Source organism: Heptranchias perlo, chromosome 14 (genome assembly GCF_035084215.1).
Source record: "Heptranchias perlo isolate sHepPer1 chromosome 14, sHepPer1.hap1, whole genome shotgun sequence".
Taxonomy (NCBI): Eukaryota; Metazoa; Chordata; class Chondrichthyes; order Hexanchiformes; family Hexanchidae; genus Heptranchias; species Heptranchias perlo.
In genome coordinates this window covers 36816103-36922493 of record NC_090338.1, presented here as the reverse complement: position 1 = coordinate 36922493, position 106391 = coordinate 36816103, and the positions used below count along the sequence as shown (strand labels likewise).

Sequence of the window (106391 nt, the reverse complement as noted above, 5' to 3'; positions counted from 1 at the left end):
ATTTAATGAATTGTCTGGTGTTTTCCTTTCCTGTTATTTTGGCAGCTGCTTTTTCTTCCAGTGAATATCCTACACATCCTTATACTGTTGAGTTAACTGTTACTCTCTAAATTACTTACATCTGCATTCTGTTGAAAAACTCACAAAAGACAACCTTCCATTTAACTTTTCAGAATTCAAGCATCTGTTCAGGCAGTCTGACTGATCAATTGCTCAAAGTCAGAATTTCATTTAAAGCTGCACAATTGATAAATTTTACTCATCTGATTATTTCTGCAGGTTCCTCTCATTTGCATTTATTAAAAGTTAACCAGATTAAGAAAGTTGTTGCAAACAGTTAGGACTCCTGCTGTGTTAGTATCCACCAAGTATATAGACAAAGCCTAATTGAATCATCAGTGACTTGAGGGTCAAGTGTTAGGCCAGGTAGTAGTAGAGGGGTGGGTGGGGAGGTAGGGGAAGAGTGGGTCGGGGGAGGAGGAGTTAAAATCCCCCCTCAAACGTGGTTACAGTTACCCTCTTCAAAGCTTCTGAGCCGACAGAAACAGAAATAATCTTTCATTGGTTAAAAACACAACTGCAACAAACACTTCTTTAACAAAGTTTTCTGGATTCTTGAGGTCTTTGCTTGTGGTATACACAACAGAGGTTTTCTTATAATGTTAGAGGTCTTCTGATTGCTCACTGTTGGGAATAAACTCAATAAACAACAAGAATTGTAAGGAACACTAAGGCAGCCAAAAAGAATTATTTAAACTGGATAGCTGAGGGTTGATGTAATTGGATCCTGATTCCCAATTGGTGTCAGCTTGGCTCAGTGATTTGCAATTTGTTTGAGTCAGAAGGTTGTGAGTTCAAGCTCCATGCAGATTCGAGCACATAATCGAGGCAGACAGTTCAGTACACTACTAAGGAAGTGCTGTCTTTTGGATGAGATATTAAATTGAGGCCTGTCTGCCAGCTCAAGTGGACATAAAAGATCTCATGGCATTATTCAATTAATTCTCTTGTAATTAAGTTCTCCTGATATCCTGGCTAACATTCATTCCTTAACCAACACCATTATAGAATCATAGGCCTCTGTTTGTATTGTGGGTGGGGGGTTGTGAAGGGTGCGCGGGATCCGGGTAGCACCTGGACAACCACAACTACTTTCATTTATATAGCGCCTTTAAAGTAGTAAAACATCCCAAGGTGCTTCACAGAAGTGTTATCACACAACGTTTGACACTGAGCCACATGAGGAAATATTAGGACAGGTGACCAAAAGCTTGATCAAAGAGGTAGGTTTGAAGGAACGTGTTAAAGGAGGAGACAGGTAGAGAGGCAGAGAGGTTTAGGGAGGGAATTCCAGAAGTTAGGGCCGAGGCAGCTAAAGGCACAGCCGCCAACAGGGCTGCGCAAGAGGCCAGAATTGGAAGAGCATAGAGATCTCGGAGGGTTGTAGGGCTGGAGGAGGTTACAGAGATTGGGAGGGGTGAGGCCATGGAGGAATTTGAAAACAAGGATGAGAATTTTAAAATCGAGGAATTGCCAGGCCAGGAGCCAATGTAGTTCAGCAAGCAAAGGGGTGATGGGAGAACTTGGTCCGAGTTAGGATACAGGCAGCAGAATTTTGGATGAGCTCAAGTCTACTGAGGGAGCAAGGTAGAAGGTCGGCCACGACAGCATTGGATTAGTTGAGTCTAGAGGTAACGTATGGATGAGGGTTTCAGCAGCAGATGAGCTGAGACGGGCGATGTTACAGAGGTGGAAGTAGGCGGTCTTAGTGATGGAGCAGATGGAGCTCATCTTGGTCAAACAGAATGCCATGGTTGTGAACGGTTTGGTTCAGCCTCAGACAATGGGCAGGTCGGGGATGGCGGGGCCTCATTTAAATAATACTTCCTGAACTCCGCCTGAGGAGGAGTGGTACCAGGGCAATCCTGGTCCGATCGGGGGAGGGCTGGGGATTCCAGCCTGGTCTGATTGGGGAGGGCTGGGGATTTCCTCACATTGGGGCAGCCCAAGGACTTGGGGTGCTCCTCCTTCTGGAGTTCGAAGAGAGGGAAATTTTTAAAACTTACCTTGGCTTGTTCTGGCCAGTCGGCTCCTCATGTTTCCGCTTCCGGGCAGCAGACAGTGTGAGACCCCCACCCCCGCCCCCGTCATGGCGTCGATGACCTAGAATCGAAGCCATAAAATCAGACAGAACAGAAGGAGATAATTCGGCCCATCGTGCCTTTGCAGCTCTTCAAAAGAGCTATCCAATTAGTCCCTTGCTCTTGCCCTTTCCCCATAGCTCTGTAAATACTTTGCAATATTTATCCAATTCCCCTTTGAAAGTTACTATTGAATCTGCTTCCGCCACCCTTTCTGGCAATGCATTTCAGATCATAACAACTCGCTGCGTTAAAAAAAATTCTCCACATCTCCCCTCTGGTTCTTTTGCCAATTATCTGTGTCCTCTGGTTACTGACCTCCTGTCAGTAGAAATAGTTTCTCTTTAATTACTATTAAAACCCCACATAATTTTGAACACATCTATTTAACCTCCCCTTAACCTTCTTTGCTCTAAGGAGAACAGTCCCAGCTTCTCTAGTACCTCCACATAACTGAAGTCCCTCATCCCTGGTATCATTCTAGTAAATCTCTTCTGCACCCTCTCTAAGGCCTTCACGTCTTTCCTAAAGTGTAGTGCCCAGAATTGAACACAATACTCCAACTGAGGCCGAACCAGTAATTTATAAAGGTTTAGCATAACTTCTTTGTTTTTGTACTCTATGCCTCTGATTATAAAGCCAAGAATCCTGCATGCTTTTTTTTTACAGCCTTATCAACTTGACCTGCCACTTTCAAAGATTTGTGTCTGTGAATCCTCAGATCTCTGTTCTTGCATATCCTTTAAAATTGTACCATTTAGTTTATATTGCCTCTCCTTATTCTTCCTCCCAAAATCTAATTCTTCACACTTTTCTGCATTTGATTTCATCTGCCATGTGGCTGCCCATTTCACCAGTCTGTCTATGTCCTCCTGAAGTCTGTTACTATCCTCCTCATTGTTTACTACATTCCCAAGTTTTGTGTCATCTACAAATTTTGAAATTATGCCCTCTTTCCCCAAGTCCAAGCCATATAACATATATCAAAAAGAGCAGTGGTCCCAATACCAGCCCCTGGGGGACACCACTGTATACTTTCTTCCAGTCTGAAAAACAAATGTTCACCACTACTCTCTGCTTTCTGTCTCTTAGCCAATTTCATTTCCATGCTGCTACTGTTGCTTTAATCCCATGGGCTTCAATTTTGTTAACAAGTCTATTATGTGGGTACACAGTTTTTATTAGCAAGTACCCAATTTTATGAAGTCGCACTCATGGCATGGAGTCTTGTCCACCAGGAACAAATAACGGGAAATCATTGGTGCACGCCCCATGATTTTCTGACTTCATTTTAATGGATAGAAAGTTGTGTGGAGTATACCATAAATTCCCAAATGTGCTACCACAGATGTGACATTGTAAGATGAGCCCTAGGAAGTGTAGGCTCAGCAAAGAATTTGGAAAAGGAGCCTTGAAAGAACATAGGAACATTAGGAACAGGAGTAGGCCATTCAGCCCCTTGAGTCTTCTCCTCCCTTCAATTAAATCATGGCTGATCTGCACCTCAATTTCATTTTTCTGCCTTTGCTCCATTTGCCTTGATACCCTTAACTAACAAAAATCTATCTATGTCAATCTTGAAAGCTCCACCTGACCAGGCATCCACAGTCTTTTGGGGAAGAGATTTCAAGATTTCTACTACCTTTGTGTGAAAAAGTGTTTCTTGATTTCATTCCTGAATGGCGCTGCTCTAATTTGAAGATTATGTCACTGCTTGACTCCTCCACCATCCTTTTAACATTTTAAACACATTGATCAGAACACTTCTAAACTCAAGGGAATACAAGCCAAGTTTATGCAACCGGTCCTCATAATTTAACCCTCTAAGTCCTGGTATCATTCTGTCTGAAGATGAATGGGTATTCATCTGTGAACCAGTGCATATAGTTTTCATCTGCAATAAAATTGAAAGATGTACAGATAAATTACCATTTATATCATGTTGTCTCATGATTGCACAAATGGAATTGTGAAACCTCAGGAAATTGCTCTGGAGACGGATGAGAGGAAAACATTTTGGAAACTTTTGGAACATACCTAAAAATCTAGTCCTACTAGCAATGCCATGGGAATAAAAAAAACCTACCCAGCTCACCATTGACCTGTATAAGGCCCCCAGTAGCTCTGAAAAACATCACCTTATCACTGGCAAGCTCCTGGGCTTTCTACCTGACTGCAGGCCAACTAGGCATCTAACTAAAACGGTGACCGATTTATACCCCCGCATTGGATTAAGATAGTGAAAGATAGCTGAATATAAAAAAAACTGAAACCAGGTGAAACTCAACATTTGACAACGATTCATGGACCACTGCCAAGAACGGATAGCCACACTAACAACAGTCGCCACATAAGTTGCCATTTAAGAGAACGTGGTGCTCCATTGTATTTGTTATTTGATTTGTCTAACAAGCACTGTCTGCAATATTTGGTACGTTTGTAGGTTGACGAATGCGGAGCTGCAGGGCATCCTTTCCCCTCCTCATGTTGAAATGCCTGTTCTGAGATAGAGCTGGTTGTCATCAGTGTACATATGAAAATTCATCACTTCCTTGAAATAAAAACCTGGAGAACTTAATCTCCAGCTTCTTTCAAATTCTTTTGGATAAAGTAAAGAAACTCTCAAATCCTCACTGGATGTAGAGACACGCTATTCTACCCTTCAACTCCTGTTGAAGCACAGATCACATGTTGGGAAATTCTGCAAAATGAAGATGCTCAGAATTCACAGAAATGATTGCAAAATCGTTCTTAACTTTTGTAGGATAAAAATGTTCAGTTGAAGGCGGAGGCCTTCAAGTAAAAACTTTAATGAAGGCATTAAAAGACATTTTGATGGATAAATTTTTTTTGTGAAATATGCAATTTATTTATTTTGTTTAAGCACCAGCACTTATTTTGTGAATTAAAAATTACATTTACTGAGAAAAATTGACACATGAAGGTTGACAAATCTGCACAACATTGCCACCAAGTGGCCAAAGCATTGAACTAGAGAATCACAGACTGTTAATGGGAAAATCCTATTAAAAATATGAGAGGGCAGACCTCACCAGATTGTGGACACCAGATTACAGAACAACTGGTAGACATTATTGACATAGGACTTTTGAATGGAAAGATGAATGAGATAGGGTGTGAATTTCAACTTCAGCAGGGCAGCAAAATGGACGGTAGCAGATCAGCTGCCCGTTATACACACCACCTGATTTTCCTTTCTATTAAAGTCACTTCTAGTGTGCCAATTTTACAGGGGCACATTTTCAGCACTGGCATCTCCAAAAGGGTAAATTGTCCTCCTTCTTATGCTTACTCGGTGGTCTGTAGAATACTCCTAGCGTCATCTTGGATTTTTTGAGGTACCAGCTCTTTATTCCAGATGGTCACACATGGGCAAGGAAACGTCCTGCTGATTAACACCTACCACCCTCCCTCAGCTGATGAATCAGTACTCCTTGTTCAACATCACTTGAAGGAAGCACTGAGGGTAGCAAGGGCACAGAACGTACTCTGGGTGAGGGACCTCAATGTCCATCACCAAGAGTGGCTTGGTAACACCGCTCGTGACCGAGCTGGCCGAGTCCTGAAGGATCTGGCTGCCAGACTGGGCTTGACATGAAAGAACCAACATGAGGGATTAACCTACTTGACCGCATCATCATCAATTTATCTGTTGCAGGTGCATCTATTCGTTGGTAGGAGTAACCACCATACAGTCTTTGTGGAGACCATGTCTCATCTTCACTCATGCATCAAGGACTGCTTCCTAGATCAGAATGTTTCATAGAATCATAGAAAATTTATGGCACAGAAGGAGGCCATTTGGCCCATCGTGTCCGTGCCGGCTGAGAAAGAAGCCACCCACTTTCCCGCATTTGGTCCGTAGCCCTGCAGGTCACGGCTCTTCAGGTGCACATCCAGGTATTTTTTAAATGAGTTGAGGGTTTCTGCCTCTACCACCCTCTCAGGTAGTGAGTTCCAGACCCCCCACCACCCTCTGGGTGAAAACATTTTTCCTCATTTCCACTCTAATCCTTCTACCAATCACTTTAAATCTATGCCCCCTGGTTATTGACCCCTCCGCTAAGGGAAATAGGTCCTTCCTATCCAGTCTATCTAGGCCCCTCATAATTTTGTACACCTCAATCAAATTATCCCTCAGCCTCCTCTGTTCCAAGGAAAACAACCCCAGCCTATCCAATCTGTCATCATAGCTAAAATTCTCCAGTCCTGGCAACATCCTCGTAAATCTCCTCTGCACCCTCTCTAGTGCAATTACATCTTTCCTGTAATGTGGTAACCAGAACTGTGCGGAGTACTCAAGCTGTGGCCTAACTAGTGTTTTATAGAGTTCCAGCATAACATCCCTGCTTTTATATTTTATGCCTCGGCTAATAAAGGAAAGCATTCCATATGCCTTCTTAACCACCTTATCTACTCATCCTGCTACCTTCAGGGATCTGTGGACATGCACTCCAAGGTCCCTCACTTCCTCTACACCTCTCAGTATCCTCCCATTTATTGTGTATTCCCTTGCCTTGTTTGCTTTCCCCAAATGCATTACCTCACAGTTCTCCAGATTGAACTCCATTTGCCACTTTTCTGCCCATCTGACAAGTCCATTGATATCTTCCTGCAGTCTACAGCTTTCCTCCTCACTATCAACCACAAGGCCTATCTTTGTGTCATCTGCAAATTTCTTAATCATGCCCCCTACGTTTAAGTCCAAATCGTTAATGTATACCACAAAAAGCAAAGGACCTATACTGAGCCCTGCGGCACCCCACTGAAAACAGCCTTCCAGTCGCAAAAACACCTGTCAACCATTACCCTTTGCTTCCTGCCACTGAGCCAATTTTGGATACAATTTGCCACATTCCCTTGGATTCCATGGGCCTTTACTTTTTTGACCAATCTGCAATGTGGGACCTTGTCAAAAGCCTTGCTAAAATCCATGTAGACAACATCAATTGCGCTACCCTCATTGACCCTCCTTGTCACCTCCTCAAAAAATTCAATCAAGTTTGTCAGAAACGACCTCCCCTTAACAAATCCGTGCTGACTGTTCTAGTCCAACAAGGAAGGAAATATTGTTTTATTAAGTTCTGGGAAATCAAAAGGGGCAAATAATTGATACCAGAACAATTCAGAAATAGCAATCATGAAATAGTTAGGTTCAATGTAAGAATAAAAAAGGATAATGAAGTGTCATAGGTAAAGGTGCTGGACTGGAAAAAAGGCAAAGTTCAGTGAGATAAGAAGAGATCTGGCCCAAATTAACTGAACAGAAAAATTAGCAAACAGAACAATGGATGAGCAGTGATGGATCTTCAAATGAGATGAAAGAGTATAAAATAGATATCATTCCCTAAAGTGAAAATGGGGCACATCAAAGAATAGAGTTCCATGGATAAATAGAGAGATAAAAACTAATCTGAAACCCAAAAGGGAGGCATACGATAAATTTAGGGTTAACAATACTAATAAAAATTATGAGAAAGAAAAAAGTGTACTGAGGAAGTAGAGAGATTAGAAGAACTAAAAGGAAAAATATAAAAAGGTTAGCAGATAGTATTAAAGAAAATCATAAGGCCTTTTATAAGTATGAAAGTAAACAAATAATTAAAAGGAAAGTAGGAATGTTCAGGGTGAATTCTAGTTGTGAAGGTTAAAGGTACGAACATACAAACAATGAGGGACAGGAAAAGACCCTCTACTCCATCCAGCCCCACACAACTGTATTACGTTGTGCATCACAATATTTGGACTCCATACCCCACTTGAAAGCCACATGATCTCCTAGGAGAGGCAAAAAAAGATAAAAGCCCAGGCCAATTTGGGGAAAAAAATCTGTAAAATTCCTCTCCAATCCCATTAAGCGATCAAAACTAGTCGAGGAGATCATTTGGCCCTGATTAATGTCATGCAGTACGTACCTTTTGTACGAGGTGATTTCCACCCCAGCCAGAAACAGGTCCAGCTCTGGCATGAAGGAATTCAGTGAATTGGCATCCACCGCAAGAGCCAGCAGCCTGTTCTAGAGGTCCACTATACTCTGGGAAAAGAATCACCTCCTGACATCTAACCTAGTTCTGGTCTTATATAATTTGAAATTGTGATCCCTGGTCTTCCCTAACGTATTTAGTTGAAACAAGATATTTACTGGAACACAATCTATGGATGCTGTTCGGTTTGGAGAAAGGTTGGAAGTGGTGCACTCCAGGAATCAGTGCTAGGTTCACTTTTGTTCTCGGTATATGCAGATGACTTGAATTTGGGCATAGGAAGCACCATACTGAAATTTGCTGATAACACCAAAGTACGGGGCAGAACACCCAGGCAAACAGGGTAAATGCCTGTTTATGTTGTTTCTACGTGGGGGAGGAGGGGGGTGTTGGACAGAATTATGGCAGGAGAACAGTAGACACCCCATCAGAGCTATTAGCTGAATTGGCAGAGAGGTGGCGGATGAAATTTAATGTGGGTAAATGTGAGGTAATATATCTTGGAAGGATAAACAAGGGATGGAAGTATACATTCAATGGAAAGACACTGAAAGGTGTGAATGAAAAGAGAGAATGAGGGGTTCAAATATATAGGGGTGTAATTGGACTTCAATTTGCCCGTTTTTTGGGCAAGAAACGGGTCCATAATATATTAATTTTTGTCACTGACTATCATTTTAAGGAAAAATTGGATAAATATTTGCAGCAGAGAAATAGACAGGGCTCTGGGGAGACAGCAGGGCAGTTGGATCAGTTTTAGATTGCTCCAGCAAAAATCCAACACCGACATAATGGACTAAAAGGCCATTTAGTGCTGTAAAATTTCTTATAAAATTTTTTATTGTGCTATAAAATTAAAAATATAGATATTTTTGGTCTCAGGATTTGGCATTCGTTGTTCCTCCCTGGTCATCCTGAGAAGGTGATGGTGGGCCTTCTTGAAATGCTGCAGTCATTGTGCTGATGGTGCTTCCACAATGCTGTTAAGTGGGGAATTCCAGGATGTTGACCCAGTGAAAATAAAAGAATGGCAATAATGTCCAAGTCACAATGGTGTGTGACTTGAAAGGGACCTTTGAGCTAATGGTATTCCCATGACATTGCTGCTTTTGTTTTTCTTGGTGTTAGACGTCGCAAAGGAAGAAGGTGTGGTTGAAGTAATATTGCTGACTTGCTGCAGTGAATCCTGTAGATAGCATGTACTGCTGCCATAGTGCACTGGCAATGGAGTGGTGGTATATAGTCCAGTGATAGGGACACCAATCAAGCAGACTGCTTTGTCCTGGGTGATGTCAAGCTTCTTGAGTGTTGTTGTGGCTGCACCCACCCAGGCGAGTGGTGAGGATTCCACCACATTCCTGACTTGAGCCTTGTAGATGGTGGAGAAGCTTCAATGAGTCAGGAGGTGAGGCACTTGTCGCAGAGTGCCCAGCTTCTGCCCAGTGTTGATATGGTTGGTCCAATTCAGCTTCTGGTCAATGGTAACCCCTAGGATGTTGATGGTGAGGGATTCAGTGATGATGATGCCATTGAAGGTCAAGGTGGGCGGGCTTGTTTTTGTTTGAGATGTGCATTAACTGGTACTTAGGTGGCACAAATGTTACCTGCCACTTGTCAGCTTGGATGTTGTCCAGGTCCTGCTTTGGATTGGCATGGGCTGTTTCATTATTGGAGGAGTTGCTGATGTAGCAGAACACTGTGGAATCCCAACATATAGCCCCATTCCTAATCTTATGAGGGAGGGAAGGTCATTGATGAAGCAGCTGAAGATGGTTGGGCCGAGGATGCTTCCCTGAGGAACTCCTGCAGTGATGACTGATCTCTGACAACCACAACCATCTTCCTTTGTGCAGGTATGACTCCAGCCACTGAAGGGTTGTCCTTTTTACTTCCATTGACTTCAGTTTTGCTAAAGCTCCTTGGCGCCATACTCAGTCAAATGCTGCCTCGATGTTGAAGGCAGCTACTATCATCTCTGCTCTGGTATTCAGCTCTGCGTCCATTTCTGGATCATGGACGTGATGATGTTAGAAACTGAGTGGCTCTGTTGGAAACTGCACTGAGTTAGCAAGTTATTGGTGAGTAGGCATTGCTTGATGGCACTACTGATGACTCCTTCCATGGTTCCAAAATACAGGACATCTCAACTTAGAAGCAATGGCCTGAAGACATACCAGACACATTTACGTGCTTGTGTCAGCCCTACGGGCTCATAACAAATTTTAATAATTTGAGAAGGCTTACCATGAAATAATAAATTGCACTGGGATCTGTAGATTTGACAAATGTACCTGTGCAGATATTACAGGCACACAAACAGTGTACTACGTTGAGACACCTCACATTGGGACATAGAATCATAGAATTTTACAGCATAGGAGGAGGCCATTCAGCCAATCATGCCTGTGCTGGCTCTCTGAAAGAGCTATTCATTTACTCACAATCTCCTCTGCCCCCATACCCTTTAAAATTGTTCTTTTTCAAATATTTAGCCTCTTCTCTCTTAAAGACTGGTATGGATTTTGTTTCCATCACTATTTCTGGGAGGATACTGCATGTTCTAACAACTCTGCATAAAAAAATTGTCTAACCTCTCATTTCTTTCTTTTAGTTGTGTTCTCAAATGTGTGCCCTTTGATTACCTACTCACTGACCAGTGGAAATAGTTTTTCCTGATTTACCTTATCAAAACCAGTCAGAATTTTGAACACCTCTATCAGATCTTCTTGTAACCATCAGTGTTCTAATCAAAAGAGAGTCAGTTTCTCTAGTCTTTTCTCATAACTAAAGCCTCTCACCCCTGGTATCAAAGTGAATTTCTTCTGCATCCTCTCCATGGCCTCCATCGTAGGTGCCCAAATCTGTATAAGTTATTTTAACTAACTGATTATTTATTTAGCATTACATCTTCACTTTTGTACTTAATAACCCCGAATTTCCTTGAGGCTGGTGACAATGTGGTGGCTATCTGGCAGTCCAAGCATAGCGGGGGCAGAAAATGGGTCAGATCCAGTAATGCCGGAGTGGTGGAAGTGGAGCCCACAGGAGTATTTCAGGCTAGCACTAAACATGTCAGAGGCACACAATGGGCCAGGACCCGGCAATACTAGAGGAAGATGCATGGATAGCCTCAATATGTGTTGGAATGTGTAGTTGGGCAGTGGGACTTTGGTGAGGGGGAAGGAGTGGGACATGTTTTTGTCAAGCCCAGGGGGTCAATAGATGGAGGCAGCCTTATTTGCAAGGAAGCAATCATTCTGGAGGACAATACTGAGAGGGCCAGTGGAAAAGGACAGAGGAGGGGGTGGGGGGGGGGGAATGAATTGGGCAGATTGTTGGCTGGGAGACAGGGATGAAGCAATTGAGGTTGCAACTGTGGACGCATCAGCAACAGGAGGCACTACAATGGGCATGGCGAGGGATATCTATAATATAAAAATCTGTAGTACAAAAGCTGGTACTGCATCATATATTGGGGTCAGTATGGGAGCTCCAATAGCTGAGCCAGTTCTGGGGCATTGCCCTTTAAAACCGTTACCTTTTATGCACGCGAACAACTGTTCTCTTCCCTAATTACTTTACGTATTTTTTTTTCCCCGTGATAATTAATAAAGTGTAAATTTGCTGAAAGCACAGTTACAAAGAGAGACTTTACCATCTGTTCTCACGCATCCTCTCACTTCGGATACCGATACTTGCAGCAAACTGGAGCGCAGTACTGCAGACCAGTCTAACTTGATAAACGAGTTCCCGCCTCCCCGACGCTGTGATTGGTAACTTTGTCTTCCCTTTCGAATGTCGCGAGCAGGACTGATGACACCAGTGGTCAGTTCGACTGTCAATCAAATCTCTCGGGGGCCCCTCGCTGGTCAGGTTTGGTTGCACCGTTGCCAGTTGGTGGGATGGTTGTGGGGACGTCGTGACGTGACGTACCTGAGTGTTTTGCGGTGCTGGAGCAACCATGGCATCCGGACCGTGACAGATTGTCGGCGAATGTTCCTCGTTCACGTTACTTAGGGGTCACGGTTACCTCGTTTTATTTCTGTGACGAGGAGGTTGTTTTTTTTAATATATATATATATAGTTTAAAAACTTTGCACTTCCTTCCAGCGGATGTGGTGAGGTACGTAATTAAATTCAGCCCGCCCTGAGGAAGGCTGAGGCCTTTCTGGCTAATTCATTAGCGACAATCTCGGGTGCACAGCGCACTTTCCTTCGTTATAATAGTCGATTGCTCATAACACGTACTGCTGGTGCAATGGAGTCGCTGTGAGGTACAGTAATTGCACGTTTTGCTGCGGAGTTGTTTCAGTGTAGATGGCAAGGACCCCTCCCCCTCCCCCTCCCACCCCCACCTGGTTGAAGTTAAGAGGGTTAAGTTCCAGCAGTAAGTCAGGCACCGGGTTATGTCCCCAGTTCAAACATGTTTCGCCTCAAGACTATCGGTTCTTGAATACATTTTGGTTGTATGCCTTTTTAGGACTGCTTCCTTAAGCAGGGTTTACGTTAGCGATTAAACATTAAAATGTTTCCTTAACATTTTACAGCTGTATTACATCTTCCCAATGTTACATTTTTAGTTATAATGGTTTGGGGTGTAGCACATTTATAGTGGGAACTAAAATGATACCTGAAGAAATGTAACTAAAATATATAATAATTTGGTTGTATTGCAATATCACATAATGAATTTGGACCTGGTCTAATTTTAAATGTAGCACTGCTGCTGTTATTATTGCATCCTTCCTTCAATCTAATAATTTATGATTCATTTTCTAGGTTTAACTGCATGCAGTAGAAACTATAATATATTTATTTTCTGGTCTTTCACCAGGAGAAATTGTTTTTTTTTATTTTGGTCTTTTGTAACCTCTTAAGACCCTAGGGTTGCAGGCCCCTAAAACTGGCCTGATCTGAAGTAGTTGTTCTACACAAATAGTATAAGTACAGTATTGTCAATGGAGAAACCGACTGATGTATCACCAAGGTTTTGGGGATTTGGTCATTTTTAGTCGTGTTGTAGCCTATTGACTGAAGTGCTCTTGGTGCATTCATTTGATAATTATGGATACATGCTGACATTTAAGAGGGACATATTTCACTCTACCTTTTTTATTTATTTGTATTCAAATTGTCATGCATTGATCATGTAGTTTGTTTTAAACTGAGATGTTCCCCAGTCTCCCTCTTTATTAAGTATAGCTTTTTCACCCTTTCCATTATGTTGTGCAATGCTGTGTAGTTGGCCAAATTTGGACATCCATTTGCTAGCTTGATATCCATGACTTCAATATTGCTTTAACAATAGTATTTGTGCCAGGGTTTTGAGTGGGACACGCCACCATTTTAAACATTTAATTTTATTCCTTTTTTAAACTGATCACCATTAACCTACAAGAATATAAATGCACTGCCTGTCAAACATTTCATATGTCACTGCATTCTATATTTTACAACTGCAAGGATTTTATCAAATCTCTGCTTTTATTCGTCAAGGAGTATTCTGAAAATTACATAGATTGCGTGATCAGACCTATTACCAGTTGTAAAAATTTACAGATTCCTGATTTAAGTATAATTTAAGTGAGTTTCAATAGGTAAGTTCCCAAATTAGTAAAAGAACAGAAAAATAAGTGTGACTGTATAATCTTTTAAAAGACCAAATCATATTTTGTGTATGACATTGAAAGTATGCACATTCCAGATGGGTAAAATTATGGTGAGGTATTATTTCTACTGGCTGGCAAATCAGTAACAAGAGGGAGGTTAGAAGGAATTTTTTTCATGCAAAGTTATTAGAGTAAGGAATACATTGCCACAAGTGACTATTGCGGTCAATTCATTCATTTATGTTTAAGAGGAATTGGATAAACACTTGGAAAGATCTTAAAGGGTATGTGGGAAGAGCTGGGAAAAAAGATTAATGTGGGCATCTTAAAGGGGGAGTGAGCAACAGAACAGACAGTATGGGCTGAATGACTTCCTCTACTGAAATTTCTATGTGCACAAACTGATGTTACTCTGTATCTTTCAGCAAAATCACGTTTTGGTCAAATCATGTGGTGCACAAGGAGTTTTTTGTCCATAAGTCTGTCATAATAGCCCTGCTGGCAAAAAAAAATGAAAATTGCTAAGAAATATATGATGAAGGGTAATACATAGTCTACACTTTATTACAAAGTAGTAACACATTTTGGGCTGGCATTACATTGGAATGACATCTTACTACTGTATAACATTGCAGACATGTTATTGGGTTTAAGATCAGGCACAATAAAGGCTTTTCACATAATGCTGGATATTCTAAAATGTTCTACAGTGCAGTAATTTAATTTTTATTTTAAATGGAAAGTTTTAGTCTATGAAATAGATGTTATGCCTAGTTTATTGAAGAAACAGCAGTACTTTTCTGCCACTGGAAAGAAGACATGTAAAAGTCATCCTTCCTGAGGAAAGGGGTGTTTACCCTCATCCTCCAATTTTTGGTTAATCAAACAATGTGCAAGGATTTATATAAGATTTTACTGAACATCTTTTGCCGCCTCTGTGCTTTTTCAGTTAATTCATCTAAACAGAAGATCTTCATCCATGAAATGTATTTTCTGTCAATTCGTAATGCATTAGTCTACCACAGATTTTTGTGCTATTTTCAATCGGAGCGTTTGTACTCTGGGTTTTATTCTACCTACTTTGCTATAATCTTTCCTCCTTTTAACATATTATGCCAAGAGGAAGTTTCTTTTTAGAAATCGTGACTCGGGATAACTGTTTCCCTGATAGACATTTTCTCTTCAATTGATGCCCAAGTAGCCATTCAATTATTGTAATTTGTAATTGAATTATAGTCAATTACACATTGATGCTAAATTATTTTGTACATTTCAGGAAGATTATTTGTTTTGTTTTAAATGTAGGAATTGTTTAAAAACAATGATGAGTAGCACATTAGTCATAAGTTTTTGAAGTTGCAGATATATCGAGTTTAGGATTTTTTTTAAACACCCAGTGGGGACAGGTTTCTGGGTCAGGAGGTTGACGTGCTGCAAGTTAAATCATTATAAAATGATAAAAACCAGGGTGAACTTTTGCTCTTTTATCCATGTTGGCTGTTGATTTGGATCTCTTCAGAAACAACAGCTCAAGGACAAGATTGTTTTGTGCTCTTTCCCTCTGTTTTCTTTCCCTTTTAATCACTTATAAAGAGTACCAGTTAATCTACTCTGGAGGAGAAGCGCATAGAAATAATGTGCAGATTATCCGAGACCTAGAGGTAGTCAAGAGCTTGAAAGGTTATTGGGGAAACATAACTGCAAGTTATTGTTGTTTCTCAGACAGGATAATTTTAGTGAAATTGAAAACAAAACCATTCAACATTAACATAATTGAACTGCACTCACCAAAAACAGATTATGAAGATGGGGCGACAGAAAATAGTTGGTGTTGAAAATGGCAATACGCTATAAAATATTTGAGCTGAATTATGGAAAGGACTATACGACAATGTGATGGGCTAAATTGACCTGTGCAGAGAAATGACAAGAGTAACCAAACCAATCAAATTTTATCAATTAACCACATAGGGATTAAGTGAGTGGGTTGGCTAATTAAAGCATTCAAAGATCCCAACTTCAGCCACGAGTCGGAAGTGATCTGTTTATACTGCAGTTGGAAGACCAGTTTTTGAATTTGAAAATGCTCCAAATTCTGTTGCATCATTAAATATAGAGTATGATTCCATTCTGTTAAAAGTAAATCTACTCTTATACACAATTTTAAATCTGCTGCCAACCACAAAAATTGCTTCAATCAGTTTTTTTATTCGTTCATGGGATGTGGGCATCGCTGGCAAGGCCAGCATTTATTGCTCATCCCTAATTGTCCTTGAGAAGGTGGTGGTGAGCCACCACCTTGAATTGCTGCAGTCCGTGTGGTGAAGGTTCTCCCACAGGTGTTAGGTAGGGAGTTCCAGGATCTTGACCCAGCGACGATGAAGGAACGGCAATATGTTTCCAAGTTGGGATGGGGTGTGTGACTTGGAGGGGAACGTGCAGGAGGCGTTGTTCTCATGTGCCTGATGTCCTTGTCCTTCTAGGAGTTCCTCAGGGCAGTGTCCTAGGCCCAACCATCTTCAGCTGCTTCACCAATGACCTCCCCTCCATCATAAGGTCAGAAATGGGGATGTTCGCTGATGATTGCACAGTGTTCAGTTCCATTCGCAACCCATCAGATAATGAAGCAGTCCGTGCCTGCATGCAGCAAGACCTGGACAACATCCAGGCTTGGGCTGCTAAGTGGCAAGTAACATTCGCGCCAGGCAATGACCATCTCCAACAAGAGAGAGTCTAACCACCTCCCCTTGACATTCAACGGCATTACCATTGCCGAATCCTCCACCATCAACATCTTGGGGGTCACCATTGACCAGAAACTTAACTGGACCAGCCACATAAATACTTTGGCTACAAGCGCAGGTCAGAGGCTGGGTATTCTGCAGTGAGTGACTCACCTCCTGACTCCCCAAAGTCTTTCCACCATCTACAAGGCACAAGTCAGGAGTGTGATGAAATACTCTCCACTTGCCTGGATGAGTGCAGCTCCAACAACACTCAAGAAGCTCGACATCATCCAGGACAAAGCAGCCCGCTTGATTGGCACCCCATCCACCACCCTAAGCATTCACTCCCTTCACCATCGGTGCAACGTAGCTGCGGTGTGTACCATCTACAGGATGCACTGCAGCAACTCGCCAAGACTTCAACAGCACCTCCCTAACTCGCGACCTCTACCAACCTCTACCAGGTCTTGCTGCATGCGGGCATGGACGAGTTAATTATCTGAGGGGCTGCGAATGGAACTGAACACTGCAGTCATTAGGAAACATCCCCATTTCTGACCTTATGATGGAGGGATGGTCATTGATGAAGCAGCTGAAGATGGTTGGGCCGAGGACACTGCCCTGAGGAACTCCTGCTGAAATGATTGGCTTCCAACAACCACTACCACTGTAATTTGCTGGTTCCAGCAGAACACTATGTGTGGGTAACAGGGATTTTTGCTTTGCTTTGTGCAAGAACTCTTAAAGCAAATCTAATTTAAAAAGTGCTAATACCGCAAAGCCAGATTTTACCCTTCATTTAAATTTGATGGAACAGAGGCTAATTTTACAATTTGAAAAAGAGTGGAGGATACCCTTATCATAATGCAACTGTTTAGAAAATGTGAGAAAAGATTTGTTTAGCAATTGGATTTTTCACTGATTTTCTGATTGCAACCATCTTAATGATTTTTAATTTATGCCTCTACACCATGTGAAGTAAAATGAAGACCAAGAATCAATTAACTGCCAAGTGAATGTGAATTTATTGTTTTTGTACTAATCATAATACAGGTTTTCAAATTGACGGAATAAAAGGAAACAGGATAAAGTGAATGAGAGAGGAAATGAACAAGGAGCAGGGGGTAACAAGATGAGATGGAATATGAATGATATGGAGAGAGGGGTTGTTTACGAAAGGAACTGAGAGAGTATAAGTGAGGGGTATTGTGAGAAAGGGAATTATAGGGAAAGCAGAGAGACAAAAAGATAGCACAATCCAGGGTTCAAGTCAATAATTGGAAATAAATATCAAAAGTCATGGGCTAGTTTTCAAAATTTGTTGCTTGGTATACTTGTAGTTACAGTGAGAATACCGCTGAACATACTGGTACACTATAACGCTTGTTCTTTATTGCTGTACAACTTTTCAGCTCTTGATCTTTAAAAGGTTGTAGAATCAAAGAATTTCACAGCACAGAAGGATGGCAGCACAGCTCGCACCCGTGATATGCTCCTCCTGCACTATGTGGGAAGTCATGGACGCTATCGGTGTCCCTGGCGACCATGTGTGCAGAAAGTGTTTCCAGCTGCAGCTACTGGCTAACCGCATTTTGGAGCTGGAGCTGCGGATGGATTCGCTGTGGAGCATCCATGATGCTGAGACTATCGTGGATAACACGTTCAGTGAGGTGGCACACCTCAGGTAAAGATTACGCAGGCAGAAAGGAAATGGGTGACCGCCAGGCAGAGTAAAAGGACTAGGCAGGTAGAGCAGGAGTCCCCTGGGGCCATATCCCTCTCAAACAGATATACCGCTTTGGATACTGTTGGGGGAGATGGCTTATCAGGGGAAAGCAGCAAGAGCCAAGTTCGTGGCACCACGGGTGGCTCTGTTGCACAGGAGGGGAGGAAGAGTGGCAGGGCTATAGTGATAGGGGATTCAATTGTAAGGGGAACAGATAGGCGTTTCTGTGGCCACAAACGTGACTCCAGGATGGTATGTTGCCTCCCTGGTGCTAGGGTCAAGGATGTTGCGGAGCGGCTGTAGGACATTCTGGAGGGGGAGGGTGAACAGCCAGTAGTCGTGGTCCATATCGGTACCAACGACATAGGTTTTAAAAAAAAAGGGATGAGGTCCTGCAAGGTGAATTCAAGGAGTTAGGAGATAAATTAAAAAGCAGGTCTTCAAAGGTAGTGATCTCAGGATTACTACCAGTGCCAGTGAGTACAGGAACAGAAGAATAGACCGGATGAATGCGTGGCTGCAGGGATGGTGTAGGAGGGAGGGATTTAGATTCCTGGGACATTGGGACTGGTTCTGGGGAAGGTGGGACCTGTACAAGCGGGACGGGTTACACCCGAGCAGGACCGGTACCAATGTCCTCGAGGGGGTGTTTGCTAGTGCTGTTGGGGAAGGTTTAAACTGGAGTGGCAGGGGGATGGGAACTTGAGAGGGGAGTCAGAAGGGAGTAAAGTTGAGAGCAGCAAGAGAGGGGAAGACCCAGGGGAAATTTACAATACAAATAGTACAAACAGTTGTTCAGGAACAAGTGAAAGGGAAAAGCGCAGAGCAGCAGAAAGAAAGTGTACTTTAGACACTACAGATAAAATGAAAACTAGAAGGCGTAAGGCGATTCACCCAGCATCAAAGCTGAAGGTCAGGCTAGGGTGTGTGGCCCAACTAAGAAGTTCTATATACAAATGCATGGAGTATAAGGAATAAATTAAATGAACTACAGGTTCAAATTCAAATTGGAGGGTATGACATGATAGCTATTACTGAGACATGGCTACAGGATGGTCAGGATTGGGAACTAAATATACCGGGTTATAAGGTCTACAGGAGAGATAGGGAAAATGGAAGAGGGGGAGGAGTAGCCTCAGTGATTCGAGATGAAATCACTTCAATGATAAAGGAGGATATAACGAGAGGTAAGCAGCCAACAGAGACCTTATGGGTTGAATTGAGAAATAGGAAAGGATCTAAGACTATAGTGGGAGTTGTGTATAGGAGCCCTGGCAGCAGCTCTGAAGTGCTAGATTGTATAAATGCAGAGATTAGACAAGCGTGTAAGAAAGGTATAGTGGTTTTAATGGGGGACTTTAACCTTCACATAGATTGGGAAAAGCAGACTAGCAACTGTCAGAAAGGTAGTGAATTTCTTGAGTGTGCCCGGGATAGTTTTCTACAGCAGTATGTCCTAGAGGCAACAAGGGGGCAAGCCATACTAGATTTAGTAATGAGTAATGAACCAGATTTAGTTAACGGCTTAACTGTACGCGAACATCTATCCAAAGCGATCATAACATGATCGAGTTCAATGTAGTGTTTGAAAGGGAAAAAAGTGAATCGGCTGCTGAGATTCTAGACTTGGGTAAGGCCGACTTCAATGGGATGAGACAGAGACTGTCCACAGTAAACTGGACAAATCTGTTAATGGGTAAAACGACTGATGATCAGTGGGAAATGTTTAAAGAAACATTTAACATGATACAGAACCGGTTTATACCCCTGAGGGGCAAGAACTGTACTTGCCAAAAAAAAAAGCCATGGACAACTAAAGAGGTAAGGGACAGTATAAGACATAAGGAAAGGGCATACAAAAAGGCAAAAAATGGCACAGATCCTGGCAAATGGGAAAGATACAAAGATCAACAAAGGGTCACAAAACAGATAGTAAGAGCTACAAAAAGAAAGTATGAAAAGAAATTTGCAAGGGATATCGAAACCAATACGAAGAACTTTTATAGTTACATTAGGAAAAAGAGGGTGGTCAGGAGCAGTGTTGGCCCCTTAAAAACTGAAAGTGGGGATATTGTCATTGACAATGGGGAAATGGTGGACATGTTGAACAATTACTTTGCGTCAGTATTTACAGTAGAAAAAGAGGATAGAATGCCGGAAATCCCAAGAAAACTAATATTGAATCGGGGACAGGGACTCGATTAAAATTAACATAAGTAAAGCAACAGTAATGAAGAAAATAATAGCGCTAAAGAGTGACAAATCCCCAGGACCACATCGTTTCCATCCCAGGGTTTTAAAGGAAGTAGGTGAGCACATTGCAGATGCCCTAACTATAATCTTTCAAAGTTCTCTGGATTCAGGAACTGTCCGTTTAGATTGGAAAATTGCACATGTCACTCCGCTTTTTAAGAAAAGAGAGAGAGGGAAACCGGGGAATTATAGACCAGTTAGCCTAACATCTGTTGTGGGGAAAATGCTGGATTCCATAATTAAGGATCGGGTGACTGAACACCTCGAGAATTTTCAGTTAATCAGAGAGAGCCAGCATGGATTTGTGAAAGGTAGGTCGTGCCTGACAAACCTGATTGAATTTTTTGAAGAGGTGACTAAAGTAGTGGACAGGGGAATGTCAATGGGTGTTATTTATATGGACTTCCAGAAGGCATTTGATAAGGTCCCACATAAGAGACTGTTAGCTAAGTTAGAAGCCCATGGAATCGAGGGAAAAGTACGGACTTGGTTAGGAAGTTGGCTGAGCGAGAGGCGACAGAGAGTAGGGATAATGGGAAGGTACTCACATTGGAAGGATGTGACTATTGGAGTCCCGCAGGGATCTGTCTTGGGGCGTCAGTTATTCACAATATTTATTAATGACTTAGATGAAGGCATAGAAAGTCTCATATCTAAGTTTGCCGATGACACAAAGATTGGTGGCATTGTAAGCAGTGTAGATGAAAACATAAAATTACAAAGGGATATTGATAGATTAGGTGAATGGGCAAAACTGTGGCAAATGGAATTCAATGTCGACAAATGTGAGGTCATCCACTTTGGATCAAAAAAGGATAGAACAGGGTACTTTCTAAATGGTAAAAAGTTAAAAACAGTGGATGTCCAAAGGGACCTAGGGGTTCAGGTACATAGATCATTGAAGTGTCATGAACAGGTGCAGAAAATAATCAACAAGGCTAATGGAATGCTGGCCTTTATATCTAGAGGACTGTAGTACAACGGGGCAGAAATTATGCTGCAGCTATACAAAACCCTGGTTAGACCGCACCTGGAGTACTGTGAGCAGTTGTGGGCACCGCACCTTCGGAAGGACATATTGGCCTTGGAGGGAGTGCAGCGTAGGTTTACGTGAATGATACCCGGACTTCAAGGGTTAAGTTACGAGGAGAGATTACACAAATTGGGGTTGTATTCTCTAGAGTTTCGAAGGTTAAGGGGTGATCTGATTGAAGTTTATAAGATATTAAGGGGAATAAATAGGGCGGATAGAGAGAAACTATTTCTCTTGGTTGGGGATTCTAGGAGTAGGGGGCACAGTCTAAAAATTAGAGCCAGACCTTTCAGGAGCGAGATTAGAAAACATTTCTACACACAAAGGGTGGTAGAAGTTTGGAACTCTCTTCCGCAAACGGTAGTTGATACTAGCTCAATTGCTAAATTTAAATGTGAGATAGATAGCTTTTTGGCAACCAAAGGTATTAAGGGATATGGGCCAAAGGCGGGTATATGGAGTTGGATCACAGATCAGCCATGATCTTATCAAATGGCGGAGCAGGCACGAGGGGCTGAATGGCCTACTCCTGTTCCTATGTTCCTAAACCATTCTGACCATTTCGCCTGTACCAGTTCTCAAAAAGAGCTGTCCACTTCGTCCCATTTCCATGCCCTTTCCCTATATACCCTTCAAATTTTTCTTTTTCAAATATTTATCCAGTTCCCTTTGAACATGTATTGTGGATTCTACCTCCACTACTGTTTCTGATAGTGTGTTCTGTGTCCTAACAACCCTCTGTGTGTAAATAAAAAATCGATCTTCCAACTGCTCCCTTTGCAGTTTTGGTGATTAAATTTATGCCCTCTGTTTACTGACTGAATTGAGTGGAAATTATTTTTCTCTCTTTAGCCTATTATATCTCTGCTCTTCTACCCTTTCAAAGTTTTACCATTTAGTGTGTATTTCCTCTCCTTATTCCTCTTCCCAAAATGGATAATTTCTCCACACTAAATTTAATTTGATACCGATCTGTCAAGCCTACTAACCTGTCTTGTTTCCTTCTGAAATCACTTAACCGTTCCCTTCATCTGTTACCCATGTTCCAAGTTGGCTACCCAAAGCCTGTAAGGTTATACATATGGGAAGATTGAAAGCTAATAATGAGCAAATTATAGCAATCAGATAGACTAGCATTTTCAAAACTCAGTAAAGGACATGCAAGCATACCTTGATGCATACTGCAAGTCCAGTTATAACCCAGTGGTGGCAGAGATAGGAATCAAGCTCAAGTCTGCCACCGAGAAGACAACTTCATTAATGGTTTTAAATAATATCAGAATGCTAAGAAAAAACTGTGAAAGTAAGTAACAATTTGAGGAACTTGAATGGGATGCAGAATAGAAAAGGAAGAATGTATTATTGAATATTGGAACACTGAATATATTTAAGAAGGAGCTAGATAGATTTCTAGACACAAAAGGGATCAAGGGGTATGGGGAGAGAGTGGGAATATGGTGTTGAGATAGAGTATCAGCCATGATCATACTGAATGGCGGAGCAGGCTCAAAGGGCCGAATGGCCTACTCCTGCTCCTATGTTTCTAACATCTCTAGTTAGAACAGTAGAGGAAGTCATAGGAAAAAAGGCAAAGGAGAAGAAAGCATGAGTGACTCAAGAAATCCTCAATCTAATGAGACTAAGGAAATATGAAGGACAAGATTATTTTTAAATTAAATATAAGATGTAAAAGGAAATGTGTATTAAGGTACAGGAAACGTGGATCGAAGAAATAGAATCAGATAGAAAAATCAAAGACGTAAAACCGATAGGAAGGAAATACAAAAGTAGTTGCATAAGAACAAGGAATTATTTTATGCAATAAAGCTACACAAATAGAATATGTAGAAGGAATTTTTACTGAGGTAGAAAGGGTGAAGGTCACTACATTCAGAGGTTAAATATATGAAGACTGGTAAGGCTGGTGGAAAAAAATGTGTCCTAACAGATGCTTCAGAATAAAGAAGAAATTGGTTAAAAAAATCATGAAACCCAAATATGATGCACATCTCAGGAGTCATACTTGTGGATTTTGCCAGATCTTTATTTGTAACCCGTACTCAAGAATAATCAAAGACTACAGAATACAAAGAACATAGGACAAACAGTCTTAGGAAGCACCCATGAAAGTGCTGCAAAAACCATTGCCAGAAAGAAGAAAAAGGAACCTGGAATGGGAATTGAGGAACATTAAGCAGGAATGAACATAAGAAGGAACATTTAGCTTGATAATTTTTGAGCACTTAATAAAAATAAAAAGTGTATCTGTTCTTCATCGATTAAGACACAGTGTTTGACGGAGTGAAGCACCGAAAGATTAATAGATGCCTGCAAAGAGCTGGAATTGATGGGAAAGACATTAAATTTATTAGGAATCGTTGCCGGGAACAATAAGCAGCAGCAAAGAATTAACAAAATGGATTAAGATCACGAGACAGGGATGTTCACTTGGGATAATTTAATAACTTTTTAAATAGCTGAAGCAATTAAGTTAAAATGGAGAATAGCAATTGCAAAGGATGCATTTAATAGCACAGAGACCTCTGTGCTACTGTAAAATCGGGCTGATAAGTAGAATGTTTATAACTGCAAATTGCATTTATATATTGCTTAAGTGTTTTGTATGGTCAGTAGCATTTTATGGGTGTGAAAATTGAACCTTGAAGAAAGATGATGACTGGGCCATTTGAGTTGTGGTGCTATAGATGAATGTTAAAATTAGTTGAACAAGAATAAGAAGCAAAGAGTAGGCCCTTCAATAGCACATAAGAAATGAGGCTGATATTGATCATGGGAAAAGAACAACATACATGCAATCATACAGCACAGAAGGAGGCCATTTAGCCTATTGTGCCCATGCCGGCTCTTTTGAAGGAGCTATCCAATTAGTCCCACTCCCTTGTCCTTTCCCCATAGCTCTGCAATTTTTTTCCTTTTCAACTTTATATCCAGTTCTCTTGAAAGTTACTATTGAATCTGCTTTCACCGCCTTTTCAGGCAGTGTAATCCTGAACATGATAACTAGCTGCGTAAAAAGGCATAAGGAAAGTTGACGGCAATATATCAAAAGTCAGGCAAAGAAGAATGTGGATGATTGATGTGATTTGAATGGGCAGATGTGACATTGGGGGCTGATGCAACTCATCTGTGCAGGGACTGAAAAGTATAGTGTCCACAAGTTCTCAGTCTCCATATTGAAGAAGACAGAGAGAGAGAGATGTTTGGGCACTTATCTTTTCTGTTTTGCATGTCCTATCTTGTTTCTCCTCTCGCAATACCCAGCATAGAATTTTACAGCACAGGATATCATCATTTGGCCCATTGCAACTGCACCAGCTCTCAAAGAACAATCCACTTAGTCCTATTCACCTGTCCCTTCTCCATACCCTTTCTCTGTCTCGTTATCTTGCTTTGTCATGTTATCTATTTAAGTTCATTCAGTTAAATTACTTGAACTCAATGGGCCGATTTTGTTGTAAAAGTAACGGGTGAGGCTAACACCGATCACCATTATTTATGTGCAAATCAGACAGTAACTTCAGGCGACTGCACGTGCAGTTAAACGCGGAAATCTGGAAGTTGCAGTCTGAGATGCGAGGCTCCTCATGCATTGAACGGTGTGACGTTCCGGTGCTTACCTGATAGATACAGCCTAAACTCGCAAAAAAAGCTATGTTCAGTCATTTCAAGTCTAAGTACCCTTTTAATGGCGTGGTAAGTCTTAATTACTGCCAAACAACCCCTCTGTCACTGAAAATTAACTTATAAGTGTGGAGTCTCATTCCTTCAGATTTTAATTATTGTTGAGCATTAAAAAAAATTAAATACATTTTTTTCTTTCTGTCTCTTTTATCTCTTTCTTTTAATTCAATCTATTTTGTCCTTTTTATTTTGCTTTCTGTGCTTGATTTGACATTGAATTCACTATTCTAACTTGCGTTTCCTGGTTCTGACTGCGCTGTTATTAATGATGCTTTAATCTGATTGGTTAAGGAGATGTACAGCTCCTTGCCCTGTTCACACAGATCCCAGATGCCCTGTAGAGGATGCCACGCTTTTTGGATTTCTAACTTACAGGAACTTGCCGTGCAAAAGCTCATAGAAAATCCATGAGCAAGGGCAAGTCTAATGAACGCCGTTCATTTGCCGCTCACAGCAAAATCCAACCCAATATAAATTTCTTCCAGCTGATTGGATGATAAGCAAATGTATTAATTGCAATTGGAATGAAGTCTTTGTGAAAATTTCTTAGCATGGCGAAGGTGAACCAAGCAAGCAAATCAGATTGCTCAAAACACTTAGAATATTTTTCTCCCAGCAACATTTTACCTTCAACTTGGCAAACATCAGTTAGAAATAAAGCGGAATAACAACAAATTACATATTTCACAATAACGTAAATTTGTCCTTTGTCTGAGTAGCTTCATTTAATGGTTTTTACATGATGTTTTCAGCCTCTCTAAAATGCCTGACTTGAAGTTGATATTTTTGACCCAGAGTTGTCACTGTTGGATTTAGGGAGATGATGCAATCGAAGCAAGTGCAGAATTTCCCATCCTGTATCAATAGGATTCTGCCAGAGCAAGTGATGCACTGTCTCACAGTTGGAAGGGTATATCACCGCATGATGTATAAGGGTTTAAGCTTTCACAGACGATTGAAGCTACGTTGAATGTGGACATTTGCAGCTGACCTGCTTCCTCTGAAGCTCAATTTGTACTTATTCAGGGTACAGTTATTAAATTCATCATCTCACTGCTGGCCTTCTTGCTCTCCACAGCTCAAATTAATATATTGAAAGCAGATTGATTTATTTAATTCCTTGTTGGCTGTATTTATTTATTTAATTCTCAGTTGCTGTTCCCCCCCCCCCCCCCCAACCCACCCAAAAAGTCAGCTGGAATAAATTGATGTATTCAGTTGTCGCCTGATGTTTTTGCTCTAGCATAGTGGCTAAACTATTTTTTGCAGTTAATGTTCCTCATTGAGGACCCAATGCAGACTTATGGACTACAGCAAAAGGCAGAGGTTTATGGCTTGAAATATATGGAGTGAGATTCGTTGCTTTTGGTGTTTTGCTTTGCAAATTGATACAATTTAGATATGGCATCATTTTTACAGAAGCTTCAATGCATTCATTGCTACTGTTCTTTGACATAAAAGATGTATTTGGTTGACTGATAAAGGAACGATTGGAATCTTAAAAAGCAATGGCACAACTTGTGTGCAACAACCAGGGTGGATTCGAAAACTAGGAACCCTTTTAAGAGCCCACATTGCTCAACTGACAAGCCATGAAAAAGCCACCCTTTTGTGGCATTGCCTAGAGTTTCCAGGCAGCATATGTCCCACTGATTTAGAGTAATATTCACACCTAGAATCATTGGATTTTACAGCACAAAAGGAAGGACATTCAGCACATTGTGCTTCTGCGAGCTGTCTGAAAGAGCAATCCACTTAGTTCCTATTTTGTGCCCTATCCCCTTTGACTTTCAAATTTTTCTTCAAATATTTATTCATTTTAAAAGCTGTTATGGATTCTGCTGCTGCCACTGTTTCTGAAAGAAAATGTAATGCCCTAACACATCTCTGCACAAAATTCTTCCACCTTATGCTATTCTAATGAAGACAGCCCCAGTTTCTCTCGTGTCTCATAACTGAAACCTCTCATCCCTGTATCATCTTAGTGAATCTCTTCTGTACCCACTCCAAGGTCTTCACAGCCTTTCTAAAGTCGGATCATCAAAACTGGATAATTCTAATTACAGCCTAACCAATGATTTGTATAGGTTTAGCATTACCTCCTTGCTTATGTATTCTGTGCCCTTATTTATAAAAACTTAGGATCCTGTATGATTTTTACAATTTTACCAACTTGTCCTCCCACTTTTAAACATTTGTGCATCTGAACCCATAGGTCTCTCTGATCCTTTACTCCCTTGAGGCTCCCATTGAGGATCCGAGCCACATCAGGCTTTACATCAATGACTTGTCAGATATCCTGCCTCCACCAAGAGCCCAGGTAGGGGGCTGTCTGCAGAAAATATATTGCTATAGACGCGTGTTTTAAAAACTATCAGAGAGGCTGCATCGTTATTTCATGTGCAGATTCTGTGGCATAATCAGATAGGATCCCATAAATTATCCAATCTTTGCACTTAAAGGGTTAGCATTTGGGGAGTTTGAGATTTGGGAAACTGAACAGGTAGGTACTGTGCGTGGGGTGGGGAGGAGACAGTAAATGCTGAAGAGTGGGGAAATCAGAATGTTTTTGCTCATGCTGTACCTCGGTTTCCAGCTGTCATTATAATGATTACCTTCACTTCTGTTTTGTTGGTTATAAAATGTAATCAAAGCCTTTATGTTTACCTGAAAAGCTTTAAAAATTCAATTCAGTTGGTTTTGGAAAAAGAATTTAAATTAGGATCAACAAGGACTCTTCTGCTCTTATGTGCCTTCTCTCCAAATAATTTGGAAAAACTCAAAAAATCCTTTCACACCATGAGATTCTATACCCTTCCAGTTGCTGAGTTAGCCAGTCACTGGCACTGACTTTAAGGTGATTGGCAAAAGAGCCAGAGGCGACATGAGGAAACTTTTTTTTTTACATAGGGTATTGTAATGATCTGGAATGCACTGCCTAAACGGGTGGTGGAAGCAGATTCAATAGTAACTTCCAAAAGGGAATTGGATAAATACTTGAAGGAAAAAAAATTGCAGGGCTATGGGGAAAGAGCAGGGCAATGGGACTAATTTGAAAGCTCTTTCAATGAGCCGCCACAGGCACGATGGGCTGAATGACCCCCTACTGTGCTGTACTACGATGATACTATGACAATTATACTGATGCATGATGGGATATTCTGCATATGCTCACTGTGCCATCTTCCTGAAGCTAACATAGAGTAATAACTGTGGGTCAAAATATCAACTGCATACCCAGGCTTTTGAGGGGCTGAAGCCTTCACTTAAGAATATTAATGAAGCTGCTGAAAAACTTATAAAATAGTTTAATGTTATTGTGAAATATGCAATTCTTAATATTTTTATTATAATTGGAATCTTACTTTTAATCCATCGTCGTGAGGCTGAAGACAACAGAAATGGCAAATGGCAAACTTCTAGCAGCCTTTTGAGCAAATTGGATGGTTTGCCTTTTTGCTGGGAAATGTGCATATTACCGTATGTCAGGCAATCAGCTGCAAATAATTTTCATTGAGCGGGAATAAATTTCCATATCAGCTAGTCAACTGCTAGCAATTTCTTAATAAAGAATTTGCATATAAAGTGTGACACCGAGGTGACGCAGGAAATGAGACAAAATTATGTGCTAGGTGTATAGTTTTTATAGTAGTAGATTTTCATTGATGTTTATGATGAGTCGAAGGTCAGGCTGTTGTACAACAATACGGCTGCAATGGCATGTGACACAAAGTGTTGTCAGGCCCAATGATTTGGTGGTGGAAAAATAAGTTAAATGCTGTTTTTGTTAAATACTATTCTTGACTTTTTAATCTGTGTTTTGGGGTTGAATTCCACTGCTCTGTTTATTTTTTGAAAACTGTAAATGAGTGTCCATTCTTTTTGTGTAAACGTTATCTTTACATTTTTTAAAAAGCCTGGCATGCACAGGAATATGGTACACAAGATATACCAAATTAGAGATAGGAACCTGAGGTTTGGCAATGTTGGTAGGGTTTTTGGGGGAACTGGGGTCAGGATTCTAGAGTTTGACAGCACCATGGTAGGCATCCTGAGCTTTAACAGCATGCAAGGGGAGCACTCTGGTTTTGTAGCATGTAGCCAGTCATATTGTCAATCAAGCATTAATAGAAACGGGAGTAGGTCATTCAGCCCCTGCGAGGGTCATGGCTTACAAACAGTAAGTCCCCTGTTAATAGTTTGTCTTGCTCCCAGTCATACAAATTTCTAAAGCTTCAGAAAAGATTCAGAGAAGTCCCATAATTTGTGGCTTATAGTTTTTCCTTACAATTTCACTGTCCAGAAACAGTGAAACAAGTTCCTGGAAATTAAGTAAGTTGTGTTTTCCTTAACCACTGCAGCTGTATAAACAATTTTTTCTTCTTTTTATTCTCTGGATGCTGGCAGGGCTGCAATTATTGCACCTGCTGCATGTGTAGCGATTTGCTGGGCCACTTCAGTGTGGAGCAGGCTTTAACCCAGACTTGGGTAGAGCTGGCAGATTCCCTTCCCTGGAGGATGCTAATGAACCAGCAGGTTTTTACGACAATCCAAAAGCTTTAAGGTTCATTTTTTTGGTACCAGCCCACAAATTACCAGAAACCTTAGTTCAAAACCTTCTAAAATTAATTCTCCAGTAGTATTCGTCATATTCAAAAACCACAAACTGAAATATTGTTGCACATTTTTTTAGTGTGAAAAATGGATTGTTTTGGAATTTAAAGACAATGGCCTAGAAATTGCTTGGAGTGGTGAACCAACATTGTTCGCCGCTCCTTAGATTTATACTAACCCACTAACTTAACGCGGTCTTTACTGGGTGCAGTTCCTCTAACAGGAAGCGGAGAAGAGCACAGTGTCAGTTCCAGGGAAGCTAGGATCCTGGGAGAAGCGAGAGGATCACACGCTCCCCTCGACCAATCAGATTGCAGCACTTTTGACAAGCTGCGAATCTGTTTCTGCAGGCTTCGAATGTGAAATCCAGGCAGTGAAAGGTACAATGTTAAAATCATTGTAAAAACAATTATAGACAGCAAAAAAAAAGAGGGTAAGAAATAATTGAATTAAATAAGAGAAGGAAAAAGTAAAAAAAAATTTTAATTTATTTTTTAAAATTTATGATGAAAATCTATTAAAATAAGGAGTAATGAGACTCCATGTTTTTAAAAGTTGATTTTTAGTTGTTTGGCGGTCATTGAGACTTACCTTGCTATTAAAACTTAGTTTAGACCTGGTATTTTTAAGTGTACCTGTTTTGTGGCGATATTAGTTACTTTCCAGCTGGGCAGATGAGCAAGTTGGCGCTTTTTCAATGATTTCACTGATTGCAGCCGACAATATCCCTTTAATTCAAAGCTGTCATATCACCGGCAAACCAGTGGGAGCAAGTTCCAGATTTCTGCGTTTCACTGCGCATGTCCGAATGGTGGAACTTGCTTCTCAATTTCGCCACTAACAACGGTGAGTGCTATTGAGCTCACCGTTCTTTTCTTAGCAATTTCTGGGCCATTAGCAGGTGTGCAGTCAGTATTATCTGTCATGTTGAAGTTCTCTCTTGTGTTGGTTCGTGTAAATGGAGTTTCTGCCGCAATTCTGGCGAGGTTACAGTGGTGAAGCAGGAGCAGCTGCAAGGAAATTCCCAGCCAGTAAAATGTAACGTTTATACAGTAACATGGTTAATCTTGAGTGTGAAATTAACTTTAACTACATTCAGCAATTTTTTTGTATTATGCTAGAAACTATCACATTTCACGATTTCAGACAATGCTTTCATGGGAAGACCTTGGTGTAACAATGTTAAAAATGCTATTATTGAGCAAAATTTAGCTTTCAAGGGGATAACTTCACAGCACATCTGAACCAGCATGCTGAAGATTTCGGACAGGGCATCTGAGCCAGTGACAATGAAAGATAGTTTGACATTCTAGTGATCGTTCACTCTTGCTGCTCCATTTCTATTTATTTGACCTCAGCAGAGATCATCGCCAAATTAGGCTTGTGGATTTCACTCAGTGGGGTGGGCGGGAGTGAGGTAGTCGGGTGGAGAGAGACAGAGAGGCTGGAGGTGTTTTTCTTGTGTCCTGTCCAAAGTGCGAAAGAGCTGCTCGAAGAGTCTCCTCAGTGTGTTACTTGCTCATGTCCAAATATCAGCAAATAAGTACAAGATCACTAATTGTCCTCTTAATTGCAGTTGGATGCTTGTTAATTATTTTCCACTTAAAATGCTCAAAAAATAGGTTTTAAATTTTAAAAGAATTTAACTGGGTTCAACCATTGTGTAATTGATTATTGAGGAATGCAGATTCAGCCTATCTCCTGATTTACAACAGTGTTATTCAGAGAAATAGTTAATATATTGTCTCCATGAAGAAGAAAGAAAGGAGGAAGGGAGCCAGGAGATTTTCTGGCAAGGACAAAATAGACACTGTATTTTCCGCACCTGCTTTTCCAGTATTTTCTTTAAGTAAATGGTTAACCTGAACTCAGACATCAAGACATTATTGGTTAGTTACCCAGCTGAATTGACAACATTGAGAACGCTGGTAAAGAACAAGATCCAGGATGGATTAGCACGTAGCGATTTCTCCACACTTGCCATATCGAACTCACATTGCACACAGTCAAGACCAAGCATAGTCCTCAAAAGCTGTGGGCTTAGAGGGCGAGAAATAATTGGATCAGGATGTGTAGATATAATTCAGTCCCCATCTTAAAGCCATACATTGTTTTAATGTTTATATAATACTTCGATTTTATACTTATTTTGGTTAAATAGAAAAAGTTACAGCAATTTTGGAGGCAGAGTTGGAGCACAGGAATTTCTCTGCAGTACATGCTGAGAAGCTGCCTAATGGAGAACTTAAGGGGAATTGAATAGCGTAGATGGAGAGAATGTATTATAGTTGATATTTCAAGGCCGGTGCATGTGATGGACTTCCTTCAATATGGGGAGGCAAAACAGCACCGCATTTCTTGTTCAGTCCAAGCACTTGTGAAATTAGTCATTACTAACTTGTTAACTGAGTTGCATTAGCAACTCTGTCAAAGTAAAATCGAATTAGCATGTTTTCATTGCTAAATCTTGAAATAAAGTAAAAAGTTGTAAATGTTTTCAGTATATATAGCTTGGTTAGAAGCTAAGGAATAAATCTTAATTTAGCTCTTTTGTGTTCTTCCCTTTTTGTCTAGAATTTATATTACTAAAGATTCTGTTACAGAAAACACTACAACATGAGTGAAATTAACAGTGAGACAGGATTCTACAGTGTTCAAGTTGGTGATTCTACCTTCACGGTTCTTAAGCGTTATCAGTCATTGAAGCCCATTGGTTCAGGGGCTCAGGGAATTGTCTGGTAAGTAAATGTATACCATCTGGATGGTACACTCTGCAAATGAAATATAAATAGGGCTCAAAAAAAGTCTGAAATACTTACTTTATATCAATTGAATTCCTTTTTGGTTGACTGTGCAAGAGAGAGGCTGAAGCGTGCGCTCTCTTTCCCCCCCCCCACCTTCGCCTCTCTCGCTTTCGTGCATAAGCTCTCTTCCCCCTCGCCCCTCTCTCTCACATGCGTGATCTCTACGCTCGCCACTCCCCCTCCTCTTTCGTGGGCACGCTCTCGCGCCCCCCCCCCCCTTCGCGTGCACGGGATTTGTCTTCCTTGTGGATGATTGAAAATTAGTTCATGTCCAATGAAGAGCCACAAAATGGAAGTGTAATTAATTATTTGTAGTTAAGATCTAAAAGTTTTGTTCTACATTGCAATTTTGATGGTCTAAGTTTTCTCCTTGTAGTTACTTGTAGAGCCATGCAATTGTTGACCGTGAAATATGTGGGACAATTATCTATTTCTGGGCTTCTCTCAGTATCATTCTTGTACGTTACCTTTCACCTAGATTTGCACTGGTTGACTCGGCCTTGAATTTTCTTCATTTCCGCTCTACATCTCACCTGAATAGCCCATCTAAAAATATTGGGGCCAAAGGAAAGAATCTGCATCTTATTATCCTGTAGGCGGTTCTTCTGAATATGATGCTGAAATATTAATTTAAAAGCTCATTTTCCTGTTCACCTAGTCAGTTGTGCCAGCCACTCACAGGAAAAATGCAGCTCTTAAGTAGCTTTGTTTCCCAGCTTTTGCCCAGTATATTGGAGAAAGTTTATTTAATTTTTTTTTGAATTACAGCGCTGCATACGATAGTGTACTTGATGGAAGTGTTGCTGTGAAGAAACTCAGCAGACCGTTCCAGAACCAAACTCATGCCAAGAGAGCTTACAGGGAACTTGTTCTTCTTAAGTGTGTAAATCATAAAAATGTAAGTTAAGCTACATTTTTGTAATATTCCATTGTCTTTTGCAAATTAAACATGTTGAGCACTTAAAGTAGAGTTATAGCAAAATGCTTGCCTTGCATCCACAGGTTTGAAATTTAGCACAATAAAACTGCAATATTATATCTAGAGTGTATGGTTTGATTCCCACTGTGGTGGAAAGAGAAACCAACTAAATGAAACAGCATTGCTTGGGAAGTTCAGAGAGGAAACATTGCTAGGGGCCATGTTGAAGCCTTCAGTTTGCCTGCACCCTGTTTTAAGAAGTTTTTTTTAAAAAAAAGGAAATGTTTCATTGTAAAATGAAAGAAAAACACTATTGTGAATGACTTGTGCATTATAATTTAGGACTCAAAATTCAAGCATGTGTGTGTTTTTTTTGAAATGTACTTGTTCTTTGTTTAGATTTCTGTAGTTATCTAATCCCATAGTTTTCTTTAAAATGTTTTCATTGCAGGAATCCATTTTTTTCACTTATTTTCCTAAATGTAAACGTGCAACGACCATTGGGGTGGAGGAAAGATGGTCTCAGTTTAAACAAATAAAGGGCTAAGTTACTGATTGTGGTTGACTGTATAAATTAATGTTTAAAAAAACTCCTCTTCAAATAGAAAGTCTTCAAAATTTTCATGCCAAATTTTCCCTACCTTCGCACTGCTGAGGGTGTTGATTCTTTGCTGGGCTACCTACCATTGATCTCCAGTACCTACCCCAAGTGGCGGCTGTTTGTACGAGAGCCTGGAGAATCATTGGTGGGCTGTAAAACCATGGGAAACATTGCAGCAGGCCTTATCCTGTCCTTACCTGGCATCCATGGACATGAACTTTCACCAGATGTCCCTGGAATATGTCAGAAGTGGAAACCCTGATTGATTTTCTCCTACCCGAGGCCACTATAGCACGCCTCCTGCTGGACCAGTTAAGATGAACTAACTAAACATAGACCATGGATCAAACCTGGGATGTTCCTGAGACATTAAGGAGAAAACATTTTTTTTAATGCTTGCATGTGATTCCCTTGAGCTTTCATTTATTCTTACTAAAGTATAGAAGCGGGGCCCGTAATCTTTTGAAACTGTATAACTGGTGAGTTACGCCAAAATTTCTTGAGAATCTCGGCATATGTTGAAATGTAAAAATTCGGCATAAAACAAGTAGAAATCAACATAAACGATTGGAACCCAAGGAAAGCACTGAATTTGCTCATATTCCTTTTTTTAATCTCCCTCCATATGCATGAAAATTGAAGTTTGAAGTTATCAAACCATCATTTAGGCATACTAGGAACAGCGTGTTTAAGAAAATGCAGTTTTAAATTTTTTAATGCAAATCATTCTGATGCCATAAAGATGCATACAAAGATACAGAAAATGTATTCTAGGTCTCAGGAGAAATTTTTAAAAATTTGCTGAAGACAATCACCATAAAACACTAGAAATATGACTTTGAATCCAGTTGCGCCTAAAATTTTGGATGTAAATTTACAGCCCATTCAGAACTGGCTAAACTCAGGAAATCCGCGCAAGGTGCATTTTTGCATGGGGCGGAGCTATGTTAATGATTGGCAAAAGGCTTCGGCAAAGGTTTTGTGAAATCGGTGTAAAAGATTGAGGAAATTCGGGCATAGCTTAAAAGTGGATGTAAGTCACTTATACCTGAATTTCTTTTGCTGCGAAAATCGGCGTTATTCTGTACTTATGCCTTAGTTTCAGTGCTAATTCCAAATTAAATGAATTGTCATCAAATTTATTTTCAATTGCCAGATCATCCGTAGTTTGCCATTCATTTTGTTTGTGGAGTATCAGTTTTTCTTTCCCATTTCTCTAGTTATTGTTTACACTGTTTTCTCTCCTGAAAGTGGATGATTCGGTGGACTGTAATTCCATGGACACTGGTGGTGATGGTGAATGTTGTCAGGCCATTCAGTGATGGAGGGCAACACAGCCAAACCCTGATCCTGATCTCACATGCACATTTTCACTGGACAGACCCCCCCTCCCAATCTCTCAATCTCTCATCCTTAGCCTGGAGAGACAGAGGCGAATTGTAGTGTCCTCACTGGTTCTCTGGCTGAAATCAAGTAACACAGCACAGGCCAAGGGTCATACATGGGGTCTTCTGGTCTTAATAAGCTTAGCAAACCAGGTGGTGCTTTTATCCACTGAGTCAATTCTTTGTGGGCTTGTTATCCAGTTATATACCATATTGTGATCGTGGATATGACTGTGGAAGTCTAATTGCAGAAAAAGCAAACAAAATTTAAAAAAAAACAATGTTTAAAGTAACAGAAAAGTTATCCTTGTTTCTCTGATGCCTTTCCTCATTAGTTTAAGACAGTGCATACATAATATCTTTTCTGTTAAAGTACACATTAAATATTTTTAACACTCCCTTTGCTATGAAAAAAAAGCATATAACCTAGTGATGACACCTTCCCTTGTTTCATAAATACGAACTACATGCAGTTTTGTACAGCAAATGCTTAAGTATTTTCAGGGTTAATATTGTACTGTAATGTACACATTGTTGAGCAGCCAGGAACTGTTTGTTAATCCTTAGTTTATTGACAAAATAAGTACTGTCTAGGTAGTACAGGTATAACGGATAACAATGCTACATAAAAAAACTGATAACTAAAAAAAAAAATTTCTTCTTGCAGATTATTAGTTTGTTAAATGTATTTACACCGCAGAAGTCTTTAGAAGAATTCCAAGATGTGTAAGTATTTGAGTAAAATGTGGCAAAAATAATAGATTCTGAATTTTCCTTGTGGAGGAATAGTGTCTCGTGAAGTTCGTAAAGGTTGTAACATTAATTCTGTATTCTGTAGTTACTTGGTTATGGAGTTGATGGATGCCAACTTGTGCCAGGTTATCCATATGGAGCTAGACCATGAGAGAATGTCCTACCTTCTTTACCAGATGTTATGTGGTATTAAGCACCTTCACTCAGCTGGCATTATCCACAGAGTAGGTACTCAGGGTTTTAATTTATTCAATTTTTAAAGCATATAATGTGTATGACTAAGCATGGAGTTGTGTTCTGGCAAAAGAACTTAAGTGTTTTGAATATATATGGTAAATGCATCATTCTCTGTGCTAAGGTGTTAATACGATTTTACTTGCATTTTTAATAAACAGATCATGAACATGCAAAACAACCTATCAATTCTCTCCAATAACACAGGAAAAACCAGTTTGTAGTGTGACTCATAATGGTACCCTTTAGTCATATGCTGTTTAAGAATTAAATTGAGTACTTTTTGCAAACTTCTTTTAAGCTGGTGAATTCCTGTATATTATCTTTTAAATGTTTCAAGTGTTGTTTTTTTGTTTACAACAGGATTTGAAACCCAGCAACATAGTAGTAAAGTCAGACTGCACTCTGAAAATTCTAGATTTTGGACTGGCAAGGACTGCCTGTACTAATTTTATGATGACCCCATATGTAGTGACGCGATATTATAGAGCACCTGAAGTTATTCTAGGAATGGGATACAAGGAAAATGGTAAGCTAACCCATAAAACAGACTACTTATTTGAAGACACAAATATGTAGTTGGTATGAATTCCGGAGTCGCTGTTTTGCCATTTTCTGTCCTGTCCTCTCCTCTTCTCTCCTGAAGGTGTTAATTCTTGTTGGATTATGGTTCTTCTGGTGCCAACAGTGTTGCAGTACATCATCCAAGTAGCCATTCTCCGTGTTGGCAGGCTATTGGACTATGGGCAGGCATTGCAGCTGAGCCTGATCTGATCAGCTGATATTCATGTATGCACTTTTCAGCAGGAGTCACAGGGTAATGATCAGGAGCAGGAACCCTTTTAACCCTTGCTCCCCCCAACTTGGGGGTACTGGAGTCACATGTAGCATCTAACTTTTGCCTGGTTGAGATTAGCTTACTCAGCACAGTCGAGCAATTGAATGTTGAATTTTCTGATCTCTATGGCTCAGTGGTGTAATTGCATTTGTTAATCGATTGGTGATGAACAAAAACAATAAATTGTGCTCTTGCTGCCTTCTCGCAGCCCACATTTTTTTTGTGGAGCCCGTTTTTCCCCCCCCCCCCCACAAACCTTGCTTCTGGCCGGGTCGGTCTTCAGGCTGCCCGATATTGCACAGGCCTGGAGATAGAGATGCAGTGAGGTGCCCGTTTAATGCCCGCTGCCCAACAGTGGCACGGTAATGAGGTCTTGCTCTCAAAAAGGACTGGGACTCCCGGCAGCACTATTGAGCAGTCGGCCACATGCTCCTATAGTTAGCTGCCCGATAGTTCAGTAATTTTCTGTAACTGCATATTTGACAAAATATGGCCTACTAATGGTGAGCCTACACCTCTAAAATAACTGAGCAAGAGACAGTATTGAAGTTGTAACATCCCTTCTTTAGGAAGCCCAGCAAGGCCGCTTCTTAATGATGGAAATGGGGGAAGGACAGTGAAATTGAATTGAAGTGGATGGCTCCAGTTGAAGAGGCCTCATACTATGCTGTAATGTTTGATTATGTGAAACACCTGTTTCAGTATTGGAATCAATCCTAATGTAACCTTATTTTCAAAACATCCCAGGTTTTTAAAAATGATCTTTGACTTAAAAAATACTGGATGATGGTTCATAATGGTTTTCAACAATGGGCTGTGCACCCTATGAACTTTTAAAACAAAAAAGTGATGTAACATGATGCAGTACTCTGATTCTTTTAATGTACTAGACATCATTTAAAAATTACTTTCCCACATTAGTCGGCTCTTTGCTATGTGGTGTCACAGCTGAATTTATTTTTTTTAAAGATTCCAGCTGAATTTGAAATACACCTTTTTTTATTTTCTTCAAAAAATGTAATTTACTTGCAGAATAAACAGACATGCTGTAATGCAGGAGAAAACAAAATCATTTGGAATCTGGTTCAAAATTTTTAAATAATGTTAAAAGTAAGCAGATCTGCAGAGTTAGAGAATTTTGATGTCAACTCACTATCTTTTTATTTCTGAAATTAAAATTCAGAAAATTTTCAAATGTAATTTGCTGTAAATTTCAACTCCCAACAGCCAGTGATACACTGGTTGCCTTTTTTAAAGAAAAATCTTGGTTAGTGTAATCTGATATAATTTGTTCCATTTTATGAATATACCAAGACAATTGTAAATGTATTAAGCCTAATTGTTTAACAAAATCAGATCACAAAACTTAAAAAACACACAAACAAAATTCTCAGAGCAATTGGTTCTTAAAGGACTGACTGATTGATTATGTTAAGTGCCGTTGTTGCACTTTTGATTGCATTTTGTGCAGTTGTTTAGCGGCATGTTAAATAGCATTTTCTTTTCATTTTTCTGTTAACCTTACCTACGTAAACCATATAGTGGATTTATGGTCTGTTGGTTGCATTATGGCAGAAATGGTGCTCCACAAAATCCTGTTCCCTGGAAGGGACTGTATCCTTGCACATACAAAAAAATTACATGTTCTGTTCATCCACATTAATTAGTGCTTTTAAAAAACATACATAAACTGAAAGTCTGCTGGGCTTTCTTTCCCAGACCCTACATTTTGTTACTGCTGGAATATATTCCTTATCATTGTCATGTTATGTAAATTTCAATACATATTTTTTCTTGTCGTTGGTTTTTATTTTCTGAAAGGCATGGTAATTATCCATCATTTCATTTTATTTTCAGTTGATATCTGGTCAGTGGGGTGCATCATGGGAGAAATGCTGAAAGGTTCTGTGCTATTCCAAGGGACTGATCGTATCCTTCCCCAGCCATTCTTGAATCCAAAGCCATATATGTTCAGGGCAAAAAGATCACTACTTTTCCCTCATTTTGAGGGCCACAAATTGATGTTTTTAAGATGAAATACAAGGTTATTTTAGTTATTCTTCATTATTTTCCCAGCTTGCCATTCTTGAACTTTTTTTCTTGCAAAGCTCTCTGTACATGTGTTTTAATTTTTACTTGTTCTTGAATCTGTTTACTTGCATTACATTAATAACCTTTCTATGTACATTAATACTTCCCTCCTTCCACATATTGTGCAAAACATTTTTTTCTGTTTCTTTAAACTATCTTTGTCCAACAAAAGAGAGGAAGCAGTAGCTTCTAAAGCTAATTGAATGTCCACACAAAGGAACACTTGAGTTATTCAAATGTCAGGTTGATCTAGTTCAGTGAAGAAATAAAATTATTTTCTAAGGATTGTATTTTGTAAGAAGAAATTGCTACACTTTATTGTAGAAGTTTTTTGAGTGCTAATAACTCTTGCTAGTTGAAGTGTTTAAACATTAACGGTAAACATTTACTATATCTTAGTCTTTCATGCTAAGTTATTTCAGGTTTGTAAAGATGCAAATTATACAATTCCTGTTTGAGTATAGTATGATTTTAATAAGACTACAGAGCTGTCCCTTCAAAATGGCAAGTGAATGCAAAGGCGAAACCATACTTTTAGGTTTTATCTGAAAACCTATATATTAAGAGCATCATTTTTTTATAACTTCAATTTGCTCTACTTTTATTCTCTTACCTTTACCCACGTTACTTACATCTTGTTTTTCATAGCAAATATTCCACAATCATGATACCAACCAGATCACTTGGATCTGTTTCCTTTTGAATGCTTCTAACATGCATGCAGGCCACTGATAGTATAGTGCATAGATATCAAATATTCCATATCATTGTTTCTGTTACTCTAATTTATCTTTAATCATGTTTCATATTGTTGTTTGATGGTATCAGTGTGGTTGTAATTATATAATGCCATGGCCAGATTTCTGAAATATGATTGGTTGGAAAAAATTATAAATCTTCGGGAATTCCAAGATAAAAGTACATACTTTTAATAAATAGAACTGGTTAAACGATGGCATTATATAGTGGCAGTAATAAACTCCAAGGTTCGTGTTTTTGGCAAGCATTGTATGCTTATGATTATGATTAGTTTAGATACTTTGGCGAACATTCAGCTGTACATTGTGCACCAATAATGCAGATCTTTTTCTGGTTATCACTGAAATATTCTCAAGGTTTAGTGGTGAACATAATCTTCGTTCCAGTCCATATATTGGCTGATGTCAGCAATGCAAACAGAAATATCAGATTCTATCTCCATTGGCTTAAACCTATCTGACCTTTATTGTCCCTTAAGTACAATCTTTAGTTGTGTTTTTTGTTCCATTGATGCCAATCTAAAGCTCTAGTAATTACAAAGTTTGTAATAGGTCAAAACCTTCAGTTTCTCTAGAAGATCACCAGAGTATTGGTTAGGGGAAAATTACCCCTCTCCTGGCAGTATAGCATCTCTGGTGGCTTGAAATATAATAAATTGGTTGTTACTGAACACTTTGTGGGCCCAAAAATGATTGTGTAATGTTGTAGCTTTGAACATCTCCCAGAGTAATTAAAACAAGATAACCAGCTATTGAAAAAGCCTTTATTAAAAGATTTATCCCTGCTACTCTGTGCTAGTGAAGAAAGCAGAAGGTCTGACCTATCCTCGACCTCCAAAGATAACCTGTTTTTTTTAAAGAAAATTTACCCCTCTTATAGATGATAAAATGGAAAAAAAAGTAGATTGCTCACCTTGGGTGCATTTTTCTTTGTGAAGATACAGCCCAAATATAATAAACATCCACCTCCTTTACAAACAAGGTTCTAGTTCCAGTGAATTTACACATGAAATTTTAAGAAAATCTAACATGTATGGATGAAAGAATTTTTGTATTTCGTATTGAGTTTTTAAAGTTTACATAGTAGGTTTTATTAGTCCCTTTTCCTGGGTGGTCCTGGGCTGTGTTAACACTGTCTCTACAACAGTAAACACATCTATTATTTTAAAAATGTATTTTATCACCATCCATTTTGTAGAGTATTCCATTATAGCAGGTGAGATGTTTTCCTATATACCACAAAGAAAAAGGTCTTGCAGTTTCATCGGTAAACCTGTTGCTGAAATGCCATTTCTAATGAGAAGACCCAAAAATGACACTGAAGATGAGATCTTTTAGGACATAAGGGATCCAGTTAAAAATTCACTTACGGGGTCAGATGCCACTCTGATTTTGAAAACAGTGGTTCTTAACTATGATCAATATTGTCTAACAGTTCCTTTGTAACATCAAATGACAGCAAGAACTTTCTGGTGACATGTCTGTAGTTTGTGAATCAATGCAACGACAATTTCATTGGATTGTTTTAACATGTGTAATGCAGCAGTCTAATTGGCGTCAAACCCATCATGTGCTCAGCGTATTATCATACTCTCCTGCATGACAAATAAAGGGGGGGGGGAAAAATCACTAAATTGCATAGAATTGGTATCTTGTTCACTTACACTTTTGCAGTGCTGTAGCTAACTGTTCAATAAGTAGGTAATCGTGGGTGTGAATCTATATTCTGGCAGTTGATGCAGCTCTTCATAGCATCATCCTGAAGGAAGATGGCTCCTGGGCAGAAGGTTACTACTGAGCTCTCCTTAGCTCTTCTCCTTTGCAACTTTTATCCATGGCCATCCATTGCCATTTTTTTCCCTCTTTCTCCCCCCTCTCCCCCCCCCCCCCCCCCCCTCCCTTTTCCCCCCACCACCACCACCACTCAGTCTCCTCTCCTTCTCCGCTGAAGACCCACTGCCTCTAAGAGTGGGAGCCTTTTGGCTCAATCCATATACAAGCTCAAGCTACAAGTTTAAAGCTGCCTATGTAGAACATATTACCCATCCTCAATCTTGCTTGTTCTGTGTATTTTCTTTGCTCTCCATTGGCTGGAATTCTGCTCACATTTGATTTTCTGGCCTGGATGTCCTCTGCCATCAGAACTGCACTGATCACATGGCATTGTTCAGAGTTCTCCTGTAATCAAGCTCTCCTGATGTCCTGGCTAACATTCACTCCTCAACAAACACAGTTATAGAATCAAAGAAGCACAGAAGGTGGCAATTCGGCCCATCGTGCCAGTGCCGGCTCTTTGAAAGAGCTATCCAATTAGTCCTACTCCCCTGCGCTTTCACCGTAGCCCTGCTAATTTTTCCTTTTTGAGTAGAGATTCAATTGCCTTTTGAATGTTACGATTGAATTTGCTTCCACCACACTTTCAGGCATTGCATTCCAGATCATTACAACTCGCTGCGTTAAAAAAAATTCTCCTCATCTCCCCTTTAGCTCTTTTGCCAATTATCTTAAATCTGTGTCCTTTGCTACGACCCTCCTGCCAGTGGAAAAAGTTTCTTGTTTTTTACTCTATTAAAACCCCACACCTCTATTAAATCTCCCTTTAACCTTCTCTGCTCTAAGGAGAACAATCCCAGTTTTTCTAGCCTCTCCACATAACTGAAGTTCCCATCCCTGGTATGATCCTAGTAAATCTCCTCTGCATCCTCTCCCAGGCTTGACATCCATTCTAAAGTGTTCATAATTCACAATACTCTAGCTGAGGTCTAACTGGTGATTTATAAAGATTTAGCATAACTTCCTTGCTTTTGTACTTTATGCTACTATTTATAAATCCCAGCATCCCGTATGCATTTTTAACGTACTCCTTTTATGACCAGGGCATGTCTTTCCTCATTTTTGGCATGCCTGGATAACCCGAATTTCTTCTGTGTCCATTCACATGTGCATTCTGGACCCAAGCCCATTACCTCTGTTAATTTTTTTTTCCTCTTGGCCCCTCTCATGCCCTTTTCTCACGTCTCCTCTCCTTCCAGTTGTGCCAACTTTTACTTCTCCCCTCCCTAATGCTTTGCCTTCCTAATCCCTATGCCAACCTATTACTACTACTCTGCATTCCTACTTTACTGCCACTGTTCATTGCTTGAATCACCCTTGGATAACCTCACATCTGGCCCCTGTGCCTCTCTTGGCATTCTTCATAGAACCCATTGAGGCACCCAATGCTGCCTCCTTACAAGCAGCAACCCCAGCTGCCCCGTCTCTCTTGCCTCTCCTTTAAAATCCTCATTCTCTGCCCCATCTGCGTTTTTTCGGCGATATCCTCTGTCTCTGCAGTGAGCGACAGCTCATCCTCGGTGATTTCAATTTCCACCTCGGCTCACCTTGCTCTCACTCTCTGAATTCACTGGCTTCCTGTCCTCCCTTAACCCCTCCTATCCATATTCACGGCCACCCTCTCGAACTTGCCATCACACATGGCCCCTCTACTCCTATGGTCTTCGCAGACTAGGCTATCACTGACCATTCCCTTGTATCCATCATCAACCACACCATCCTACCCTCTTCCAATCCCACTTCCTTCTGTGCCCGCTGCAGGAAAAAACTTTCCTCCAAGTCATGAACAGTTGCACTTTCAAGCTGCCAACTGTCTACCCTTTAGCCCTTGATTCGCTACAATACTTCTTTCTTCTGCAGCTGTCGATCTGCTCAACTCCTTCTTGTCCATCTTTGAAGCCCTTGTCCCATGTAAAACCTTTACTCTCTTCCATCCTAGTTGTTCCTCCTGGCATGGCCCCCATCTTTGCTCCCTCAAGTCCAAGGGGCACAGATTTGAGCATATCTAGCGCAAAATTGGTTTAGCCATCCAATGCTACATCTGGCTGGACCACATCAGGCACTATTGGGCCTCACTGTCCTCTGTCAAAACTGCTGGGATCATCCTGGAGAGTAAAGATAACTCTGCTTTTTTCCACTACTAATCTTCACCTTAAACCCGTCAACTCTGCCTGTCCACCCTCCCCTCCAACAAGTTCAAAGAGCTCATGGACGACTTTATCATTGTGATTGAGACCATCGTTGAGCTGCATTGGCTACTTACCCCCTGCTCAAGCCCTGGACCCACATCTTTCTGTAGTTTCTCTCCTATCTCCCTTCATGCATCTATCTCTCTGAGTTTATTTTTCCCCTGAGAGCGAGCTCTTGCTCCCTTGACCCCATTTGTTCTAAACTGTAGACTATCCAACTTTCCTTCCTGACATTGTAAATGATTTCCTTTCCTCAGGTACTGTCCACCTCCCTTCCAAAAATACTGTTCTCACCCTCTCCTCAAAAACCCCCTCCTCATCTGTCCTTGCAGACCACTGCTCTATCCTGAACCTTCCTTTCCTCACAAGTCCATGAACATATTGCCTCCCAAATCCCTGCTCATCGTTCCCACAACTCCACATTTGAATCTCTCCAATCAGATTTCTACCCCTGCCGTTACTGAAACGTCCCTAATCAAAGTCAGAAATGACAACCTCTGTGACTGTGACCATGGTGCAATGCCTCTCCTCTGATGTCCAGCTCGGTGGGACTGCCCTCACTTGGTTCCACGTTTACCTATCCAATCGTACCCAGGGCATTTCCAGCAATGGCTTCTATTCTTGCTCCCCTCACTGTTAGCTATCGAGTTCCCCAGGATCTAGCCTTGGCCCCCTTCTATTTTTCGTCTATATGCTGCACTTTTGGCAACATCATCCGCAGACATAGGGTCAGCTTACAAATGTATGCTGATGATACCTCTCTCGACCCCTCCGTGCTGTTAGCTTTTCCAACAGTCAGTCTTGGATGAGCTGTAATTTTCTCCAGTTAAACATCGGGAAGACTGAAACCGTTATCTGCAGGTCTCACCACAAACTCCATACCCTTGCCACCAATTCCATCTTCCTTCCTGGCCACTGTCTCCGATTGAACCAGAATGTTCGTACCCTCGAAGTCCTGTCTGACCCCAAGCTGAGCTTCCAACCCCAAATCCTCGCCATCACCAAGACTGCCTACTTCCATCTCTGTAACATCGCGCATCTCCACAACTTGCCTTGCCCATCTACTGCTGAAACCCTCATCCATTCCTTTGTCACTTCCAGACTCGTCTATTTCAATGCTCTCCTGACTGGCCTCCCATCCTCCATAAACTTCAGGCCATCCCAAGCTCTGCTGCCCCCAAAGCTTCCAATTAAAAATTCTTATTCTCTTATTTAAATCCCTTCATGGCCTCACCCCTCCCTATCACTGTAACCTGCAGCCTTATAGCCCTCCCTGAACTTTGCGTTCCTCCGACACTGGCCTCTTGTGCATCCATTGCCATCTTTGGCGGGCATGCTTTCAGCCGTCTAGGCCAAACCGCTGGAATCCCTCCCTAAACCCCTCCACCTCCATCTCCTCCTTTTAAGACCCTCCTTAAAACCAATCTCAGTGACAACCCCTCCTAATGTCTCCTTTGGCTCGGCGTTCATTTTTGTCTAATGTTGCTGTGAAGCACCTTGGGATGTTTATCTGCATTAAAGGCGCTATAGAAATCCAAATTGTTGTTTCAAAAGGGAATAATAAATGTTTTTGAGACCTTGTGAATATGATATCAATGTTCCTATGATCCGTGCAGCTCTGACCTTCTGTCCTAAACAGCAAATACACATTTCCTCCTCCCTACATCCTCATTGTGTTGAAATTAAGACTAACCGCACAGACTCCAACTCTATAACACTTTCTTACCTCAGGACTAAAATCTGAGAACTTCTTAACTCCCTCAATCCTTCCCTTACAAAATTCAGGCTGAAGTTTTATTTTAATCCTTGCTTCCTGATTGATCTCTTATGGTGTCGGTTTGTAACGTGTTTGTGCTGGTAGATAGAGAGCAAAGCTGAAAGCGCTATAAGTGAAAGTGGTATTTTTCTTCAGTATTTCCAATTTATTAAATAACCTAATTGATCGGGTATTAAAATTGATGTCTCGATAGCCATTAAAGTAGAGCTGACACCAAGCTCATTTCTTCATTGCTTTATAGTTTTTTTTTGTCATTTTCTGAAAAAGATTACATACTTATTTTCTGTGCTTCGTGTGATTTTTTTTTAATCCAAAGATTTTGTTTTGTCCATGGATTTTCTATGTGGACTTAGGCGTTCTAGAGCTCTTCGATGTAGAGTTGTTTGAAATATTGAATGTTTTGCTAAAGGAACTTTAACAGTTCAGTGCTTGTCTTTTCATAAATAGTGTTTAATTTCACACATGCGATTGGCTGAGAGATAGACAATTGTTGTTTCTGGTGAAATAATATAAACTATAAATAAATGCAGTAAGCAAAAAAGCATATCTACATTCACTACTGTAGAATACTGCATTTGAAGGAGTACATTAAAGATGAATACTGGTTTTCAAGGTTTAAGATCCAAGCAAAAATCAAATGGTAGAATAATGAAGTAAATTTAAATTGGATTAATAAAACTGAATTACACTGTAGATAACTTTAAAAAAATTTAGTTAGAGATATGAAATCTTTTTAACCAGTTTTCCTGAACCAGCTGACAGATATTGATCAGTGGAATAAAGTTATTGAACAGCTAGGAACGCCATCTGCAGAATTCATGAAGAAATTGCAGCCGACTGTACGAAATTATGTAGAGAATAGGCCAAAGTATCCAGGGCTTGGCTTTGAAACGCTGTTTCCAGATTGGGTTTTTCCAGCAGATTCTGAACGTGACAAGTTAAAAGGTATGTTTTGCTTTTTGAAACTATCAGTATTTAGATCAAGTTCAAGGGTGTTGTGTGTATGTTTGTGTTTTAAGACTTTGTTCACAAAGGACAGCCTTGGAAAAGCAAAAATCTTGGACTATTCGAGTTGGTGATACTATAGAATTTTTGAGAATATTAAAATAGGTCAAAATTAATTTAGTTATTTCCTAAGATTTTTTTAAATCTTAAGATTAGTTTGGTTTAAAGTTTTCAAAGAAAGCAAGTATTATGTATCACACATTGTAGTTTATAAATAATTATTCATAAATCAGATGCTCGAGGGGAGATTTCCTCTGCAGTCAGTGTAGTGACATATACGTTTATTAAATATAGTATTTACAATTTTGCTACAGCTGGTGCACAAGAAATCTTCCCACAGTGTTTAATTGAAGTGCACATAATAACTTATAAAACAGTCATTAAACTATTATTGTACATTAAATTACAGTAAGTCAGGCCAGGGAGCTACTATCAAAAATGCTGGTAATCGATCCTGACAAGCGAATTTCTGTGGATGATGCCTTACAGCATCCATATATTGCCGTCTGGTATGATCCTTCTGAAGTAGAAGCCGTAAGCAAACTACTTTTGATCATAAGTTTTTGGTTATCTATTTTGTACTAGTGTTTGATTTATGTCTCAATTTTATGCTTAAACTGCTGCTTTAATCTACGTTGTACATTGAAATCTGAGTTTAAAAAGTGACATTCTATTTTGACACCTTTGGAGTCCCATCCTGTTTCCCACATCCAACAGGATAGACTTTTTCCCAGAAGCGACAGGACTCTTTAGCATCCAATGCCAACTAACCTGAAACTAATGAGTTAGCTGTTCAATGGGACAGCTTGAGCTCTTGGTCTTACCAGATTGTACTTAGCATCATTTCATCCTGTCAACTTTCTTCCCCACACTTGTTTTTAAAATGGAATGGTTTGCCAAATAAGAGCGGAATAAAAGGTTGTGTGAGGTGGAGAGGGTAGGAGATCTTCCAGGCACATGTAAAATTCCTATTTGCAACCCACTATTTGGAAATGGGAAGTTTGCTGGAAATCTGAGTTTAGTCAAATTTATTCTTTTTCCAACTTATTAAATCACCACAAAATTCAGAGATTGTCAGTTTAGTTAATTACTAGGCTGTGAATCCAATCAAAGCAGGAGTTAACTGAACTGTCTGCCATAATGCTATATACCCTATGTGTAATTTACTTATAGTAAGTTTTAAAAACCACAAGTAAGGCTGAACAAAATTTCCAATATTACATTCATAAAGAATTGTACACATTTTTTGATTACAAATGCTTGTAGTGGTAAATCAGTGACCCCGTGTACGTTGCTAAGCGCTAAAATTTTATGACCCTTGAATCTTGTCAGTGTTGTTATATCAGTGAGATGATTGGAATGTACAGCAATATTATCAAAAGGACAGACAATATGAGGGTTACATGGGAAAGATTGTTTTAGAACCTCTGCATAAGCCACATCTTGACCACGAAGCCTGAGACCAAGCCTTTGACTGTTGAAGGGGGCTGCCTTGATGGAAGTGATGTGGCCAAAGATTTGTTTGACCCTGTAGCAAAAGTCATTAAAAAAAACTGATGCTAGAGCCTGCTAGCTCTAACCTTGTTACCACAAAAGGAAGGATTGCTGTTGAGAGAAAGCAGAGGGCTGTTACGTAGAGGTACATGAAGCTTCTTTGATGCATTTCGAAGTTGCTACAAAGGTAGTGTTAGATGTATCATGTCATAAAAGTAAGAGGATCATAGGGGAATTGAAGTGGAATCAGTGGGTTGCATTCATCTTACAATCATACAAAAATGATCCTAAATCATTTGTTGTCTAAAGTCTGTTAATTTTGGTAGAAAAGGTTCCTCTTGCCACTGTTTGACCAGTCCAGTTCTTTTCAGCAAACCAGTGAAGTCATCTTCAGAATCTGGAAAGAACATTGTACTGAACTGGCATAACCCCAAAAGTAGTAGCGACCTAACTGCACGCAGGTTGGAAAGTTGGAAGGCCTTTATGAACCAAATCACTGAGAAAATAAACTCCACACTGTGTTTCTGCCTAAGTTACCAAGTATGGATAGTATTCATGTCAGTTCCTAAAAGTTGCTAAAGGCGAGGAGGAGAGCTGTAATCATCTTAGATATCATGCCAAAAATCTCCTTGAATCTGCACTTGAGGCTGGGGAATAGAATTCTGTTTCAGGCATGTACTTACTGCCCTGGTGTTCAAGACCAATAGTGGTTTCTGTCTATAGGAAGGACGATTGTAGTGTGATCAAAAACTACTGAGGACTCTTGCTAATATCAGTGGCTCTTAAATGCTTGTTTCAGTCATTGTGGCACTTAGGCCTGTTCATGAAGGAACAGGCTGGAGTTTGTTCTCATGGAGAATGCATGGGACACGTGATGGTGTTATACAAGGGCATATTGTCAAGTTTGGGATTCCATATTCATTGATTTTCTTAACACTTTCAATCTGGAGCTTCATGCGACCCTCTTGAAGCTGGGAGCTATAGAAGAGCACAGCCAAACCTTAAATGCTATTCAGTTACAAAATCTGTGTAGGTGTAGATGGGAGTATCACTGACCCTATCTCTCTCAAAAGAGAAATGAAACATTTTTGTACACTGTCAGCTGTCCTATTCAATGACTGTCAATTATGGCCTCATAAGGAACTGTCTCAGTGTCTGTTGCATGCACTTTGAAAGAATTGCACTGCTGATATTTTCAGATAACGCTGCGATGTTGGTAAACTTGACTTAGGGATCAAATGTGCTCCACTTGTTATTTGGAACAGTGGGATAACCAATAAAAGAAAAAAAAGGCTGACTGGCATTGATGTAGTGCCTTTCACTACCTCAGGACGTTTTAGAACGTATGAAGTAAATTTGAAGTGTAGTCACTGTTGTAATGTAGGAAATGTGGCAGCCAATTTGCTCTTAGCAAGCTTCCACAAACAGCAATGAAACAAAAGACCAGATCATCTATTTTAGATGTTGGTTGAGGGTAAATGTTGGCCAGGTCACTGAGGAGAACTCCTCTGCTCATCATCGAATAGTGCCATGGAATCTTTTCCATCCACTTCAGAGGGCAGACAGGGCCTTGGTTTAACATCTCATCTGAAAGACAGCACCTCTGACAGTGCAGCATTTCCTCAGTACTGCACTGGAGTGTCAGCCTCTGGTCAAGTGTCTGGAGCAGGACTTGAACCCACAACCTTCTGACTCAGATGAGTGTTACCACTGAGCTACAGCTGACACTGTGGCATATATATAAAACTAGTGGGATATAGGGGTGGTTCTCCCTAAGTGCAGTAATCTGGGTTTCTCTCTCTCTTGATTCTGCTCCAGTCCTGGACCTCCAGAGAGGAGTTGCATGAAGAAAGCATTTGCACTTGTATTTGTGCCTTTCATGTCCTCAGTAAGTTCCAAAGTGCTTCACAGCCAATAAGTTGCTCTTTTGTACAGTTTTGTAGGCAAATGCCACAGCCAATTTGTGCACAGCAAGGTCTCACAAACAGGAGTTACCATTTAATCTCTTTATGGTGTTGCTTGAAGGGGGAGTGTTGGCCAAAACTCTAAAGAACTCCCTGCTCTTCGAGAAAGTGCCATGCAAATCTTTTATGCCCACCTGAACAAGCTGACAGGGTTTTGGTTTAATATTTCACCCAAAAGATAGTACCTTTGCCAGTGTAGCTCTCCTTCAGTACCGCACTGTAATGTCAACCTAAATGATGTGCTTAAGTCTTTGAGCCACTTAAACGCACAACCTCTGACTAAGCAGAGAATGCTCTCATTGAGCCAAACTGACATTTGAGAGCCTGGATTAAGCAATAGGTAACCAGTAAGCCTGGTATACTGCATTGGGCTTGGATGCCTAGAGCATCAAGATGACTTGCATGTTGCAAGCTGTCCTGCATAGGTGCTTCCACTAGACTGTGGGTAGATTTTCATTGTACGGTTGATGAGCTCAAGCTCAGGATAACAACTGATAGAAGCTATTAACTTTGAAACTGAATATGCAAACACAAGATCATATACACTTGGTTCTGTGGCTACTATGATTAGGTTGCAGAGGAACAAAGTTGTTTGTTAAAGCTATGAGCCACTCTTCAGTGACATGTGTGCCCGTGCTGTGGACTGGAGGATGGTACAATGGACGTGCTCATTTTATGGTGATATTTGCTGCCCTCTCTATACTGTTCTGGGGCAGTTCCTGGTATCCAGTATCCACTTTGCGAGGACTCAAACCAGTGCCTGTCAGTTGTCTAATGACCAGCTAGTGATGATTCCCTTTGGTGGGAGATAGGTGGGGTCTCTTTGGGGTGGCACCCGATGAAGGTAACCTGAACAGTATTAGCCTGTTACACTTCAGCAGTCCCCCTATGCACTGATGGGCCTTTAATTGGCGTTTTTTTCCAACCTGCACCTATGTTCTCTGGGCTTAGGTAAGTGTTATGTGTCCCTAATTGCAGAGAGCATACACTCCATTATCAGGCAAACAAAAACTCCCACTTATGTGGGTTTGACTATAATTTTGTTTGGAGAATTAAGAATTTTAAAAAATCACACCTTTCTTGTGCCAAGTTGGGCCTTACGTGCAACTTTTAGATGAAATGTAAAGGAAAACCCGCCAGGATCAAGAAAAAGATAAAAGTGCCAAGCTGGGATCAATATATGAAACTTTTATGGTAAGTGAAAAAATATTTGAATTATAAACCTCTTGAACATGAAATCAAGTTATATTTACTACGTACTTTTAATTGTAAAAGAAGTAGAATAATGCCACAAAAAAACTGTTATTTTAATGCTAAAGCATTACTGCATAAATCTATATAATACCAAGGCTGAAAACAACTAACTTTATTCATTACCATTTTACTGTGACTGAGGTAAATTTAAAAAGTAATGGATTGTAATACCATTTTTTTTGTATGTTTGCAGATTATAGTTCAGTTTTGAGTGTCTTTGGAACAAACCTTCAATCAAGATACCTCCACAGTATAATTCTTACTGGGGTGGCAGACACATCAGTTACAGTGCCACTTGATGCTTAGTGTCACCTTTAGCTGACTGTGAAAATTTGAATGTCAACATACAAGCTTGGAAAGGAACAAGACTCGTGAAACCTCCATTAGTACACATCACATCAACCAGATAGATTACATGGTGTGATTATCACAATGTTGAAAATACTTGATTTGAAACACATTCCAGCACTACAATTGTATCTACCCTTTGACATATGGGGCTAATTTCTCCTTCCTTAAAGACCATGTTGGGAAGATAAAGGGAGAGCTTGTATGAACTCTGGGCTGATATGTCTTCCTTACCTCTGTTGGCTGTGGAGGATATCTCTATATAAGAGACTACCTCTTTTGCTCTTGCCTGACCGCACTGCAGAGCTCTCTTGCCACATGAACTTGGCTGCATCTCTTTGGTCCTCAGCCACAGCACGTTGTTCTTGTTGGGCAGATGCTTCCTCTTTCTGAGCAGACATTTGCTGCTGAAATTAAGATGACTTGCTGCTCTGACCCAGAGGGCTTCAAAGGAAGAATCACCTTGAGATATAAGCATAATATTTTTGCTTAGTTCATCTTGGACTATGTTTACGCAGTTGAGGTATAATACTGTAAAACTCAAAATTTTGAATATGAGGAGGCTGACTTTGTTAAAGTTATGCAAAAGCAACTGATAATGGACCAAGAACATTCATATGCTTAAAATGACTGCATCTTAAAATTGTTAATGATAACTGAGACCATAGTATCTGGTAATAGATTGTGCATTTAATAAAATAATGTAACACTAACTAGAATCATTGGAATCAGAGGTGTCATTGCTGCATTCTACAGGCAAAATATTGCAGCCATCCATTCTTCTATATATTTTAGACTTTCTCTGAGGCTTCTGTATGTGGGATTAAAGCTTTCTTTTGTTGAATGTGATTGATGATTGTTATGCCATAAATTAATTCTTAGGCACTTGAGCTGCTTTTTAAATGTTTTTTTTGTGGGAATAGCATTCCAGCCTACAATGATGACACTCTAAAGGGCATTTTGTTTTTTTATGCCTAGGAATGCACTTTCTAATCATGGCAGTCTTTTCACAAGCGCACATGAAGAATAAATTTCCACTACCGTATCTGCTTTTGAGGCCATCTTTATCTCTTTGTTGCCTCTGCAGAGTGGAAACCTATAACGGACATGTACCTTACTTCTGAAGTAAGACAGTAAATTCAGATTAGCGTAGCTCATTTGTGATTGGTTTTGTTGCTTTGCCACCAGCCAGAATTTTTAGGTTGTGGATGATTTGGTGGAGAATATTGGGTGGATTACACCCCCAGGACTGGAGAAGAATCAAGAAAGAAAGAGAAAGAAAGAACTTGCACATATATAGCGCCTATCACAACCTCAGGGCATCCCAAAGTGCTTTGCAGCCAATGATGTACTTCTGAAGTGTAGTCGCTGTTGTAAAGTAAGGAAACAAGGCAACCAAATTGTGCACAGGTCCCACAAACAGCAATATAATAATGACCAGATAATCTGTTAGTAATGTTGGTTGGAGGATAAATATTGGCCAGGATACCAGGGAGAACTCCCCTGCCCTTCGAAATAGTGCCATGTAATCTTTTATGTTTGCCTGAGAGGAAACACAGGACCTCAGTTTAATGTCTCACCTGAAAGTTAGTGCAGCACTCCCTCTACTGCACTGAAGTGCCAGTTTAGATTATATGCTCAAGTCTCTGGAGTGGAATTGAACCTACAACCTTCTGCCTTAGAGGTGAGAGTGCTATCACTGAGCCAAGGTTGTCGCTAGGAATGCCTTGATAGCTGCAAGATAATATCTCGATCCCTTAACATATCATGTGGGACAGGTCCTCTAAGAGTTTTTCTCCTAAAAGTGTTTGGGATAATTACTCCCTGTATGTGGCAGATGATAAAAATGAGATGTATCCCTGTAAGCACTGTTTCCTTACCATGCCTTTGTTGATTACATAAAAGGTGTCAATATATTATTTATCCTGATTCTTTGGGGCCAGTATTTTTTCTGTAATATTAGTAGATCTCCTGTGGTGTTGCTCATGGTAAATTACTGAATTAATTAGTTTTATTGGGGTATTATTGGGAAAATGTGATGAGGAAAGTGTTACTAGAGGTATGACATTTAACAGGAAGTATGTGTTGTATGCAAGACTTCAATATATTAGATAGTTAATATAAAAGATGAACCCATTGGTACTGAACATCCTTCACTACATTTTCAAAAACTTCATCGCAGCAGTTGCAAGCAATAATCTCTTGCAATTTGTGAGATCCCTCCTATACTTGGCATTGCTCATATAATAGTTTCTAGTATTACAGGTCAAGTACATGCAGTTAAAACACAAAAGCTTTGAACTTTAATTGCAAGTGAGCACTTATGTAGGTATAAGGCGGCCTGTGGTTTAGCTCACAGCTGTGCAGTAAGAATTGAATTGTATAATTTTTTTTGATTGATGTATCTTTATGATTCTAATAAGATTTTTCTTTATACTACAGCCCCCTCCACAGATTTATGATAAGCAATTGGAAGAGAGAGAGCACACTATAGAGGAATGGAAAGGTAAATATTCATACACTGCACTTAAATATTGGTATTTCAGTAGATTTTAAGTTCCAGTATTGCACTGGAATTTCACATTTCTTGTGTTTTATTAAAAAAAAGGAAACAAATAGTTCTCTAATTTGTGTACATATACTGGTTAAACATCAAACTAGTTCGGTATTAAGTCAAATCCCTGTTTAAATCACTTCTTTATCGTGAAGAAAATTATAAAGGATGAAACAGCATAAAGATTAGAGTAGATAATATTTTTCAAGTCGAGGGATGTGATCTTATCAGATGTATGTTAAAATTCTCTGCCTGTGTTGGACAAAAAACTAATTTAATACACTATTGTCAACACTGTCAACATAACTCAACTTTAAAAGTTAAAACTATTAAGATTTATCAATTCAATCAATACATTTCCAATGTTGTCCTTAGGGTTTAAATAAGGTGTAATAGGCATGAAAAATTTCTCTCCTTGTTCACAGGTTGGTTAGACACTTAGTAATACAGTTAGATTCAAGAAAGATGGCTCCTGAGTTAGCAGTTCCCTACAGAGCTCCTCTTGTTTGTAACTCTATCCATGGTCATCCAATGCCATCCTTTTGGCCTCTTCTTTCTCCCACCTCCCTCCGCCACCCGTCTCCTCCACTGCTTAAGATCTCCTGCCTCTAATAGTGGGTGCATTTTCGCTCAATCGACAATTCAAGGTACAAGTTTAACGCTGCCTGTGTAGAACACATTGTCTCACCCCGACCCAGCTTTTTACTGTGCTCTTTTCAACGTCTGGAACTCTGCTCATGTTTGATTTCTTGAACACTTGGACTTTTCTGCAATGAAGACTACGATACTGTGCTGGATTACACTGTATGCCTCGACTGTTGTGACTCTGGTCTGCCATTTAATTGCTTCAAGTTTAAGGTAACCTGTTTCAGCCTATAGTGCCCAGCTGCTGTTACCTGCCGAGCTGAGCTTTCAGTGCACTGTTTGCTTCTCTGTTGCTGTGTTGGGCCCTGGATATAAATCCGCCTTTTCCTGGGCTGAAGTCCATTTCTTCGCTGGCTTCTGGGCTTTACTGTTGACTTTCACCTTTGTTGCTGATTTCTATTGAGACTATTCTGTGTGGGACTGCTTCAATTCCAGTACCTCATCTGGTCCTATGGGCTCAGTTTTCTGGACTGCTTCTATTCCAGTACCTCATCTGGTCCTATGGGCTCAGTTTTCTGGACTGCTTCTATTCCAGTACCTCATCTGGTCCTATGGGCTCAGTTTTCTGATCCTCTGCTAGGAAATTTTCACTCTACATTGAGCTAGTTTTGATCTGGTCCTGCTAATTGCCTGCTCTGGATTCTGCACCCTTGCTGCTGAGTGACCTCTGCTGCCTTCCGCTTGCTTCCTGTGGCCGCTGACTCCATTCATCCTTGTGAACTCCTCCATCATCCTTCACTGAACCGGGTTGACTGGCTCTTCAAGCTCCTACTGTTGCTCCTGATCTTGTATGCTCTTCACCTGCCTGCAGCTGTTCCTCAGATTAGTTTCCTTATCTGCACTGATCCTGGGGATTTATGTTTCACCTTCCCCTGGCTCCTCACTGCTCTGCTGATGTATTGGATCTGCTGGTATGCACTAGTAACACCTCAGGCCACTGTGTCTCAGCTGGACCGCTGGATCAACTTCTGGCTCGTGGTCAACCTCCAGCAATGCACCCTCTGATACTCTGACCCTGGAACAACTCCTGGATTCACACTCTCTCCGGAAGTGTCTGTGAACCTGGACTTTGGTTTGTTAATGCTCTAAGCTGACTCCACCCTGTCGACAAGTCAACTTCATTCTACCACTGGACTTCAGACTTTAACATCAGTTTCTCTTATAATGTCTCCTTCCTGTCCTCTGCTTATAACCAGGACTTGATTTTCCTAATCATTGCCATGTCTTTGTAACCTGAATTCCTTCTGTGTTCATTCGTGTGTACATTTTGACTGCCATTCTAGACCCAGGCCCATTACTTCTGCTTACTTTTTTTCTCTTACCCATTTTCGAGGCTTTCTCTCCTGTCTCCTCCCCTTTCTGTCAGCTAGTCATGTAGTTTTTTTTTAATGTCTCCCCTTTCTGTTAATTTGTCCCCTCCCAATCTCTACCCCAATACATTGCTACTCCTCTGCCTTCCTACTCTCCTGCTGCCGTGCTAGGCTTGAATCCCCCTTAGATAGATCCACTGCTACCCTCTGTGCCTCGGCATTCTCTGGAGAGACCATTGAGGCATTCCAGCTGCCTCCTGATCAGCAACAACCCCATCCTCTTCTTTTGCTGTCCCTGCTGCTCATCGCACCCTCTCGCCATCCTACTTCCTGTCTCACTCACCCCACCCACCAGTTCCTCTTCAGTCTTTGCCAGCGGATTAATCATTGCCCGTTTCCACATTTCTCTGCAGAATACCTATTCACCCGCGAACAACGCCCATGCCAAGCGTGACTTTATTGTGGACAGTTGCATTGACATCCTGGCTTTGACGGAAAATTGGCTCACGAATAGCACACCTTGCCCCTTACTGAAGCCTTCCGCTTGGCTATACTTTCCACCACCTGCCCCGCCCAAATGACACGGTGGCGATGCGGCTCGTTTCCTTAAACTTATCACCAAGTCACACCTTGGTCACCCTACTTTTCTGGCACCTTCTCCTTCAAACACCTCAGCTTGTTCCACCCTCTTGTAAAATCCTCGTTTTTTCCCTGAGGTAGCCTCACTCCTTTCCTCCCTCAGCCTTTGCACTTACTCCTTATCCTCGGTGATTTCAATCTTTATCTAAACTTATCTTGCCCTTTTTCCTCTTATTTCACTGCCCTCCTGTCTTCCCTAAACCTCTCCCTCCTTGTAACACTCCTACCCATAATCACAGCCATCTCATTGACCTTGCCATCTCTCATGGTCTTTCTAGTTAAATGGACTCAATCACAGACACAAGCCATGTCTGACCACTTCCTTGTACAGCTCACCACTCACGTCCACCTTGCACCTGTACTTCCTTTTGTGTCCGCCCCTAGAAAAAGCTCTTCCCCCAAGTCACTTAGAGTTGCACTTTCAAACTCCCAACTGCCTAGCCTTTGGCCTTGTATTTGCAACAATACTTGTGCAGCTGTCACTCTGCTCAACCACTGCCTCACCTCCACCTTTTGATACCCTTGTCCCCAGTAAAACCTTTATTTTCTGTCCCATCCCAGTTGTTCGCACTGGTATGCTGACACCCCCCCCCCCCCAAATCTTCACCCCCCCCAAATCTTCACCCCCCCCAAATCTTCACCCCCCCCAAATCTTCACCCCCCCCAAATCTTCACCCCCCCAAATCTTCACCCCCCCAAATCTTCACCCCCCCCAAATCTTCACCCCCCCCCAAATCTTCACCCCCCCCCAAATCTTCACCCCCCCCCAAATCTTCACCCCCCCCCAAATCTTCACCCCCCCCAAATCTTCACCCCCCCCCCAAATCTTCACCCCCCCCGAATCTTCACCCCCCCCGAATCTTCACCCCCCCCGAATCTTCACCCCCCCCGAATCTTCACCCCCCCCGAATCTTCACCCCCCCCGAAGCTTCACCCCCCCCGAAGCTTCACCCCCCCCGAATCTTCACCCCCCCCGAATCTTCACCCCCCCCGAATCTTCACCCCCCCCGAATCTTCACCCCCCCCGAATCTTCACCCCCCCCGAATCTTCACCCCCCCCGAATCTTCACCCCCCCCGAATCTTCACCCCCCCCGAATCTTCACCCCCCCCGAATCTTCACCCCCCCCGAATCTTCACCCCCCCCGAATCTTCACCCCCCCCGAATCTTCACCCCCCCCGAATCTTCACCCCCCCCGAATCTTCACCCCCCCCGAATCTTCACCCCCCCCGAATCTTCACCCCCCCCGAATCTTCACCCCCCCCGAATCTTCACCCCCCCCGAATCTTCACCCCCCCCGAATCTTCACCCCCCCCGAATCTTCACCCCCCCCGAATCTTCACCCCCCCCGAATCTTCACCCCCCCCGAATCTTCACCCCCCCCGAATCTTCACCCCCCCCGAATCTTCACCCCCCCCGAATCTTCACCCCCCCCGAATCTTCACCCCCCCCGAATCTTCACCCCCCCCGAATCTTCACCCCCCCCGAATCTTCACCCCCCCCGAATCTTCACCCCCCCCGAATCTTCACCCCCCCCGAATCTTCACCCCCCCCGAATCTTCACCCCCCCCGAATCTTCACCCCCCCCGAATCTTCACCCCCCCCGAATCTTCACCCCCCCCGAATCTTCACCCCCCCCGAATCTTCACCCCCCCCGAATCTTCACCCCCCCCGAATCTTCACCCCCCCCGAATCTTCACCCCCCCCGAATCTTCACCCCCCCCGAATCTTCACCCCCCCCGAATCTTCACCCCCCCCGAATCTTCACCCCCCCCGAATCTTCACCCCCCCCGAATCTTCACCCCCCCCGAATCTTCACCCCCCCCGAATCTTCACCCCCCCCGAATCTTCACCCCCCCCGAATCTTCACCCCCCCCGAATCTTCACCCCCCCCGAATCTTCACCCCCCCCGAATCTTCACCCCCCCCGAATCTTCACCCCCCCCGAATCTTCACCCCCCCCGAATCTTCACCCCCCCCGAATCTTCACCCCCCCCGAATCTTCACCCCCCCCGAATCTTCACCCCCCCCGAATCTTCACCCCCCCCGAATCTTCACCCCCCCCGAATCTTCACCCCCCCCGAATCTTCACCCCCCCCGAATCTTCACCCCCCCCGAATCTTCACCCCCCCCGAATCTTCACCCCCCCCGAATCTTCACCCCCCCCGAATCTTCACCCCCCCCGAATCTTCACCCCCCCCGAATCTTCACCCCCCCCGAATCTTCACCCCCCCCGAATCTTCACCCCCCCCGAATCTTCACCCCCCCCGAATCTTCACCCCCCCCGAATCTTCACCCCCCCCGAATCTTCACCCCCCCCGAATCTTCACCCCCCCCGAATCTTCACCCCCCCCGAATCTTCACCCCCCCCGAATCTTCACCCCCCCCGAATCTTCACCCCCCCCCGAATCTTCACCCCCCCCCGAATCTTCACCCCCCCCCGAATCTTCACCCCCCCCCGAATCTTCACCCCCCCCCGAATCTTCACCCCCCCCCGAATCTTCACCCCCCCCCGAATCTTCACCCCCCCCCGAATCTTCACCCCCCCCGAATCTTCACCCCCCCCCGAATCTTCACCCCCCCCGAATCTTCACCCCCCCCGAATCTTCACCCCCCCCGAATCTTCACCCCCCCCGAATCTTCACCCCCCCCGAATCTTCACCCCCCCCGAATCTTCACCCCCCCCGAATCTTCACCCCCCCCGAATCTTCACCCCCCCCGAATCTTCACCCCCCCCGAATCTTCACCCCCCCCGAATCTTCACCCCCCCCGAATCTTCACCCCCCCCGAATCTTCACCCCCCCCGAATCTTCACCCCCCCCGAATCTTCACCCCCCCCGAATCTTCACCCCCCCCGAATCTTCACCCCCCCCGAATCTTCACCCCCCCCGAATCTTCACCCCCCCCGAATCTTCACCCCCCCCGAATCTTCACCCCCCCCGAATCTTCACCCCCCCCGAATCTTCACCCCCCCCGAATCTTCACCCCCCCCGAATCTTCACCCCCCCCGAATCTTCACCCCCCCCGAATCTTCACCCCCCCCGAATCTTCACCCCCCCCGAATCTTCACCCCCCCCGAATCTTCACCCCCCCCGAATCTTCACCCCCCCCGAATCTTCACCCCCCCCGAATCTTCACCCCCCCCGAATCTTCACCCCCCCCGAATCTTCACCCCCCCCGAATCTTCACCCCCCCCGAATCTTCACCCCCCCCGAATCTTCACCCCCCCCGAATCTTCACCCCCCCCGAATCTTCACCCCCCCCGAATCTTCACCCCCCCCGAATCTTCACCCCCCCCGAATCTTCACCCCCCCCGAATCTTCACCCCCCCCGAATCTTCACCCCCCCCGAATCTTCACCCCCCCCGAATCTTCACCCCCCCCGAATCTTCACCCCCCCCCCCCCCCCCGACTTGAGTGGATCTGGCGCAAAACTAGTTCAGCCATCCATCGCCAGATCTGGCTGCATCACATCGGGCACTATTGGGCCTTATTGTCCTCTGTCAAAACCACCAATTACTACAGGGTCATCCTGGAGAGCAAAGATAACTCTTGGCTTTTTTCTACTACCAAACGTCTTCTTAAACCCCTCTCTTCTGCCCCCTCCACCCTCATCTCCAACAACAAGTTTGAGGAGCTCATGGACGACTTTGTCACTCAGGTTGAGACCATCCATTCAGCTGCCTCTACTATTTCCCCTCCTTCCCCTGCCATAGCCTAGATCCCACGTTCTCTAGCTTCTCTTCCAGTTCATCTTGTTCATGAAACCCACCTCCTGCACCTGTGACCCCATTCCCACTAAACTGCTGACCATCCAATTTCCTTTCCTGGCCTCCATGCTAACTGACATTGTAAATGATTCCTCTCCTCATGTACTATCTCCCTCCCTTTCAAAACAGCTGGCCTCATCTTCTCCTCAAAAAAAAACTCACCTCCCTCTCCTCCTTCAAAGGCCTCCTTAAAACCCACCTCTTTGACCAAGTTTTGGGTTGTCCCTCTTTGGTTTGGCATCCATTTTTGTCTGATTACGCCTCTGTTAAATGACTTGAGACATTTCTCTTTGTTAAAGGCAATATATAAATGCAAGTTGTTGTTGTAGATATAGTCTTTTTTGTCAGGAAAGCTATTTCAGCATTTTAAGCTGTACAACACTGGGGTCAAGTATCAGTGACAATTTGAGATGATTAAAATGATTTCACAAGAGAGTTGGCAGAACATTAAAGTATACCTGTTCAGTGTGATATTTTAACTCCTGAAGCAGTTTGGTACCAAGGCAGCTAGTGACATTATTGCTGTTCAAAAGAAATTATGTCGGTGAATTTCCTTGCTGCTTCTGATGTACTTGGGTGCTGTAACTACGTAGAATTGATTTTGAAAAAGGAAACTCGGTGGAAGTGATTTCCGCCGCATGTGCACCTTTAAATTGCTTCCCCCAGTTTCTTCAATCTTTTTGGCCCTTCATGGAACTCATTTGCATACTAGCACCTGTCAGCCAGTAGCACTGCAGACTAATATTTCCTGCTTTTGAGCCCCTATTGCACTCCGGATAATTTGCACCCAGACAAGAGTCATAGCAGCTGCCCCTATCATTTAATCTAGGCGGAAGTGAGGAGTTTTGAAGAGCTTTGAAGAGTCTGCAAATTTTGCCTACTGATTACTGGCTTCTGAAAATGTTTTTCTTAGCTTTTTTTGCTCTATACTTAGACCTGCACTTCATTTTGACTTGGTGCTATTGACTCACCCCACCCAAAGATTTTCAGATCCCTGACCACGCAGGTGTATCTTTCTCCACGGGCATACCTCTCTACGCTGTTATGGAGAAGGAGAATGAGCAGCATTATTTGGAGAAAAGAATCAGACAGCGTGGCAGAAGACTGCAGATTTCCAAACATTACTTCTCTCCACAGAATCTATAGGCATCACAGAGTAAAATATGTCTAATTCATACAGTTGATTAAAAGGAGAAAGTAACATTCTAATGATGAACATTGTTCCCTGCCAGTTGTTCTTCTGTTTGCATATGCGTGTTGGGTATGTAGCTCCAGATGTGGCTGCCATTGTGATCCATGTGAATATAGATGCTTTGGAAGTTAGCTCCCCTTGAAAATGAAGTTCCTGTATCCATGCTGTACTTTCATGGAGTACTCTGCTTAGTGGACAGATGTCATACCTCCTTTAGCTGTATCAGTTCTGAAGGACTGAGACTGTTATGAGTATGAATGATCATTCTGTATCTTTACCATTCTTTGAGCCACTCCTGCCAGTTGATTATACTTTTTTTTTGCATTTTTTTCCTGATTGGTCACAATGGTTTATGTATTAGTATTTTTTTTATTTTGTGCTGCATTGCACGACCTGATGATATTGACGTTCCTGCCGGCCCATTTCTTAAATTTTTAGGACTTCACCAGAAACTTCTCCTTGGGCATTGCACCAAAGACGACAACTGCAAGTGGGCTCTCACTCCCCAGAAATCCGAGTGTGATTTTATACACGATATCAGGCGTTGCCTAGGGGTTGAACAGAAAGCCTTGTAATTGTAGTACCTCACTAGAATTGTCACAAGCACTTGTGTTCTCCTAGCCTTCAAAGAAGAATAAACATGCTTTCAGACTGTCCAACTATTCTCTTGGATACAAAAGTAAGAATATATGACAATTTGTTAACTCTTTAATAACACTAAACCTAAACCAAACTTATAAGAGGTTTCACCCAAGGACCAGTCTTCAATCTTAATTTCACTGGACTCAGACAAACTGAGAGAAAACTGTCTGAGATATACCTTTCATACCCATTGAAGTACAACATGGCATATAGGAAATAAAAGATGTCTACCACAGCTGAACAAAGCTTATCAAATTAATGTGATATTTTCCATCCATCACAGTCCTTTTATGTCAGTCTATAAATTTTCTCTCTCTCTCTCTCCTCTCTGTCTTTCTCTCCTTCTCTCTCCCTAGCTCTCTCCATTTCCCTCTCGCGCTCTCTCACTCTCTCTCTCCTCTTCACCGACCCCCTTCTCTCTATGTCCCTAGTTGAAGGATGAAGAATAGATTACAAGGCATTGGTACATTATTTGACTGTAATTTTGAACATGATCATTTTACATAAGATGGACTCCATGTCATTACTCACTATGTACACAATCCTAAATATGATGTACCAAAATAAGTGATTTGTTTTAGTAACAAAGGAGGAGATAAACACATTTGTTGTGGCGGGGCAAGGGGTTACTCTAGCTTACCAAACATTATTTGTCATTTCTGTTGTTTCAAAGAAATTTGGATGTTCAGCCTGGAGTGCTCCTTTTGAACATCTAATCTAGAATATTTCTTTATCCCTTCCAGGTTTCATGAAAAATATGAAATCTAGCTGAAGTATAGATGAGGCCTACATTTTTAAATTAGAGAAAACTATTTTGTTAATTTATACATGTGCCAACTAGTTTTTGTGTTGAAATTCCAATTAGCATAATTAATGTATGATAAGTTTTTTTTTTGCAAAGTGTCAAGGTAACTTTGCAATTTAAGGACAATTTTAACCTTTATTGTTTCAGAACTGATCTATAAAGAAGTTGTGGACTGGGAGGAGAGAAATAAGAATGGTGTTATTAAGGAACAGCCCTTACCCTCAGGTTGGTGGTTACTTTTGGTTTTTAGTTCCAGTAAATTCTCATTTTATTTGGTCTCTGGATGTGGACAAGACCGTATTTATTGCCCCTCCCTCGTTGGCTTGAGAAGGTGGTGCGGCAATTTGTTTTTATAAGTTACACTTCAAAGGGCATTAAGCATACATGGATGTTAGGAGAATCTTTGACAAGGTACCACACGGGAGATTACTAGAGAAGATTAAAGAGTATGGAACTGGAGGGTAGATAGCAAATTGGATTAAAAATTGGTTAGAAGGGAAAAAACTGAGAGCAAGAGTTAAGTGCACTTTTTCAGCATGGTTGGAAGTAGGTCCTGATATCCTGCAGTGTTCATTTCTGGGGCCACTTCAGTTTACTTTGGATATCAATAATTTGGATATAGCCCCAGAAGGAGTGGTGTCGAAAATTTGCAGATCATACCAAATTAGGAGGTATAGTTAACTCTTTAGAAGACCGAAGGGATATTGAAAAGAGGCCAAAAAATGGCAGACGGAATTCAGTGTCCGGGTGAGGTGGTACATTTTGGTTTAAAAAAATAACAGCAGTAATTATAATCTGAACGGAAGTCGGCTCAGTGCTGTGGAAGAGCAGAAGGATTTTGGGGTACAGGTTCACAGCACATTAAAGACAGCACCTCAGATTGACAAGGCCATTTTTATAAAATAAAAATGAACCTATATAAAACCGTAAGACCTCAGTTGGAGTATTGTGTACAGTATTGGGCTTTATAGGAAGGATTGAGACTGTAGAGACGGTACAGTGCAGATTTACTGGGATGCTGCCTGGTATAGGGAAATACAAATATGAAGTAGGCCATGAAAAATTGGGTCTTTTTTTGTTAGAACATCACAGATTACGGGGCAATACGGTGGGAGTGTTTTAAAATTATGAATGGATAGGACAGGGTAGATAGAAGCAGACTGTTTCCAATAGTTGAGGCGGTCAAAAAAAAGAGGGGCCATGGATATGATTAATTGTAAGAGCTTTAGAAGAGGGCAGGAGAAACTTCTTTATGCAGAGTTGTAATGATGTGAAATTCACTTATAGAGTTAGTGATTGAGGCAGAAACTGTCAGCAGTCAAGATTATATTGGATGAAGGAAAAGGGGTTGAAGGGATACGGAAACAGAGTGGCAAATGTGATTAGAACTATTTGCTCATGTGGAGGGTAAGCGCCAAAAGGACTGGTTGGCTGCATGGCCTGGTTCTTTGTTGTAACTTATATGCAAGAGTCAACCATGTATGTGTGGGATTGGAGTCGCAAGTACGTTCCCTTCCCTAAAGTGGATTAGTAAACCAGTTGTTTTTTTTCACAACAATTTTTATTGTCATTTTTTCTGATGCTAGCCCACAAATAACCAGATTTATTAAATTCAGTTTCACAACTTGCCCAGATTGGACTTTTACTCGTGAGTTCTGGGTTGCTGATTAATGCTTTGTTTTTTTGTATGATTACTATTGTGGTCCACTCAAAACTGTTTCATTGCGAGCTGCAGGTCTTAATTAACGTACCTCTGCCTGAACCATATCAACAAAAAGAAAGCTTAGCAGCTATATATCCTGTTGGCTACTTTTCTGAAGGTGCCATTTCAGCTGAATAAAAATGAGGGGTTTTTAAAAAAAATTCTTTGCAGCAGGCAGGCATTTAAATAGTCAAGAAAGACACTTTCAGTCAGTTTAGCACTGAAAACTGGCTTTAACTCAGCACAAGTCCTGAGGAAAATATGCAGGAAGTGCAGCAGAATGGCAGGAACTGATACGGGTGGGACTGAGGACGAACCTGAGAGCTGAAGAATACATCAGGATCAGTTTAGGCTGAGAGCAGGGCACAGTGGGCTGGGAATGGTGTTTTTTTTTCAAAAAATATACTTTATTCATAAAATTTGCAGCAGTACATACAATACAGTTGTCATATCACATTCCAAACATACACAATACAGATCATACAATTTGCAGGTTACATCAAGTACAGTTCAATGAACACATTGAACATAATTACAGTTCATGACACTCTAGGGTGCCTCATTGCATTACACTCAATACAGATTATTGATAACAGGTACGTTACAGATTCTTTACAGGTTCATTACAGATTCATTACAGTTACATCATATCAATTAGAATTTTACATTCTGCCCGAGGGGGTTTTTCCCTGATTGCAGCCCCTCGGTATACAATGGCGGGAAGGCGCTAAATGGTTGCCTTTTCCCACAGAGCCTTTGCGGCAGCCGCACCCATCCTCATTGCGTCCCTGAGCATGTAGTCCTGGACCTTGGAATGTGCCAGTCTGCAACATTCGGTCGAGGACAGCTCCTTGCACTGGAAGACCAGCAAGTTTCGGGCAGACCAAAGGGCGTCTTTCACCGAGTTGATGGTCTTCCAGCAGCAGTTGATGTCCGTTTCCGTGTGCGTCCCCGGGAACAGCCCGTAGAGCACAGAATCCTGTGTTACGGAACTGTTAGGGATGAACCTGGACAGATACCACTGCATCTCTCTCCAGACCTTCTTTGCAAAGGCACATTCCATAAAGAGATGGCTGACGGTCTTGTCTCCACCGCAGCCTCCTCTGGGACAGCGCGTGGTGGCGCTGAGAGTCCGGGAGTGCATGAAGGATCTGACTGGAAGGGCCCTTCTCACCACCAGCCAAGCTAGGTCTTGGTGCTTGTTTGAAAGCTCTGGTGATGAGGCGTTCTGCCAAATGACATTGACAGTTTGCTCGGGGAGCCAATCGACAGGATCCACCATCTCCTTTTCCCGCAGGGTCTCGAGGACGTTACGTGCGGACCACTTGCTGATCGCCTTGTGGTCAAAGGTGTTTTTCTGCACAAACTTTTCCATGAAGGACAGGTGGGGCGGAACGGTCCAACTGGACGGAGCGTTCCGTGGCAGCGTGGCCAGGCCCATCCTTCTCAACACCGGGGACAGGTAGAACCTCAGCACGTAGTGACACTTTGTGTTTGCATACCAAGGTGGCCATCAGGATGAGGGCCATGTTGGGCACGCCTTTCCCCCCTTTCTCCGGAGATTTGTACATCGTCTCCCTGCGGACACGGTCCGCTTTTGATCTCCAGACAAAGCGGAAGATGGCTCGGGTGACTGTCGCGGCGCAGGAGCGAGGTATGGGCCAGACCTGCGCCACGTACAGCAACACCCAGAGCACCTTGCACTTGATGACCAGGTTCTTGCCCACGATCGAGAGAGATCGTCAATCCCACAGTCCCAGTTTCTGCTTAACCTTGGCAATATGCTCCTCCCAGTTTTTGGTGCACGCCCCAGCCCCCCCGAACCAGATCCCCAGCACCTTCAGGTAATCCGACCTGACGGTGAAGGGGACAAAGGATCGGTCAGTCCAGTTCCCAAAGAACATGGCCTCGTTCTTGCTACGATTTACCCTGGCCCCCGAGGCCAGTTCGAACTGGTCGTAGATGCTCCTCAATCTGCGGACCGACAGCTGATCCGAGCAAAAGATGGCGATGTCGTCCATGTACAGGGAGGCCTTGACCTGAGTGCCTCCGCTGCCTGGGATCGTCACCCCTCTTATGCCCGCATCCCTCCTGATGGACTCAGCAAAGGGTTCGATGCCACACACGAACAAGACGGAGGAGAGAGGACAGCCCTGCCTGACTCCAGATTTGATCGGAAAGCTTTCTGATTCCCACCCGTTGATTGAAACTGTGCTACTGATGTCTGTGTAGAGCAGTTGGATCCAATTTCGGATTCCCTCCCCAAACCCCATTTTGGAGAGCACGTCCAAAGTGTGACAGCTCAGGGTGGGCTGCAAACTATAGCCCTGGACTCATTACCGAGGTAAGGGCATGGAGCAAAAACCACATTAACTTCTGACTGGAGTTGAGCAATTTTTATGGGTAAGTTTTTTTTCATATCATTTACATTATAAGTTATATTTTTTAAGCTGTATGCAGTCAGGAGGCTGAGAGGAAACATTTTCAAGAAGTATTTTGAGAGATTTGAGTGATCCAGTTTTTGTCTTTTTTTAATGGTTGTTTTTGCTCAGTCTTATTACTGAGTTCCGATTAGTTGCAGCCAAAGCGATGATGGGGCAACAAATTTGAACAACTTGATTGGTTCTCTCCTCTGCTTTATTGGTAAAATTTGGTGTACATTTTTCGGTTACTAAGTTGTGATTTGTTGATGAAATTTGAGCACACCAAGAAGTATGATCCCAAAGTGGGAGCAAATTAAAAAGTGTGATTTTAAAGTCTGAGACAGGAAATGTGACGTGACAGAAAGGAAGTGCATGCTATGATACTTTGATAATGTAGTTAATTAGTTATATATAAATAATTTTCTGGGGCGCTGCTCACAAAAATGAATAGATTGAGATCTTACCTGTCCTGCTGCTGGTGGCGATCGGTGCTTAGCTTGTGATAGTGTGGCCATGCCAAGGATTACTTTGGTGGGAAGCTGCTTAGGTGGCTCTTTTTTATTATAGAAATTGTTATATTTTGTTGGATAATTTGAAAATGCAGAGTTTATTTTGATTGGTGTGATAAGCAATTAGAAAGCAGAAAATTAGACACTTAACCAATCAGAGAAGAAAAGTAGACACACCAGGCATGGACAAATTCTGTATCATTAATTTATAGTAAATGACACATTTTCTCATTGGCTCAAGTAAGCAACTTAATCATATGGATTTGTTGAAATATTGATCAGCAAAGATACCACAAGTAAGCACATGGAATAGTGCAATTACAATTAATTGCTTCACTGAATTCATTTTTTCCACTGTAGTTCCAGCCATCATTTTTATTTCTGACACAGGTGAATATATAGTCATATACATAATAGTTATAAGCTAACAAGTACATGATCATTTTTATAATTCCCCATAAAAACATTAAGGTTACCCATACAGTGTCCAGTAATATTTTGTTTTGGCCAGCCCCAGTGCCTGATGCATGTGAAAACTAATCATCATAGTTTGGAGACTCTTAAGCAAGATGCTGAGAAATCTATACTTGTAGAGTTTCTGTTTGTCTGATACGGCGTGCACGCTCTCTTCCCCGTAGGGATATGCCCAACTTCCCTAAATCCAGAAAGCTTAGGCACAGGTTTTCAGAGACAAAGCAAGTGTTGCAGGGGTACTGCTGAGTTTAATCAGATAAAACAGTGCAGCTTACCAATAGAAAGCTCCCCTGCTTCTCCATTTAAGGCCACCTCACCAGTTAAGACATTGATGTGTAGGGTTACATGGAGGCAAAAGGAAACAATCCCAGAACCTAGTGACAGGTGCACTCTCCAGATTCCATTAGTGAACCAGGTTGGCTAGTCAATCATTAAAAGTATCCTGGAGTACTGCAGACCTACCTGGTTCAGGTATCAAATTACTGAGGGTTGACTTAATTCTGGGCTTCCACTTCCAGGTGTATCATCTTGTAGCTACCGCAACTCCAAAAAGACACCAAAACCTCCCCACCTAGCCCCTCAGAGGATAATCATTACTAGATCATTAGACAATTGAAAAGCACGGGTTTGAGGCCTTGCTCGATGAACAGCAGGTACAATGAACTCTTCAAGCGACATGGTAGGCAGCACAACTCACCACAAACAGCATGAGTGAGTTGCCATCATCTTTCCCCTGACCACAACTTGCACACACATCTTAACCAAGAAACTGAGGCCCCACCAGTTGGTGGTAGAAAGCTACTTGTCTCTCTGCAACTAGATCATAGTAGGCACCCAACCTGGATATGATTGCATATTCTCTTACTTGGTTTCCAGATAATACCTTCCAGCAGCTGTCATCTGAAGTCCTAGTTTCCTTATTAGATATATGATGGACACTCGCTTAGATTATTCCAGCCACCTTGATACTCTAGATGCCCAACTGCAGTGCTGAGTGCCAGGTTTCTCACCTGCTTAATCCAGCCCTTCATGTGAGGGGCTTTGGCAAGGAGATGGGCCTGCCTTGAGGCTGACTCCCATTTCAGGGTAGTGGCTGGAGCCCTCCTTCCTTGTAGCTGCTTCCACTATTTTTGCAGTTTGATCCTAGATCTCACACGTGGGCCGGATGGAGGAAGCCTTCTGTTGCATGCCAAGAAGTTTTCAACAATGAAGGCAAACAGTTTGGACGCATTTCTCATGCCACAAGGTTGACTGCATTAACACTTTGCTGAGATTAAAGAAAGATGAGCAAAACCAAGATTACCGTTACCCTTTCCCAGTTTGGGTCCAAAGGTTGAAATTGGAATCCACCAGGATGCCTAGGTATCAATATGAAAAAACAATTGGAACAGATGCCTCTATGTTCCAATAAGTACTTTTTGAGATCCTTCCTTGGGCCATTTTCTGTAAAAAGCAGTGCTGCAATAATTTCAGAATTGCCTTAAATAGGCACTTAAGTCCACTGTTTACAATGCCATCCAACATATCGTTGATGACATTGAATAGAATGGTTGACCATGGACAGCCTTGCCCCTCTTCTCATTTGAATGAGGTTGGTTCATCCATCCACAACCACCTTCATGTGGATCTTGGAACTGTTGGGACACATCCCAGGTAAAATCCAAGATTTGGCTATGTACTCCCATAGCTTCCACTTAATGGGGGATTGCATGAGGGACTAGGCTGACAAGCCTTACAAAAATCAGTGTAAGTGCGTTCCTCTGAGCCTTGTGATGCTCTGCAATCTGGAATAAAGTCACAATCTCCTGCACTTATGATAGCAGATTCCAGCCTATTCCTTTCTGATTACTCCATGGACGATGGGACTATTTGGGTGGTTCTAGGTGTTGCTAGAAGATGACACAGATTTTGAAGTTTTTAAGTTTTCTAATTTGTTTTTTTTCTCACTAAGTTCAGATCAAACTATGGTTGAAATCAGCTGCAAACAAATATGTGCTTTTTCAGGTCAAAAATAAAGCCACACTTTTGTAATTGGGAAACTTTGAATTTAATCATCCAAAATAATGTTGAAAGGAACAATAAAATAAATAATAAACACAACTATCCTCAAGGAGCTGAAAGGCATCATATGCTACATTCTCAGAGCCACCTTCCACATCGAACATTGTTCAGCAATCTCCACATGACACAGACTACTAAAAGTATACTCTATCAATGCTGTCCACCAGTTTAAAGAAAAGATGAAATGCTTCCTGCACCAAGCAGGAAAAGTACATCACACCAGAAGTGCAGGAGGTTGATGATTTCAGTTTTATTATTGGCTTTCCCAAAGTCACAAGGCTTATAAATAAATAGCCCATTAAATGATGTTGCTTCCAGCAGAGGGCAATAGGTTAAAGTCTGCTGTTGTCCTGTTCTGATAGTTCAGAAGGAATGTGTGCAAATACATATCAAAATACTTTTCTGAAGGAATGGGTAAATTCCTGGGTATTTTAGGGGAAGTGCTCAGAGGGGCAAAGAGAAACCTAGAAAGAAACATAACTGCAGATGCAAAACATAACAGTAAGAAATCAGTCAGAGAACAACTTCATAGAATCAAAAAAAGGTTACAGCACAGAAGGAGGCCATTCGGCCCATCGAGTCCATGCCAGCTCTATGCAAGAGCAGTCCAGCTAGTCCCACTCCACTCCCCTGCCCTTTCCCTGTAGCCCTGCAAATTTTTTCCTTTCAAGTGCTTATCTAGTTCCCTTTTGAACGCCATGATTGAATCTGCCTCCACCACCCCCTTGGGCAGTGCATTCCAGATCCTATCCACTCGCTGTGTAAAAAAGCTTTTCCTCATGTCACCTTTGGTTCTTTTGCCAATCACCTTAATCATCTATGTCCTCTGGTCCTTGACCCTTCTGCCAATGTGAATAGTTTCTCTCTATCTACTCTGTCTAGACTCTTCATGATTTTGAATACCTCTATCATATCTCCCCTCAACCGTCTCTGTTCCAAGGAGAACAACCCCAGCTTCTCCAGTCTATCCACATAACTAAAGTCCCTCATCCCTGGAATCATTCTAGTAAATCTCTTCTGCATCCTTTTTAAGGCCTTCACATCTTAACTGAAGTGAGGTGCCCAGAACTGAATACAATACTCCAGTTGTGGCGGAACTGGTGTTTTATAAAAGGTAAAACCGTAAGACCTTAAAATATACAAATAGACTTGAAACCAAAGATGAGTTCAAGATAGTAAACATTCTGAATAATTACTTCCTTCATATATTCACAAAGAAAGATAGGAATCACATGCAGGGGTAACTTGGGGAAAATTAAAGACCAATGTAAATGAGATGGACAGCCTATGCAAGCTAAAAGCAATAACAGTAAATACCCAGGGATAGACCATATTTATTTGAGTGTTAAAGGAGACTAGGGAGGAGATTTGTGAAGTATTGACAATCATTGAGGGAGTCTCTGAACACTGGGGATGTACCAGTAGATTGGAAACAGGCTAATGTGCTCATATTCAAAAAGGGTGACAAAACAGACACTGGACCACTACAGAATCATTGGTCTTATTTCATATGTAAAATAATGGAATCGAATATCTGGTATAAACTTGAAGATTATCTATATAATAACAACTTCATTAGCAGAAGTCATGGTGGATTTAGACAGGGAAGATCTTGCCTGACCAACCTGCTTGACTTCTTCAAGGAAATGACATCCCAAGTGGACCGTAGTAAGACTCATGAAGTGGGGCATTAGACAAAGTTCCACATACAAGTCTGTTAGTTAAGCTCAAAGCTATGAGTATTCACAGTATAGTTTGGATATAGATAAGAAATTGCCTGCAGGGTCGGAAACAATGGGTACTTGTTCTCGGAGTACTGAGTGGGATGCTCCATGGATCAGTGTTGGGGGTCACTATTATTTATAATTTACATCAATAACTTGGATTTAGATACCCAGTGTAAATTTGCAGATAATCCTAAACAAGGAGGCGACAGTTCAGAAAATACAGAATGAGTTGGATAAAATATGTAAGTGGGTAGAAGAATGTTAGATGAAATTTAATGGAGACAAATGTAAAATACTGCACGTAGAAAGGAAAAATGGACCAAATGCTTGCTCTGTGAATGATATTGAAATAGTTAGGAGTGAAGTTGAACTCGACCTAAGAGTCTTAGTAGAGTTGACACTCAACATGTTCAACCAATGCAGAGCAACAATCAACAAAGCCAATAGACTGTTGAGTTGCATAACCATTCATTCTCTGTTTATCTATGTTTGTTGCTAATATATCAGTTGCACAGTACCAAGCAAACAGCATTGAGTATTTTTAAGAGTGACACGAGTGGGAAGCCATATTACACAGTCTTAAGTGGCAGAAGCATAATTCTGCCCCTGCATTTCAGTACCCATTTACAGAGCCACGTTCACTGCCTCTGCCTGTTGATGAAATGTTTAATCATTTAAATAGATATTGGCTAACTTCTCATCATCTATCATTATAAACTGAAATGTAGACATCAGGACACTAGAGTTCTAAACTTTAAAAAGCTGACTGCTTCAGCTGCATTTATTCTACAAGTGATGCACAGTGGTATTGTGAGATCACATTCTTTTCATTCACACTCTCCCCTCCCAAATAACAGTTTTACTATCAGTCAAATTTGGGAGTGTTATACTCATTTGCCATTAGTGCAAGGCAAGAGCTTGTGTCAGTGATTGCAAGCTTGCAGTCTACTGAGGCATTCACAACTTTTTGTCTTTGAAGTATTTTTTTAAAACTTTTTATACTTCTCTCTTTTGATTATTTCTGTACACTTTACTTATCTTGGCGTTGGCACATCATCGTAATTTCCCTTATTCCTTCATTCTATAGTTTCCCATTTTCTCATTCTTTTCTGTCATTTGATTTTATTCATTTTCATTCTTATTTTTGATTTTTATGTTACATTTTTTCTTTTTTATTTTATAAGCGTTTTATTTCTTGTTCCTTTTTTGTGTAGTTTGTAGAAAAAAGGGGGAAAATCAATATCCTGTCCTCTTTCCTGCAACAGGGAATTAGGGGTTACGGGGAGCGGGCAGGAAATTGGACATGATTTTAGATTTGAGGTTAGGACCAGATCAGCCATGATCTTATTGAATGGCGGAGCAGGCTCGAGGGGCCGATTGGTCTACTCCTGCTCCTATTTCTTATGTTCTAAATATATAATATATAATATTTATCTCTGTATGTTTGCTTCTGCTTTCTTCCACCATGCCTTTTGGCCTTTGTTCCCTTGCTCCCTTCCATGGTGTCCTTGACCTGTTCTTTGTATCCTTCAGTAACTGGAATCTTCAGTTCATGCATCTTACTCCCTGTGTATCACCAACCTCTGGTTATTTATATTTATTTTGCCTGATGTGATGAACAGTTTCACTCTTGCTGTGGGAGATAGAGTTTACCCTATTCCCTGACATCACAGAAACTGCCTTGTACCCATTAGAGTACTGCAATGGCTTTAGTGTTTCCTTTACTACACACATTTTTGGGAATAAACTTGAAAAAAGAGGACTCGTATGTAAGGTCAACAGTCTGCCCTTTTTCTCAGGTTTTATTACATTTTTTGTTTACTTAGAACAGATGCAGCAGTGAATAGCAACAACAGTCCCTCTCAATCTTCCTCCATCAATGACATTTCATCCATGTCAACAGAGCAGACCTTGGCCTCCGATACCGACAGCAGCCTGGATGCTTCAACTGGACCACTTGATGGTTGCAGGTGATCAACCTACTGACTCCAAACATGAGCATTATCAGAAAGTAGCTACAGCTACTATTCTTGGCCTGAGTTGCTTTTAAATTAATGGAACCACGTAAAGAAGATATATCTATTGCATGTACTACAAACACAATGCCTGTGCTTTACTCGGTTGTTTATGATTGCTGGCTTATGTTACAAATAACAGCCGAGCAAAATTTGAAAAAGGAATTTATAATAGAATGTGTATTTGTGCAAACTGCTCCCAGCTCCAAATTCAGGTGGGCAGAATGTGGAAGAATAGAATGAAAACAATCAAACAAGCCAGTCCGAGCTCTAGAGCTCAATGTGTGAGTAAAATATACAAAATACTTTATGAAAATCCGCTTAGCAGTTTTACTTTTTTTGTCCTCGCGGTCTCTCACTTTTTGTTTAATGTTCCTAAGTACATTCCAAAAATCTAAAAGATAGAAACAACTGACAGCACTTTTTATTTCCAAAAATCATTTCTTAGCATGTTCAGTATAATACTGAGAGGTTAGGATGCAGTGTTGTGGATTGCAAATTGTATCTTAAGCATTAGGCATTCATTGTTACCTTCAACTAAATACTATTGCAGTCTCAATTACTTCTAAAATCACAACTGATAGTAGTATGCAGGATAAATGTTTTTATTTGTATGATGTTGGTTTGAGCTTTTGGGTGACTTTTTATGATCTGGATTAGCAGCATGATGGTCTAAAATGGGACTTTCCTTTGCAAATGACTGATTTTCAGGATGATCAGTAGAATAATTTACCTGTACGTTAGAAATACATTGTTCATCAGCTGACCTAGAAGCATAGAGCACATTCTTCATACCTATCAGAAAAGGGAGCAGAGAGAAAAGGATTTTTAAAGTTACTTGGATTTGGGAGAGTGTATAGAGTTAGGAAAATGATTTCAGTATCCTAGAGGGGCAGTGGTATATCCATTTTGGGACTGTTGCACTGTAAGATTTTAAAGTAAATTATTTGGGCCAGTTTTTGGCATTTTACGAAACTTTTTGTGATTCATCAGAAATAAGAAGCCCACAATGACACTGTTGAATGTGTCTTGTAAAGGTTTGAATGCTTGCAGCATAAGCTAACGTTTGTCACCAAAAACTTCATGTCCAGAATACTTTCACTGTACATCCTGCTAGACGAAACAAGCAACTGCTTAATCCAGAGTAAAGTGCAGTTAAAATCCATTGTCTTAATCTTGTGTGGGAATGATAGATCAGTATACCTATTGAAAAACACACCAACTGGTCGAATCCAATTACAAGTCAAACTGAAAAATCAGAATTGCAATACGATGTCATGGAACACATGGGTAAGATTTCCTCTGTGTACAATATGTAGCAAAGTTATAAAACTCCTACTTGATAAATTCATTTGATTTCTCTACACATAGTGCACTGAGGAAATCGTCGTTGACTGTTTTGTTGGAATACAGATTTGCCTCTTTTTTGTTAATGAGTGCATGTAGTACTACTTATAGCACATCCATTATTTATGGTAAGGCCAACTTTTTATAACTTGTTTCAACAAAATCCTGATTCTCTTGCAGCTTATAACTGCAGCCTGCGGAAGGGTGAGATTAACAGCTTTTTACTGAAGATTATATTCTTTGTCATAATGGTAGTTTTAGGGTTTTAACTATTCTGATTGTAAACTGCTTTTGCCTGTTGGAAAACAAAATTCAAAACTCACATACCTACGTAATTGCGGACAAAGTCTGTATAATGTTTGTTAAAACTTGCTTTAAATAGAATTAATCGTAATCAAAAGAATGGCTGAGTTTTCTTTTGGTGGTGGTGGGGGGGTGGGGTAGTGTTTGAATACTGCAATATACTATTCAAGCTGTGTGCAATCAAAAACCCATGACCCAGAAATTCCTGGCAAGGCATTTGGGTGGGGGGAGCATCTGAGGCAGGTTAGAACTTGGGCCTGCCCTGTAATGGTGTGCCTGACCCTGTTGAATAATCTGGGACCAGGCTATTTAGAATATGTTGGGCAGGGGATGGTACCCACCTGATTGGAGGGGTAGGAATTTCAAGGCGCTGCAGCGTCAGTAGGCCTAGAGGGCTCTGGTGGGGTGCCTCAGAAATGTAAAAAGTCCCTGGTGCTGCCTTCTGCCAGTTTCGACATTGCATCAATTGCGCTATTATCGAATGCACTCCACAAACCAGCCTTTAAATGTAGAAATCCCCCCCCAGCCCTAACATTGCTAGATGCCAGGGACTTGTAGGTGAGCCTGGTGTTGTTAAGGGCATAAATGAGGGAAATATGCGTTATGTATTTTCCTCATGGACATTGGATTATAATAGAAGATAATATGCCTGTCCATTTGTGGGCAAGTGTATTATGAGCCTGCCCCCATAAGTGTGTGGGAAATCCCAATTGGACTATAAAGTGTTGGAACCCTGCCAGATCCAGGTTTCCCTTCCAATGTGAGTTGTACCACAAAGCCACCCTCAGAATATCGAGGCCCATGTTTTTAAAATTCAGTTGCTATATTTTGAAATAAAACCATAGACTCCTAAACTAAGCATTATATTACTAGATGCTTCCTTTGACCTCTCTTCCATGGATAGCTGTTATATTAACTATTAAACATAGAATTCATAACTGAGGTTAAAGAAGATTTAAGGATTATGTTTGCTGTTTTCTTGTTTCAGTTTTTCCTCAATGTATTTTTGTCCTTTGTTCAGAAATTATAGTATAGAACTTACGAATTCAGATTTTAGTATGTACACTGATGGGAAAAAAATCATGTTTGAGAAACTGAAAAACTGTAGAATTTGATGATCAAGGTTTTCGGTTACAGAAGAGTGACTTAAAAGATATGTGCAAGGGATTGTCTTCAGAGGTAATGAATTTAAATCTAAATTAGCTGCAGTGCTGCAGTAAGCTTTGTGCAATGCGCAATCCTCAATTTGTAAGTAATAAAAAATCCTTTGAATTAAAGATAGAACAGTAGATTCATGCTCCCTAAAATGTCAAACCATATTAATGGAGTTTTCATTATTGATAAGGAGTCATTTCACAAAACAGTTTGCAAATGAATTTCAACATAGAATAGACTGAGAAGGTTACAATCAGTATTTAAAAGCTTTTGCTTCTTTGTAAAAGCAGAAATAACTTGAACTACGGTTTGTAGAATGTTTCATTTACTGAAAACTATATAACTAATCCATTCCTGAAAAATACTAACATATTCACATTGTTTCTGCAAACTTTACTTTATCTGTACATTATTTTGTGTAAGGGAAGAAAAAGTAACAATACCAATTCCAACGAAACATTATCTGGAAATAATTGTTTTTTTTTAACCAGACAACTCTGAAAGTTCAGTTACCACTCTAGTTTGGTTTATGCCTATCTCTGCACATTTGCTGACATAAAATTACACCTAGCTCGCTTAGGTTTCTCCCATAAAGAGAATATTTACTTCCTTCTGTTCTTTCCCTAGGAAATAGTTTCCCATCAATTCCTGTGGTAAATTGCTCATTTTGTGGAGAGAACATAATTTTGCAATTATACACAAGAAGTAATATTTTATAATCTAGTTTAAGTTCCAAACTAGCACTGTTCCAAAACAAGAATAATGAACAAATTTTCTGGGTAAGGCTATACTGAAATAGAAAGAAGTTAACACTTCATTTATATAGTGCCTTGTGTTATCAAAATGTTTCAAATTGTTTGACAGTTATTTACTTTTGGAGTGGTGACAGTCATGTAGACAAATAATGATTTTGGGCTAGTTTTAGGTGAACTACATATAACCTCTGTTACTAGTATCGCTGCTCAGTTAGCTACAAGTAAGAGCTCAGTGTTGATAATTGATCTTTCAACTGAAATTCAGTTGGAATTAGGTGGAGTTGTATTTTTTTTAAGGTAACTGGAGTTTGTGTTTTGCCTCAGCTAGCCTACTATAGTCCGTGTAGCAAATAACGCAAGCCCAAACAACCTTATAACAAATGCAGAAAATGCTGGAAAAGTTCAACAAATCAGACACCGCATATGTGAAGAGATGTTACAAGTTAACATTTAATATGAAGTGTTAATGTCACTTCTCTCCACAGATGCTGTGTGTGACTTGCTGACTGTTTCCAGCATTTTCTGTTTGTGTTTCAGATTTCAGTATGTAGTACTGTATTGTTTTTTGCCCAAAAACCTTGCATCAAATTTGTCCCCTTTTTGCATTTGTAATGTATCTGTAGAGTTTAGTAAACCTCAAGCTGCTCACCTGGAAAGACTATGGGGCTTTACAGTCTGGCTTCTACTTTGCAACATTCACTTTAATTAGATCTTCGAAAAGCAGAGTGGCTCAGAGGCATTGCTGTGATATGTTAGAATAGGTTGCATCTTTAAGCACCATGTGTAATGTAAGAACTGTTCTATATACAAGGTATAATCATTGCGTGCCTAAACCTTACCCGAGATTGCACAAACTGCACACTAAGGTGGTTTGCACTGAAATTGTTTGGCTAAAAGATCCTTCAGTTGTTTGGGATGATTGTTTTAAACGAGTGAAAAAAACTAAGTGTAACGCTTTGAAATGTTTGTAGCTACTTTAGGAGTATATGTATATGTTTGGTCTCTGTGTGCATCAGGGCTCGACGCTAAACTAGAACAGAATAACATCCGTATCAATGTTTTGTCAATTTCAGGCCTAGTGCTACATAATATTACCATGTACCAAATTGTGTTGTGGATTCCAATGTACTGCTATACTGTTCCATGTCACAGCTGTCAAATAACCGTAGCGTCAAGACCTGATATTTGTGACGTCTTTTTCTGTTAAATGCTCTGAATCATTTCCATTGAGTAAACGTGATGTTGACAGAAAGGGCTGCTGTTAAGTACTGGTATCCTGAAGCTGTTAATGTTACAAGTGCTTTTAGAGTAGTTACTTGAAAACGTACTTGCAACCTAACCAGCTATGTTCCATCATCTGCCTGTTACACGGTGTTTGTGCAATAAGAGATCTTGTATATAAAGATTGTTGCCAATTGACATTCATGCTGGATTTTTATTTTGATTTCAAGTTTGACATTAGATGGTGCTTTTTTTGTACTGACGACAGTCCTGCTTTTTGTTTTTTAAACAGATTTTTATAGATTACTTTGTTTTTAAGGGAACTATTTTGATCAGCTAACGTCAACTGCTCCAGGATATAGAATGGATTAAAATAAATCTGAAGGTTTTCAAAATGCAATTTTATCTAAGAACCTCACTACAGAGGATACATATGTGAATGCAAATAAAGCTGTGGTCTTCAAAAACTTACAAAATGTCTATGAATTTTGATTTTCTTCAATATTAAATAGATTAATTATAAAGGTTAATAGGATGAATTTACATTTGTATCGCATAATGTTATTTCTATATGTTATATTCATTACATTTACATGAAAGTGTCTTCTTTACTAAGCATTTCTGTACTACTTCAATGACAATCCACGTTATTTCCAGATACTTTAATGCAGGGTATGCAGTTTCCCTATAAGATTCAGTGAAATAAAACCACTCCTGTTCAACTCATGCCACACACCATTTCAGATAAAATCACATGACAAATTTTCAATGGCAAAAGAAAATAACTCTCAATTTTACTGATGTTAGAATGGTAGAATTTTACAGCAGAGATGACCATTTGGCCCATTGCACCTGTGCCAGCTCTGTTTTTATAAAAAAAGCTATCTCCTTTAGTGCCCATGGCGATAAGATGCTGCGGAAGGAAAGATGGGTTAAAAAGAAAGCCAGCAAGTCTTCCCTGAATATAACCGGCAGGTGTGCCTGGAAGGTAGGGAAAATTGCTGCTATGTACTGCATATAGCCAGAAGGTAAATACCTACTTGTCCTCTGCCTTTCGCAATTTTACTCTGATTATTTGTCACTTGGGGAGGAATATAGAGTTTTTTTTAAAAACATTGAAAGCCATGTACATATTGTTCAGGGAATTAATGGATATAAAATGGGTTCATCTTTATAGGTGTATTAATGAAAACTAATGCGCCCTGTTGCACGCTGATCAGAACAAAAAAAGAGACTTGGGGAAAAAAAAAGAAAGCTAAGGAGGGGACAAAAAGCATCTGCTGAAAGCGATCACCTCATTTCAGCCTCAGCAAGACACAGAATAATTCAGAAGTAGAGGAATGTGTCTAAAAAGCATCCAGCAGGGCCAGCAGCAAGGAAATTCCGTGCCTGCAATCATTGCTTTCTGTGCATTCCAATGGAGAAACTCTCCTCATCTCCTGCTAACCAGCCTGTGACTGGTACGTGGTGGAAACTGCACTTAAGTTCCACTCTTCACCATTTGAGAGTATTTTGTTCAGATAAAGTGAACAAAGTTTGGAAATTTCAGGGGTGTTTGTGGATTTTTAAAAATGTCACATGGTCCTGTCACGCGATCAAGTGTCGCATGATCAAACCTCTAGGAATACGTGGCAACCCTAACTGCTCTGACCAAGGGTCATAAGACCAGAAATGTTAACTCTACCTTCCTTTCTCCACAGGTGCTACCTGACCTGCTGAGTGTTTATAGCAAAACCATGGTTAGGCTTCATCTAGAAACTGTCCAGTTTTGGTACCCTCAAATGGTGTGAGATGTAGAGGCTCAGGAAAAGGTTCAGAGGAGGGCCACTGGATTGATACTTGGTTTAACAGCCCTTTATTATCACAAACTGCTTAGAGAGCTGTATCTTTACACTCTAGAAAAGCATAGACTTTGGGTAGAGTTAATGAGGCATTTAAAATAATGAAGGGAATTAGACTGTGTCCCTGTTAATAGATTATTTGAATTAGATAGGTCATGGAGAACCAAGGACGTGCATACAAGATATGTAAGCACAGAATTAAGTTAGATGTTAGGAAGTTTTTCTTTTCCAAACCTTTAGAACAAATTGTTAGCATGTGCAGAGTGCAGATTCGCTGCAAAGGTTCAAAAGGGAGCTGGACGAGTTCCTAGCTGTCGCTGATATCACAGCAAACAATAGGTAGGTGGGATATTGGGTGATTTGCCTCATGTGGTCTCTTGGAACTTGTTCTGAGTGCCTTTGGAGGTTGAGGAAGAATTTCCCAGAATTCTTTTTCCCTGAGTTGATCCAGGGTTATTTGTTTTTTTGCCTCTCACAGGCTGCTGGTGGGTGGGAGTATTGGGAGTCGTGATGCTTAATTGCAGTATGACATGGGACAGGCTTGATGGACTAGCTGGTCTTTTCCTGTCTGTCATTTTCATATGTTACCCTATATTATTCTACATTGTTAAGCTGCCTGGTCAACAAATACTCACCAAACTCAATCAAGAATTTTGTAAAAGACCATAATTGACTGAGCATCAGTACATCCAGAAAATAATCATCACCCTCGTGCCTGACTTTAGTGCTTTCCTATCTATTCTGGTGGAATGAGCTTTTAGCTTAATGGTAGAATTTTAAAAAAATTGTTTTTGGGATGTGGGTAAGGCTGGCATTTATTACCCATCCCTAATTGCCCTTGTGAAGATAGTGATGAGCCTTCTTGAACTGCTGCAGTCCATGTGGTGAAGGTACTCCCACAGTGCTGTTGGGAAGATATTTACAGAATTTTGACCCAGTGACCATTAAGGACTGGTGATATATGTCCATATCAGGATGGCGTGTGACTTGGAGGGGAATTTGGAGGTGATGGTATTCCCATGCATCTGCTGCCCTTGTCCTAGCTGGTGGAGGTCACATTGTTGGGAGGTGTTGTCGAAGAAGCCTCGGTGAGTTGCTGCATTGTATCCTGTGGATAGTAGTGGTGGATTTGTTGTCAATCAAGTGGATTGCTTTGTCCTGGATCATGTCGAGCTTCTTGAGTGATGCAGCTGCACCCATCCAGGCAAGTGGAGAGTATTCCATCACACTCCTGACTTGTGCCTTGTAGGTGGTGGAGAAGCTTTGGGGAGTCAGGAGATGAGCCACTTGCCTCAGAACACCCAGCCTCTAACCTGCCCTTTTAGCCACAGCATTTACGTAGCTGGTCCAGTTGAGTTTCTGTTCAATTGCGACTCTCAGGATGTTGATGGGGGATTCAGTGATGGTAATATCACTGAATATCAAGGTTGGGGGGTGGTGGTGGATAGACTCTCTTGTTGGAGATGGCCATTGCCTGGCACTTGTATGGTGCGAATGTTACTTGCCACTTATCAGCTCAAGCCTGGATGTTGTCCAGCTCTTGCTGCATGTTGGCATGGACTGCTTCATTATCTGAGGAATTGTGACTGCACAGCATTCAGCTCCAATCATCAGCGAACAACCCATTTCTGACCTTATGACGGACGGAAGGTAATTGATGAAGCAGCTGAAGATAGTTAGGCCTAGGATGCTGCCCTGAGGAACTCCTGCAGCAACGTCATGGGGCTGAGCATTTCCACCTCTTGAGTCAGAAGGTGCATGGTTTGAAACCCACTCCAGACAGTCCCGGTGAGTGTAGACTGGAGCTCCGTCTCTGAATTTGAGCTTATTTCTAGCAGGATACTTGTGTCCAGTGGGTGTTGGTGGTTCCCCCTCATTGTATTGGTTGTGGGAGCCCATAAAACACTTTTTTTCCCCGCCCCCCCCCCCCCCGACAAACAAACACACACACACACACACACACACACACAGTATAGAACTAACCACCCTATCAGCTGCTATAAGATGGTTATGGTCATGGAAGGAACGTTCACATTGTGGCCTGTCATGCTGTTAATCAGTTTGTGAATTTTTTCACTACTTTGCACTGTTCTCCAAGGGAAGAGTGTGAAGATACAACAACCTATTCTGGTGCTGCTACCAGGTGCAAACCTGGTAGTTTCAGCATGAGGTGTGGAAGACAGCTGTGCCTCCTCTGAGGGCACTTGAGATGGTCGTGGTTAGCTACCTTGAGCAGCTCGGACCCGAGAGGGCCCAGTTGCGGATTACAGCATCTCGGCTATTGCCGGGTCAGTCTGGCCCAGCTGGCTTTCTGGCAGCAGGATGGGTATTAGTTGCGGGGTTGATGGGGGAGCAGGTGTGAGAGAGGACAACAGGAAACTCTCCCATGGTGCTGCTGCCACTCTCATAGGGCCGCGCTTCAGCACTCAGACTGATCTGCAAGAGAGCAGACTACAGGAGTGATTTCACCCAAGCTGGAAGCCTGTGGCGAGATGGTGTAACCCAGAGCCTGAGTGGCAGCACTCTGAGCTTCCATTGGAACTGTCAGCTGTCACCACTGGCTCCATTACTGGGGGCTCCTTGCAGTGTTCATAGAACTGCTCCACGGTTGAATGCATTGCCTCGATGCCATGCGCTATGACCCCGCACAAGTTGGAAGTGCATTCCTGCACTCTGTCCGACATGGTGCAGTGGCTCCCTGCCAGGCAGCTCAATGCATACCTACCAGTCTTTTCTTTTGAAGATGGTAGCCCTCCTCCAGATCTGGAGAGCTCCCACTTGTGCGGCAGCCTGTCCTGCAAGAAGAGCAGAAGCGTGTTAGTACGTGGCCTGTTGCAGGCATTTGAAGATGTCTGAGGCAGTTTAGCATAGTTTGTAATGAGAGAAAGAAACAACAGGTGTGGGGAAGAGGGCCCAGTAATCGAGAGGACAGGAGCAAGTGCAGAGTGTGAAAGTGAAAGCAGAAGGAGGTACATTGATGTTTGTGATTGGAGGAGAGCGATGGAAAGCGGGGGTGGGACGGCTTGTTAGTATTGGGGCTATAATAGTGCTGCAGGGCTGTGCAGATTGTAAGAAAGTGGTGAATGGGAGTCTTACCTTAGCAGCTCTGGTCAGGTCATTGAATTTATTGAGTTTCAACGTGCCAGGTGCCTGGCATTCATGTACTCAACTACCTCTGCCCACTATCTGCCAGGGCACTCTGTCCATCTGTGGGGAACAACATCTTCCTCTGGTCATCACCTCCACCAAGACCTCTATGGCACTGTCTGAGAAACAGGGGACTCTGACAGCAGACATTTTGCTTGCAGCAATAGCTGTGACATTCACTATTGACTAAGGGCGGCACCTCCTTATTACGAGATGCAGGCTGCCTTTAAATCGCAGGAGCCCTACCAGATTTTCTGCCCTCCACCATGAGCACACTGCCAATTAGAAACACAGGCAGTGCTGACCGCTCGCTCTCATTATGAAAATGAGGCACACACCTCAAAATGACACATGCTTCATGTGTGCTGCTTCGGGCGAGTGTAGTGGACACCTCATCCACTTCGTGCCCATTTTTGGCTCTGCTTGAAAAGCTGCCCCAGAATGTCTGTAACCCTTAACTAACGTTACCAATCATACCTTTTTAAAAAAACTAAAGAAAACCAGTTGTTAAACTCTGATCTCAACCATTGTTTACTTAACAATAATTAAATGTTGTGACCTTAACGGGACAGCGTTTCTCCTTTGGTAGTCAGCTGTGGCTCAGTGGTAGCACTCTTGCCTTTGAGTCAGAAGTTTGTGGGTTCAAGCCCCACTCCAGAGAGTTGTGCACATAATCTAGACCAGGAGTGTCAGTCATTTTATATGGTGGGCCTGATCTGAAAATGTTTAAATAGGTTCAAGTGTAGAATCAGACATCTGTAATGTTGGCAATCCTTCAGTAAAGAACCAGTTTGTAAGTTTTAATACATTTTCTTATGTTCTAGTTGCATAGGTATTAGCAAACTTAGACATCTATATAAATATTTTCACTTTATCCAAAGTTACTGTTTGTTATAGTCTGAAAATTGTAAACACAGTAGTGGGGAACATAAAGTTAGGATCTCAAAGATCAGTCTGGAAGTCAGATGACTTTGTTTGATCAATTGGGTGTCGCATGCCTGTATTTTGTAATTGTTATTGTCAGGCCAACCTTCTGCAGAGTATATAGACAGACTGTTAAATGTACCAGTTACCACAAGATAGAATTTTGCACAACTACTTTAAATAGACAATTCAGCTCCTCATTTTTTCAGAGAATATTTTAATGATTTAACAAATTATTATTATTACAGGTTACAATCTATGTGCATGTGTTTGAACCGAACACTGGGGGAGGGGAGGAAGAAGTGTATTTAAGAAATCCAAAATTTCAAGCGTCCAATGCTCAGAAGAATTATTGATCTCAATGTCTGTGGTCAGTTCACCAAAAGTGTGAAAAAAAACTGTTCCAGTTCCTTTTGTAATATTTCATTTCTTTTCTCCGTATCATCTCTTGCTCGTTCAGTATTTCTCATCTTGATCTCTGCTGTGTTGTAGTATTTTCTTTGCTGATCCAAGTTTGATTGCAAGTTCTGAACCTTTGATTCTAACTCCCGATATCTCTGCTCCAAACTATTGAAGTTGTTCAGAATAAAAATATGCTAAATTATACAAGCAGGTGATCTATTTATATCCAGTATACAGTACATCAGGTCTTCAAGATTATGATAGTGAAAGGATGTTTCAACTGTGGTTGGTGAATCAGTAACACAGGAGCAGAGATTCAGGTTTGTCACGTGAAGAATGAAGGGGGAAGTTGGAAAAAATATTTTTACAATTAGAACATGGAGCACTTTACCACAAGTGCTATCGAGTCAGATTTTAACATGATTTAAAAGGGAATTGGATGCGTTTTCAAAAACGCAGAATAAAACCGATTCCTGGAAGGGGCAGCAAATGGGATTAGAGTAGATAGTTTCTTTTAGAAGAGCTAGTACCACCAGAGGCGTGATGGGCTCAATGGCCACCTCCAGAGCTGTAATTTTTATGGTTCTACATCCTGATCAGGCTGAATTTAAAAAAAATACTTCAAAATGAAACTGCACTAAATCAATCTGATTTAGGAAGCTATTATAATTAAAGGTTACCATGCAAATTTGTATACGTTCATTGGTACTGTACAATACACTCAAGATCAGAACAGTTTCGCCACTAGAAACATTTGGGAGTGCCTAAATCAAACCTTAATCTTTCCAGCTGGTTGCAGGGCTCTGATCTCCACAATGTTATCATTGAAATAGTAAATTTTCTAGGTATCCATGGATCCTCTGAACAGATATAAGAAAAATAATCTGAGAAAGCCATGTCTTAATACATATATAACATTGATGGGAGTTGTGACAAAGATAGAACAGGAGTTAAAGTTCTCAATTGGGGAAAGGCCAATTTTACTAAGCTGAGAAGTGATTTAGCAAAACTGTACTGGAGACAACTATTTGAAGGTAAATCAATGTCAGAGCAGTGGGAGGCATTCAAAGGGTGCAGAGTAAACATGTTCCCACAAAGAAAAAGGGTGGGGCTGCCAAATCTAGAGCCCCCTGGATGTCAAGGAGCATACAGGGTAAAATAAAGCAGAAAAGGAAAGCTTCTGTCAGACACAGAACTCAATATTACAGAAAGCCTAGAGGAGTATAAAAAGTGCAGGGGTGAAATTAAAAAGGAAATTAGGAAAGCAAAGAGAGGGCATGAAAAAATATTGACAAGTAAAATAAAGGAAAACCCCAAAATACATTAAGAGCAAGAGGATAACTAAGGAAAGAGTAGGGCCTATTAGAGACTAAAAAGGTAACCTATGTGTGTGGAGGCGGAAGATGTTGATATGGTTCTTAATGAATACTTCACATCTGTCTTCACAAAAGAGAGGGACGATGCAGACATTGTAGTTGAGGAGGAGTGTGAAATATTGGATGGGATAAACTTAGTGAGAGAGGAAGTATTAAGGGGATTAGCATCTTTGAAAGTAGATAAATCACCAGGGCTGGATGAAATGTATCCCAGGCTGTTAAAAGAAGCAAGGGAAGAAATAGCAGAGGCTCTCACTCTCATTTTCCAATCCTCACTGGATACAGGACTGTTAACGTTGTACCATTGTTTAAAAAAGGGAGTGAGGGATAGACCGAGTAATTACAGGCCAGTCAGTCTAACCTCGGTGGTGGGCAAATTATTGGAATCAATTCTAAGGGACAGGATAAACCATCACTTAGAAAGGCACGGAGTAATCAAGGACAGTCAGCGTGGATTTGTTAAGGGAAGGTCATGTCTGACTAACTTGATTGAATTTTTTGAGGAGGTAACAAGGAGGGTCGATGAGGGGTAGTGCATTTGATATCTACATTGATTTTAGCAAGGCTTTTGACAAGGTCCCACACGGCAGACTGGTCAAAAAAGTACAAGCCCATGGGATCCAAGGGAGAGTGGCACATTGGATCCAAAATTGGCTCACTGGCAGGAAGCAAAGGGTAATGGTCGACGGGTGTTCTTGTGATTGGAAGGCTGTTTCCAGTGGGGTTCTGCAGGGCTCAGTACTAGGTCCCTTGCATTTTGAGATATATATTAATGATTTGGACTTAATCATGCCCCCTACATTTAAGAAGTTTGCAGATGATACAAAAATTGACCGTGTGGTTGATGATGAGGAGGAAAGCTGTAGACTGCAGGAAGATATCAATGAACTGGTTAGGTGGGCAGAAAAGTGGCAAATGGAATTCAATCTGGAGAAGTGTGAGGTAATTAATTTGGGGAGGGAAAACAAGGTAAGGGTGTATACAATAAATGGAAAGATACTAAAAGGTGTAGAGGAAGTGAGGGACCTAGGAGTGCATGTCCACAGATCCCTGAAGGTAGCAGGACAGAGAGATAAAGTGGTTAAGAAGGCATGTGGAATACTTTCCTTTATGAGCCAAGGCATAGAATACAAGAGCAGGGAGGTTATGCTAGAACTGTATAAAACATTGGTTAGGCCACAGCTTGAGTACTGTGTACAGTTCTGGTCAGGAAGGATGTAATTGCACTAGAGAAGGTACAGAGGTGATTTACGAGGATGTTGCCAGGACTGGAGAATTTTAGCTATGAGGAAAGATTGGATAGAGTCATAGAGTTATACAGCACGGATAGAAGCCCTTCGGCCCATCGTGTCCGCGCCGGCCATCAAGCCCTGTCTAATCTAATCCCATATTCCAGCATTTGGTCCGTAGCCTTGTATGCTATGGCATTTCAAGTGCTCATCCAAATGCTTCTCAAATGTTGTGAGGGTTCCTGCCTCCACAACCCTTTCAGGCAGTGAGTTCCAGACTCCAACCACCCTCTGAGGTTGTTCTCTTTGGAACAAAGGAGGCTGAATGGTAATTTAATTGAGTTGTACAAAATTATGAAGGGCCTGGATAGAATGGATAGGGAGGACCTATTTCTGTTAGCAGAGAGGTCAATAACCAGGTGGCATAGATTTAAAGTGATTGGTAGAAGAATTAGAGGGGAGCTGAGGAAATAATTTTCACTCAGAGAGTGGTGGGGGTCTGGAACTCACTGCCTGAGATGGTGGTAGAGGCAGAAACCCTCAACTCATTTAAAAAGTACCTGGATGTGCACCTGAAGTGCCGTGACCTTCAAGGCTACGGACTAACTGCTGGAAAGTGGGATTAGGCTGGGTTGCTCATTTTCGGGCAGCATGGACACGATGTGCCGAATGGCCTCTTTCTGTGCCGTAAATTATCTGATTTCTATGATCAAAAGGTGCTTTCCGTTTAAACGCTTGACACATGTATAGGTATAGTAATAAAAGGATCCACTGTTCTTAAAAATAGAAAAGCAGTTTCAAAATTAATTTGTCTATCATGTGCTAATCAAAATATGGGTAATTTGGGCAAAAGTTTAAAAAGTGAATTATAATCATTCTCCAGAAGGAAATAATATATTTTATTTAAACAATAATAGATACAGGCCGCTTGACTGTAGGGTGGTTCTTTCAATCAAATTATAGTGTGGTTAGCCCAACATGACTGGCAATTCTTCTGTTTCTTTTAAATAAATCTAATTTTTCTTTGTTTCGAGTGGTTCTGAGTGACACCTGAAGCAGGTCAACTTACTCGGGATGCATAAGACAATAATTTTAGTATTGCCAGTAACTCTACTGTTAACTTAACAGCATTAATTAGGTATCATTTTTATTGCTGCCTCAGTCATATAACCTAGAGTTAAGTGAACGTAAAAGTTGACCTCAGTCAAAAATCAACAATCTCAGACATGAGCTACCAGGAGAGGTATCACCAGAGTGCAATCAAATTTCTGTTAACGTATTAATATTTCTCTTTTGAAAGTTTTCGTGAAGACTTCAATGGCTGTGGACACCAAGCTTAATAGCATTTAATTATATGTAATGGGTTTCATGGGAAATATTGTTATACTAAATATTTTCATTAATTGCCAGCTTATGGAAGAAATTTTACCCTTTGATCCCTGCTTCATACTCCTCCTTCTGTTTAGCCTATTTCAGCTTAAGGCTACTGTCAAGAACTTGTAGCACACTGTTACTGGTAAGGAGATCATTCACACAGCCAAAGACATCACTGTTTTAGTTGCTGCCTGTGAATCCTAACAAAAACTCTATTTCCTGGGATTTCCGGAATCAATGATTGTGTCATTTGAGCTCCATGGAGCTTCTTTCTAATCTTTAATCTGGGCAGGTGATTCTGGAAGAACAGTAAGAATTTGAGTTTTCTCTAAGTGACATCTTGCAGGATGATTTAGACCAGGTTGCACAGTCAACGTTTTTCATATCCTCTGTTTACAGGCGAAAACTGAATATTATCATAAATTGAATGTTTGTTTTCTTATGTTCTTTCATCTGATTCCCATGAGTAGTCCTTCTGGATCTGATTCCAGCTAACAGAGTTATTCAGAACACTTGATACAGGAGCATTCTGCACATAAATGGATCTACTTTTAATCCCAGTTTCATTTAGTAAGGAGGGGTTGTGTGCAGACTCACCCCCTTATAGCTGTACTGAAAAGGTGCTGTGTAAAACATGAAGTGCCCCATAGGATGTGGCTTGTTTGCTGACTTCAGTATAAGAGGGGGTATTTTCAGTGCTGGTTGATTGTCATCTGGTGATAGGCTGGTTTACATCTATCCTTGAACTAGCAGATCTAATTTCTTTAGTCATTTTTGTTGTCAATTCAGTCTTGCCAACTGCTGGTAAAGTACGGGAATTTGTATAAAAAAAACATTTGTGATTATGCTGTTCTTGCACGTGTCTTCTGTGTTCGAAAGTAGAGTAGAGATTGCTAAACCTGACTGTAAGCATTTTCTATCTTCAACTGGCCCAACATGCAGAACATCTTGCAGAAACAGCTTGCCGTGTTCGCACATCATTGTTGACATCATCTGCTGTACTAAAGCAGGCCCTGTGGGGAAAGGGGTTGGATTGTGGGAGGAAAATTAGTCCATGTTAGGAATTTTTTGTAATGCATTCCAAAGCACATCCTGTTTATTTAGACAAACATTGCCATCCAAAAACTTTTGTGACTGGAGTCTAATTTTAGCAAAATATTCTCAAAATTTATTAGTTATGAACATTATTTATTTACAAAGGCTTGGGACTAAAACAGTGGAAGAGCTACTGTGCTTATTTAGTGACAAAACTATATTAGGTTTCAATCATGGAAAATAATCAAATTAGGGTTGGAAGTTTTTCTAATAATCTTACAATTTCTATTAAAATGTGTGTTTTTGATGTACCACCCACAAGGATACATGAACAAAGGGAAACTGAATAGCATAGTGAGTTAGTACTTGTGCTTGAATGCAGCTCAGAATGTACCTTGAGTATTGTGTCTCATCTGGTTACGGATGTAGGTAAAACCTAGAGGTGGTATAGGAAAGAGTGCCTTGGGATCTTTTGCACCCTTGTGAACAGGTAGACGGAGACTCGATGAGACATTGCATCCGAAAGATGGTGCCTCCAGCAATGCAGCCCTCCCTCAGTACCATACTGAAGTGTCGACTTACATTATTTACTCAAGTCCCAAAGTGGGCTTACACCTACAACCTTTTGACTGAGTGGTAGCAACAGTATCACGCCTACGCTTTGACTTATGAGGAGACTGGAACAACTTTTTCAGCCTTGAAAAGAACCAACTGAGAAGTGACCTTATGGAGGTAAGCAAGATAGTAAAATGTAAGTAAAAAGAAGCCACAAGGATGCTTGTTGTGAGAAATAGAAAATGTCACACTGATGCAATACTCTTCTGAAATTATGGTTAAGGCATGTTAGGGCAGAATAGATGAAGCTTTACTCTGCATCTAATGGCGCTTGATGCTGAAATGGGGAGGTATTCCATTTCCCAGTACCAATTGTGATGGACCAGAAGCACTATCTTGTTTGAGTTCTTAAGAATGTACACATTATTTTCATCTAGGAATTGGTAGCTTGTCAGTATCGTAGCAACTTTAAAATGGCTTCTGCAATTGCATTCTGTAAGGGTTTGTCTGTTATCTTTGTTTCTCTGCATTGAGAGAAAGTGGCAAAATCGCTATCCCTTCATGGTATGTAGATTGCTTGTAGGCAGCCTCTGCAAATTTGCCTTGCACCATCATTCCTTTTGTCATTTAATCATTCCTGCCTTCCACTGTTCCCTCTAAGCTGTGCGTGTGCGCAGTTGCACAGCTGTTAGTTGTGTGCTGTGCACGTCATCATTCCGTCCGCGCACCAAACCGGTGCTCTCTGGTGAAGACGCTGCTGAGGTGACGTCAGCTACCAATCACTTTGCAGCAAAGGTGGGAGGTAAAGTTAGGTTGGACTGGAGCGTTGTACTACAGATGTTGGCATCTGGTGCGGGTCAGTGGTACAGCTGCTCAGAGACCAGTGTCCACAAATAGTATACCATCCAATTAGATATATATTCATTGGACAAGTTGTGTGTGTGTGTGTGTGTGTGTGTGTGTGTGTGTGTGTATATATTAATTGAAACAGTAACAGTTTATTTTTATATATAATATATATGTGTATATATGTGTATATGTGTATATATATGTGTGTGTATATATATGTGTGTGTATATATATGTGTGTGTGTATATATATGTGTGTGTGTATATATATGTGTGTGTATATATATGTGTGTGTATATATATGTGTGTGTATATATATGTGTGTGTATATATATGTGTGTGTATATGTGTGTGTATATATGTGTGTGTATATGTATGTGTGTGTATATGTGTGTGTGTGTATATGTGTATATATATGTATATGTATGTATATATGTGTGTATATATGTGTATATATATGTGTGTGTATATATGTGTGTGTATATATGTGTGTGTGTATATATGTGTGTGTGTATATATGTGTGTGTGTATATATGTGTGTGTGTATATATGTGTGTGTGTATATATGTGTGTATATATATATGTGTGTGTGTATGTGTGTATATATATATGTGTGTGTGTATGTGTGTATATATATATGTGTGTGTATGTATGTATGTAAAAAAAATATATATATATGGACAAATGTGTCTTTTACACTATAGAATATATATATTACACACACACAAACATTGATATAACTGATTTGAGTTTCCAATCAGAAAACCTTAGCACACGAGGATTCAGTAAGGAGATGCGTTCAATTAAATGAAAGCTTTTCACCTCTAGTGCGAATTGTGGAGAACTGTTACCTTCGTCTAAAGACAAACACATTTAAGGCATTGGTAGCAAATAACATTGGAGGGAGTCTACGATTAGTGCAATTAACAGTTTTTGTCACCATTCTATTCGACATTAGCTTTTTTTTTATTCGTTCACGGGATGTGGGCGTCGCTGGCAAGGCCGGCATTTATTGCCCATCCCTAATTGCCCTCGAGAAGGTGGTGGTGAGCCGCCTTCTTGAACCGCTGCAGTCCGTGTGGTGACGGTTCTCCCACAGTGCTGTTAGGAAGGGAGTTCCAGGATTTTGACCCAGCGACAATGAAGGAACGGCGATATATTTCCAAGTCGGGATGGTGTGTGACTTGGAGGGGAACGTGCAGGTGGTGTTGTTCCCATGCGCCTGCTGCCCTTGTCCTTCTAGGTGGTAGAGGTCGCGGGTTTGGGAGGTGCTGTCGAAGAAGCCTTGGCGAGTTGCTGCAGTGCATCCTGTGGATGGTGCACACTGCAGCCACAGTGCGCCGGTGGTGAAGGGAGTGAATGTTTAGGGTGGTGGATGGGGTGCCAATCAAGCGGGCTGCTTTATCTTGGATGGTGTCGAGCTTCTTGAGTGTTGTTGGAGCTGCACTCATCCAGGCAAGTGGAGAGTATTCCATCACACTCCTGACTTGTGCCTTGTAGATGGTGGAAAGGCTTTGGGGAGTCAGGAGGTGAGTCACTCGCCGCAGAATACCCAGCCTCTGACCTGCTCTCGTAGCCACAGTATTTATATGGCTGGTCCAGTTAAGTTTCTGGTCAATGGTGACCCCCAGGATGTTGATGGTGGGGGATTCGGCGATGGTAATGCCATTGAATGTCAAGGGGAGGTGGTTAGACTCTCTCTTGTTGGAGATGGTCATTGCCTGGCACTTATCTGGCGCGAATGTTACTTGCCACTTATCAGCCCAAGCCTGGATGTTGTCCAGGTCTTGCTGCATGCAGGCTCGGACTGCTTCATTATCTGAGGGGTTGCGAATGGAACTGAACACTGTGCAGTCATCAGCGAACATCCCCATTTCTGACCTTATGATGGAGGGAAGGTCATTGATGAAGCAGCTGAAGATGGTTGGGCCTAGGACACTGCCCTGAGGAACTCCTGCAGCAATGCCCTGGGGCTGAGATGATTGGCCTCCAACAACCACTACCATCTTCCTTTGTGCTAGGTATGACTCCAGCCACTGGAGAGTTTTCCCCCTGATTCCCATTGACTTCAATTTTACTAGGGCTCCTAGTAAAATTACAAATGAACCCAAATTGTGTGGCATATTATAATAATCGTTTATTAATTTCCATATTTCATATTTACAAATTAAGTAATTCTGACACCGATCATGTGTAATACTATTATTAAAGATCCTTCTACAATTGTGTTAAAATATGCTTACCAATCACGTTGGTACATTGTAATCAAAACAATGATGTTGATTTAAATAATTTTATACAACTGCTATCCAAAAGCCCTCAGTTGCCCCAAGGATTGTCTCTTTTTATCATTGTCCATTGCCTCCCTCAGTTCAGGTTGTTCATGACCAAACTGCTCCCTGCCTAACATAGAGGCAGCCAAAACTAATGAGACCTGCAAGTTGTACAACTGTAATGCAATAATATTTTTAACCCTGCTGAGGAGTCAATGGAGGGGGAGGGGGAGCTTTAATTAAACTGTTCCATATCCCCAAATTTACACTGACTGATTTGACAGCTGTTTTGTATTTCTGACTCAATTTAAAAATTCTGATTGCACACGATTTATTTCTGTTTGAATCAGAGTCATTAAGCTGATTCAACAAAAAGCTGATTAGAATTGATCCCATCAGATAATTTTTAATAAAATATAACGAGACTGGTCTGCTCAATCCGAGTGCAACTTAAGAAACCCATTTCATAAATTATATAAATTTATCGGTCAATATCACATTAAATTGTTACAATTATCCATTCTGTTTGTTATTTACCCTGACTAACATTTTCTAAAAAGATGTTCTATTCAAAGTTGTGATTTCTTTTACGGTGGCGCACACAGCTTTTATATCGGTGCACAAACCCAAATTCGTTCCGCACATGGGCGAAAAAAAATTAGAGGGCACGTTACTGCCGTCCACCACATTAGACTTTCTCCTTTCTTCTTTTCCCCCGCCCCCCCCCCCCCCCTTTCCCTGGCTCTGTACTTGCTTAAAAACTGTCAAATCTCTAATTTCTTCCAATTCTGATGAAAGGCCATCAATCTGAAATGTTAATTCTGTTTCTCTCACCGCAGATGCTGCCTGACCTGCTGAGTGTTTCCAGCATTTTCTGTTTTTCTTTCCGATTTCCAGCATCGGCAGTATTTGGCTTTTGTTCAAGTGGCTTGATTGTTTCCTCAAACTGGTATTTGAGTTGATAGCTATGAGAAATATTTGGAACCAGTATCTGGGGTGGTTCAATATTGTCTTGCATACTAGACATGTGGCTGAAGGTTTAGCTTTGATTAATCGTGAATCATATCTGTCTTCCTTTGTAGTAGTCTGGATCAAATGGAAGAGAAATATATAACTGGAATTCTTGCTTGGCATTTCCCATTTTGCTGTATTGCTAGAAGCCAAAGGCTAATGAAGGATTCTGAAATGTCACTTTATGAAAACTTTTCATTAAGGACATATGGTTCAAAGTTACTGTCATGAATTGCTTAAGAATTTTGACTCTCACTGTTTTTAAATTGTTTTAAAATACTGGTGAGAAATCAGTATTAAAAGGAAAGAAAGAACTTGCTTTTTTTTAAATTCGTTCATGGGATGTGGGCGTCGCTGGCGAGGCCAGCATTTATTGCCCATCCCTAATTGCTCTTGAGATGGTGGTGGTGAGCCACCTTCTTGAACTGCTGCAGTCCGTGTGGTGAAGGTTCTCTCACAGTGCTGTTGGGTAGGGAGTTCCAGGATATTGACCCAGTGACGATGAAGGAACAGCGATATATTTCCAAGTTGGGATGGCGTGTGACTTGAAGGGGAACGCGCAGGTGGTGTTGTTCCCATGTGCCTGCTGCCCTTGTCCTTCTAGGTGGTAGAGGTCACAGGCTTGGGAGGTGCTGTCGAAGAAGCCTCGGTGAGTTGCTGCAGTGCATCCTGTTCATGGTACACACTGCAGCCACAGTGCGCCGGTGGTGAAGGGAGTGAATGTTTAGGGTGATGTGGAGATGCCGGTGATGGACTGGGGTGGACAAATGTAAGGAATCTTACAACACCAGGTTATAGTCCAACAAATTTATTTTAAAATCACAAGCTTTCGGAGATTATCCCCTTCGTCACGTGAATGAGTGAAAAGGTTCTCAAGTCGCATATCTTATACTAGGCTGGGACAGCATCACACCATTCCTTACAAATGTTTAGGGTGGTAGATGGGGTGCCAATCAAGTGGGCTGCTTTGTCCTGGATGGTGTTGAGCTTCTTGAGTGTTGGAGCTGCACTCATCCAGGCAAGTGGAGAGTATTCCATCACACTCCTGACTTGTGCCTTGTAGATGGTGGAAAGGCTTTAGGGAGTCAGGAGGCAAGTCACTCGCCGCAGAATACCCAGCCTCTGACCTGCTCTTGTAGCCACAGTATTTATATGGCTGGTCCAGTTAAGTTTCTGGTCAATGGTGACCCCCAGGATGTTGATGGTGGGGGATTCGGCGATGGTAATGCCGTTGAATGTCATGGGGAGGTGGTTAGACTCTCTCTCGTTGGAGATGGTCATTGCCTGGCACTTGTCTGGTGCGAATGTTACTTGCCACTTATCAGCCCAAGCCTGGATGTTGTCCAGGTCTTGCTGCATGCGGGCACGGACAGCTTCATTATTTGAGGGGTTGCGAATGGAACTGAACACTGTGCAATCATCAGCGAACATCCCCATTTCTGACTTTATGATGGCGGGAAGGTCATTGATGAAGCAGCTGAGAATGGTTGGGCCTAGGACACTGCCCTGAGTAACTCCTGCAGCAATGCCCTGGGACTGAGATGATTGGCCTCCAACAACCACTACCATCTTCCTTTGTGCTAGGTATGACTCCAGCCACTGGAGAGTTTTCCCCCTGATTCCCATTGACTTCAATTTTACTAGGGCTCCTTGGTGCCACACTCGGTCAAATGCTGCCTTGATGTCAAGGGCAGTCATTCTCACCTCACCTCTGGAATTCAGGTTTGGACCAAGGCTGTAATGAGGTCTGGAGCAGAGTGGTCCTGGCGGAACTCAAACTGAGCATCGGTGAGCAGGATATTGGTGAGTAAGTGCCGCTTGATAGCACTGTCGACGACACCTTCCATCGCTTTGCTGATTGAGAGTAGATTGAGGGGCGGTAATTGGCTGGATTGGATTTGTCCTGCTTTTTGTGGACAGGACATAACTGGGCAATTTTCCACATTGTCGGGTAGATTCCAGTGTTGTAGCTGTACTGGAACAGTTTGGCTCGAGGCGCAGCTAATTCTGGAGCACAAGTCTTCAGCACTACAGCCGAGATGTTGACGGGGCCCATAGCCTTTGCTGTATCCAGTGCACTCAGCCGTTTCTTGATATCCCGTGGAGTGAATCGAATTGGCTGAAGACTGGCTTCTGTGATGGTGGGGATATTGGGAGGAGGCCGAGATGGATCATCTGCTCGGCATTTCTGGCTGAAGATGGTTGCAAACGCTTCAGCCTTGTCTTTTGCACTCACGTGCTGGACTCTGCCATCGCTGAGGATGGGGATGTTGACAGAGCCTCCTCCACCCATTAGTTGTTTAATTGTCCACCACCATTCACGACTGGATGTGGCAAGACTGCAGAGCTTTGATCTGATCCGTTGGTTTTGGAATTGCTTAGCTCTGTCTATAGCATGTTGCTTCTGCTGTTTAGCATGCATGTAGTCCTGAGTTGTAGCTTCACCAGGTTGGCACCTCATTTTTAAGTACGCCTGGTGCTGCTCCTGGCATGCTCTTCTACACTCCTCATTGAACCAGGGTTGATCCCCTGGCTTGTTGGTAATGGTAGAGTGAGGAATATGCCGGGCCATGAGGTTACAGATTGTGCTGGAATACAATTCTGCTGCTGCTGATGGCCCACAGCGCCTCATGGATGCCCAGTTTTGAGCTGCTAGATCCGTTGTGCATCTATCCCATTTAGCACGGTGGTAGTGCCACACAACATGTTGGATGGTGTCCTCAGTGCGAAGACGGGACTTCGTCTCCACGAGGACTGTGCGTTGGTCACTCCTACCAATACTGTCATGGACAGATGCATCTGTGACAGGTAGATTGGTGAGGACGAGGTCAAGTAGGTTTTTCCCTTGTGTTGGTTCGTTCACCACCTGCCGCAGGCCCAGTCTGGCAGCTATGTCCTTCAGGACTCGGCCAGCTTAGTCAGTGGTGGTGCTCCTGAGCCACTCTTGGTGATGGACATTGAAATCCCCCACTCAGAGTGCATTCTGTGCCATTGCTGCCCTCAGTGCTTGCTCCAAGTGGTGTTCAACATGGAGGAGGACTGCTTCGTCAACTGAAGGAGGACGGTAGGAAGGGTAATCAGCAGGAGGTTTCCTTGCCCATGTTTGACCTGATGCCATGAGATTTCATGGGGTCCAGAGTCAATGTTGAGGACTCCCAGGGCCACACCCTCCTGACTGTATATCACTGTATCGCCACCTCTGGTGGGTCTGTCCTGCCGGTGGGACAGGACATACCCAGGGATGGTGATGGAAGAGTCTGGGACATTGGCTGAATGGTATGATTCTGAGCATGGCTCTGTCAGGCTGTTGCTTGACTAGTCTGTGGGACAGCTCCCCCAATTTTGGCACAAGTCCCCAGACGTCAGTGAGGAGAACTTTGCAGGGTCGACTGGGCTTGGTTTACCTTTGTCGTGTCCGGTGCCTAGTGGTCCGGTGCCGGGTGGGCCGTCCGGTTTTATTCTTATGATGACTTTTTTTAGCGAGATTGTACAAGTGAGTGGCTTGCTACGCCATTTCATAGGGCAATTAAGAATCAACCACATTGCTGTGGGTCTGGAGTCACATATGGGCCAGACCGGGTAAGGATGGCAGGTTTCCTTCCCTAAAGGACATTAGTGAACCAGATGGGTTTTTACGACAATCCGGTAGTTTCATGGCCACCATTACTGATACTAGTTTTTTAAATTCCAGATTTTTATATTCATATAGCGTCTTTCATGATCTCCGGAGTCCCAAAGCACTTCACAACAACTGTACTCATTATGCTGATTGATGCATTTCACTTATGTGTTCGTTCTAAAAACTAATTGGTGTTTAGTCTGTTATTTTCTGCAGATTTTGGAAAGGTCAGATTACGAGGCAACCCATATTTGTTTGAGTGTACATGGTAACTATTTTTTGACATCTCCTTTCTGCATTTCTGAAGGGATGCTGCCTACAAGTTAATTGTTGGTAAGATTATCATATTCTATGTGTTCAATGTACATGTCACACAGCTCACTTAATATTTAAAACACTACCTCCATTCATAGTTTCAGGATCATCCACCTTTGGCCGCAAGTAGCTAGATTCTGAGCACTCATTTCGTTTACGCTTGAATGGGACTGGACTTCATCCAGGAATCTAAAATAAATAACTAATCGATATATCTAAAGTAGCACAGGCACAGTAGCACTGTATGTAGCTGATGTAAATCTAGTTCTTCAGTTGGCACAGTTAGGAAAAATAAACAAAGTAAAAATCTGTCCTTTGAGGAAAGAGAAATAGAAAAGTGAAGCTTTTTGAATTTGATATTTTACAACAGTTTGAAAGATCTGTCTGTTTACCATCTGGTTATAATCTCTAAATGGAAAGCCAGTATTTAAGAATTCCCAAGGATTCAGCAGATTTTGGTGAGAAATTATGAGCGTCCATTCTGTTGACAGCTGAGAGTCTAGACCCTCTGAGTCTCTTTTGAGGGTCCATATTGTTTTCTTCTCAAGTATTTTCTGGTTCAAGATGTGGGAATTATTAGTTAAAATTATTTTTAAAAAATGGACTTGAATGAAATAACTTCAGAAATTCTGACAGTATATTTTTATTTTGTAATATATTTCAGCAAAGAAAAACTCTCAATCAAATTTTAATCTCTAATTTCAGTCAGTTATCTGCCCTCCTCATTCTGCATTGACTGTACCACCTGTCTGATGCCTCTCATTGAACTAAGGTAAGATTCATAAGTTACTTCTCTACCACCACATCCTGCCTTTGCTTATAAAATGGATAATGATACCCAGTGGTAGAAAATATTGCAGTTTTTTGTTTTCAACACTATTATTGCACTTGTAGAGATTATAACCCCAAATTTGTAGTCCCGGCAAAATCACTGCCAGAAAAGGTTGCCTGCTAGCACTAAACTAGCCAAAAGTACATTTAGCTGATTATAGTTCTCCGAGGTCAGGTCATTTGAAAAATGATCCTAAGCTCCCAGCATAGCTTTGGCCTTGCACTGGTAGATGACAAACGAACAAAGGAAATAGGAGCAGAAGTAGGCCATACGGCCCCTCGAGCCTGCTCTACCATTCAATAAGATCATGGCTGATTTTCTACCTCAACTCCACTTTCCTGCTGTTTCCCTATATCCCTTGATTCCCTTAGTGTCCAAAAATCTATCGATCTCAACCTTGAATATACTCCATGACTGAGCATCCACAACCCTCTGGGGTAGAGAATTCCAAAGACTCACAACCCTCTGAGTGAAGAAATTTTTCCTCATCTCGATCCAAAATGGCCGACCCTTATCTTGAGACTACGACCCTTAGTTCTGGACTCTCCAGCCAGGGGAAACAACCTCTCAGCATTTATCCTGTCAAGCCCTCTAAGAATTTTATACATTTCAATGAGATCACCTCATTCTTCTAAACTCCAGAGAATATAGGCCCATTCTACTCGATCTCTCCTCACAGGACAATCCTCTCATCCCAGGAATCAATCTAGTGAACCTTCGTTGCACCCCCTTTAAGGCAAGTATATCCTCCCTTAGGTAAAGAGACCAAAATTGTACACAGTACTCCAGGTGTAGTATCATCAGAGCCCTATATAATTGCAGCAAGACCTCTCTACTCTTATTCTCCAACCCCTTTGCAATAAAGGCCAACATACCATTTGCCTTCCCAATTGCTTGCAGTACCTGCATGTTAACATTGTGTTTCATGTACAAGTCACCCAAATCCCTCAAAACACCAACCTTTATTAATCTCCCACCTTTCTAAAAAAAAAAATATTCTGCTTTTCTATTCTTCCTACCAAAGTGTATAATTTCACATTTCCCCACATTATACTCCATCTGCCACCTTCTCGCCCACTCACTTAACCTGTCTCTATCCCTTTGCAGCCTCTTTGTGTCCTCCTCACGGCTTATTTTCCCATCTAGCTTTATATCATCAGCAAACTTGAATACATTACACTCGGTCCCCTCATCTAAGTCATGATAAAATATTTGGCTAGCAGCTCAAATTTAAAGGGGTGTGCCCACTTAAGAGTAAATGGCCAGATATGGGGGGATCACATTGGTTCAGCCTTTATAAAAGTTCAAATTGATTTTAAATGTCAGCATTTGCACAACGGTAGTGGGGAGGGAGGGAGGGAAGAATCAAGCACATGGCAAAAATTAAGTGAAAGGAAACCTTGGGTTAAATTCTGACTATTTGGCAGCTGACATGTGGAGCACACTATCTGGTAGTGCCAACAGGAGGCGCTGCGATTTTGAAGGCAGGACCTCGTTACCATACTCCTGGTGGGCTGTGGGCGGAAAACGGTTCTGGGCATTCGTGATCGACCACAGTAAATCCTATTCGGATGGTCGAATATTGGGGGGATGAGATAGTTTTGCAGAATGAATGCAGTCTCAAAACTTGAATTTAATGTTTAACAGTTTAATTGGTCCAATAAGTAACTGAATTAATATCCTACAAAATGTACAATAACTGGCTTTAAAAATTTTAATGGTGGCGAAGAAATTGTTCATTCAGTTTTCAGATTTCTCTCTTCCAATAAAAGGTTAATATATCCCTCAGAAAGCAACAAAATTTCACTTACCAAAAGTATCACCGTTAAACTGCCAAGACAACTCCTTTTAAGTTTGAACCAAAATTATAGTGCGCACATTAGCTTAAAGCTGATCAAGAATTTTTCATGGTCTTCATGCAGTTTTTCTTATTATGCTAACTTCCAAATCCATGATTTGGCGCACTTAATTCCCTGTCCTCACCTACCACATTCCACACCATTGTATCAGGTCTATACAGCTACAGTGAAATAACACTTTTTCTAGTGGGCTTCACTTGTCCACATACCAAAGGCCCGAGTTTTTAAAATTGTTATATTGCTTCCACGCTGCATTTCGGTCATTGCAGGCACTCAGCAGTTGTGAAAAAAGTAGAAGAAACAGCAAAGTTATTTGAGATTTTTTTTATTTAGAACTAATCTACACAATTCTCACTGAAAGAAATGCAATGGGGCTGCTCCTATATGGTGCTATGTTTCACTGGCATCTCTGGCATCTAGCACGACTCTCACAATCCCAAGTTAATAGTGTCTGGGTCCTAACTGTGTCATAGGACCGACTTTTGGCTATTTATGAGGTGAAAGCCTCCCAAAACCCGGGAATAGAAATCATAGGCGGCATGAGTGCAGCAGGAACACGGAGAGAAGGACAGTAGCTCAATTTTAATCCTCTTGCACGGTCCATTCTCATCGAGTGTGGGGGTTGAAATCAGGGCTTTTGTTTTTGATTCAAAATCCAGAAGGTGATCACATACGTAAATGTAAGTACTCTCCTAATGCCATGAATCAATAAATCAGACTTTCAATATCTGTAAATGGTTCTGTCAGTTAATTCAACCAATTCATTGTTCTGCTTAATTTCCTAAACTCCCTGGAGTTAGTTTGACGTCACTGGCCAAGACTTGACTAATTGGTTGTTAGCCACTCGACATGCATGAAATGAGTAATCCTGCTGGTGAATACTGATTGGCCAGGTTTTTGTTAACAAGGCTAAAGAAAATCTTCCAGAATGAAGTCACCCAGCAGAAAATTATTGATTCGTGTTAAACAAAAAATAAGATGATTAACATCTCGATTTCTAAAAGCAAGAAACATCCCTTTAGTTCTCAGAGGGTTTTCACAAACGTACCCACATACGCACTGCTACAGGTTAAAGTTTGCAGGTCGGATGGATGTCACTTGCTTTTTTAGTTCCTCTATTCCCTGTAAAGTAACAGAACAGAATATAAGTGATGCAATCATCAATTAACAAAGCTAATCGGTATAATCCCTGCATGAAATTCATGGTGGTGTGACAAGGATATAATGTTTAGTAATAAACTTATAAGTGAGAAAAGATCCTGAAAGTAGGTCTGTGTAATGTATGGAAAATGTTATAATTACATGAAGGAAGTGTTACTCCAGCAAAGGAATGAGTGAGGCAGGCATGATTTGAATATTCAGTTTGGTTTGACTCGACCTTAACCAAGGCCATTGAACTCAGAGCCAGAATTGACTCTCTGGAATAGTACAGAGGAAAACCTGACTCTGGGTAAACTTCTAGGTCTGTTTCAGTTTCAAATTTCTTATAGGATAGATAATTCTTCCAATTTGGCGAGCTGTCCAAACCAAAATCCAACTGGATTTGTTCTAGCCAAGTCCCTTTTAAACTGAGTTAATTTATGTAGCCTTACTTTTTTCCATAAGTAGAATATTGAATATCTATACAGCTGATTTAATTTAAATCTCCATTATGTCTGGTGAATGATAACTAGTTGTCATGGTAATATACTCCCTCTGCACCTAATATACTCCCATGGGAACCTGGACTGATAACAGCTGAGATGGGCTGAGTTGCATATTTCCATGTACTATTGTAGGGAATGTCACAGCTGTAGCTATCACCCACTTGGAAAATAGGACGACCAATCCAGTTAGAATTTCATTAAATGTTCTAATTTCCTTTTAAACACTTATTTAATTTCTCTACTCTTTCAAAATATGTGTAAATACATGATAATATTTGGCAGCATTAGATTGTATGGTGAGATGTAAAATGTTACAATAGTCCTTTGTGTGCCACAGTTATCCGTGGTATGTTCTTTTTCTGATGGCCTCTGCCCCCCATTTGTGTTCGTGTCAGGAGCCTTCTTATTATGACTTTAAGGGGTAAATTTTAACCCCATGAACGGGTGGGTTGGGGCGGGTGGGAAGGTAAAAATTGTAAAAAAACAAAACTAAAACCTGCCTCCAACCCGCCCACTTCTGGTTTTAACTAAGGCGGGGTGAGGGGCGGGCAACCAACCCGCTCTGAGGAGGCGGGTCAGTCAGTGAAACGTTTTAAGAAGGCTGTGGGCCTCCATTTTGACTTTTAACTCCTGGGGGCTGGGATTCCTGGGCCTTCTCCTTCACACCATGTAAGAGGAGGTAACAAGACAGGTCAGTGTCATTATTGCACTGCTTGTGGGCCAGGAGGAGCAGGAGTGCTTCCCCCAGGCCCAACAAGCTTAATTCCTGTGATCCCACACAAGTGATCAACCGACACCACCCCCCACCCCACGATCGACCGCCGCCCTCCCTACCCCCCCACCCCCCCACCGTCGTTGCCCTCCTTCCGCCCAATGGTCTCCGCCCACCTCGGCCCCAGGGTCTCCGCACCCCCCCCCCCCCAACCTCGGCCCCAGGGTCTTTTTTATTTATTCGTTCATGGGATGTGGGCGTCGCTGGCGAGGCCGGCATTTATCGCCCATCCCTAATTGCCCTTGAGAAGGTGGTGGTGAGCAGCCTTCTTGAACCGCTGCAGTTCCTCGCTCCCCCTCCCACGGCCCCAGGGTCTCCGACCCCCCCCCCCCCTCCCACGGCCCCAGGGTCTCCGACCCCCCCCCCCCCCTCCCACGGCCCCAGGTTCTCCGACCCCCCCCCCCCCCCCTCCACGGCCCCAGGGTCTCCGACCCCCCCTCCACGGCCCCAGGGTCTCCGACCCCCCCTCCACGGCCCCAGGGTCTCCGACCCACGGCCCCAGGTTCTCCGACCCCCCCCCACCACGGCCCCAGGTTCTCCGACCCTCCCCCCCCCCCCCCCCCCCCGCCACGGCCCCAGGTTCTCCGACCCTCCCCCCCCCCCCCCCCCCCCCACGGCCCCAGGTTCTCCGACCCCCCCCCCCCCCCCCCCTCCTTAGAGCAGAGAAGGTTGAGAGGAGATATTAGATAGAGGTATTCAAAATCATGACTGGTCTGGAGAGAGTAAATTCTATACTTTTTATATATATCTTCTAAAACCTGAAATAACTCATGAGTCTTTACACAAAATCCTTTCCTGCTGCTTCTGGGGTCTGTGCATAGCCACGTTAAGAGCGATTGCATGGGTTCCTCTGTGATTAAAACTCTGAGGCTCCCTCCAGTGTTCCAAGGGGAAATTGACAAGAAACATGGCAGAGGCCACATTTGCTTCATTGTAATTTTACTCGCATACAGCCATCCACAGATATTTTATGCCACTGGCCCTGTATTCCGGAAAAAGGAGGGGAGTCAGTACATGGCACAGTATGCCCATAAGCACATTTCTGGCCCTTTCCATTTAGACCTGCTGGAAAACTAATAGGAAGGGCCTGGAAAGCCTAGCCCTTGAGTTCAAGTCCTAGAACTGCTTGACCTGATAGTCTTACTATCGGAGGTGTATGGGTTGAGAAACAGAAAGGGAAGGTGGATAACAGGTAACATAACCCCCCCCTCCTCCTCTAACACACAAAAACATGAACAAAGCAGGCCTAAGAAGCACCAGTAAGTATACAAATATTTACCGCTATTGCATTCAGAATTATTTGACAATTTAATAGAACAATCTTTAATTTTGACAGATACTGTAGCAGTCTTCATGCTGAGTGTTTTGATAATGGAAAAACAGAAAATTATGTTAACAAATGCCAATTGAGTTGTACAAACCAAAGCTATTTCATAATAGTACATTAATTCTCTAATCTTTCATTTTGGTTGTAGATATTTGATCAGAATGATAACACTTTTGTTCTGAGATCAATACTCTTACACACCAGCTATTTATTTAGTGCTATTCATGTACAAAGCAAGGTCAACTGAAACATGAAGCAAATATTCAGGTGGTACATAAAGATCCCATTTTATCAGTGACCTTGTGTATGGAGATTAAACATAATTCCCGTGAATATTAATCAAATACTTCTAGTTTCTTTTACTCATTTGTTTAAAAAGCTATAATCCCAGCAATATCTTTAAAGTGCATTTTGTGTTTTTTCAAAAAGCAAAAGTCCAGTACAGATGTGAATGACGCAGATTGAAGCCAAGAGAAAATGGAAAAAGCAACAGAGGTGAGAAGAAATAAACAATGCAATCGGACAGGAAATGGATGAGAAGGAAGCGAGTTTGAGATTAACAGTACACAAGAATGACTCAAAAGAAAAACCTGGCAAACAGCAAACAATATTAGGCTGGATTTTCCACTTATTCAGTCAATGGGTTCAAAATCCAGTCCATAAATAAAGTCACTGAGAAATGAGACATGAATTGGTAGCGAGTA

General features: G+C 41.6%; 1 protein-coding gene across 4 annotated transcripts; it reads left to right on the top strand.

The window, feature by feature from the left end:
• Positions 1-12103: 12103 nt before the first annotated feature.
• On the top strand, positions 12104-106190 carry LOC137332439 (mitogen-activated protein kinase 9). 4 transcript variants are annotated; one of them, XM_067996283.1, is made up of 14 exons: positions 12104-12269; positions 27411-27515; positions 32384-32547; positions 33382-33511; positions 36186-36244; positions 36357-36495; positions 36869-37034; positions 39201-39272; positions 46754-46936; positions 47406-47530; positions 54499-54562; positions 63758-63835; positions 99957-100023; positions 106117-106190. In XM_067996283.1, exons 3-14 carry the CDS (start codon positions 32426-32428, stop codon positions 106136-106138), a joined length of 1227 nt encoding a protein of 408 aa, XP_067852384.1. In that variant the 5' UTR covers positions 12104-12269; positions 27411-27515; positions 32384-32425; the 3' UTR covers positions 106139-106190. The 4 variants fall into 4 exon arrangements, with proteins under 4 accessions (XP_067852384.1, XP_067852382.1, XP_067852385.1 ...); XM_067996281.1 differs by lacking the exons at positions 99957-100023; positions 106117-106190 and adding an exon at positions 74338-79772; XM_067996284.1 differs by lacking the exons at positions 99957-100023; positions 106117-106190 and adding an exon at positions 74333-74431.
• The last annotated feature ends 201 nt before the right edge of the window (positions 106191-106391 follow it).

Excerpts from the sequence above, each read along its gene's own strand:
- LOC137332439 (XM_067996282.1), top strand. The coding sequence starts at position 32,426 with ATGAGTGAAATTAACAGTGAGACAGGATTCTACAGTGTTCAAGTTGGT. Across the intron at positions 33,512-36,185 it reads AGTGTGTAAATCATAAAAAT|ATTATTAGTTTGTTAAATGT; the intron begins GTAAGTTAAGCT and ends TTCTTCTTGCAG. Across the intron at positions 36,245-36,356 it reads TTAGAAGAATTCCAAGATGT|TTACTTGGTTATGGAGTTGA; the intron begins GTAAGTATTTGA and ends TGTATTCTGTAG.